This window comes from Crinia signifera, chromosome 3, assembly GCF_055691185.1.
Source record: "Crinia signifera chromosome 3, ASM5569118v1, whole genome shotgun sequence".
NCBI lineage: Eukaryota > Metazoa > Chordata > Amphibia > Anura > Myobatrachidae > Crinia > Crinia signifera.
In genome coordinates this window covers 186560401-186698932 of record NC_139219.1, presented here as the reverse complement: position 1 = coordinate 186698932, position 138532 = coordinate 186560401, and the positions used below count along the sequence as shown (strand labels likewise).

General features: G+C 44.0%; 3 protein-coding genes across 8 annotated transcripts; 1 reads left to right on the top strand and 2 right to left on the bottom strand.

Moving 5' to 3' along the window:
• Nucleotides 1-22322: 22322 nt before the first annotated feature.
• Nucleotides 22323-69352, bottom strand: LOC146064045 (uncharacterized). Of its 5 annotated transcripts, none has more exons than XR_014471735.1 (8): nucleotides 67934-69352; nucleotides 49863-50018; nucleotides 46315-46559; nucleotides 42934-43599; nucleotides 37034-37142; nucleotides 35309-35470; nucleotides 31355-31879; nucleotides 22323-23131 (listed from the first exon to the last, which is right to left on the bottom strand). XR_014471735.1 is itself a non-coding variant. In XM_083177096.1 (7 exons), exons 2-7 carry the CDS (start codon nucleotides 49914-49916, stop codon nucleotides 31406-31408), a joined length of 1710 nt encoding a protein of 569 aa, XP_083033222.1. In that variant the 5' UTR covers nucleotides 49917-50018; nucleotides 54524-56134; the 3' UTR covers nucleotides 24172-31405. The 5 variants fall into 5 exon arrangements, 1 of the variants encoding a protein (XP_083033222.1); XR_014471734.1 differs by lacking the exon at nucleotides 67934-69352 and adding an exon at nucleotides 54524-56134; XR_014471736.1 differs by lacking the exon at nucleotides 67934-69352 and adding an exon at nucleotides 54524-56132 and having other exon boundaries at nucleotides 35351-35470.
• Nucleotides 69353-69491: 139 nt separating this feature from the next.
• Nucleotides 69492-85058, bottom strand: SMIM8 (small integral membrane protein 8). Its single transcript, XM_083177097.1, has 3 exons — nucleotides 84936-85058; nucleotides 71372-71555; nucleotides 69492-69804 (listed from the first exon to the last, which is right to left on the bottom strand). The coding sequence occupies exons 2-3, from the start codon at nucleotides 71507-71509 to the stop codon at nucleotides 69646-69648; spliced, it is 297 nt and encodes a 98-aa protein (XP_083033223.1). The 5' UTR covers nucleotides 71510-71555; nucleotides 84936-85058; the 3' UTR covers nucleotides 69492-69645.
• A 30908-nt stretch (nucleotides 85059-115966) lies between these two features.
• On the top strand, nucleotides 115967-133191 carry GJB7 (gap junction protein beta 7). 2 transcript variants are annotated; one of them, XM_083177095.1, is made up of 2 exons: nucleotides 115967-116099; nucleotides 129551-133191. In XM_083177095.1, exon 2 carries the CDS (start codon nucleotides 129571-129573, stop codon nucleotides 130318-130320), a length of 750 nt encoding a protein of 249 aa, XP_083033221.1. In that variant the 5' UTR covers nucleotides 115967-116099; nucleotides 129551-129570; the 3' UTR covers nucleotides 130321-133191. The 2 variants fall into 2 exon arrangements, with proteins under 2 accessions (XP_083033221.1, XP_083033220.1); XM_083177094.1 differs by lacking the exon at nucleotides 115967-116099 and adding an exon at nucleotides 117322-117477.
• The last annotated feature ends 5341 nt before the right edge of the window (nucleotides 133192-138532 follow it).

Below are 138532 nucleotides of genomic sequence, written 5' to 3'. Positions count from 1 at the left end.
ACCTCACCCTCCACCAGTTCCTCCGCACTGCCCTTATTATGCGGCTGTGACACCTCACCCTCCAGCAAATCCTCGCCATATCCCTGAGTGTACAGCTGGTGCACCTCACCCTCCACCAGTTCCTCCGCACTGCCCTGAGTATGCGGCTGTGACACCTCACCCTCCAGCAAATCCTCGCCATATCCCTGAGCGTACAGCTGGTGCACCTCACCCTCCACCAGTTCCTCCGCACTGCCCTGAGTATGCGGCTGTGACACCTCACCCTCCAGCAAATCCTCGCCATATCCCTGAGCGTACAGCTGGTGCACCTCACCCTCCACAAGTTCCTCTGCACTGCCCTGAGTATGCGGCTGTGACACCTCACCCTCCAGCAAATCCTCGCCATATCCCTGAGCGTACAGCTGGTGCACCTCACCCTCCACAAGTTCCTCCGCACTGCCCTGAGTATGCGGCTGTGACACCTCACCCTCCAGCACATCCTCGCCTTATCCCTGAGTGTACAGCTGGTGCACCTCACCCTCCACAAGTTCCTCTGCACTGCCCTGAGTATGCGGCTGTGACACCTCACCCTCCAGCAAATCCTCGCCATATCCCTGAGCGTACAGCTGGTGCACCTCACCCTCCACAAGTTCCTCCGCACTGCCCTGAGTATGCGGCTGTGACACCTCACCCTCCAGCAAATCCTCGCCATATCCCTGAGCGTACAGCTGGGGCACCTCACCCTCCACAAGTTCCTCCGCACTGCCCTGAGTATGCGGCTGTGACACCTCACCCTCCAGCACATCCTCGCCATATCCCTGAGTGTACAGCTGGTGCACCTCACCCTCCACCAGTTCCTCCGCACTGCCCTGAGTATGCGGCTGTGACACCTCACCCTCCAGCACATCCTCGCCATATCCCTGAGCGTACAGCTGGTGCACAACACCCTCCACCAGTTCCTCTGCACTGCCCTGAGTATGCGGCTGTGACACCTCACCCTCCAGCAAATCCTCGCCATATCCCTGAGCGTACAGCTGGTGCACCTCACCCTCCACAAGTTCCTCCGCACTGCCCTGAGTATGCGGCTGTGACACCTCACCCTCCAGCAAATCCTCGCCATATCCCTGAGCGTACAGCTGGTGCACCTCACCCTCCACAAGTTCCTCCGCACTGCCCTGAGTATGCGGCTGTGACACCTCACCCTCCAGCACATCCTCGCCTTATCCCTGAGTGTACAGCTGGTGCACCTCACCCTCCACAAGTTCCTCTGCACTGCCCTGAGTATGCGGCTGTGACACCTCACCCTCCAGCAAATCCTCGCCATATCCCTGAGCGTACAGCTGGTGCACCTCACCCTTCACAAGTTCCTCCGCACTGCCCTGAGTATGCGGCTGTGACACCTCACCCTCCAGCAAATCCTCGCCATATCCCTGAGCGTACAGCTGGTGCACCTCACCCTCCACAAGTTCCTCCGCACTGCCCTGAGTATGCGGCTGTGACACCTCACCCTCCAGCACATCCTCGCCATATCCCTGAGTGTACAGCTGGTGCACCTCACCCTCCACCAGTTCCTCCGCACTGCCCTGAGTATGCGGCTGTGACACCTCACCCTCCAGCACATCCTCGCCATATCCCTGAGCGTACAGCTGGTGCACAACACCCTCCACCAGTTCCTCTGCACTGCCCTGAGTATGCGGCTGTGACACCTCACCCTCCAGCAAATCCTCGCCATATCCCTGAGCGTACAGCTGGTGCACCTCACCCTCCACAAGTTCCTCCGCACTGCCCTGAGTATGCGGCTGTGACACCTCACCCTCCAGCAAATCCTCGCCATATCCCTGAGCGTACAGCTGGTGCACCTCACCCTCCACAAGTTCCTCCGCACTGCCCTGAGTATGCGGCTGTGACACCTCACCCTCCAGCACATCCTCGCCATATCCCTGAGTGTACAGCTGGTGCACCTCACCCTCCACCAGTTCCTCTGCACTGCCCTGAGTATGCGGCTGGTCCACATAGTCATGAGCAGAATCCAACTGCTCTAAGACAGGAGTAACCCCGCTACCAAGTGTTGTAGATCTGTTTACGGTGTTTTTGTTTACCTGTCTGTCCACCCGGCCTGTACAGAAGTTATGTTAGGCATTGGGTGTTGTCATTATAGTGCTAATACATTTTTATATTGTAATTTTTTATACACTTCCTATATCTATATGTTAACACACTACAGTTGGTTTTTGAAAGAAAAACACTATTGTACGTATGAATAAATATGTACAAACAAACTGAAATGTCTCGGTAGTTTATTGTCATTAATAACTTTTGTGATCTAATGGGTTAATGCAAATAAGTGTGTGGTTATGGTGGTGCGAATGTCTTCTGCACTGGTGTTCGTCCCCTCATACATCTCAGAATCTGCAGAGTGGTCTGATACCTCAGGCTCCAGTACGGTCCATTCTGGTAGAAACTGTTCTTTGTTTAACTCACAAATGTTGTGCAACACACAGCAGGAAGCTACTACATGAGGCATGAAGCTGGTATCAATGTCATTTCGCTTCATTAAACAACGCCAACGGCCTTTCAGACGGCCAAAGGCATTTTCTACCACCATCCGTGCAGAACTGAGGGTGTGGGTGAAGTGAATTTGTTCTGGGGTAAGTTGATGGCGCTGAGTTAACCCCTTCATTAACCATCGCCATAATGGGTATGCTGCATCCCCGATAATATGTACTGGGATCTCCACCCTATCGATGATCTTGGATTTCTGTAAAGTAAGACCAGAGTTACAATATGTAATTATGGGAGTACAAGTATACTCATCTGGTTGTGCTTCACATAGTAAACTGCCACTTTTCTTACCCTACAGGTGTAATGAGAGACATTTTAAATACAACAATACATGTGGTATGTTGGTTATGGGATGCAGTTAAGATCCCGGCGGTCGGGATCCCGGCGTTCAGAATCCCGACGCCGGAATCCCGACCGCCGAAATGCCGACCGCCGAAATGCCGACACTTTCTCCCTCCTGGGGTGTCCACGACACCCCTGGAGGGAGAATAAATTAGTGTGCCGAGCGTAGCGAGGCACCGGGCCCGCTGCGTGGCGAGCGCAGCGAGCCCGCAAGGGGGGGGGCGATCCACGTCCCCCCCTTGTCGGCATTTCGGCTGTCGGGATTCCGGCGTCGGGATTCTGAACGCCGGGATCCCGACCGCCGGGATTCAATACTGAATCCGTTGGTTATACATACATAACCCTAAAAAATGCCAAACCCCCCCCCCCCCCAAAAAAAAAACCCCATATATCTTTACCTCTCTAGGGAACAACCAGGTATCCTGCTTCTCCTCAGCAATAAGGTATAGGTCCGAATTGGCTAGAACCCTTGCATCATGGGAATGACCTGGCCAGCCAATAAAGACATCAGTGAAACTGCAAATATAAAGTGTTTAGAATTGTTTTAGCAAAAAATTATTTATAGCACAGTCTAGTATTTAAAAAAAAAAAAGAAAATTACCAATAGTTGTGGTCCACTACAGCCTGTAGAATTATAGAGTGCCAGCCTTTGCGATTGAAGTAATCGGCATGGTTATCTGTGGGGGCAATAATAGGGATGTGTGTCCCGTCTATGGCTCCAGCACACTGTGGATATCCACGATGCAGGAAACCAGCGATGGTGTCGTCTAACCTTTGGCCTTGAGGTAAGGTGATGAAACGACGGTAAAGGCCTTCCAGCAAAGCCTGCGTTACCTCATGCACTAAAGTGCAAACCGTAGATCTCCCCACTCCAAACAAGCACGCGACTGTGCGGTATTCTCCAGGGGTAGCATACCACCACAACACTATCGCTAGTCTCTTTCTAGGTGAGATGGGTATTCTGCAGTTTGTGGTCTGCCTAGAAAGTGCAGGGGTGATAAGGTCCAGCACATACTGAAAGGTCCCACGTGACATGCGAAAATGTTCGATCCACTGGTCATCCTCATAAGCCTCCACTGTAGACCAAAAGACCTCGCCATGAGAGCAGTCTCTGGTCCACATTCGCCGGGTAGTGCCTGTGCTGAACCTCAATATGGAGGTAATGCTGGATACGATGAAAGCTCTTCTCCTGCGCACATAATGAAGGTGACCACTCTCTCTCTCAGCAAGAAATTGCGCTTTCCTCCTCTTCAAAGTACACTGTGCAAGGTAGCACAATGTTAGCAGCTGCAGCAAGCTCTCATTTGCTGCATGAAACAGCTAAATAGTGCAAAACATCAGGGACATCTCGTCAGCCATGATTCCAGCAATGCAATGTGCTTGGGAAAAAAGGCCTCTTTTAGGCCCTTATTCTGATCGGTGCGGATATTCACGCTTGCGTACGGCCCGCCGATGTTTATCGTCTGCGCATGTGCAGAGGTCACTCTGCGCATGTGCAGGCGATTTCGCCGCATGGATTTTTTATACGCCGCACAGGGGGCGTAGAGGGGCGTGAGGGGCTACTTATCCTCATTACCCTATGCATACGCCCCGCGTTTCATGGGCGTTCCCATGCAAACGCGGGGCGTATGCATGGTAATGAGGCCGTGACGCGTGGGTACGGGGCGGGCATCTGACATCGCCGGATGTCAGCTGCCCGCCCCCATACAAGATTTCACACGGACAAGTGTCCGTGTGGTCTTGTGTTGCGGGACCTGGTGGAGCGTGCGGCCCTGCATTCGATGTTCGGCGACCATCGAATGCAGGGGCTGCTCCCACCATGGAGGAGGCGTATCCCCGTCCACATTCATGCGGACCGCCACATATCCGCATACGGACGGAGGTGGCGATCCGTATGGAAGGCGGGGATTCGCCAAGACGGACATCACCGCATATTTCTGATCGGGCCGCACCGATCAGAATAAGGGCCTTAATGACATCATCTTCAGCCAGCCAATAAAAACTGCTTTCTAATACAGCCAATCACAGCTACTTTTTCAACAGCCAATCAAAGCTGCTATTATATTCACACACTTGTTGGCAGGGCAGACCAGGGGAAGCAGTGTGAACGGGTCAGACACAGGAATTTCCCGGGTCTAAGGTGCAGTGAGAACAGGGTCTAAAAGTTGCAATGCTCTGTGCCCCACCAAAAACCTGGCAATAAAAACCCGGGTTTTTGCAGGGGCGGCAATGAGAACATGGTATTAGCAGCACCCAATTAATTATACTACACCCCTGGAATTATATGGCACACATAGTGGTACCTCCTGGAATTCTAAAGCAGACATGGCAGCACCACTGGACTGATACGGCATCATGGGGTACCCCTGGAATTATACAGCACACATGGCAGCACCCCTTCTTACTTAATGCAGTGATAAGAGCAGAGGTGTAGCATGGAGCCTAGGCACCTGGAGCATGCTCATGTTCCAGAACCCCTAAACAGGGCCGGATTTGTGAGGCACGGGCCTAGGGGCGGCACCTATTATGGGCGGCAGTTGGCAATCCCCTACACCCTTAGATTTTTTTTCCTATTTTATATATATAATGCTTCAGGCAGTCCCGCACTCCCCTCTTCAGCACCACAGAGGTGGTCCTTCTCAGCATCCCATGCTCCATTCACTGGGGCTGGTGAGAAAAAGACCCTCACCAGACAGAGCCAGTATATTGAGTCCCATCCCCCCCCCCCCCTTCAGCACTGCCGCAGTCCCACGCTCACCCTGCTGCAGTGCAGTCCCAGTGTACTGTACTCCCACCTGCGGAACCTCTTCCAGCACCGCAGCTGAAGTCACTCTCCCACTGCCACCATTCCATGCTCCCCCTGCCGGCGCTGGTGAGAGGGAGATACCAGAGCCAGTGAGCTGCAGTCCTGTTGTACTCCAGCGGTGTCACTTCAGTCCCGCGCTCCTCCCTCCAGCACCACACACAGGGCCAGATTAACAATGGGCCTGATGGAGCTGTAGCTTCAGACCCCCTCTTCAAATAGGCCCATTTTGTAGCTGATTGCCAGGGCTTTCCAACGAGCCTAGCCTTACTTCACTAACACCCCGGGAACCGGAGATACCGCCAGGCAAACCTGGAACATTTTCACCATAGGATAATATAGGACCCGCTAATTCTGACTACCACCTGGTTCCAACGGCTGCCAGTTCCCCCTCCGGCATCACAGAAGCCTGAGGTTGAGCTCACTCGAACCCAAATTGCTGGGCCTTCAATCTGATACCAGGCTGGTTCATATGGGTTAATTGGCTCCAGAGATATTGCAGGTAAACCGAAATGTAATTTCATATCTGTTCATGTTGTTTGAGGGGAGATTTCTCTGAAACTAAACAATCCAGTTCTTCAATATGATACTAGTCTCATGTAAATGGGTCAGTTGGTTCTGAAGATATAGTCAGTTGGTTAAAGGGGGGGAGGGGGTTGTTTTCTCTCCCCCTTACACCAGAAAAATGCAGGGACTAGGTTTGTGTAAAAGGGGCATGATCCTAAGACCATATAGACCATATTCCCAGGCAAATACCTGCATTTTCTGGTGTGAAAGGGGTATTATTTCAAATAGCCGGGACCTGCAGTGCCCCCTGCTCTCTGCTGGCTGTCAATAGCTGTCAATTCTGCCCAGCGGCAGCTGTCCCCCAGTTACCGTGAGCATGTATTCCCCCATGGCAATGAGCATGTAATCCCACACGGCAAAGAGCATGGAACACCTGGCAAAGAGCATGTAGGTAAGCAGCACTTATGTAGCATAATTCTTAATAGGCATTATGGAGTTTGGCATAATATGTAATGGACATTATGGTGTGTGGCTTAACATGTAATGGGCATTATGATGTAGATTTCAGCGCGCAATGCCCCTGTTTATGTAGCATGTTTGCTCAATCCATTTGGTATAGTTTGTATTTTGGCTCAATCCGTGTGGCATAATGTGTAAGAGGCAAGAACAGTATAAGGGGGTTACTATTGTGTTGCATGATTTGTGTAAGGGGTATAAGGTGTGGTAAACTTTGGTGACCACAGAAAAGGTGCTGAAATGTTCTCTACCAAGTTTTGGCTTTCAGTATTTCAGTGCCGCCTCACCCCGCAAGTATCTTAGGACATCGGCGTCCTGCGGGTGCACCTTTGGAGGGCACAGTCTGTCAGTCTCTGCACTGCAGAATGCAGACTATAACGGGCACCGGGCGGGCTTGAGATTGGCCTCCGCCGCGTGATGACGTCATGCGCTGTGGCGTCATGATGACGCATATAGGGAATACTAAAGACGGGCGGGCTGCGCAGTAAGGTGGCCGGGCTGCCTCCTTGAATATACAAAGAGGGAGGGGTATGAACAGAGCGTCCGCCGCGTCGGCGTCATGACATCAGTATGCAAATGACGTGATGGCCACTATGATGGACTGGGAGAGCAGCAGCGGAGCAGATACAAGTTAGAGGATGATTGCTGCAGCACAATAACGGGCCAATGGTCCATCGGCCCTTCTGGCATGTGCCAGAAGTGCCAGATGGCCAGTCGGCCCTGGCTGTTGGGTAGCTGCACTTATATAGAACCTTGCTGTTAATAAAGGAACAGAGAATAGAAATATATATACGTAGAACAAGTTCTACAATGGTCTGCAGGTAACAGACATTGGATAGAATGCAGCCAGCCAATTGTGATGCTTGCTGCTAGTCTCCGCATGCAATAGAGGAGTTTAGTAACATACAGTAGTATGCATGTAGAATTTGGCAAAGGATGTCTCTTGCGGTAAGAGCCGTCCTTTGCTATGATAGGACTTCCGGGTTTTGGACCTGGAGTCCTAACTCCGCATGTGTCCAGTGATGCATACGCACCACCAGGGATGTTGGGAGGTATCCAGTTGTTGATTCTGAGCACTAGAACGTTCAGACTCCCCTGCACATGCACAGATTGCTGGAAAAATGTCCGCTGCCAGATTATTCTACATCACTCCTGCTGCACTGCTGGACTCCGGTGGGTAAGTATTAGCAGTGTGCGCGATGTGGGCCCCCCTGGGACTCAGGGACCCCTGTGTCCCGCTCACACTGCACCCATTATAGATATGCCACTGACACACAGGTGCAGATGTCCCAGAGACAATGGAGAAGACTGCCTTTGGGATGGGTGTGGTATAGCACACCGACTGACGGGATTCCGACAGTCAGAATCACGACTGCCCGGACTCAGACAGCGGAGGAGCCTTGTGGGCTCTCTATGCTCGCCACGCTGCGGGCACAATGGCTTGCTACGTTTGCCACATATTCTATTATCGTGGACCCCCATAGAGAGAATATAGAATAGGCGGCGAGCGTAGCAAGTGTCGGGTTTTAACAGTCAGGATTCCGACGTCGGTGTAATGACTGTCGGAATCCCGACTGTCTTTCAGTCATCCGGCACCCCTTTGGGACATCCTTGCTCATGACAGGGCAGCATAGGAAAAGCAGAGCTGACTCCAAATCGTAAATGTCGGCTGTGAGAAGATACTCCCCTTTTTGGCGTCTTTCACTGTAACTTGGCTTCTGTGTTGATCGACAATGTCCCAGAAGCCATACTGATACCTGCAATAGGCTACAGGAAAGCTTCTGCCTGGTTCCACTGTGCCTGCACTGGAGCAAGCAACAATTCAACTGCCACTACTGGTCTGGAAGCCGGTACCTGATCCCCAATCCCCAGGGAGCAGGAATACTGAGAGCTCAGCCTAAGATGGCTTTGCAAACCGTGATGTACCTGCATCTGCTTCTGCAGATTTGGCTTACACATATCGGATTTAGGGCCAGATTTATCAAGATAAAAAAAAAAAAAACCAATCAGCTCCTACCTGTTATTTTTCAAACCCAGCCTGTAACATGAGAGGTAGTAGCTGATTGGCTGGTTGTTTATCACTCTCCATTTTATCACTTTGTGAACTTGATGCATCTGGCCCAAAATCCCATATCTCTCCAATTTCACTTGAAATCCAGAACACCCCTGATTGTGGCCACACAGAAGGATTGAATAAACGATCAGAGGGTTTACTCAATTGTTCTGTGCGGCCATCATTAAGAGTGTTCAGGTCTGCCGCTCTCTCCGCCCCGCCACACCTCTGCCTATTATAAGGGCACTTCAACTTGTTATACAATGGAAGTTGGGCATGAGGAGAGAGTGGGAAACAGTCCCGTGCAGGGAGCAGTGGACTGTAGTGGATGTGACACATGAAGTAGGAGACTGTAAGGGGGTGACACACAGGGTGAAGCATACCATTCTACTTTTTATAACTCCTCTCTGGGAGAAGCACAGAGAGGAGTGAAATGGGGTCGGGACGAGGCTATGTTTCGGGGTCAGGGCAAAGCTGATGTCACCAAGCCCCGCCCCATGACAGCCAGCCCTATTAATTTGCTGGTCCATGGAATGAAGAAGGGGCTAAAAGGATGCAACATTTTAGCCTCACCCCCTCCCCGCGGACCCGCAAAATTCAGGATTTTTATACCATGGGGAAGAGGGGAGCGGGGGCTTTGGTGGTGATGTGGGAGACTTGCCCACCTTCCTGGGGAGCCAGGAAGGGGACACGGTTTGCGGGACGTAGACAAGTATGTGGTGCAGCAGACTATAGGGGTTGACTATAGGGAGTGAAACACAGGGGACCTTACAGGGATGACACACAGGGTATAGTGAGTCGTGACTGAAGGGGGGTGACATGCAGAGTGCAGGGGACTGTATATGTGGTGACACGCATGGTCTGTGGGGGGTGTGACACACAGGGTGCAGGGGACTGTGGTGGATGTGACACACAGGGTGCAGGGGACTGTATAGGTGGTGACACGCAGGGTCTGCGAGGTGTGTGACGTGCAGGGGACTGTAGAGGTGTGACACACAGGGTGCAGTGGACTGAATAGGTGGGGACACGCAGGGTCTGTGTGGGGGGTGGTGGTTACAAACAGTGTGCAGGGCACTGTATAGGTGGTGACACACAGGGTGCAGGGGACTGTAGGGGGTGACACACATGGTGCAGGGGACTGAATAGATGGTGACACACAAGGTGCAGGGGACTGTAGGGGGTGACACTCATGGTGCAGGGGACTGTATAGGTGGTGACACGCAGGGGCTGTGGGGGGGGTGACAAACAGTGTGCATGGCACTGTATAGGTGGTGACACACAGGGGACTGAATAGGTGGAGACACACAGGGTACAGGGGACTGTAGGAATGTGATACACAGGGTGCAAGGGACTGCATAGGTGGTGACATGCAGGGTCTGTGGGGGTGGTGACACACAGTGTGCAGGGCACTGTATAGGTGGTGACACACAGGGTGCAGGGGACTGTATAGGTGGTGACATGCAGGGTCTGTGGGGGGTGGTGACACATTGTGCAGGGCACTGTATAGGTAGTGACACACAGGGTGCAGGGGACTGTAAAGGGGTGACACACAGGGTTCAGGGGACTGAATAGGTGGTGACACACAGGGTGCAGGAGACTGTTAATGGTGGCACATAGGGTGCTTGGGACTGTAAGGGGGTGACACACAGGGTGCAGGGGGCTGTAGGCAGGTGACACACAGGGAGCAGGGGTCTGTATATGTGGTGACACGAAGGGTGCAGGGGACTATATAGGTGGTGACACACAGGGTGCAGTGGACTGTATAGGTGGTGACACGCAGGGTCTGTGGGGGGGTGACACATGGTGCAGTGGACTGTATAGGTGGTGACACACCAGGTGCAGTGGACTGTAGGGGGGTGACACACAGGGTGAAGGGGACTGAATAGGTGGTGACACACAAGGTGCATGGGACTGTATATGGGGTGACACACAGTGTGCAGGGGACTGTATAGGTGGTGACACAGGGTTCAGGGAACTGTATAGGTGGTGACAAACAGGGTGGCAGGGGACTGTAGGAGGTGACACACAGGGTGCAGGGGACTGAATAGTTGGTGACACACAGGGTTCAGGGGACTGTATAGGATGGTGACACACAGGGTGATGGGGACAGTAAGGGGTGAACACACAGGGTGCAGGGGACTGTATACCGACAGCTCGGGCCTCGTAGCAGCTACACCCCCTGCACCCATGGTAGTTACGCCACTGCCTGTCAGTGCTGCCTACTCTTTCCCCTATCCACACATTTCTGTTCCCCAATCCACACTGCTCTGTCTCCTTACTCAACCAACACCACTCTTACCTCATCGGAGCAGCTGTGAATTAGCAGCTCCACCATTGTGTGACTGACAGCAATCTCACTCTGTGAGAGTGCTAAATCTGCACTTACCCACAGGCTGTGATGGCGTACCATATCTGTATTGTATTAAGGTGCCAGCCTTAATGATCCAAATTTAATTGCTTTTTGGAGTTTTAGCGGAAGAGTTACAACAGGTTTCTGAAATGTCAGATCATGTGTAAGAAGCCTTAATGGGACATGTGAACTGTAAGGTTTTTTTGTCTATGGAATATTCATTTGAATAGGGTGGTCGCTGATTGGCTGAGAAAGCTCTCTCAGCCATTCAATTAATTGAATTCTAACCATACGCTTTGCAAGTAAAAACACACAAATAGATTAGAATAATAGAAAAAAATATGCAGACAGATATGATATGATATTTAACCCTTTTTTTTGCTGTGAGCCAGTGGCGGAACTGCAGGAGACAATGGAGTCAACTGCCGCCGGGTTTTTGGTCTTCAGGGGACGCTTCTCCATTGTCTCCTGCTACCCGCCGATTCCTCGGCACGGAAGCTGCCTTCTCTTCTTACACAAAGACTGAGCTGGCAGCCGACTGACACTAGGGGGAGCAGCTGCGCCCAGTACAGTACGTAGATGGCTGAAGCACTCTCCTGCACTGAGTGTGGGGAATATAGCCACACACATGTAGGCACTGACAGCCCCTGCTTCATGTTGCAGTGTGTGTGTGTGTGTTTGTGTGTGTGTGTGGGGGTAAGAAGGGACGGCCGGCGGACAATGATTTGATATGTTTGTAGATTTTTAAGTGAGGTGTGTGTTTGTTTTCCTAGGGAAAGTTGTGTTTATTTGAAATAGGAGTGTGTGTGTGTGTGTGTGTGTTTTTGTAAAACAGTGTGTGCATCTCAGTGAGAGGTGTGTGTGTGTCTGAGTGAAAGAGGTGTGTGTGAGTGAGAGGTGTGTGGGTGTGTCTGCGTGAGAAGTCTGTGTGTGTGTCTGAGCTAAAGAGGTGTGTGTGTCTGAGTGAAAGGAGTGTGTGCATCCGAGTGAGAGGCGTGTGTGTGTGTCTGAGTGAAAGGCGTGTGTGTGTGTCTGCGTGAGAGGTCTGTGTGTGTCTGCGTCAGAGGTCTGTGTGTGTGTCTGAGTGAAAGAGGTGTGTGTAAGTGAGAGGTGTGTGTGTCTGCGTGAGAGGTCTGTGTGTGTGTCTGCGTGAGAGGTCTGTGTGTGTGTCTGAGCTAAAGAGGTGTGTGTGTCTGAGTGAAAGGAGTGTGTGCTTCCGAGTGAGAGGCGTGTGTGTGTCTGAGTTAAAGGCATGTGTGTGTGTCTGAGTTAAAGGCATGTGTGTGTGTCTGCATGAGAGGTCTGTGTGTGTCTGAGTGAGAGGTCTGTGTGTGTGTCTGAGTGAGAGGCGTGTGTGTGTCTGCGTGAGAGGTCTGTGTGTGTGTCTGAGTGAGAGGCGTGTGTGTGTCTGAGTGAAAGGAGTGTGTGCGTCCGAGTGAGAGGTGTGTGTGTGTGTCTGTGTGTATATGAGTAAAAGGAGTGAGAGATTGATATATAAAATGTGTGTGTGTGGGGGGGCATCAACATTATCATGCCTCCGGGCGAGATTGGCCTCCGCCGCGTGATGACGTCATGCGCTGTGGCGTCATGATGACGCATATAGGGAATACTAAAGACGGGCGGGCTGCACAGTAAGGTGGCCGGGCTGCCTCCTTGAATATACAAAGAGGGAGGGGTATGAACAGAGCGTCCGCCGCGTCGGCGTCATGACATCAGTATGCAAATGACGTGGTGGCCACTATGATGGACTGGGAGAGCAGCAGCGGAGCAGATACAAGTTAGAGGATGATTGCATACCCTCCAACAGTACCGAATTTGCCGGTACAGTACCGTTTTTTAACAGTCTGTACCGGCAAATTGCAAGTGTACCGAATGTACCGCATTTTCAGCGGCGCCGGTCAGACTCACATTAGTGTAAACATTTCCTTTCCCCTGCTCCATGTCCTGCCTGGACTGGAGTCCTGGACCGACGGACTGCGCCGGCTGAGCTCTCCCCTTTCCTCCCCCTGCTCACACGTTCCTTCCCAATAGTGCAATGCGCGGTGCCGCGCGTCATGACGTCGCGCGCCGGCACCGCGCACCCTGGGAAAGGCCGGCGCGAATCAACTGCTGCTGAGTGAGGGGTGCGGTGGCCAGCCCCGGCGCTCAACGGAATGGATACACTGTGGGCGATCCATCTTGCACGGCCGCCGGCGATGCCATCGGAGGTCGGAGCCTGCTGCCACTCAGCTGCCAACACACACTGTAAGTTAAAGTGCAGCAAGTGTGGCTCTGGCTGTAACTTGTACTAACTGTCCACAGTGGTGTGATGCCTGACCTCATGTTACACGGTGGGCTGCTGGCCTATTAAATAAGTATATTAAATATACTTATTTATTAAACGTATATTAAATATACTTATTTAATATGCCACCAAGCCACCATGTGAAATGAGCTCAGCTGCATCAGGCGCTGTGCCGTGGGGCAGGGTGCTCAGCCAGGCTGCACGAACTTTACAGTTACATGTATATGAAAGGAGGCTTTACCACGCCCCCTTTCCCAATGGCCACGCCCCCTTTCCTATTGTGTACCGAATTCTTCCCCTCAGATGTTGGAGGGTATGTGATTGCTGCAGCACAATAACGGGCCAATGGTCCATCGGCCCTTCTGGCATGTGCCAGAAGTGCCAGATGGCCAGTCGGCCCTGGCTGTTGGGTAGCTGCACTTATATAGAACCTTGCTGTTAATAAAGGAACAGAGAATAGAAATATATATACGTAGAACAAGTTCTACAATGGTCTGCAGGTAACAGACATTGGATAGAATGCAGCCAGCCAATTGTGATGCTTGCTGCTAGTCTCCGCATGCAATAGAGGAGTTTAGTAACATACAGTAGTATGCATGTAGAATTTGGCAAAGGATGTCCTTTGCTATGATAGGACTTCCGGGTTTTGGACCTGGAGTCCTATCTCCGCATGTGTCCAGTGATGCATACGCACCACCAGGGATGTTGGGAGGTATCCAGTTGTTGATTCTGAGCACTAGAACGTTCAGACTCCCCTGCACATGCACAGATTGCTGGAAAAATGTCCGCTGCCAGATTATTCTACATCACTCCTGCTGCACTGCTGGACTCCGGTGGGTAAGTATTAGCAGTGTGCGCGATGTGGGCCCCCCTGGGACTCAGGGACCCCTGTGTCCCGCTCACACTGCACCCATTATAGATATGCCACTGACACACAGGTGCAGATGTCCCAGAGACAATGGAGAAGACTGCCTTTGGGATGGGTGTGGTATAGCACACCGACTGACGGGATTCCGACAGTCAGAATCACGACTGCCCGGACTCAGACAGCGGAGGAGCCTTGTGGGCTCTCTATGCTCGCCACGCTGCGGGCACAATGGCTTGCTACGTTTGCCACATATTCTATTATCGTGGACCCCCATAGAGAGAATATAGAATAGGCGGCGAGCGTAGCAAGTGTCGGGGTTTTAACAGTCAGGATTCCGACGTCGGTGTAATGACTGTCGGAATCCCGACTGTCTTTCAGTCATCCGGCACCCCTTTGGGACATCCTTGCTCATGACAGGGCAGCATAGGAAAAGCAGAGCTGACTCCAAATCGTAAATGTCGGCTGTGAGAAGATACTCCCCTTTTTGGCGTCTTTCACTGTAACTTGGCTTCTGTGTTGATCGACAATGTCCCAGAAGCCATACTGATACCTGCAATAGGCTACAGGAAAGCTTCTGCCTGGTTCCACTGTGCCTGCACTGGAGCAAGCAACAGTTCAACTGCCACTACTGGTCTGGAAGCCGGTACCTGATCCCCAATCCCCAGGGAGCAGGAATACTGAGAGCTCAGCCTAAGATGGCTTTGCAAACCGTGATGTACCTGCATCTGCTTCTGCAGATTTGGCTTACACATATCGGATTTAGGGCCAGATTTATCAAGATAAAAAAAAAAACAGCCAATCAGCTCCTACCTGTTATTTTTCAAACCCAGCCTGTAACATGAGAGGTTGTAGCTGATTGGCTGGTTGTTTATCACTCTCCATTTTATCACTTTGTGAACTTGATGCATCTGGCCCAAAATACCATATCTCTCCAATTTCACTTGAAATCCAGAACACCCCTGATTGTGGCCACACTGAAGGATTGAATAAACGATCAGAGGGTTTACTCAATTGTTCTGTGCGGCCATCATTAAGAGTGTTCAGGTCTGCCGCTCTCTCCGCCCCGCCACACCTCTGCCTATTATAAGGGCACTTCAACTTGTTATACAATGGAAGTTGGGCATGAGGAGAGAGTGGGAAACAGTCCCGTGCAGGGAGCAGTGGACTGTAGTGGATGTGACACATGAAGTAGGAGACTGTAAGGGGGTGACACACAGGGTGAAGCATACCATCCTACTTTTTATAACTCCTCTCTGGGAGAAGCACAGCACACTGTATAGGTGGTGACACACAGGGGACTGAATAGGTGGAGACACACAGGGTACAGGGGACTGTAGGAATGTGATACACAGGGTGCAAGGGACTGCATAGGTGGTGACATGCAGGGTCTGTGGGGGTGGTGACACACAGTGTGCAGGGCACTGTATAGGTGGTGACACACAGGGTGCAGGGGACTGTATAGGTGGTGACATGCAGGGTCTGTGGGGGGTGGTGACACATTGTGCAGGGCACTGTATAGGTAGTGACACACAGGGTGCAGGGGACAGTAAAGGGGTGACACACAGGGTTCAGGGGACTGAATAGGTGGTGACACACAGGGTGCAGGAGACTGTTAATGGTGGCACATAGGGTGCTTGGGACTGTAAGGGGGTGACACACAGGGTGCAGGGGGCTGTAGGCAGGTGACACACAGGGAGCAGGGGTCTGTATATGTGGTGACACGAAGGGTGCAGGGGACTATATAGGTGGTGACACACAGGGTGCAGTGGACTGTATAGGTGGTGACACGCAGGGTCTGTGGGGGGGTGACACATGGTGCAGTGGACTGTATAGGTGGTGACACACCAGGTGCAGTGGACTGTAGGGGGGTGACACACAGGGTGAAGGGGACTGAATAGGTGGTGACACACAAGGTGCATGGGACTGTATATGGGGTGACACAGTGTGCAGGGGACTGTATAGGTGGTGACACAGGGTTCAGGGAACTGTATAGGTGGTGACAAACAGGGTGGCAGGGGACTGTAGGAGGTGACACACAGGGTGCAGGGGACTGAATAGTTGGTGACACACAGGGTTCAGGGGACTGTATAGGATGGTGACACACAGGGTGATGGGGACAGTAAGGGGTGAACACACAGGGTGCAGGGGACTGTATACCGACAGCTCGGGCCTCGTAGCAGCTACACCCCCTGCACCCATGGTAGTTACGCCACTGCCTGTCAGTGCTGCCTACTCTTTCCCCTATCCACACATTTCTGTTCCCCAATCCACACTGCTCTGTCTCCTTACTCAACCAACACCACTCTTACCTCATCGGAGCAGCTGTGAATTAGCAGCTCCACCATTGTGTGACTGACAGCAATCTCACTCTGTGAGAGTGCTAAATCTGCACTTACCCACAGGCTGTGATGGCGTACCATATCTGTATTGTATTAAGGTGCCAGCCTTAATGATCCAAATTTAATTGCTTTTTGGAGTTTTAGCGGAAGAGTTACAACAGGTTTCTGAAATGTCAGATCATGTGTAAGAAGCCTTAATGGGACATGTGAACTGTAAGGTTTTTTTGTCTATGGAATATTCATTTGAATAGGGTGGTCGCTGATTGGCTGAGAAAGCTCTCTCAGCCATTCAATTAATTGAATTCTAACCATACGCTTTGCAAGTAAAAACACACAAATAGATTAGAATAATAGAAAAAAATATGCAGACAGATATGATATGATATTTAACCCTTTTTTTTGCTGTGAGCCAGTGGCGGAACTGCAGGAGACAATGGAGTCAACTGCCGCCGGGTTTTTGGTCTTCAGGGGACGCTTCTCCATTGTCTCCTGCTACCCGCCGATTCCTCGGCACGGAAGCTGCCTTCTCTTCTTACACAAAGACTGAGCTGGCAGCCGACTGACACTAGGGGGAGCAGCTGCGCCCAGTACAGTACGTAGATGGCTGAAGCACTCTCCTGCACTGAGTGTGGGGAATATAGCCACACACATGTAGGCACTGACAGCCCCTGCTTCATGTTGCAGTGTGTGTGTGTGTGTTTGTGTGTGTGTGTGGGGTAAGAAGGGACGGCCGGCGGACAATGATTTGATATGTTTGTAGATTTTTAAGTGAGGTATGTGTTTGTTTTCCTAGGGAAAGTTGTGTTTATTTGAAATAGGAGTGTGTGTGTGTGTGTGTTTTTTTGTAAAACAGTGTGTGCATCTCAGTGAGAGGTGTGTGTGTGTCTGAGTGAAAGAGGTGTGTGTGAGTGAGAGGTGTGTGGGTGTGTCTGCGTGAGAAGTCTGTGTGTGTGTCTGAGCTAAAGAGGTGTGTGTGTCTGAGTGAAAGGAGTGTGTGCATCCGAGTGAGAGGCGTGTGTGTGTGTCTGAGTGAAAGGCGTGTGTGTGTGTCTGCGTGAGAGGTCTGTGTGTGTCTGCGTCAGAGGTCTGTGTGTGTGTCTGAGTGAAAGAGGTGTGTGTAAGTGAGAGGTGTGTGTGTGTGTCTGCGTGAGAGGTCTGTGTGTGTGTCTGCGTGAGAGGTCTGTGTGTGTGTCTGAGCTAAAGAGGTGTGTGTGTCTGAGTGAAAGGAGTGTGTGCTTCCGAGTGAGAGGCGTGTGTGTGTCTGAGTTAAAGGCATGTGTGTGTGTCTGAGTTAAAGGCATGTGTGTGTGTCTGCATGAGAGGTCTGTGTGTGTCTGAGTGAGAGGTCTGTGTGTGTGTCTGAGTGAGAGGCGTGTGTGTGTCTGCGTGAGAGGTCTGTGTGTGTGTCTGAGTGAGAGGCGTGTGTGTGTCTGAGTGAAAGGAGTGTGTGCGTCTGAGTGAGAGGTGTGTGTGTGTGTCTGTGTGTATATGAGTAAAAGGAGTGAGAGATTGATATATAAAATGTGTGTGTGTGGGGGGGCATCAACATTATCATGCCTCCGGGCGACTGGGGCAAACTTACGCCACTGCTGTGAGCAATCCACAAAATATCCACTAAAAATGCCAGCACCACTCACATTGACTGTTCTTTTTAATATAAATAAATACAAATACAGCCAAGTCAATTGGCTGTATTTGTATTTATTCTGCACACCAAAAAAAGAACAGCCAGTGTGAGCGGCGCAGGCATATTTAAAGGATATTGTGAGGATCTCTCAAAGCAACGTTGGCACTCAAAGGGTTAAGTTACAAATGTCTCTGTATTATTCTAATCATTTTTACACTCAAAACTCTGGAGTATGACAGGTGTGACTCCGCCTCCTCTGACTGCAGGTTATTGCTCCCAATGTATGGGCATAGGTAGGGGTGGATGGGGTGGTAGGTATTACTCAAAGCCTCGCTGCACCCGTATTCCAATTCCTCACATGGGCAGAGATGTGTAATAGGGAGGCTTTTTCTTTTTATATATCCACCAATTTAGCAGTGTAGTTTATTATGCTAGACTACCACAGATGTACAGCGAAATATAATAAACATGTGCTTGTGTGCATGGAGAGTGCCAGTGTCAGAACTGCTTAGTGGTTGGCCCAGGTGCAAAAATACAATTTGGGACCCACTCCAATCCAAGTTCACAATCAGGGTCGGACTGGAAAATGCCAGCGGGGCCGATGGCCAGGTGGACCAATTTGTCCATCCAGGTTGGAAGCACTGCCTGGCGATCAGCGCACATAGAGAGCCCCTGGACTCCCGGCAGGGCCGGCGGCTCTCTCTGTGCCCTCACTTCTGCATGCCACAATCAGCAGCGCACACATGCCCGGCAGGTACACGCGCGCAACTAAATGTCTGCTAGTTATAACCTAAGCGGGGATGAATTGGATAATTCAGTACTCGAAAAGGATCTAGGAGTCCAAATAGACAACAAACTAGGGTGTAGTGCTCAATGTAATTTAGCAACAAAAAAGGCCAACAAAATTCTCGCATGTATTAAAAGGGGCATGGAAACTAGGGACTCAAAAGTAATTATGCCTCTGTACAAATCATTGGTTAGACCACACCTCGAATACGGAGTACAATTCTGGGCCCCACACTATAAAAAGGACATCATAGACTTAGAAAAAAATCCAAAGAAAAGCAACAAAGCTTATTAGGGGAATGGAGAATTTAAGCTGTGAGAAAGATTAAACAATTTGGGACTAAAGACGTTTAAGGGGGGATATGCTCAACATGCATAAATATATTAGGGGCCAATAAAGGGAACTGTCAAACACCCTTTTTTCTACTAGAAAGGAATCTAGGATGCGAGGGCACGAGTTTAGATTAGAAGAAAAAATATTTTGTTCATCTAGAAGAAAAAATGTCTGTACAGTCAGAGCAGTCAAACTTTGGAACTCTCTTCCTGGAGAGGTGGTGTCGGCAGACACTATAAATAAGTTTAAAATAAGATTGGATAAACATTTATTGGTTAAAAACATCCATGGGTACGAATAAGAAACAAAATCTGTCTTTAAAATACCAGAACATACTACAAAACAAGGCATAAACTATTATAAACACAGGTTGAAATAGATGGACACAAGTCTTTATTCAGCCTCACCTACTATGTAAATGCTAGGGCCGATTCGGAGGCCCAGTCTGTCCCTGTTCACAATATACCACACAGCAAAGTGTGGAATCAGTGGGCCCCTTAGTCCTGGTGCAATACACCTGCGGCACCAATGGCAGTTCCGCCTCTGGAACGTGCGCTGTATGGGTGCGTAGAATTATTAGCAGATGAAAGAACAAATACATCCCATTGTTGAGAACTTATAGATGCTGCATGTGACAGTGCTTGTGGTGACGGTGAGGAAAGTGCTTGTGACACCCATGCTGCACTACAACAAAGCCACCGCCTGCTGACCTGTTCACAAAGATCAAAAGCAGCAATGTACAGCAGGGAACAGGCACTCTCTTCCAGCCAATCAGTGTCTGAGGCCAAGTGCCTTACATGCCTCACTTCTGCCAGGACATGCCCATCCCTCCGCTCTCCTAGCCTGAAAGCAGACATGTAGTCAGAACAGAATATCAGGTGCATCTTCTGCTTGTCACTCACGGCAGCAGTGGCTGTCTCTCACTCACTGATAGCACCACCCATTGCCCAGTGTGTGAAATCTTTGCCAAGGTATAGATAAGACCCTGGTTTGCATATGTGGTAAATCTGAAATACTGAAGACAAGAATCTCAGGGGCAAACGCAGGATTTTCAGAAGGGGGTTTCCAGAGGGGCGGAGCAAAGTACGGAGATGGACACTTAGGCGACCCTGTATATTTTTGATGTCCCGCGGGTGGTAGGGGGTATTATATCAATCGCTCAGCATGTAGGGCCTGGATCAGTAATTTCCACTAATTACCCCTTTACTGCACAGATGGTGGGAGATGAGGTGGGAGAAGGGAGCATTGGGCTGAATGAAGGGGCCCTGATACATAACTTCCAGGGTGGTAGAGGATGTTTAATATGCAGAGGAGGGGTGTATAGTGGAGTGGGCATATTATTCATAATTTTCTGGTGGGAGGACAACTTGCTTGACTGCAGATATCTCCAGTTCCTGGAAATAGATTTCTTAGATTTTAATGGAATTAAAAACTAGAGACTCCCACCTACCAAATGGTACTGGGGGCGAGGGGATCAGAGTTCAGGAGGCAGAGCAATCTGCCAAGGAGTATATAAAACTACATACTTGGTGTGTGGAGCTGGAGCAGTAACCAGCTGCTTGAAGGCTGATATCTCTGGTTCTGGGAAAAGTAGAGACAAGCCTCTAGTGTCCTTCAAAGGGGGAGAGTCACAGATTTTGGAATATATCCTCAGCAAAACTCTACGTCAGACAGAACCTGAAATATCTGACTGGGAACAGCAATTAACAGGCTTGGATGGGGACCACTGCTTTGAAGTCAGATATCTCCGGTTCCCATGGTCCGATTTTAAAAATTCTTGTACTCTTGGAAAGAGGGGACCCTCAGCTTTCAGACAATGGCCCTAAGACTCCTGGGGGGTTTCTGGGTACTCGGAAACCCCCCCTGCGTGCGCTACTGAATCTCCTCCTAGTGTAATATATTGGTGAAACTTTCAATGTGATATAGGGATGCCAACAATGGGGCAGATGTATTAAGCCTTAACAAGAGATAAATGCAAGGGTGATAAGGAGAGATAAACGTCCAGCCAATCAGCTCCTTACTGACTTTTTTCAAACACAGCCTGTAACATGGCAGTTAGCAGGTGATTGGCTGGACGTTTATCTCTCCTTATCACCCTTGGATTTATCTCTTGTTAAAGCTTAATACATCTACCCCATAATTTGGAGTACAAATTTTAAAAGAAAATTTATTACACACACACATACAAAAATGTGGGTAGATTTATTAAGCTCGGTGCAGTGATAAAGGATCTGGTTTTTATCACCGAACAATCAGCTCCTACCTGTCATTTTTCAAACCAAGCCTGTAACTTCACAGTTAGGAGCTGATTGGTCGGTGATAAAAACCAGACACTTTATCACTTCACCGAGCTTAATAAATCTGCCCCTATATGTCTAGATCAGGGTAGTAGAGCTAATTTTTTTTGCCCTATAGCTGTTCATTTGTAACCCAACAAACACCAAGCCCCTCTCTAACAAGATTATAATAGAAAGCTGTTTATTCTCTTCAGCCTTTAGACTCTATGGTGGGGAAAGGGGGTGTCAGTGTTCCCTTTAACCCAAACTAAAATGCCTAGTTATGCATCTGACATTTTGGATATAGCGGAACTGAATTTCTGGAACATGAATGTAGTTCTGAAAAATCTGTACTAGTGTTTAACGCTAAAAAGTCCATATGGAACAGAATCTCCCAGGAATGTTTTTTTTCATTGGTATCCGGTCCCTGGGTCGACAATGACTAGGTTGACAGTCAATGGGACGACCATTAATGGTCAACAGTGACTAGTTTGACACCCAAAAAGGGTTTAGACCGACTTGGTTCTTGCTTTACTATCCAAATGGGCATAGATGGCGAGATGTACTATGCCTTAAAAAGTGATAAAATGTAAAGTGATAAACAACTAACCAATCAGCTCCTACCTGTCATTTTTCAAACACAGCCTGTAGCATGACAGGTAGGAGATGATTGGCTGGATGTTTATCACCCTCCATTTCATCACTTTTCAAGCTTAGTACATCTGGCCCAGAGTTAGAATATAATAGTATGCCAAACGCAGCGAGGCACCGTGCCCGAGGGATGCCGTACACTTATATTGTCCATGTTGACATATGTAAAAAAAAGACCAAAAAATGTATGTCAACCCTTTGAGTGTAGACCATGTCCATGTCGACCTCAACCTTCTGTCAATGTGGACCTTTTTAGGTGTCAACCTAGTCACGGTTGACCATTAGTGGTTGACCTAGTGACTGTTGACCTAGACATTGTGAACCCCGTTACCATAACCTTTTCAGCACCATGTTGAACCCCTGCCACAAAGACCTCAGAGTGTTGTGGGGTAAAGGAGGAGGAGGTCCTGCCCAATGCTAGCTGCCACTAGTTTGTATATCAAGTCAGAGTGCACATCCATTGTTTTAGGATTGTGCCAATTGAAGGCTATTACTTCTTGGGTTGCCCTTTCATCTTGGAGGGAATTTGGTAGACCATAACAACAAAAGACAGGTACGACAGATATGCCACTGCAGAAATAAAATGCTTTTTGTTGTAATGCTACTATTGTCAGTGTATTATACCACTACACACCTTCCATGTAGACATCGCAGCCTCACTGGTCGCAGCACTTATTGTCATTGGTCCCCAATGTTATGCAAAGTGTATGTGTTGCTAAACATTTTGCACTATATTCATCACTGCCATCATCACTTGTCTAATTTCTATTTATTTCTATAGTTTATTAGGACCCGTCCAGCTTCTTGAACAATATAATTGTTCTGAGCTGGGAAATATTGTGTATGGTTAATTGGTATGATAGAGACCCCCCTGGGGTCTGCATATTCATATGGGTAATAGATAAGAATTATTATAAAGCACATAACAGCTAATAAATTTCACAATAAGTTAAACAATGTGATTTGTAAGCTGATATTTGGCTTTTGCAGCGTTTGCTGAAACATTAGAAGTTACACCCAGGTTTGAGGAAGTACTGTATGTATAGACAGTGGTCAAACTGTCTGTGGGTGACCACAGAGTCAGCTAGAACCAGATTTCTGCCTATGTAAGGCATTAGGTGTTTTCCAGACAAACAGCATTAGGGGGCAGGAATATGGGAGGTCTAGGGTAATCCAGTTTACTGGAAGACCACTCCTTTGTTACAAAATGGAAGTGCACGTCTGCTACGCAAATCATGTTCGAACCAATATTCTGGTTGAAGCCCAACCCTATTGAGGAGGGTCATAATGAATATGTATGAATTTCCTGTAAGACCTACCCCTGAAGGGAGGTCCATGCTTTTGGTTACTGTGTACAAATATGTGTCCGTGCAAATAAACGATAGAATACTTGCAATGATGAACCTGTGTTGTTTATTATTCTTGTATTCTCCTGATCAGATCAGTAAAGGTAAGGTAAACCAGAGGTGACTGAATATATCGAAGGTAATTATTTCAAGCTATTATATGGGGGCTGCAAAGTCCGGGATGGCAAGCAAAGGGGAGGCATCTAATGGTCTCAGTTCTATGCTGGATAACGCAGGGAGACTCTGACAACCCCGGGTAAGCAAACAGAAGATTGGTTGCTTTACGATCACTGTTGCTTAGTCAGACCCTCTCTGTGCATCAGTCTAGCCACGTTTATATAGAACAAATTATACATTTATGTCACCCTTTTTACGCCATTTTTTAACCCGAAATATTCAGATCACACATTTTTAACAATGCATTGTATTTTGAAATAGTTTTTGTGACAGTAGAAATGTTTCTTATACTGTTCTGTCTAAAGTAAATGTTGAATGAACTATGGTTACCTTCACGGAACCAGCATGAAAGATTACACCCTGTGGTATCACTTCGGTAAAGGAAATCTGTAAACATGTTTTGTGTTGTCTGACTGTCTGGTAAATATTAAGGTGAATAAGGTTCAGTGTCATCTAAAATGTCATGCTAAATTGTGCTGTGTGTACACAGTGTTATATTGAACCAATTAGGACACAGCCCTTATGGAATAGTAGTCTCTATGACCTATGTCACTATGTGGAACTTGTGTAAAGTGTAAAAATAGTATAGTCCTATGTTATAAGATAAAAGATTATTATAGAGAATCACAATTGCGGTAGCAAGACCAACAGATTTTAAAACTACAGTTAATGTACAAAATGATGTGATCAGACAAACTTTCCTAGTATTGGGTTGTCATATTTGAAACAGAGGTTTTTGAAATGAATATAATGAGGTTTTTTAATAGAGAATAAAGAAAGGAGACTTGCAAATTCACATTGTCACATTGTTCCATGTCACACCTTGTTCAGATTGTAAATGTAGTACAGGTCGAGTATCCCGTATCCGAATATCCGTTATCGGAATTATTCCGAAATACGGACATTCCAGAAAGTGAGAAAAAATTTTTTTTTTTGCTAGAAACTCACTGGGGACATTTGTAACAGCACTACTGGTGACATGATATGTAACTGGCACTATATATGTGCAAGACAATGATTGCTTGGCATTCAAATTCAGTGCTGAGATAGTACACACATTTTGTTTCACGTTTTGAAACCTTGTTTTTTGAACAATTAAAATATATTTGTGTGTATTTTATGTGGTAATAAAATATATTTGTGTGTATATTATGTGTTTATACATACATACATACATACATACATACATACATACATACACATACATGCAAGATACTTCAAAATACATCATTGAAATATTAAAATATTCCGAAATACGGAATAATCCGTTATCCAAAATTCTCCTGGTCCCAAACATTTTGGATACGGGATACTCAACCTGTATTGTATTTTGGTTTAATAATTTTAGTGGGCATTATTTTAAGACAAAAATAACGGCTGACATCAAAGAACCAGTATAAATTCAGTCAACTGTTCAGGTCACTGATGAACACAAAGTAGTAGATTTTGTTATTATTGTTGGTTGCCATTTAGAGACAGAATTTGTGAAAAAGGTTGTAGGTCGCGTTTATTCTTGGGGTTTAAATGCATTCAAAATAGCAGCACTCTCACAGGTACTATTGGTCAATGTCTCATTCATAGAGATAGATTGAGATGGTGGAAGGGGTTTGTTGATTTTCATACAGCAGCCTTAGACAGATCCATAACAAATCCGAAGCCAGTAATACATAGTTATACTTCCTTGCACAACATCACATCCTGCCTCGCCGCAAGTGGATAAGGCCACACTCATTGGATTTGATCGATCCATTGGAGAGGGAGCAGGACTTGAATGGAGCGTTCCGATTGTCAGGTTGTTGCAGATAAAGAAAGGAAGGGGAGCCAGGTTATACACAGTTATTGGTTACAGGATTATTTGGGTATTTGAGACTTACAGTATCACAACAAGTAAATAAGTACTTACAGTATTGTGATAAATGAACCCACCAGAGCACAATATTACTCAGTGTAGCGCAATCAGAACTCATACCACATACAAAAGACAGAGATGTATTTCACAGTCCAGATGCTTCCTGTGACACAAAATAAAAAAGGGGAACTAATTCCAAGACCTGAATGAAATGCTTAATATTGTTAAGTCCTCTAGAATTTAGTTATAATAAGCTATTGTTATGTGTATGTATATATATGTGTATGTGTAGATTTTTGTTGAATAGATTTAGAGCAAATTGTCAGAAGCAGACCATTTAAAATGGTACAGTAGAACACTATAATGACAAATGCTGCTAACTATAGATTGTTAGCATAAAAATGTTTTCAAGGCACCCCTAGGCCAAATGTTTCTTATTCAGAAAATATATAAAATTATGTACATTGTGTTTATGTGTCACAGTTATCTGGTGAGGGACAGGATTTGCTCCTGTTTGTCTACATATATTATAATTAGCAGCCACCAGCACTGTTTTGCCTGTTACATTGCACATAACGAATATGAATTGATCCTGGTCCACCAACCCAAGGCACCCCTGCAAGTGTCCTGAGGCACCCCAGGGTGCCTAGGCACACAGTTTGGGAACCACGGCTTTATGCCCTGAATTAAATTTGTTCATATGTATTATTAAGTGTAATTACAGATTTTTAAAGATTTAGAGGAAGTTGGAAAAAAATATAGAAAAGAGGAAATATGTATATGTATTAGAACAAAGCGCCCGTATAAAATGTTGTTCAACTTTAGGGACAGACCTTATAGTTGATCATCAAATAAACCCAAAAGGTAATGTTTTAGCACAGATAGATATTCAAGGAAAAAGAACATCTTGACTAACCTCGTGGGAAGGTAGGAAGACGCAGTACTCCATGTTGATCTTCACACAGGGCAGAAACTACAGTCTCTTAGTAATACAATTATGTGTAATGTCTGTGTGTGAAATAGAAATATCAAATGAACTAAATGAGGAAGTACATTAAAAGGTACTTGGGTGGGCGGACAGACACTCCTACTCCAGAAGAGTAAGCCAACCCCTTTACCTATCAATGATAAATGAACGCCCATACTAAGTATAATTCCTCACATCACTAACATGTTGTGTTAACCTATTAGGAGCTGATATTCTGCAATTTATGAACTCATCAAGGACAGGCATGAAATAAAAGAAATAGAAGTTGCTGTATTCTGTGCTCTTTTAGTTTTTTTTTCCTGCAGACTTTGCTGATACCATGCTGCCCGATTTGGAAGGAAAGAAAAAAAAAGAATGAATATTGGATGTCAGCATGCAACTGCAATGTCCACTCACCACAGAACAAACAGCAGCCAGCAGCCATCAGCAAAAAAGTCCAAGCCTTCCTGTGGTCTGGTGTCCTTGTGCAGTGCAGATCTCCACAGCAATACACCTGTTCTGTCCAGAAATATGATGTCACCGGTTCTGGTGAAGTTCAATACAGACTGGTACAAGAGAAGTCATTGAAAGACTGCTAATAAACTGTCCCATTGTGCCTAAAATCGACACACCTTGCTGGATCAGATCCCACCATCAGGGGCCTGGTTTACGGTGAATGATTGGCCAATGCACTCTGCTCTATGCTTATCATCAAAGACTCACAATAACTGTTAGCAAACAATACTGTTGTACATGATTAACTGCATGTCACTGGTTCTCCAGGCTTGGAGACCCCTCTACACAGAAGACACCCAGCTTGTGATGATGACCTCCTGTTAACCACAACAACTAAAGCCAAAATGCCATAAGGAAACAGTGTCCCTACTCAAGTTACTGGAAGAGCAAGACTGCAGGGCATCGAAAGACAAAATTACAGCTCTGCAAACACAAAGTCATATTCTTGGGCCACTGCATTTCCCAAGGCATCAGATACCTGACAGAAGAGAGGTATAAGCTCATACTGCAAGCCAAGGTACCAAAGACTGTTAAACAAATAAGGTCATTCCTAGGCCTGCAGGGACTGGATCCCTCTTGCATCCGTTTATATGCAAACCTTGTACGATGCTACAAAGAAGTCCATGCCCATCAGATGAAGAAATGTCTCAAGCAATTCAGCAACTAAAGGCAGCCATAGCTTCTTCACTGGCTCTAGGCTTTACAGACTATTCAAAATCCTTTTTCCTCTACTGTCATAAGGAAAAGGAACACGCACTGGGAGTCCTTACGCAGCTACATGGGACAAGACCTCTTGCTCACTACTCCAGCAAGCCTGAAAATATTATCCAAAAAGCACCTGCGGCTGTATTAAAAGACATTGTTCTCAATCATGAACTGACTATACAAGTACCACATGTGGTAACTGAAATTCTGCAATAAGCCAGAACTAAGCACCTATCAGCAGCCAGACTCACCAAGTATGAAGTTACATATTGAGTGCAACCAATGCGACAATAAAGAGATGCATCTTAACCCGCCAACAATTCTCGTGTGAACATCAAATGTTCAAAATGAGGGAGAATATTGGAACAAGCACCTTCTACAAGCACACCTTTATCTACAGCAGCCCAGAGAATGGAAGTAGATTCGGAAGAAGGTGGAGGTGAGAAGCGAATATTCATGTCATAAATTTTTCCCATGATTGACTTGCTTTGATGAAACAAGAGACTCAGACATTCCCATACGTCCATGACACCCCCATACCCAATGCTCATTATGAACTGTATATTGATGGGTCCAGATATTATGAAGATGGCACACCCTACACTGACTATGATGTCACCACAGAGATTGAGGTGGTGATTTCTAGAGCCTGACCAGTACAGCTGTCAGCATAAGCAGCAGAACTTGTGGCCCTCACTAAAGCATTGAAACATGCGAAGAACACAACAGCAAACCTTTATACAGATTCCAGATACAGCACGCTGACCTCATAAAAAAAACTTTTCCAAGCATTGATGAAGTCATACAAAGTAACTATCATAAAGATACAAGCACACACAGGGAACCAGACCAAAGAAAGCAATCTAGCAGATGCTGAAGCAAAGCAAGCTGCAATGACAAGTCCACAGAAAGAAAGAAGCAGTTACAGTACCAAAGAGCACAGAACTGCAGTATATGCCTGAACTACAAGTCCAAACTGACTACTCCAACATCTGCAAAGCTCAAAAGCTGAAAGATTAAGTTCAACGATGCAGTTTGCTAAAATGTTATTAAGGCCCAAACCTGATAAGGGTCTGAGGCTGTATTTTGTGCCTAGCAGCTACGATAAGTGATAGTAATATGGTTTATGGTAGTGATAATGAAGATACCTGATTACGTTTCTGATAAAGCAGAGAAGCCTCAGACATGGGCTGACTCAAATAGTACAGGCCCATTACCAAGTAGCAAGAATTAAAATTAAGAGATTGCTGGGTCTGTTCACTTTCCCCTTTTAATCCAAGATCCATGCATTACCACAGAAAAGGACCTTGGTATGTTTCTGAGTGCTGAAACTCTAAATCAAATGGTCTTTCAGGTCCAAACAGTCCTCCCACATGGGGTACCAAAAAAGAAAAACAAATTATACCCAACAATAGTGATATACTGTTTAAACGATAATTATTATCAATTAAAAGGAATATTGTCAGAAAATAGCGCATAGGGAGGGACAGTGAAGTCACCATAGGCACTCCGGATCCTCAGTATGAGGTCCAAATTCACTGTCCAAATGTATTATTATTATTATGCATAAGAAAAGACAAATAGGATGGTCTACAAAGAATTGCAGACAAAAATAGCATGGGTGGTTAAACAAAACAGGCCCTGATAAGTTCTCCTTCCCTTTGGATGGAATCCACTGCGCTGGTCCCCTTCTGGCCAACCGGTTTCGATAGACTAGCTATCTTTTTCAAGGCATGGGATCCAAGCGTTGGTTAGAAGTCCCATTGACCACTATAGAGTTGATAAATATTAGCATCACTGGGTATTTTTGTAACTCCTCACTAGCTAATAGACTAGGTAGACATTCTGATAAGCAGAATGACCAAAAAGGATTATTTTTATGTTAATGCCACAGATCAAAATTATTTGTAAATATTCAGATGGTACCGTGCAGCTAAAAAACAGATATGTGTTTGGCTGTACCAAGAGCATGTTATAATTACCAGTCTGATGTAAATTGAAGATACTATAGAGCAGCGGTTCTAAAAAAAGTGGGTCCTGACTTTCTCAGCATGGGGTCATAACTCCCTATTGCTGCCCATCAGGCTGATTATTTTTCTAAACTCAGTCAGTGATTCAGGGAGTCTGGAACATCTGTTGAATTGTCTGTTATTCTAGACTCCTCCAATCACTCTGTGCCTCCACAAATGCTGCCATGCATGTGCTGTCTGCTGACTACACATGTGATGTTATGACCTTCTGCAGTAACTTGATGGGGTCCAGTCATTATTTTTATTTCCTGATGGGATCCCAGAGAAAGATAGTTTGAGGAGCCCTGTTATAGAGGAACACAGCTATAGTCAAGGATTTGAAGAAGCAGATTATTAAAGGGAATTCAGGATGGTTAATTTAGCTTAATCCAGCAACATGAATTACAGGAATTATGGGACATATAGTAGGTATAGCGATGTTTGCTTTAAATATTATAGAAATATTGTTACTTGCTTACAGTATGTCACTTTCAATATACTCATGTGTATGTTCTCTGTTTGCCAGAAGAAATGCAAATCAGCAATGACCAGATCGGTTTGGGAAACTCAGGAATGGTGGAGCACAGAAAGCAGAGAATCAGTCTGGCCTGATGGATGTGAGAGAATGGTCATCAGCCCTCTGAGACACAAGCAACAAGTGCAACATGTTTCAGAGAAATATCCACTATCACTATTAAGTTAGACTGTTTCTTCTGCAGTTAGGAAGATTTTTACTGTATGATGTTCTTACCTATTCTGAGTATTCCTGGTCTAGGTAGTCCAGCTAAAACCATGTATGCAATATGTAGTTTGCGAATGAACATGACATCATGTTTAATTATTGTACAAAATGAGGGAATGATAGAGACCCCCCTGGGGTCTGCATATTCATATGGGTAATAGATAAGAATTATTATAAAGCACATAACAGCTAATAAATTTCACAATAAGTTAAACAATGTGATTTGTAAGCTGATATTTGGCTTTTGCAGCGTTTGCTGAAACATTAGAAGTTACACCCAGGTTTGAGGAAGTACTGTATGTATAGACAGTGGTCAAACTGTCTGTGGGTGACCACAGAGTCAGCTAGAACCAGATTTCTGCCTATGTAAGGCATTAGGTGTTTTCCAGACAAACAGCATTAGGGGGCAGGAATATGGGAGGTCTAGGGTAATCCAGTTTACTGGAAGACCACTCCTTTGTTACAAAATGGAGGTGCACGTCTGCTACGCAAATCATGTTCGAACCAATATTCTGGTTGAAGCCCAACCCTATTGAGGAGGGTCATAATGAATATGTATGAATTTCCTGTAAGACCTACCCCTGAAGGGAGGTCCATGCTTTTGGTTACTGTGTACAAATATGTGTCCGTGCAAATAAACGATAGAATACTTGCAATGATGAACCTGTGTTGTTTATTATTCTTGTATTCTCCTGATCAGATCAGTAAAGGTAAGGTAAACCAGAGGTGACTGAATATATCGAAGGTAATTATTTCAAGCTATTAGGTAATTCTCAGCTTCCTCTGTATGTGTAGTTTTTGTGGCTTCCCACCTTGCCTATTTGGAATGCCAACACTGGTGATCTGCAAGCAACTTTATATTTTCTTTCACCACATCCTGGCAATAGTTTTTAATCTTAGCCATGTCCATCTTCTTTCTTAAAAGTTTCCGCTTTTGTGCCTCCTCTTTGGCTAAGCTTTTCTCCAAGTTGTCAACATGGATTCTTTCACTTTCTAGTAAAATCAAAAACATAAGTTTCGCCTTGCATTGGGTAAAGAGAGACTCCTGTTCTTCGGTGGCTGCAGTGTGCATCAGCTCTCGGAACTCCTTAATTTTCTTATTTTCTTCAAAAATACACTCTTCAATTGCATAAATTTCTTCTAATTGTCTAAATACATTAATTGAGAACATCTGTTTTCTCATTTGCAAATTTGTAATATTTTTTCTAAAATGATCTGATGCCGGTGAATCCAAGTTCTTATATCCCTCTTCTTCTCTAATATCATTATTCTTGTATTTTCCAGATGTGTCCTATACAAGATAAAACAAGACAAATAAATAGATGTGTAAAAGCTCCTGTATATAGGAATCTTAATATAAGCAGGAGTGCAATCATTTCTAATTGCGTAAATGACCAGAGTTTTTCAACATGGATTATGTGTAAGGGCCACCTCACATAGATTGAAGGGGTGCTTTCCCATGGTTGAGTATCCCTTATTGAAATGTTAGGGATCAGTAGCACTTTGTACAACAGATTACTCCGTATTTCGAAATATATTTATATTTCACTGAGGTAACTTGAGGATGGGACCCATTTGTGAACACAAAATGCATTGTTGTATAAAAACATAAAACACATAAAATACACACAAATATATTTTATTTGTGCATGAAAAAAAGGTTTCAAAACATGAAACAAAGTTTGTGTACTATCTTGCACATAATTAATGCCAGTTACATATCCGGTCCCCAGAAGTTACAGATGTCCCAGAAGTGTCAGTTACATATCCTGTCCCCAGTAGTGCCAGTTACATATCATGTCCCCAGTAGTGCCAGTTAAATATCATGTCGACAGTAGTGCCAGTTAGATATCATGTCCCCGGTAATGCCAGTTGCAGTTGCAAAAAAAGTAGTGCTTTTAACACACACACAGAAAAAGTACATTCAGGAAACTATGTTTTTCAGAATAATTTGGATACCAGGGGTGAGATTTAATGGGATGAGAGATTCAGAAAATTAATGATTTGGAAAGAAATCTCCAGCGGCAATCATTTACACTTCAAAATCAAACTGGTTTTGCAGTGTAAATGATTGCCACTTTAAAAAACTGGAGATTTCTTACCAAATCTCTTACTTTCTGAATCTCTCATCCCATTAAATCTCACCCCAGATATCTGGATGAGGGATAATCAACCTATACTGGTAAAAAAAATAAGGGTCCCATTTATCAATGATCCATTACCCATTTAACACCGTTAAAATTGTTATGTCATCCTTTTAAGGAGGACTATTTGCATTGGATGCAATTTCTATAATATTAAGATGTGGAACTTCATAAATATGACCGTCAGAACCCACCACTAGTGGAGAAACTTTTTTTTGATGCGCAGAACATCTACACTGCAGTTATAGGAAGTTGATGAGCGGTGGAACGCATTTCCGCCACCGGAACTGGAAGTAGATGGACGGTGGAACGCAAAATGGCACTTCTGGGACCGGAAGTAGACGCGGCGGGACTCACGATTTTTGCGCCAGAACTGTATATGGCAGCAGGATTCATGTAAAACATGGACTGACTACATAAACAGTTATCTATGTGTTCTACTGTATGTAGGGATTTTAGCTGTAGTTTATCCATGTCTGGATTAGGTCTTCTGTTATTATGTTTCGGGGAGGTATAAAGACAGCCCATTGGCTCCTCCTCAGGAACAAGCCTTGAGAAAGATAGTCTATCTATCGAAACCAGTCGACTGCTGTGGATATCTAATCAGGAGAAGAACTCTACCTGGAGTGATCTAAAGCACATACGGGGACACCTGTGGTTTTAGACATCTTATGCCTTTATTGTCTACTTTCTTGGTGGACTACCCTGTTTGGTGAGAGTCTTGTTTGCATTTAGACTCCAGTGTTTTTATTATGTGTTTGTTTTCATTAAATACGGTGCTACACTATTTTATGATTCATTCTATTACATATTTCCATCACCATTGGAAACGTGTGAGCTGTATGCCCATGGTGATGTCAGTGTCTCTCCTTATGCTACAGTTCTCTTCTTTTCAGTAGACCATCTCAAATGGTACGGTTATAAATATCCTGTGACATACTTCATTAGAAGTGTTACATTTATCTAAACCAGTGTTTTTCAACCACTGTGCCGTGGCACACTAGTGTGCCTTGAGCTGTTCTCAGGTGTGCCCCCAGATCTAGAGATGCCCAAACCAGTTTACAGCCACCACCAGTTCAATTGTTATTTACTGGTCTCTTCTTTTCATGTAAAAGGCCAATGTATTTTATTTGTGTGTACCTGTGGGGACCAGTGTGATTGTTTGTTGTATGGGAACCAATAGGTTTGTTTTTTTTCCTGTGGGGGCCAACGTGTTTTGCCCTGTGGGGATCTCATGGTATGCCTTGGCAATTTTTAAATCTTATTTAGTGTGCCGCAAGGTAAAAAGGTTGAAAATCACTGATCTAAACAATACTTTACTATCTTGTTGTATTTTCTGTTTCTTTTTTCAGGCCTAATCAACCTGGAAAATGGTGGATTTCTTAGAATACCCGGCACACACTAAGCTTTTTTAGTGGTATTGTATGGAGGAATGTGAGGTGTTCCATTCATCTTAGAAATGTCTCAGAGCTGCTAAGCGCTTAAAATATTTTGTTGTTCTTTTAGTATTCAATTTACTGCTGTTTGCCCTTGTACCGCTTTTGCCAGCTACAGATGGAAAGAGAGGTACGGTCGCCATTGCCAGCAATGGGAATCCAGCATTTCCTCTCTGGCCTCAGCAAAGACTTCCAGACATTGCAGAGTTTCCGTCTGGTGAAGCTGTCATACAAATGCACAGAGTGGACGTTGCGCATGAGTATTACATATAGGACTTTAAAAATATGGGTAAGTATATTTTTTGACTTTACAGACAACTTTATGTTGCTGATCTCATTTACTGAACTATTTGTGAAGATGTGGTAATAAAAAAAGAATTTCTGTTGCCATTTAGTCCAGCAATAGAAGATCAATTATTGCTCTGATTGAGTAAAAAAAAAAATAGCTGTCAGCAGTAAGGCAAGCTTGATGTTTTGCTGGGTAGTTTGAATATGTGCATGTATGGACTTGACTGGAAGTTTCAATTTTGTATATTTCTATAAAAAAAGAACAACTGAATTGAAAGTGCTTACCTTTTGGTGAATAGACCCCTTTGGAAATGGCAAGATGCCTTTTAGGCGTATGGCAGCAGTATTCAACATACGGATAGATACAGCCATCCAGTTGTTGTGGAACTACACATCCAACAATGCCCTGACAGTTTTAGCATACCCAAGTATCAAAACTGTGACCGGGCATGCTGGGATATGTAGTTCAACAGCAGCAAAACTGTATCAGGACATGCTAGAATGTACAGTTTCACAGCAACTGGAAGGCAGCTTGTTGAATACATCTGGTGTATGGTAACGGAGAACCATACTTTTCGCTATATAGCAAATGGAATTACAGCAGTACAGATAAAATTGAGAATGCTACAGATAATGATTGCAACTTGAATTTTATATTTATAGAAGCCCTTTATGAATGCCCCACAGACGTACTGAGCTGAGTGTGTATAAGTATAACTTAATAAGGAGTAGATCTGTTATCTGTAGCATGGTAAGGTTACAGTAGTAATGCAGCATGATTAGATGTATGGCAGCACAGGCTCTAGTTCCCATTTAAATACTACGAAGTCTGTAGAATAAAACCAAGCTTACATTTATATAGAAAAATGTGTCTGTATAAAATAGAACATTTACAACCAGCCTGATAGGAGAATATTCTTGTCCCATAGTCTCATTGTGGCCATCAGGCGGCTCCTGCACATCCTGCAGCAAGTTCCCAAAGGCCTGCTCTTCTCTTAGGGCATTTTCCTCCTCCTTTATAACAAAAGAGCATTTTAATTATATTTCTAATTCTAAGACAAATCAGAGTGCATCACTGCAGTGCTAATTACACAAGAAGAAAAAGCAGGCAGAGGTAAAGCATTTGCAGTACAAGTACTCTGTATTGTTTTTTTTAAACAAACTAATGGTGTGTACACACGGGGGCGATATGGCTTCCGATGTTCCCAATATAGTGAACATCGGAAGCCATATCTTATATTAATTGTCGGCTTTTTTGGGCTAACGAGCCCGATGCGCAAATCGGCAGCGATATAGTGAGGGCAGGCAAGACTATATGGTGCAGATCTGCACTATATAGTCTAAATTGTCCCTCTGCAGCATGTCGTGCTATGCGAGTCCCGATGTGATCTGATTGCATCGGGACTCGCATAGCACGGCATATCTGCTGTGTTTACACACCATAAGATTTATTTATTTCACACAAAACATGAAGAATACACACAATCATTTGCATTTATATAATGGTGACAATGTGTACCCATTATAGAAATACAATGGGACCAGAGAGGCCCACACTGCACCTATGTTTTATAACTTACCTTATCAGAGACCTGCATCGGAGCTGCAGCCAGAGCTAAAAAAAATAATAATTGGCAAAATTGCCGCTGTGCATGCGCGGTAGGGATTTTGTCTGGAATACGGTGGGTGCCATGTTTCCGGAGACTTGCCCATGCACAGTAGGCTCTATCATGATGCGAGAGTCTACTGCACAGTGAACAGAAGGGGGCCCACCTGGTGTCAGCAGATAGGTCCCCCTCCTCTGTTAAAACACCCCTGCACACAATTGACCAAAGACCCGAAACATATGCATATCAGCGGTTAACACAGACAATGGTGCACAACAGAATCTAATGCACTGGACCTCAAATATACAGCAGCATAATCAAGTGTACCTATGAATTAAAGCAATCTGTTATAGTGCAGACTGCATAGACATTGCTGATGAATAGTATAGCAGTACAAATTGCAGATGCCTGTGGGCTAATAATTATTATTTTTCATACACGGGATATGTCTGCTGTATTTGAGTGTTTTTTTATTTTATTCATTTTAAACCTAAAGCCCTATACACACAGGGCATTTTTGCCTAGCCTACATGCTGAGCGATGTAGGCTAGGGAAATTGCCCTTGAGCTTACCCGGTGATGTGCGTATTGACGATCTGTGCAAACTAACTTTCCTGATGCACATGTAGGCGATCTAACTAGATCTTACCTACATGTGGGCAAGATCTGAGGGAAAATGGCGATGCACGGGCCCACACATCGCCATGACTCGGGGGCATACACACCGAGCGATCCATGCTTAATTTCGAAGCGATCTGGGCAGATCGCTCGAAAAAAAGCTAAAATCGCCTCGCCCCCTTATACTAAATATCTATTTTGCTATCAATACAAGTTTAAAAAACTGGGCTGCCTATGAAAAACTGCATTGGCTGTATTCCTCCAATGACATGTTTGTAAATTACCAGTAGTGAGCACAAAGAATTGTGTGGAATAATTTAACAAACAGACAGCAGGGTATGAAGACGCCAAACCTCAAGCAAGGCTTCTGTTCTTAACAGCTGATCTTCAATAGTGCAGAGTATTTCTTGTTCATCCACGTCCCAGTCAGTCAGTTCCACCACGTCCCAGTCAGTCTTCCTACTGCAATATAAGTAAAAGTTTAGTAAACAGTTCTGTGCTTTAAAAATTCTCTTACATTCAAAAAATATTAGAAGACATTAATGAGTGACAAATTGTCTAATGTCAGCATTAAAGTTTTTTCTGATAGTGTTTTTGAGCAGTGTTATTTGTATAATGTCAAATAATTTAGACACCTCTCCTTCCCAGACAACTTATATTTATCCTACATACAATTATGAAAATAAACGTGGTTGATTGCAATGGCAGATTTGATATGCACATTGCGTAGTCTGACATCCCCCCTCCCCCCTTTTGGTCTTCACCAGAAACTGCCGTAAGGTGGTAGAGGCTGAGCTTGAAGGTTGCACTGTCTTTTAAGAGTTCTTAGGAAGGCATCAAATAAGCAAGCAAAATAATGGTTGAACATAGTCAAGGTGGTGGTTATTAGCACAGGGACAGAGAAGGAGGAGAATGGGTAATTTTACATGAGGTGAGTAACACAAAGGCAAATTGCAAAAGAGATTATGCCTAAAAGCTTTATGGTCCAAATACTCATAGAATTAGTTTAAATAGTATACTAGATTCAAATCTTGTGCCACAGTGACTTCGGCAATAACAGATACTCCTTTTAGACATACTACCTGGGAATTACATGGGATTTTAACTGCTGGGTAATTTTTCTGGGTGCAGCCTGGACCCTTTCACACTTACAGCAGCAAATTACCGGGTGAAGCAGTTCTACCTGGTAATTTGCTGAAAAACCTGGATTCTTATGTCTGAAAGGGTCAACCCGGGTTGTAAATCCCGGGTCCTCAACCCAGGTAAAAAGAAGGGTCAGAGACCTGGGTTTTAACACCCAGGTTGACTGTTTCAGACATACCGAAATCCCGGGTTGATGTGCGTTCATGTGCAAAAACCACGATTTTGGAGTATGTCTAAAAGGGGTATGACAAGAGCAGGAACCAGTTTTCTTTTTTTTTTTTTTATTGAGTATTTTTTATTGGTTTTCCAAAATAAACAAAACTTACTAGCATGAAAGACCGGCAGAGGCAAAATAGGCACATATCAAATGAGCACGTACATTGATTTGCGCATATACAGAACGATAGGGTTACATCGCAGTACTGAATGAAAAGGTCATGGTTCCCCACACCCACATAAGTATAACATAGTTGCCTGAAGGCGCCATCCAGACAACCGTTAAAACAGGATATACAAAAGCGCGTTTGTGTAATGATTAGTACTGAGATGTAGTATTATGTCATGCTCAAAATGAGCTAGCAAGGAGAGTACTTCCTGCCGGAACCTCCACACCAGTTCTGATATAAACCTAACTAGATCTAACAAATTAGTCCTAAGAACCCCAAAACAACCCTTCCCACAACCCCCCCAAAGGACCCAAAATAAACCTCCCCAAAACCCCCCCCACCCTGTATGACCTACCCCCAACCTAGGTATACCTGGATCCCATAAGTAACCTGCCCTCACAGCTAACTACAACTAACTCTAAAAAGGGGTAAAGTAGTGGCCTGTAGCTTTTAATAGCTACCTAGCCTTAAGTCCTAATTTCCCCCTCACTCCCATCCGCCCTCCCCACACAGACCTATCTAACCCCCCCCCCCCTTCCCCCCACTCCATGTAGCGGATAACAAAACGAATGACTAGTAGGGGCAATATAAGCAGAGTCAAATCATTGTGAGACCTAAGAACAACTCCTCTGAGCACTTCGGATAGGACAAAAGATAAAAAAAAAATATAAAATAAAGTAAGACTATGCAGTAAGCAAAGCACAAAATATAGAAATATTGGGCAGACAAAATTTAGACATTGTTTCAGATTTGGCAGACATACACCCCAATGTCATTTAGTCCGGCCAGGTGTCAACTTGTTTCATACATCTAGGTACTGCGAATCCGGGAATCCAAATATCCCCACAGTAAGACTGTAGCTGCCAGGGCAAAAAGACTGAGGCTATTCGATCGAGTCCTGGAAACACATATGAGCAGGATAGAGAGCCAGGTGCATATATCTGGAAGTACACCATCTCTGCTGCTGCTGGATGAACATCACCTTCATCAATCGAGTCGGGAGTAATAAAGGAGTGCTCTTTTTGATTTGATAGTTCCCTAGGCTGCTGAGGCGTGGAAATAGTGCAGATCAAGGTTGCAGGATATACAGAAGGGTTCTCCATCGGATCAAGTGCATGCAGAAGTCGTTGGGTAGAGGCATTAATGGCCTCGAGTATGTGCTGCAAAGATATTGACATTGTGTATTGTAGGTTGCACCCACACCAAGTATAGTGGTGAGACGGTGGTGGCTAGCACACCACCAGGTAGATAGGATAGTGCCTCTGGTGTAGTCGAAAGGAAAGTGTCCAGTGCTACAGGTGGTATACAGTGAGATCCAATGGACTTGTTAGAGCACCACAAAACAATATATAGGATGTATAGTGAAGAGCACTGGCAGCAGGCTCTATCTGTAGCCTAAATTAAAAAAAAAAAAACTGTTTCCAGGAGGCCCGACTCAGAGCAACTAAGTGTAACACAGTACCTGTCCAAAGGTGTATTAGCAGAAGCACCAGTATGCAAGGCACCGCAAATGGTCTGCAGCAGGAGGAAATATGCACGGATATCAAAGTCCAGGATATGTATCAAGAGCTGGGACAATGGACACAGCTGGGCAGGATGTCAGTAGAGGGTGGCAGCAGGAGTAAGTTTTCAGCCGGGTTCAACCTCCGTCTCCCCGCCTAGAAGCCGTGCGGCAGGCCAGAGACCGCAGCTCCCCATCTCAGAGGGCCAAGATGGTGGCAGGCAGCGATCCCTCCACACACCCCAGCAACAGGCTAGAGTCTCAGCGGTGCCGCGTCCCCGCAGCTCACCGCTGGCATCACCAGACGGGCAGGAGGATCCCAGCAACAGCGTGCCCGGCTCCCGGACCACCACCTCACCCGGCAGAGAAGACTGCAGGAGGACCCGCCGAGGTCCGTGATTGAAGGCTCCAAGATGGCGCCCGCAGCGCGAGACGCCACAGGCCCAAACAGCCACCTCTCCCCGTACACAGCAAACAGCAGTGCCGCAGTTGTCCCAGGAGGATCAGGGAGGCTTACGGAGGGTGAGTGGTCAGGGGCAGGGTGTTTGTGGCTTCCGGGACAGGAGATTTAGCAGGATAGTTACGGAGCCCGGAGCGCACACGTCCGCACAGTTAGTAGGTCAAGCCACGCCCCCAGGAACCAGTTTTCAGTAGGAAAAGCATCGGATGGTCTTACAAAAATGGAAAGATGGCCGAGACAGAACAGAGCTCCGATTTGTAGAAAATGTAATTCTGATATGTGTGTGTTCCTTTCAGTCAATGTGGATGTGAGCATAAATGATACGGTTACTGGTCTTGCAGGATTACTTATATCTTAGCCTGTTGACTAGGGCATGGCAGATTTGGGGAAAGCAGCTTTAACAGGTGGCACAGCTACACATGTTCCCTACCATTAATGTGAAAGTGCAGGGAGGCATAGTTGTGATCTTATGACATCCTATGACGTCTTCCTAGGAATGGTCCCATGAGAAATAATATGATGGTTGCACTGCATGTTCAATTAGAATTGGACATTATTGGTAAATTAAATATTAAATACCTGTATAATTATTCTGCAGTTAATGCTGGTAATAGTAGGGGCACTGTGGAGATTGGAGGTCAGAATAAGAGAATAAAGTGTCTATTTACTAACCCATTGGAGAAAGAAAAATAAAAAGGATGTACCAACCAATCAGCTCCTAACTTCCATGTTACAGGCTATATTTAAAAAAATGACAGAAGCTGGTTGGTTGGTGTTACAGTATATCTCCATTTACTTTATCTCTCACCAATGCTAGTAAATACAGATAAAGATAGAGAAGTGAAGGTAGGTGAGGTGTATAACACTTTTCAACTGCCTATCAGTCACTGAGGGGTAGAAATATGAAGCAGTGATAAGGGAGGAGAAGTAATAAAGTGCCTGGTCAATCAGCTCCTGACTGGTAAGTTACAGGCCGGGTTTAAAAAGGGACAGTTAGGAGCTGATTTGCTGGTAATAAAGTACCAGGCACTTTATCACGTTTCCTTCCTTATCACTGCTTCATACATCTACCCATAAATCACACAGAGTTCTGTATTTCTTACTCATTTCATATTTAGAGTAGCAGAATTTTCCTATGGCCTTTTCAGGTTTGGAAACCAGAGAAAAAGATGATTATCTTGTGAGGAAGACTTTCTCATGCATGATGTGGTAAATGGGACCTTCTTAGAATCAGATTAAGAAGTTTGATCTCCTCCAACCAGTCAGATGGAACAATTTTAGGAACAGATGAGGAAAAGATCCCCTTAGGATCAGAAAAAGAAGATGGCGTGGACTCAGTTGGTGGAGTCAAGATACTTTCCATTCTGATCATAGGAGCTTTTTTCATTATAAGTGGTGCACATTACATTCACCATATTGCTCATAATTTTTTGCAAACACATAACTGTGTGTGTGATACAAATATTGTGGGATGCTCGAGCACCCACAGCACCCCCAAAGCTGCTCCTATGATTTTGAGAAGCATAATTTGGGCATAGTTGTGGCAACAATTGTCAATGTGTGAGTACAGAGGAGGTGAAGCAGGATGGAGGGGGAGACGGGGAGTGCCAGAGTGCGGATGAGCGCCATGTGTCCCCGTGCAGGATGTGGCAACCTTTGGCCAGAGACAAGCAGTGCCAGAGCCATGACCCAGGATGACTCCTAGACGTGGCGACACCATCAGCCTGAGGATCCCCTGGTGTAATCCACCGGGTACTTCCTGACCAGCCAGACAGAGGCTGTGATTAGCAGTGTGGGAGCAGTGGACCTCAGCCCAACTCTGGCCCCAGGCCTCAATGACTCTCCCACCACCACACACGCAGGCTCTCCCTCCGTGGCTCCAGCCAGGGCCCCTGACAAGCTGGGCCCCCCTAGCCTTAGGATCCATCCACGCTGGCTGACTCCTGTCGTGTGCTGAAGGGGAAATGACCTGTTGAGCCCTTCCACTGCTGCCCTGTGTGTAGCAATGATCAAGATGGCGCCGCTGATGGCTGGTTAAATGAACAGCTCTCCTTTGCCATCTTTCGGTAATATGTTTATTATATTAACATTTATTATGTTACTGTACTGTTGATATATATTGTTGTTGTATAATGTATTTTTCTTGGTATTTCTTTTTTTTTTTTTGTGTTTTGGTATTTTTTTTGTGTACACGGTTACCATGGTGATGGTCCAGTCACAGTTGCTGATGGTCTCTCTAGACGGTAGGGCGGGCACGCAATCCCGACCAGTCCATGCTGTTCCATAGGTGATATATGTCTATATTAAGGTTGGTGTTGTTACATTCATTATCCAGATGACAAATTAATAAAATTTGAAACGTTGATGTAAATACCGGGTCCCGGAAAGTTTCATATATGATTGAAGGTTATGAGTGCCGCACCTTTGGGTCCTATTTTGATTTGCTGCTGTGAAGGCACCAACCGAAATTAAACCAGAGATTGGGAGTGCCAGACCCCATATATATATCTGTAGCTGTACTGTCACTGTTTACTTCTGCACTGTCACTGTTACTTGTTCCCACCCAGGCTGTTGCAAAGCAATCCAAATCTAATTCCTAGTATACGCAAGTATACCTACTGATTCTGATTTATTCACACAAAATACTTTTTTACTGTATATTAACCAAAGCTATACCATACATTTTCCGAAGTTAAATTTTGTATAATGAAATCAATTTTTAAAATTTTAATTGAAATGTTCTGACTTTTAAGAATTACTCACCTGTTATAATTCATTAGACTTCTGAAGAGCTCAGTGTTACCACTTTCCAAAGTAGTACTCATGTTGGGGTTCCTCTCGTGTACCGTGGAACAAGTGACATCTCTTTCTAAATTATATGTTCTCTTTGATTGGAATATGTTGAATAACCCGTGGGCAGTATGAACGCCACATGTACAATGGCTTCCTATAGCCGTACCACCTGGGAACTTGTCACATTTGGATCTAGTATTGAGCTCTACATTAGCCTGTAAATATGTTGGCGCTAGTTTATGACCATGTTGCCATTGATGTCCAATAGAAACTTTAGTCAGTGGCAAGCTCAACCATGGATTTATAGATTCATATACAGAATGACTAATGCTATCACTGCTGACACACTCAGCAGTGCCAGGTAACAGCTCCTCTAGCTGGTGATTTGCATTTCGCTCTTGTTCCAGTTCACATACAGCTTTGGTCAAGAAGTGGTCTGCATTCACATCTAAAGATGCCTCTATGGCTGATTTATCTGGTGGTCCTGGGAAAGAGTTCTCTAATTCAGTGGATAACTTTAACCCAGGTAATGGAGAAGCAGAAGTAATATTTTGTTTCCAAGCCATAAGTTGCTGTAAGTCACTTTGCTGAACTTGTCCACCATAACTTGTCAGAATCTTCCACAGCAGAAGACATCTGTAAAGAGTGAATAGGGCATTTATTGCAATAAAAACATGAACATCAGAACCATTATAACACAAGTAAAGAACACTGTACATGGACAGGAAACAAACAAAATCAGTTTTGTCAGAGGATACAAACGCCTCAGTACTCAAACACGGTTCTGGGTAATGGGTCGACAATGTCTAGTTCAACCACTATTGGTCCACAGTGACTAGTTTGACACCTAAGAATGGTCAACATACTCTAGGTGGACATGTACATGGTTGACACTCAAAAGGTTGATAATGGTTTTTCAATTTTTTGGGGTGTCCTTGTTGACATATGTCTACATGGACACTGTGTAAGAGTATGCTGCACTCGGCATACTAATATATTCTTCTTCTATGTCCACTTGAATAGTAAAATATGAATCAAGTTGGTCGGAACAAAAAAAAAACATGAAAAACTTCAGTCAACCTTTCGAGTGTCAACCCTGTATATGCCAACCTTAAGCTTGTGTCGACCTTCTGTCATTGTCGGCATAGGGTATGTTGACCATTCTTAGGCGTTGACCTAGTCACTTTCGCCCAATAGTGGTCGACCTAGTGACTCTGTTTCAGACTTGCTGGATATGGAGAGAGGGAGGCTGTGAATACAGAGTTTGGAGCTAGGAGCAGATCGGGACTGAGCCGCCATTTAAACTTGTAAGGTTTATCATTCTTCACATAAAAAGCTGAAGAAAAAAATATGATACAAGCATTAACAATGTGGTGCAATATATATTGTAAATATAGTGTTGTGTTGTTGTTGTAGTCTAATAACTTTTCCCACATACTGTACTAAACACCACATTACAATATTTTAAATAAACTCAGGGGCGAATTGCGAAAACCAGATCGAGACATATCTTGAAGCAGCCCTATTGGGGGGCAGGGACTGTTGAGAAACTGGGATCTGTGAAGGGGGACTGAATACACCATCTTCAACATTAAAAAAAACCCTCTCTCCACCCTCTCTCTCTCTATATATATATATATATATAATATATGTTACCTATGCAGGGTGCATAAGTGGAGCAAACTACAAAATAAACTCTTCTTGTAGCTACAGATAAATTTGCCTTCATCTCACCTGTGCATGGGTCATACAGGCCCATAAAAATTAATATTACCTAGATGTAGACATCTGAGAAAATCATTTATTTGTCTATTCCCTGGCCATACAGGTAAGGAGCAGCTGCTAGTAATGTATCATATACATTTACAAACAAAAGGGTGGTTCATGGATGTTCCCTGGTGGCCTGGATGGACGGACAATCATTAAACACAAAGCATCTCACCCACCCACCTTGTGGTCTACTTATCCATTCAGAAATGGTCCGGTGACCACATTAACCTGCACAGGTTAGGTGTTCTGCTCTCTATATCCACATGCTACTCGTCCCCCCCCCCCCCCCCCCCCCCCCCCCCCCACTACAAAAGGAATTTACATAAATGCAGTACAAGTACAGGCAATGCACAATACAGTTTCACACCATGGCAATAAACATCACATTACCTAGCTTGGGGCATTCTTTATTAATAAGGCCTACACAATAGACAAGCCAAAAACATAGCTGTGTAGGGCTTAGTGCCCTGAGTGACTTGCGGTTCCTCTGATCTTGGCCACTAACAATAAGAATGCCAGCTCTGTTGCTAAGGTTGCCTAACGCTCACAATGGATGCATACCTAGTGCCTGTCAATGAAAATAACATGAACATATACAAATAAATACAAATCCTGGTTGGTTTGCAAAAACAAATTCATTCTTTAATGGACAATACCATGTGCACATTTGGGTGGGGTGTGTTCAACTGAAATCTAAATTGCAGTGTAAGAATAAAGCAGTCAGTATTTACAGTGTAACTCTCTCTGCACATGTTACATCTGCATCTGTCTCTATGCGGCGGGTGGCAGTGGCACTGCCACACTGGGAAGAGAGAGGGTTTATGGAGGGTTGGACTGTAGGCTTTTTCAGACACCCGAATTCTGGGAGAGTCTCGGAATCCGGGAAACTGAAAAGGCCTCCTTGAGGGTTGCCACCAAAAACGGGAGAATCCAGGAAATCCGGGAAAGGTGGCAACCCTACCTGCAGTGCACATGGTTTTGTCCAGTAAAGAAGGAATTTGCTTTTGTAAACCAACCAGAATAACCCCCAAAGTCCCAAATGGGATTTTAGTTACCTGGTACGTTTCCTGTCAGTTCCTGTTTCAGCCACAACCACAACAGGTTGTGAATTATATATTAAACTGAAGTGGGAAATTAATCAACACTTTAGGGCTTTCTTAAATCTTCACAAGAGGTGCAGTCTTCACCAATTAAGCAACAAAACTTTATTAATATAGCAGACGTGATTACTGTGTCTAGTCCTTACTCCACCTGTTTCTTTTCTGGTGGAGCAATCTCCTGATGGAGTTTGGTTGGCATCAGGAGCCAGGCGGCAAATTGTGTGGCACTTAAAGACTCCTTACTATACTATTCAACTTTCCTGGCAGACCCAAACTTAGGGGGTTTGAATCAGATCATCCTAGCCAACTGCATTAGGGTAAAAATGGAAAGAAATTATGTCACCAGTCAGCAAGTATGTCTCTAACACCTCCAGAAAACTATGCTGAAATATGGAGCCAGCCCAGAAATCACAGCAGCAGTTTTTTTGCGAATAAAATAAAGTATAATTTGTGAAAAGTTAACAAATTACCATAAACATACCTAGTTGATAACTGAACACCTTTTTTCTTTATATTTTCTGTAAAAAGGCTGGAGAGTTGAGAAAGCTCCATCCACTCTTCGGGGTTCTGTGGTGGCATCTGTGACAACAGAACACAACATTGTCTTCTCCATATATGGCTAATGTACACCATACTGCTTGTGTCATTCTCTCTCATAGGCAGTTGATCCCACGCTGCATCTTCAAATGAAAGACGATCCAGAACCTCGTGATACCAATGAGAAGCCTGGAATGGTATATAACTAGAATTATATCATAACATGATTTATTTTACCTAAACATTTAAGCACCCAATAAACTCATAATGTGGAAACATGCTACTTTTCTTTTTTTTTTACAAAATGAGCTTATTATGGTATAGCTGAGCCTATTGCACAGTACATACTTGAGTCAGTATGGTAAAATGGCACCAACTGCAAGGCAAGCAAAGGCAAACTTCACACAGTTAGGTCATTTATGGGAATCAAGTGCAGTGAGACAGTAATGCTAACCACTACATCATCCATGCTGAACAGATAAACTAATTGACTGCAAGAAAGCCAAATTAAGTAGATAGTTCCTTTTAAGTGTGTATCCACAGAACTTCAAACAAAACAAGGCAATCAGACAAGTATGGCATTGGTGTCATAAAGGAGTATTTTATATGGGAAGGCAAAAATATACAGTACAGTATGTGCAAATAAACGAAGTACCTCCAATCAAAATCAGTGAAATAAAACGGTAAAAAAAGGTAATATTTCAGCTTGGATATAACATTTAATCTGTATACATTTGTCAGTAAAGGCCTGGGGAGAATCCTTGAAAAAGGCCTTGGAGGAGGCTGAAAACCGTTGAAGGGAGCCAGGTGGAATTGGAAATATGGACGGTCAATATTAAAAATCTTCAAATCGGATGAAAGGAATCCCAGGACTTGAGCTATTTCATTACTTATGTGCATTTGAGAACTTTTTTTCGGTTCTCCAACGGAGCTATTATGGAAAATTACTGAATCGCGTGAGGTGGATCTTACTTAAAATGGAGGAAAGTTCCTGATCAAGGATTGTTTCATTGAAGCTACTGTATCTTAAGGAGAAGAGGAGATTTATTTATATATACAGAGGAATGTATATATATATATATATATATATGAAAGGGAGCACCAGTGGAGGGATCACCCTATTTGAATGTTATACGAACTTCTTTGCTATTATTGTTTCTGGTGTGGGGTCACCAGGGGGAGTGAATGTCTATAGGCAGCTACATCAGTTGCGCAGTGGATAACTGTCTCATTTATTTCTTTGTTGACATCATATCTGATCCGATGAGTTGTCTCGTGTGCATCAGATCGGAGTCGGACCTGCCTGCACATCTGACCTCCGACTCGGACCCCTCCCGGCGGCGGGAAATGGGGTTGAATGTGATTTTGCAAAGGGTGGTTACGCTTTCTGTATAGGCAACGACTTACTCCATGCAGTCCAGTGCGAAGTCTCACATTTGTGATCACCTCTAAATCAGGACCAATGACAGGTGCCTTTTTTCCTTTTCTATTCACTTTTCATTTAGAATTATGTGTAGTTTATTATTTATTAATCTGCTTTATTCCTTTTTCTATGTTATAGTATTAGGTGTTTTAGTACAATCTCTTGTATTAACGGGCTGCTTTCATTGTCTTTGGCATTGCATTCCACACATTAACTACAGCCAAAACTACCATAATCCCATCACAAAGCGACACTTAAGAACAGATAGCAATATTGAGTGACCATCAAAGTATAGAAACATACTAAGCGGCAAACCTGCTTACAACGTTTCAAATAAATGACTGGCTACTTATAGGGGAAATGCCATTGGGGCAGCACGGATGGAGTAGTGGTTAGCATTACTTCCTCACAGCGCTGAGGTCATGGGTTCGGTCCCAACCATGGCCCAACTGTGCGGAGTTTGTATATTTGTTAATTAAGGTTAATTGGCTTCCAACAAAAAAATGAACCCTAGAATATCTGTGTGTGCGTATACATATGGTAGGGAATATAGATTGTAAGCTCCACTGGGGCAGGGACTGATGTGAATGTTCAAATATTCTCTGTAAAGCGCTGCGGAATATGTATGCGCTATATAAGAAACTGTTAATAAATAAATAATAAATTCACACATTTAATTGGTCAAGGCTTAATCATGATGTCTACAAAAAGGTAACAATACTGCGGCTGTACGCAATATGGGCCTTATTGTGGTCTGTGCGGCCGGAGCCAAATATGCGGCCAGGACCATGCGTCCTAAACCCCGCCTTCCGTACGGATCGCTGACTCCGTCCGAATGCGGTAAGCCGCTGACCGCACGGAGCACGAGTGGATTTCTCATGTATACACCTCCTCCATCTCTGGGAACCTCCCCCATCATTCGATGGTCGCATACCATCGAATGCAGGACCGAGCGGTCAGGCAGCTCCCGCAAGCTCAGACCACTCGGGTATTTCTCCGTGCAAAAGCAGGGATCTGGGCGATGTCATATGTCCGCCCCCTACACGTGCGTCACGGACACATTACCATACGTACGCCCAGCGTTTTCATGGGAACGCCCATGAAACGCGGTGCGTATGCATATGTTAATGAGGCCAAACAGCCCTTCACGTCCCTCTCCTCCCCCTGTTTGTAGTGTAAACAATTCATGCGGAATTTGGACGTATGTCCCTTTCGCACATGCGCAGATATGCCTCTGCACATGCGCAGACACAAAACATCGGCGGAACGAACGCACGCGGACATATCCGCACCAACCAGAATAAGGGCCATGGTTATTGCAGGAATCTTTATGCTCAGTACTCACGTCAGTTCAGCACCTGGCTAGAAGGAAGCACAACATGAAGAGCACTGGCAGCTGGTTGCGGTACACAGCAGACATTTTCCAAGAGATTTGTGCATACACCATAGAGAAGTCTCCGGTAACCAAGGTACGGATGTCATGTTTCCAGAGACCCGCATATGCACAGTATAATCTGCCAGTGTCTACTGTATCAGGGTGCCCTCAGCTCTAAAGCCCCGTACACACTGGGAGATGTAATGTGCGATATCACTCATTATATCGCCCAGTGTCTACGCACCCACCAACGGATTATGTGCATTCCTTCGGGTCGTTAATGACCTGCTTCTTCATTTGTGCATGTACAGATGAGTGAGTGGATTAATAACGAGGGCCATGCTGCAGAATGCAGTATCCCCCACTTTGTCATTTGTTGCCTGCATTGAAAAGTGCATATGACCTCTCTCTGCATACAGTATGTTACATTTACCCCACATGCAGTGCACACGGTTTTGTACATCTGCAAAAATTACAGCCTTGCTAAAAGATCTGAATCAGGACCTGTAAGGTCTTCATCCTTTTGTCGAAAGTGGTGGGCATCAGTCACCCGACATTCTCCATTTGTAATCATTTACATACTTACAGTCAGACCTGCTGATTGAGAAAGGATTCAAAACAGACAGGACGAACACAGCATATATGTCACATTTATCACATGTAACACTATGGTACACGTGACAAACAAGCTTACCTTATTCAATAGGTAATAAAAGTCACAAACTGATTGGATATGTTGAAATGCCATGGTTGTTGTTTATCTGTAGAGAAGAGTCGTTCATGGATATGGATTTCATGTTGTGTGGTTTTTCAGTAATGCAGGACAAGTATAAAGACTTTTCTAGTCTTCCTGGAAGATACAAATGATATACGTGTATGCATAATAAAGTCATAGTGGTGTACATAGGCACACAGTAACCACACATCTGGGAGAATGCAGCACCATACGCATCCAGAATTGGATCTAAATGGGCTGTAACTAAGGGTGACATTTAATAGGATGAGATTTTATCGCACTTTCCAAATCGCCCATTATCGCACTTTTTTAATATCGCATTTTTGCCGCGAATTTGCATATTTAATGAGGTGCGTATCCTGGAAAGAAAAGTGCGATTACGTGCGATAATGTGCGAATTTTAGGCATGAAAATGAGCGAATTTTAGGCATGAAAATGTGTGAATTTGAGTAAATGTGCGATTTTGTGTTCATAAAAAAAAAATGGCGCGGGGACCCCCCTCCTGAGCATAACCAGCCCCAGGCTCATTGAGCCGGACCTGGTTCCAAATATACGGGCGGGGGACAAAAAGCATAGGGGTCCCCCGTATTTCTGATACCAGCCCTGGACTTATGGACCGGTCCTGTTTCCAAAAATACGGGGGACAAAAAAATCAGGGGGTCCCCCGTATTTTGAAACCAGCACCGGGCTCCAACAGCCCACGGTGTCATGCCACAGCCGGGGGACACTTTTAATATAAGGTCCCCCGGCTGAAACATGAGCACCGTGGCTGGTCAGCCTTGGATGGGGCCCCCCCCAATAAAGGGGTCCCCCCCCAGGCTTCACCCATCCAGGGCTGAAGCCCGGGGGTTGTCACCGGCGTCCGTGGCCAGTGGACGCCGGCCTGATAGGGTTAAATCTGACATACCTAACATTGCTTTATACAGGAGAACTAGAAGTGCCAGCAGACCTCCCCCGCAGGCTGGGGCTTGGAGAACCACAAGTCCCAGCATGCAGGGCATTAATGGGCCCGCTGGGACTTGTAGTCCACCTGTAAAAAGAATGTTTAAAGAAAACACACACACATAGAAGTATAACTTTATTACATACACACACCTCACTTTTACACCAACATACTCACCAATCCAGGATCCAGCGCTGTCCACCCTCCTGCATAGCCGGTTCAGCCCGCACTGACTGCGGGGTGACCCAGTTTTCTCCGCCGCAGCTACAGAGGCTGAAAGCGTATTGGGAGTTATGCGTCTCCATGGAGACACCTACTGTAGCTCAGTCAATCAGGGCTGAGCTATGCGTCTCCATGGAGACACATCGGCCATTCACGCTCTCAGTCTCTGTAGCGCAGGGACAGCGCGACAGAGGCTGTTACCTGCGGCCGAGAAATCCGGGTTTACTACAAGATGCATACAACTCTGCTACCTGGGTGAATATACACATCTGTATCTGTGCAAGGCAAGAACTACAAAATTTACCACAACTTAATGCCATCAATCTTAGCACTGGGCCCATTTTAACCTAAAACAAGTTGTTTTCCCCTCTTTTTTATTGTGCTTGCCTCATCGTATAACTCCAGTGTACAGTACAGCTGAAATGCATGCCACTGACATTGCCTGCCTAAGCACTGCTACACAAATACGACCCGATGGTGCTGGACGTCAGGAACCACCAATAATCTCTACTGTAAATAGCTCTTTGACCACGTTTTATGTCAGTCAGTTCAGTGCCACAATTTACTTAATGAGAAAGACAATGGTTAAGACAAAAATAATAATACAATATATGTGGTGGGGTGGGTGGCGATTATTTGCATTATTGGGTTATGTCCTAGGATAGCGTCTTTTTGGAAGCTAGTATGGGATGACATTATGTTAACGGAACCGTCACTACCAGAGATCTCCCCTACACTATGCATGTTCGCATAGGACTTGGAGGAAACGCACTCAATGGGCGGTATTCAATGTGAATACCGGCGACGTGCAGCGAATCCTGTTTAGGATTCGCTGCACATTCGCCATGGGTCGCCGCGTTCCGGAGCCTCGCCGGCTCCGGTATTCAACAAGTCAGGGGCTCGCTGCCCCTGACCGGCGAATATGAGCTCCTGCGGCGAACGCCGCAGGGAGCCTGAGGACGGTGGCAGGCAGGGAGATGGAAGTCTCCCTGCCTGCCCCACAACGTTTGTGGGGGGGAGGTGGGCTCCCCGGGTGCCAGGCAGCACAGGCTGGCCCCCGGGGGTGCCAGCAGGGGACCGGGCATATTCACTACACCCAATCATGAATATGTAATGATCGGGTGAAGTGAATATATGAATATCTAATGAGCGGCTCGGCTCCGGCGCCCCCTGCTGGCTGGTCAGTGTAAAAAAAAAAAAAAAAAAATTTTTTTTTTAAATTAAATATATATTTCATGTGCATACAGCACATGAATAAAAATAGCATGCCCCTCCTCAGAATAAAATTCCTGATTTTTTGACACCAAATGTAAAAAACAAAACACTTTATTTTAAAAGTTCACATTCCACTTCACCATAAAAAGATAGCGATTGCTACTCGGTGAATCATGGCGAAAAAAACCTTCAAATGTATTCGCCATCTGGTCATTGAAAAGGGTGATTCACCGTTTTAGTCAAAAGTTCGCCAAAACCACAAATTCGCCATAAAAACATGGCGAATCAGGCTCATTGAATACTGCCCAATGACTATAGATATGTACTCTGCCTTACAACCTTGGCTAAGGTACTTATAGCTAGGAAGTGGTTTGACTCTGACTCCGCTAATATATCTCACTGGCGAGCTTTGGTGAATGAGATCTCTGGTCATAAAAGACAGACCTTTGCATCTAGAGGGTTGCTCTCTAAATACTATGGGAGGTGAGACAGATGGAAAACGTCGCCTTTGGGGGACGGATCTTCCTATTAGAGAGGACTTACTCTTGTTCATGTATGTCTACTTGTGAAGGTTTAAGACTCATCTATTTTCTGTGTTACGTTTTCTTACACACAACCTCTTGGTGGGAGACTGAAGGCCTAGATGGGTTTTTTTCCCAAATATATTTTTATTGAAAATTTTAAATTGTACAAAGAATAATTCAAACAAAGGATGTGAAAAGGAAACGTTGTCTGAGTCATGTATTGTATCCCTGGAGATGAATGAGTAATAACAAAGCATTGGATGTCTGTCTTCAACACAAAGGAAGGCAGAAGTTTACAACATGGTAGCAAAATAATCGGGTAAGTCCATTGTCCAATCATTGAGGGAATGTACAAGAAATATAACAGGGCTTAATTTGATGTAATAGTAAAACGATCTCTGTCAAGACCACTGGAGATTCAGGTATAAACAGTTTATTTCATAATCCGCAAAATTAATCAGTGACATTCATCAATTTAGTTGGACTTAAGAGATATAAACATTTGAATATTTTCTTATCTAAAAATGCAAATGGAGAAGAGGGATGGAAAAAAGGGGGGAGGGGAGACATAGACGCAAGACATATGGCAACCTATATAAGCCAAAATCAACATCGGTAACAGTCGTGTGTACATCACTAGCCCTCAGTCCTTGGAGCCGAAGGTTCTCATACCATGGTGAGGATGTCAAAGGCCTAAAAGCTTTCTACGCTGTGGACTTTGTCGTTTATTTCTTTATTATGCTAAATACATTTTGTTTTATATTGTATTATGTTATGTTATGCAGACTGTATATCATGTTATGTTTGAAAACCAATAAAAATTCTTAATTAAAAAAAGAATAATAATGATAAAAAGGAAGTGATGTGAATATAAATATTCTGGTATTGAGTGAGGAGTGATTTCATCAAATATATTTGGGGAGTAGTGACATCACATGTGTAAAATATAGCCATATATAGTGTGCAGTTATGTACGTAATACACATGCATAAGTGGCTTGATTCAGATGCGGTTACAATGTCAAGGTAAAGCACATGCATTGCCTGCAGGGAACTGCAAGGCAACGCATGTTTAGCAGCCACCCACAAGTGAACAGTCACTCACTAAAGCCATTCTGCAACATTCTCATCAACTGCAATGCAAATGCAAGGAACATTGACTGCCTGAGTGATGTGCAGGCATGTTTAATGCATCTGAGATTGCAGTCGCATCGCTAGACACACCCCAAAAACTATCACATCATGCCTGTATTTATGCAGATTATAACAACAAACATTCTCCTCTTGTCCAACTGTCTCTTTTTGTACTCACTTAAGAGTGGCACTGCGGCCACATTGCTAATGTAGTCTATTGATACTCGCTAAACTGCAACACTACGCATGTTACAAATGCACCTGGATATGGTCCAATAGGAGCACCTCATACAAGTCACCTTGGAGCACTGTGCACAGTATAAAAGCAGTAGACTTGCAATCTCATGTTCTTGAATGGTAGCGTACAGCCTTGGTGTAATATCCTTATATTTTTCAGTATGAAAAACCTCACGAGCTCTTCTCTGTCTTTCATTTAGTGGTTTTGTAAACCTTATTGAATGAAGCTATTGTACCCCTAATGCAACATTGTGTTATTATATCATTATGTGCCTATACAGTACTTCAGTATTGTGTCACTGCTAGATGTCGTAGAATACACATAATACCACAGATTTGCCTTACCATTATCTTCTTTCAGGTTTTTGTTCTGTTAGTAATGTTAAAGTGTCTTTCCCATTGTTGTTCGTCTCACTGCCTTTACTCCTACATACGATATAGACCAGAAGAATCCAAGAAGAGATCCACAGAAAAATACAAAATAACCTTGTCTTTCCATCTTTATTTGGCCATGCTTGATGTCCCTAGTACACCTCTTATGAACCATAATCTCTCAATAACAAAGTACTTATCCGCAGACAACCTCGTTTCCACAGTAACGCTGTTTGCTTGGTTACAGCCATTACATCAATAGGGGAAAAGCATATTAACAGGGAAATGAGAAACAGGATTGTTCTGGAAGAAGAGTTTTCATACTTTATACATTGCATCTGAGAATCAGCATAGAGCTCCAGGAACAGAAAAGAACATGACATTAATGAGCACTGCTTAATATAGATCTGCTTTAATGAACAGTGTATTCTAAGTGCTTTAATAAAACAAACTAAATAAAGAAGTACCATCTATCTATAGCAGCTCTTTATTATCTAGCAATTATATATACTTACTGAGCAATAATGGTATATATCGCAAGGGTTAGGCTGCAGGAGCGATGGGTTCGAATTGGGATTAGGGCTAAAATACTAAACAGGAACCATTGTGATTTTGGATGTCAGAATGTCACTGTCAGCATCCTGACTGTCAGGAATTCACATGGTGGGATATCATACTCAATCCATCCCTAGAATATTTCCTCAATTGTTAATTAGAAAACAACAATGAGCCTTGATTGGTTACAGCACTCCAAGGTGATTTCTAATGTTATTCTTAGTTAAAACAGGCAAGTATCAGTGTGATAGTGATGACCTCAGTACTCACCAAATATAAAGGTAATTATATTATAGAACATCATAACAGTATTTGCAACATATTTGCAGTATTATTTTTCAGTAACAAATCCCAATGGCAGGAGGCTACACAAGTGACTGTGATCAGAGTTTAATACACATGAAAGCCAGAGAGTTTGGTACACTAGGGAGCCAGAGAGTTATTGGTTAGGGTTCAGTATGATTTCCTGACAGTGGGGATGCCAGTTGTCAGGGGATCCCGGCCGCCAAAATGCTGGCAATGGTGAAGCGCAATGAGGCCACATGGGGGCTCTCTGCGCTTGCCACCTCTATTGGGTTCGTGGACCCCAGGAGGGAGAATAGACTTGTTGCGCTGGGATTCCGGATTGCAGTAACATCTGCAGTCGAGATCTCAGCATCAGTATCCTGACTATCAGCCACTGAGCATACAGGCGGAGAAGCGTGTTAGCTCGGTATCTTTTAAACAAGCAGCAATAGCTACCTATTCATTTACCCGATTAGAATGGACTCTTGATAAGGCAGAGTCCTAACCACACGGGGGACATTCCTTTGTGGATTGTCTGGAGTTGGATGCTTATACAGGCTTACTGAAATACCTGCAGTAAATACTTCAACCCTGTACAGTGGTAATTATCAATAATCCTTCTAACAACTTGGATGTGGTAAATGTTTGAGGAGTATCTAACATTCTTCTGCTGTGCACATGGTGAAAGGTTTTAATCTCGAAATCACATGAAAACTGACTTTTATTTATCAAGTGAGTTGTAAAACGAATAGAACATATAGTCAAGACATTGGCAAGGTTATAAATAATGATTTTTATTTTAAATAATAATGTTGTCCTTCAAACTTTGCTTTTGTCAAAGTATGCTCCTTTTGCAGCAATTACAGCATTGCAGACCTTTGGCATTCTAGCTGTTCATTTGTAGAGGTAATCTAAAGAAAATTTCAACCACGCTTCCTGAAGCACCTCCCACAAGTTGGATTGGCTTCATGGGCACTTCTTGCGTACCGCATGGTCAAGCTGCTCCCACAACAGCTCAATGGGGTTGAGATCTGGTGAATGTGCTGGCCACGCTATTACAGACAAAATACTAGCTGCCTGCTTCTTCCCTAAATAGTTCTTGCATAGTTTGGAGGTGTACTTTAGATCAATGTCCTATTGGAGGAGGAAATTGGCTCCAATCAAGCGCTGTCCACAGGGTATATCCTAGTGTTGCAAAATGGAGTGATGGCCTTCCTTATTCAAAATACCTGTTATCTTTTACAAATCTCCCACTACCAGCACCACATTTTATTCCTCTGTCCATAACACTTTTTTCCAATCTTCCTCTGTCCAATGTCTGTGTTCTTTTGCCCATATTAATATTTTCCTTTTATTGGCCAGTCTCAGATATGGCTTTTTCTCTGCCACTCTGCCTAGAAGGCCAGCATCTCAGAATCGCCTCTTACTTGGAACAAGGCTGAATAACCTATGAGCTCTGCCCACGTTGCCCCCCTGTGGATGGTGATGGAACACCACCCTGACAGCATAAAATATCGTTTACTAACTGCCTCACCTAGGCTGACACTGAGAGACTGCACTGCTGCAGCGAGTAAGACACTCTTGAGAAACCTGGTGGGACGCTAACACTGCGTCATTTTAATACCGTGATCCAACACAGACCAACCAAGTTCATAGGTCGCTGCTGACTGCTCAGTTCAACGATGGATAAATATGTAGGAAAACCGCCATGGGGAGGACGGAGCGGAACTGCTGCTAAAAACAGGGATACAAAAACCTCATCCACACTTTTAGCCAGCCCCTCAGCATCACCAGCTGACAAACGAACATCTCACGTGATGAGTCCCTCAGCCGAAGACTCCTCCTCTGCAGCACGAGCCAAAGAAATAGCTGCTGTGCTTTCGCCCTTGCTTGATGAAAAACTATCTGGAATAAAAGAGGCCATAGAGTCTGTGGTCTCACAATTGGGCGAATACGGCTCACGGTTTGAAGAAGCAGAGCAACGTATATCCAATGCAGATGACCTCATCGCTGCCAAAAACACAATAGCAACACAAGAAGCCACCATTCTAGCCATCCATGACAAATTAGAAGACATGGAAAACAGGAATCGTAGGAATAATCTACGACTCATTGGCCTGCCGGAATCGGTAAAACATCGGGAGCGGATGCAGCTGGTCTCTAAATGGCTACCGGAGGAACTCAAGTGTTTACCACCTACTGGCATAATGCAAATCGAAAGGGCACACCGAATAGGCCCAGATAACCAAGACAAGCGGCGTCGGCCAAGGCCGGTCATCTTAAAATTTCTTAACTATCTGGATAAAACTGCAGTGCTGGAGGCTTATCGCAAAATGGGAGATCTACAGTATCAAGGTGAACGTTTGTTGCTGTTTCAAGACTTTTCATACCAGGTAGCGATGAAGAGAAGAGAATTTGCCCCCATCTGCAAGTCATTATTTGAGGCAGGAATCCGGTTCGCTCTACTTTATCCTGCAAAATTGCGCATCCAACGGGATGGAAGACAACACTTGTTTGACACGGTCAATTCAGCGCAGAACTTTCTGGACTCTGTTGCGAATGATCCTCCACCCTTGTCAGACGCTGACTGACTGCTCCTACCAGAAATTTGCAAGTATTTAACCATAATAGTGATGTTATAATGTTGATATGGTCGGCTTATTGGCCCTTATTCTGGTTGGTGCGGTCAGAGCCGCACACGGGGCTCCGACCGCACAAACCAAGGGCCGCCCACCAGACGGATCGCCACGGCCGTCCGTACACGGACGGCTGGCGAACCGCATAAAAATGGTGGAGGCTACGCCTCCACCATGGTGGGAGCTGCCCCCTGCATTCGATGGTCGTCGACCATCGAAGGCAGGTCCGCACGCCGCGGCAGCTCCCGCAAGCTGAGACCACACGGACAATCGTCCGTGTGGTAGCTTGTATGGGGGCTGAAAGCTGACATCCGGCGACGTCAGCTTTCCGCCCCCATGAGTTGCGTCATGGCCTCATTACCATGCGTACGCCCCGCGTTTGCATGGGAACGCCCATGAAACGCGGGGCGTACACATAGGGAAATGAGGGCATGATGCCTCTCACGCCCCTATACGCCCCCTTTGCGGCGGACGAAATCCGTCTGCGGCGAAGGGGGCTGCACATGCGCAGATTCACCTCTGCGCATGTGCAGAGTAAAAACATCGGCGGTACGGCCGCACGCGGGCCGTACCGATCCGATCAGAATAAGGGCCATTGTTTGATTCAATACACTCTGTTTGTTAATGCTGCCCTCCTGAGGGGCGTTGTCCAGTTGGTGCCAAAAAGGCACAAAGTTTCCCCCCCCCCCTAAACTTTTCTCTAGCCACTTATTATATTACTAGTTACAACAGGCCCAGTTGGCCTGTCAATTGGGTTCCAAAACATACAAAAAATGATAGAACTGTTAAGATCTTTATGAAGGTATTTAGTGGGTCACGTGAAGGAATTAGATACACCACACATAACGTGGTTAGGCCCCAGCTTGCTAGGACTGGGGTCCCCACAAATCAGTTGCTTGCTTCTATTCGAAGTGTTTCCTCAAGCTGGTATAGGTTGAAATGAGCACGAGAGCCACTGATGCACTTATTACACGCACACATATAAGATTTCTGTCGTGGAATATTGAGGGTCTGAATACTCCACTCAAAAGGAGGAAGGTCTTGCAACACCTGAAACGGTTAAAACCGGATGTAGCTGTGTTGCAGGAAACACATTGGAGAGAGAGTGACCCTAATACTTTAAGAGATACTTGGTTCACTGAATTTTATGCAGCCTCCTACACAAACAAACAACGGGGAGTCCTTATCATTATTAATAAATCCTTACGATATGAAGTGATAGACACCTTAAAGGATCCTGAGGGCCGTTACCTATTTTTGAAACTTAAACTGGAGGGTGAACTATTTACACTCGCAACACTGTATGCACCCAATGGCCCTAATGCTAAGTTCTTTACAGATCTGTTTGTACAGCTACAAAGCTGGGCGGAAGGTCACATAGTCTTAGGGGGAGATTTTAATGCTACCCAAAAACAATCTTTGGATAGAAGTAATAAAGCACATAGAGACACGCCACCCCCTCGCCCTGGACTTGCTGATGCGCTCTCTAGGCCTCTCAGACCCATGGCGTTTCTTACGCCCGGTTGAGAGAGACTACACCTTTTATTCGCACCCCCACCATACCTCTTCGAGGATAGATTTTTGGCTACTTCCCACGCCACTACTCAATAGGGTCAAAAGATCAAAAATTTAATCCATACTGGTTTCGGATCATGCTCCTACATGGTTCGAGTCAGCATTGCCCACTCCCCTACAACATTTATACAACTGGAGGTTTCCATCTTACCTAGCAGACTCCCCAGACTTTCAGTCACTACTAAATAGGGTCAAAAGATCAAAAATTTTATCCATACTGGTTTCGGATCATGCTCCTACATGGTTCGAGTTAGCATTGCCCACTCCCCTACAACATTCATACAACTGGAGGTTTCCATCTTACCTAGCAGACTCCCCAGACTTTCAGCTAGAGCTAAAACAGCACTTTTTGAATTATGTAGATGACAACTTTCAACATATAGATAATATTAACCTGTTCTGGGCCGCATCCAAACCCGTGGTGCGTGGACACGTCATAGCATATACTGCGACCAAAAAGAAAAAATTGAACTCTCGGCTCTTAAAATTAAGTGCGACTGTCTCAGACTCCTATGCAGCCATGCTGAGAAATGATACCCCAGCTAATAGGGAAAGTTACGTAGACGCTAAAGCACTGTATGACACCTTATGCACGGAAAAAGCGCAGTGTTCTATAGACTTTAAAAAACAATGTTATTTCAGGTGGGGAAATAAATCAGGCAAATTACTGGCTTCCATAGCTCGAGGACAACGCCCACAACCACATGTAAATAAGATTATTGTAAACCAGGGACAACACACCACCACGGCAGATATTGCTGATTCCTTTCTAAGCTATTACACAGATCTTTATTCCTCCCCTGCTGATCATCCAGCATTAGGGATGGAGTTTCTGAGGCGAGCAGTACTCCCAACTTTGACCCAATTAGAAAGAGAAGCTTTAACAACACCCATAACGGAGCTAGAACTAGAACTGGCCATAAAAGGCCTCCCAAAAGGGAAATCACCGGGACCAGATGGACTAGGGGCAGATTATTACAAAATTGTATTACCACACCTTAAATCACATTTATTGTCCCTATATAACTCTATATTAGCCGGTAATGCTTCACCTCCTGATTTTAATCAGGCTAGGATCATAATATTGCCAAAGCCAGGCAAGGACCCAAATCTAGTTAGCTCCTACCGTCCAATCTCTTTGTTGAACCAGGACTTAAAGATACTAACCACCATAATAGCCCATAGGTTACAGGTGGTACTGCCAAAGCTGCTTCATCCATCCCAGACTGGTTTTGTGAAAGGTAGGTCCTCAGTGCACAATATTAGACAAGTGGTAGCAGCCATAACTAAATCCCAGACAATGAAACATAGAAGTTCATTGTTAGTGAGTTGTGACGCCGTTAAGGCTTTTGATAGGGTATCCTGGTCTCATCTCCTATGGGTGTTACACACTCAACAATTTGGGGTAGGCTTTATTTCTTTTTTTCGCAGACTTTATGATAGCCCTAAAGCAGTCCTTACTATAAATGGCCTAAACACCGCCAGCTTCACACTAGCTCGTGGCACCAGACAGGGGTGCCCACTTTCCCCGTTGCTATTTGATCTCGCCATTGATCCACTAATTAGATTGTTTCATCTGCAGAGAGACTGACATGGAATACAGCATGGGGGGACGAAGCTGAAGGTCACGGCATATGCAGATGACCAGTTACTCTATTTCACCAACCCACAGGAAGCGTTTCCTGGTTTCTTAAAAATGTTAAAAGAATTTGAGGACATCTCTGGTTTTTTGATAAATAAATCAAAAACTAAGGCTTTGGCACTACACAGGGTATGACTGGCTGGCATGATGGGTTCCCATTCCTATGGGCTGATGGCTCTTTAACATATTTAGGTCTAGCGATACCGGTGGACCCGACTCAATTGTATGCAGTGAATTACCCACCACTAATAGCAAAATTGCTGGCAGATCTTTGATCTTGGCGGTCCTTACCTTTGTCCTATTTGGGAAGATGCCACATGATTAAAATGATTTCCTTCCCACGGTTATTATATGCCATTCAGATGCTCCCTCTTTTAATATCTGAACCTGATCTACGTATTATAAATGCAGCACTTAGCAAATTTATTTGGGATGGGAAAAAACCCAGGATTTCCATGTTTAAATTGTCACAACATAGGACATTGGGAGGTATTAATCTACAATGCGTTAAGAGCTATATGTTAGTCCAAAATAATCCAAAATAACAGATTGATCGGGCACTGTGAGGCAGGGGGTCTTAGATTGATGTACCATTTTATGGGTGATGGGGACGATCCAATCTTGTCCTACCAACAAATCAGTGATAAATACCCAGGTGTGACCATATCCATATACGTGTACTTTCAACTGAAAAGCTATGTATCCAGCCAAGCCAAACAGATCCCGATAGCTGACAAGTATGCAGGCATGGATATTATGATCAAACATGCTCAGAACAGACCGTGTACTACCTCCCTATTGTACTTACACATAAAGAGGCGTATTGATATAGACACTTTGGACTCTGGAATGGCGAAGTGGGCTGTAGACCTGCCCAATGTATCAGTCTTCTCTTTTATCTGCATTTGTAAGACTTAACAAAACAATGGTATCTGCCTCGTATATGGAAATGCAGTACAAACTGCTACATAGAGCATACTATACTCTGAAACGAATGTTACTAATGGGTACTGCGGACAATTCATGTTGTTTTAAATGTAAAGCACCTAATGCAGATATACTGCACTGTATGTGGAGTTGTCCGGAAGTGAAGACCTTTTGCGATACAGTGTGTAATCATGTTAATTCACAATATAACATCACATTCACTGCCACTCCTGAGTGGGCACTGTGGGATATATATCCAATGCCTAACACGATTCGCCAATCAGCAGGGCAGAGAATATTTTTATCAAAAATAGCTGCTGCAACACGAAAAACCATTTTATCTCAATGGAAAAACTCCAACACATTATCTATATCCTTACTGGTACCCCGGGTTTCACATCTATTCCAGATGGACTGGCTCGAGATGTCACTCAATAAAGATGCTAAGGCTAAAAGGTTTTTTGCAATTTGGCTACCACATGTGAAATCCCTGCCAGAATCCACAAAAGCTAATCTTATGCAGCCCACACACGCACCGATTCCAGCGTGCATTGTGGGCTTAACTAGCACACACAGCATCGCATCGTATGCCTTGTGCATACGATGTGCATGCGATGCGATGCTGTGCTAGAAAAAGCTAGTACAAAAAGTATGTGCTGCACATACTTTTTGTACTGTACGATGAGGTGCCGCGGGAGCGCGCACCCCATCGTACAGCATCGCACCGCCGGCATCAGCGCGTGTGTGGGCTGCATTAGAAAGGCTGTCCAATTAACGTCCTGGTATAATCTAATGCTATTGCAGTATAATACACCTCCCTTTTAACAGAACCCTCAACTGCCTGCCGGGATGTATCCTGGTGTGCCTATGACCGTATCTTGCTAAGAGCCCGTGTGAAATGACCCACTATAACAGGAACTGTCTGTATTGTAATATGAACCAATTGACAAGTTATCGTTTTATTGAATTTCCATTTATTCATTGATCTTATATCTCGTGTATAATGATTGTAATGATGTTTTCTGCACAAATCTATATTACAGACATGCAATGATTTTGTACTGTACATTTCTTCAATAAAAAAATTATAAAAAAAAAAAAAAGAAACAAAAAGTGCCAATCATCAAAACGGAGGATCTGTGTGTTATTACAGATCTAAAGTGCAAATGTGCCAAACTGTAAACATGAGCTGTTCAACTAGTGCATAGATAAAATGTTATACTTATAAAAACAAGTATCTCGTTGACATGCGAGATACCATGTTAAAAAATCTTGGTACTTGTTTCCTAGCACGGCCACAATCGCGGGCATCGCGGGTAATTTTTAATGGTCTACGATGCGACCGACGCGATGCCCACGATTTCCCATTGAAAAAGTCAAAATCACGTCGGTCGCATCGTATGCGGCCAAAAAAAACATAAGATGGTACCGACGCGATGCCCGCGATTTCCCATAGGGAGCAATGTAAAATGCCTCAATTTAACCAAATCAACATAGGGAACAATGTTAAATGGGCCAGAGAACCCCAAAACCCCCCCTGACCAGTGAAATGGGCCCCCAAAAATAGTTAACGCCACCCCACGATCAACGTCAACCCGAAACGTGGCGAGCGCAGCGAGCCCGCGAGGGGCGGCGGTACGCGTCCTCCGACCTTTTCATACCCCCACTATCCACGTCGGTGTGGAGTTGAGAATAAATAGTGTGGCGAGCGCAGCGAGCCACCGAGCCCGAAGCGTGGCGAGCGCAGCGAGCCCCACAAGGGGACGCGGATACCTGTGAAGCCCGCGAAGGGACGCGTTTACCGGTGAAGGTATCCGCGTGCGCTCACCACACTTCGGGCTTGGTGGCTTGCTGCGCTCGCCACACTATCTATTTTCAACTCCACGCCAACGTGGATAGTGGGGGTATGAAAAGGTCGGAGGACGCGTACCGCCGCCCCTCGCGGGCTCGCCACGCTTCGGGTTCACGTTGATCGTGGGGTGGCGTTAACTATTTTTGGGGGGCCATTTCACTGGTCAGGGGTTTTTTTTGGGGTCTCTGGCCCATTTAACATTGTTCTCTATGTTGATTTGGTTAAATTGAGGCATTTTACATTGTTCCCTATGGGAAATCGCGGGCATCGCGTCGGTCGCATCGCATGCGATTTTTTAGCCCGCATGCGATGTGACTGACGCGATTTTTTTACCTGTGATGCCCCAGATCAAGATCGTTGTGGTCGTGCTAGGAAACAAGTACCAAAATCTTAATAGGTAATGTATCAACATCATGATGGGCACCATGCTTCAATAAATTTCTATATAATGAAATCACTGTGTGTGACTGTACTGACATGTATAAGCTATATGCGGCTAATCATAAAAAGTGGATGAGCCCCAGTGACTCATTCAGCCCTTTGGGGCGCAGGGTGTCAAGGCGGAATATCCACCTGGACTCCAGTTGGAGCAATTTCCTCGACCTGTCACCCCCCCCGTATGGAGGGGGGAACATGGTCTATGATTTTATGCTTGAGGGTGGCCATACCATGCCTGGCTTCGGCAAAGTGCCTGGCCACTGGTTGGTCCCCTGTGCCATTTTGTATGGCCGTTCTTATGGCAAGGCGATGTTGTGCCATACGTATCTTAAAGGGGCACTCCGTTTTCCCCACATAATACATGCTGCAAGGGCAAAGGATCACATAGACCACGAATTTCGTGCTACATGTGAGAGCCCAGTTGATGGGGAGTTTCTTTCCGGAATGTGGATGAGTGATATGGTCTCCTACGGCCATGTAATTGCACGTAGTGCATCCTATGCATTTAAAGCAGCCTTTCTTGCGTGTTAAAAAGAACCTGACTACTGGCTTGGGCGTTTTGATGTTGGTTTTGACCAGGTAGTCACGAATGCTCTTCCCTCGTGTGTAACTGGGTAGCAATCGTGTGTCCTTTAAGGCTGGAAGCTCTGGGTCAGTGGCAATTAGTGGCCACCATTGTTTTGCCTTTTTGGACGTGTAGCTGCTGTTGGGGCTGTGGGCATTGACCCAAGGAAACACTGCACCTTTTTTCTTTTCAGTTACCGAAGGGCTGAGGAGTGTTTCTCGGGGAATTATTAATGCTCTCTGTTGGGCCTGTAGTAAGATGTTCTCTGGGTACCCTCTATCTCTGAATTTAGATGTCATTTTTTTGAGTTGTAGGTCCCTTTCTTGAATCTCACTGTTGGCCTTGCACACCCTAAGATACCGAGAGTAAGGTAACCCTCTTGTGGTGGCTATGGGGTGAAAACTATTATACCTCAGAATAGTGTTTCTATCTGTAGGTTTAGACTATAAACACGTTGTGAGCTTTCCTCCTACTAGGCTGATTTTTAAGTCTAGGAAGCAGATGTCAGTTTGATAACTTGATGGGGTGCTCTGAAGCATTTTGTTCTTCCACTATGGCTTCTAGGGAGGTGGTGGATTTGGTCCAGATAAGGAACAGATCGTCTATGTAACGAAAATATATTACAATTCCTTCTGCTACCTCAGGCCTGTGAAAGAAAATATCCCTTTCCACCTGCCACATATAGGCGTTGGCCAGTGACGGTGCTACGGGGGACCCCATAGCACACCCGTTAAGTTGTTTGAAAAATACCCCATTGAACAAGAAATAATTGTGTTTAAGGGTAAACTCCAATAAACATAAAAAGAAGGAGATGTCTGGGCCTGTGTAAGCTGGGCATGCGGCATGTATTATGTGGGGAAACCAGAGTGCCCCTTTAAGATCCGTATGGCACAACATCGCCTTGCCATAAGAACGGCCATACAAAATGGCACAGGGGACCAACCAATGGCCAGGCACTTTGCCGAAGCCAGGCATGGTATGGCCACCCTCAAGCATAAAATCATAGACCATGTTCCCCCCTCCATACGGTAGGGTATGGTATCTCGCATGTCAACGAGATGCTTGTTTTTATAACATTTTATCTATGCACTAGTTGAACAGCTCATGTTTACAGTTTGGCACATTTGCACTTTAGATCTGTAATAACACACAGATCCTCCATTTTGATGATTGGCACTTTTTGTTTCTTGATCACGCTGTTTAATGTTGTTGTCATTTTTTTGTATACAGTTACAACGGCAGCGCCGCCGGGCGTGCTGACGTCAGCCCACACCGGAAGCAGGCGGCGGGGGACTGACGCGGCGACGCTGCGGGCGGTGATGCCGTGGAGAGAAGGATGTTCCCTTGTGTGGGTAAGACCCTATTTAAGCACTTTATGTCTATTGCACTGTATCCTGATGACGGGGAGGCTATCCCCGAAACGTAGATCTGTCATGTGTTGAATACACTTTATGAGATTTTTGTCACCAGACGCTGAGTGCCGCATCTTTGTTGCGGGTTATGTACTGGGAGTCCGGCTCCTTCAGGAAAGCACCAGTGCGATTTATTCCCCAAGGGGGACCCAGCAGTGCCGGAGCCAAGATTGGAGTTTATTTATATATATTTATATATATATTTTATGTGTTTTTTTCTTTATATTAATGTTAAAACTGGCCAGATATTATTAGGTATATTATACCATTTTATTGAACGTGACTTTCATTCCAGCAGTTTGTTTTATTGTTATTTGGATCTCTCTTTTTATGTGAGTGTTGACACTGCAAAGCTGACTGCTGCTTGAACAGGAAGAATCAAGGTTATTGCTCATACTATACTGTCTAATAGGTCTTTGTTTATAGCGCACCACCACACTTTTTTCAGCATGTTTACTACATCCCATTGGCAAGTGTCTTCAAAGATAATACCATAAGTTTTGGGACACTTATGATCAGTCCTGAGTTGTGGCGGCTCCAGAGATGGGGCTGCAGCACAGTCAGAAAAACCGGGATCCAGTTTTGAAGACGCACTCAGAAAGTCCCACAAAAAATTACTAACTTTTATGGGTATTGGTTTTAACCTTTATGTTGATGAAAATTCTGAAAGTATAGGTTAAAACCAATCGATAGCGAAATATTTAAAAACATAAATGCAAATATATAAAGACACAGAAGAAAATTACATTATCAAATCACATAAAATGACATATATTGACATAATTCATATTAATAGTAACTTATATTCTATCGTATCTGATAATTAGTTGCAATCTCTTAATATAGCACACTTATGTCCCACAAATGATAAGGTGGAAGGGAGAATAGAATTAATACAAACTGTGTATAATTTCACTTATACCCCTTTCAGACCGCAAATGCAGGGTCGCACCGGGACTTTGAAACGGTTCAGTCTCAGTGCGACCCTGCATGTGCGGTCTGTTCAGATCAAATCAGCGACCTGGCAATATTGCCGGTTTCGCTGATGTCATGTGGGGGCGCAGCGGGGCATCATCAGGGGGAGGGGAGGAGGTAGCGCTTAGAGCTGACGCTGCTCCAAGCGCGGCCTTCTCCATAGTGTGAATGGGAAATGTGTCGCTCAACTCGATTAACCCGTTCACACTGCACAGTTGCTACCGGTTAGCTGTAACCAGTAACCCCTTTCACATCGCACCAATTACCGGGTCAAACCAGGTAATTAGATACGATGTGAAACGGGTATTATATATTCACATTTTCGAAAGTACAAACTGGCGGCATATTTGTTATTATAACAGGGATACTAAACTAAATATAATGCCAAAGTCAACCAAGACATCACAGAAAAGCAAAATATTCATTTAACTATTGCAATAATCATGAAAGTGCTAAGAGCTATATATCTATACATGAAAACACCACAAGGGGGTGCAAAGAGCATAAGAGCTTTAGCTTACATTACAGTAATAGACCCAGACTATAGACCTGTGCACAGAACTGGTTTCGGAAGTCATCCGTCTGCATAGTCAGTGGTTAAGGATGAGGAAACAGCCTGTCTGTTGAGGAATTAAAACAAACAATAAAGTGATGCTTTTAGCCCAACCTTATACAGATTCATAACACTGCAACTAGGGCAGAAGTCAATGCCGCTAAACCACCCCATATTTTTCAATCTCTCCTACACTGCACTCCTACCTGAATATCAGGGTGTGTCCCATATCTAAAAACAAACATCAGCTTAATTATTATTTTCTATCTAGATTCATAATTGACATAAATATAGATGAAGTACTTATTACTAAAATCTATTATTTAACTTTACAACCACACATAAAATATATTCACAAAGTGTTAAATTGGAGAGTGATAAACAACCAGCCAATCAGCTCCTAACTAATTTTCAAAAGCAGGCTGAAACATAGCAGTTAGGAGCGGATTGGCCGGTTGCTCATCACTCTATACTTTATCACTTTTTGAACCTGGGTGCATCTGGCCCATATTGTGATATGGTGGCACAACATTGCTACCCTAACAGTACATCACTAGATTTAGTTGAATCCTCCAGTGTCTGAATTTCCATATGTGGGCTTCCTCCAGTTTCCTCTCATGGTCTAAGTTGGAGAACACAACATCACGCAGCACAGCACAACGGGGGAGGAGCAAAGTCTGAACATCGGAGCCCAAATGGATGCTCACCATGCTTCAGGAATGGTAGCTCGCTCCACTTTGTTCGTTACCTTGATACTAAAGGCAACAGATGGTGGCAGGGATAGTTACAAAGTGAGGCCACCGGCCTTGCTCTGCCCAATGGACGTGAAAGGTCTCTTCTACAGCTTAGATTTAGCACCAACCTTCCTCTTTCACCACAAACAAAAAGAGAGTTGGTTTAATGGGCTTTATGGACTGAAAGAATAATTAACTTTCTGTGATTGCATAATCCTTTTTAAAATGTAAGCGCTCATGAGAAGCCCAGGACCAGGTAATTATCTGCATCCCAACTTCCCCTTGGCTGCCCTGGAGATAAATGTGGTTGCATTCCTTCTCCAGAGCAATTTATAATTGTACACCGACATCTGAATCCCGACTGTTAAATGCCCGACAGTTGGGATCCCAGGGCTAATCACCCTTGTTGGGGCCCATGACGCCCATAGAGGGAGAATAGAACCTGCGGTGAGTGCAGTGAGCCACCAAGCCCAGAAGAGGCTTCTTTGCTCTCGCCCCAATCGGAGTACCGGCAGTCAGAATTCCGATGTTGGTATACTGGCCGCCAGAATCCTGACTTTTGGGCGGCTATGCCACACCCCATTACAGAAACTCCTTCCTAGCTGCTGTAAATCTGTAGATACCTTTTTAGACTTTGGGCTAATAGACTATAAAACACATCCTGCTTTATTTGCCCAAAATATAGCAAAGGTTTTCTACAAAGCACGGCCTAATATAATTAATCCCTCATTGTTAATAGTTCCCTGCTCTGATATGACGTGATGACATCAGAACACACTGCTGAGGCAAATATTATTTACAGGAGGTAATACATTTATTAGAATCATGCATGTATTACAACACGGTCTTGTTTATATTGCGCATTAATCTTCAGTTACTTCTTATGTTTTTCCGACAATCCCTTGCACACGAGTAACTCAATAGTCAGAGGCGTAATCTTTACAACTCAATCCCATTTAGAGGTTTTTCTTCTTGTGTATCTGTTTCCTTCACTGTCAATTGCTTCATATAAGTCTTTTTTATTTTCCTCGGTTGCGTGTAAATAAGCAATATAGGCAACACAGATGGTAATTGACAAAAGACCAAATGCCATGACTGGCTTGTTCTGTAAAACAAGACAAAATAAAAAATATGTAAATAACCCTGGGTGTTTCATCTAAGGGGCTATTCAGTGTTGGCCACTATTTCTGACAGGGGAAATAATGACCGCTGCCTATTTAATGCTGCCATTTCCGACACCACTGAAGGCGGATTTCAACAAAATAAATCCGATTTAAAAAAAAGTGGGATCTGTTTTGTCGGAAACGGATGTGGATTGTCAAATTCATGGCCATTTCTCGACAATCCACAGCTGTTATCACTGACACTCCCACTTTTCTCCACTGGACAGGCGGAACATTGAATTCCGTCTGTTGAGTTGGGAAGTTCCGACAGTTGAAATCCTACATTAAATACCCTAAATGTTACATGAAGCAAAAGGGAATCTGAAAGTGAGAGTTCTGGAGACAATATAGGGTACTTGTTTCCTAGAACGGCACCCACTAAGCAATTTGCTTAGTGGGCTATTCTGCGTAGGGAAATCGCATCGCATCGCATGGGCCATTTGATGCGATTTTCCTATCTAATTTGTTCACTGCTTTCTCAGACCCGGGCTGCAAAATTGCATGCGATCGCATGCGTTTTTATAGGGTGTGCGATGCCATGACATTAAGTATACAATAATATGATTGTATGTCCCAAAAATAGGTTTAACGCCCCCCCCCCCCCCCCCCACACACTATCCACGCCACCCCAAAGCGTGGCGAGTGCAGCGATTCCCTCAAGGGGAGGCAGAACGAGTCCTCCGACTTTTTCATTACCCCACTATCCACGGCGGCGTGGAGTTGATTTTATATAGTGTGGCGAGCGCAGCGAGCCACCATCACCGAAGCGGGCGAGCCCCGCGGAATACATGCTTCGGGCTCGGTGGCTCGCCACACTATATAAAGTCAACTCCACGCCGACGTGGATAGTGGGGTAATGAAAAAGTCGGAGGACGCATTCCGCTGCGTTCGCCACGCTTCGGGGTGGCGTGGATAGTGTGTGTGTGTGTGGGGGGGGTGGGGGGGGGGGGGGGGGGGGGTGCGTTAAATCTATTTTTGAGACATACAATCATATTATTGTATACCTAATGTCATGGCATTGCACACCCTATAAAATCGCATGCGATTTTGCGGGACATGCGATGCAACGTGATGCAATATTACTCCCTCAAAGCAGGGATACTGTGAAGTCCAACAAAGTAACCCCAAAATAATAAAAGAAAATAAACTGAAGACAAACTCTCTGGAGCTCCAGCAGTGTGCATCCTCTCCTGAGGGCACATTTTTCTAAACTGGTTCCTGGGTGGGGAATCAGAGGGGAGGAGCCAGTACACCCAGCTTCAAAGTTATAGATGTGCCTGTCTCCTGCGGATACCCTCTAATACCCTAATGTCTTAAGACCATTCCGAGTATCCCATAGGACGTTAGTGAAATAGTGGGGTACAATGAGGGAAAAAATTACATGAAAAAATAGCATCGCATGCCACTATGACGGCCCATGCGATGGGCGCCGTTCTAGGAAACAAGTACCCACTATAGTTTGTATCAAGTCTAGAACAGATAACTGAAGGTTATACAATAATTCCTTACAGGTTTGATAAAGAGCTCAGGATTGACGGCTCGGAACAGACTGGTTGTCTTCACCCCTCTGAATCCAGGTGTCCGGTAATCCTTCTCTTTCGGTGCATCGCTCTTGTTACCGGAAGGCTCAGAGGATGACGACGACATCGTTAGAGACAGAAATAAAGACTGTTGATTTCTTCAATGATATGATCTAATAATGTAAATAAAAGTAAAAATTAACCATAAAGATGAATTATTGAAAAATTAAGAAGTTTTAAATTCATCTAAAGAACTGCTATTTAGGTGGGAAGAAAATATTAAATGAATAAATTAGAAAATTATCACCGCTCAGTGACACAAAAATCAGTCACACTCACACCCCGCGGCACCCCACCTCAGTATGCATCACACACCCTGGGCCTGTCCTGTCACTCAGTGTGCAGGGCGCACAGGAGACACGCAGCGCGGCCAGTCGTGCGCCGCATACGTCACGTGAAGTCTCTGCACGTGACGACTACCGGGAGCAGAGGCAGGCACAGCGGCAGGACAGTGGCCGGCGGGGCCCGGGAACCAGCCACCAGGGAGCCAGGTACAGTAGGTTGCCCAGGATGCAAAGGAGGAGTTGCGCCCTTGGAAGGACTGGGCTGCCGGCAGCAGCTAGGAATGGGAAGTGGTGGTTGGCAGACACTGGGGGACTTTGAGTTGCACATTATTGCAGACTAATCAGTCTGACTCTGCAGTAGCAAAAGCAAAGGATGTGTAGGTATGTTTCCATGTCACCTGCTGTACGGGCAGCGTCGCATGTAAAGGCCACTCTCCCTTCTCATAGGCTACGCCCCCAATTTTTCATGGCGCGCACAAGCCTCCCGTCTCCAGCTTACAGAAAAATGGGGGGGGGGGGGGGGTTACACCATGAGTTACTACACCGGGTGACACCAACCCTAGTGACGCCACTGCCTGTGACCAGTTGCTCAATAGGAAGCCCCCCATCCATTACTGCGACTTCTCAGACAGGAGAAGTTGCAGCCGATCCCCCTTAAAATATGGCATGCCATCCCCAACAGAAAAAAAAAAATATTCTGAAAAAACGTGTTTTTTTTAAATATTTCCGTTTTTGAATATACGGTTAAGTATATATGTAGTTAGTTAAAAATCATACAATCACACATAGAAAGAGAAGAGAACAAAAACAGACAAGGGTGAAAAAAATCTGGGAAAGACACAAGATCAAGGGTAGGGCGGGCATGTTCGTCAGGTCTTAGTCTAAATGGTGAGGACAATGGTGAAACAATAGGCGCTAATGCTACATGAGTTGGCTTGGATCTACAGGTGGTAGAACATGTACAGAGAGTAGGATCAGGTGGTGGGAAGAGTCTATAGTGAAGAATAGGAATTTAACAAAGAACATAACCAAACTGAAGGTTAGAGAAGACTTTGGTGTGGCAGGACTTCCATAACTAAGGAGCAGCAATGGATAAACCTGGGTGTGAAGTGGTTACCAAGGAAGAAGCGGAGAGGCACAGTTCGGAGTATGATTGCAGTATCTAATAGAAACACGTAGCAAATCGTTAGAGATTTATTTTGGAAAGGAGCTGGGGAGGATGCCCAAGGATTTGCAGAGTGTGCGGGAGCTGTGGGAGAGGAAGATCAGTCGCACTGCATCCACAGCAAGATCACCAAAACTGCTCTTAACCATGGGCAGTATCAGAGCCTACCAAAAGGACCTTTGATGGACAGGTTCCAAGCCCTGAACTGAAGTAGGACATTTCCGCAGTTCTCATGTGTTTTTGCAATCTAATTTTTAGGCTGTGAAAAGTATTGTAAACTGTGTTCAGTATTTACAATAGCAACCAAATTCACAGACATGAATGAGTCAATTACCCAATCCTATTGCTACCTATAGACCACAAGTAAGGCAGCAGCAAAAAGGCAACTGTTCTGGAGCATTCAACTGATTGAGCCCTACAAATATATAATACCATCTTAATTGTGCAACTGCTACAATATATCAGGAGCCCTGTAGAGATCTCTACAGCCCCATCCATTGTTTACATATAAGAAGTGTAAGCAGCTGACTATACACACCGGGCATTTTTGCCCAGCCGTTTGGAAAGAGATGATAGGGAAAATTGCTGGGATGAAAAAAGTTTTCCCGATTTTCCCTGGGGTGCATAGCTTTCCATAGCATGAGCGATGATGCATGATTGATCATCGCTGGCCCGTACACAATGGGTGTCTTGAAAGCAGCTCAGGGGAGTAAACTTAGCTGCTGTAAGCTTTCAGCTCAAAGTCAACCCAGTGTGTATGGGCTTTAAAACCTTTTTTAGCACAATTTTAACCTATTATCTCTGAATTTCATTAACCAAATCAGTCAGAAAATCACATAAATATAGAATGTGGCCCTAGGGGCGAATTTAGGTATCAGTCAGCCCCTAGACACAACTTTATTGGTGCCTCCTCACACCCCACCCCGTTAAATCACTGCCCTCTTTATGTCGGGCTGGCCTATACCTCCAGACTGCCAAAGCAGCCCCGACCTTACCCCTCACCACCTCCTACACCACAATTTACTCCCTATTGCCATCCCTCCACCAGTTGCAAAATAGAAACAAATGCCATAAAGAAAAAACAGTCTAGCCTGATGTAGAGGAGTCTGCTGTGTCGCCCCAGCAAAGTGGCATCCCAAACCATTTGCCTAATGGGAAATCCAAAACGGTGTGGCCCTATATGGCCCAGATCATTTGTGGCAATGTTGGGCCTGTTGGTGTGGTTGGAAGATGTCCATATGCCAGTGGTTGGCAAATTCAGTCTTCAGGGTGCCTTAACAGTCCAGAATTTAAAGATATTTACAGCTGTACACAGATGGTTTTATAGAATTTGCAGAGAAATTCAGTGAAGATATCATCTAATAGTGTTCATTCTAGCACCCGCCATATTTGAAAACCCTTGCAGTTCCTCTTCCCTGCCTGGGGTGTTGCTGTCTGCTGTGGTGTTTCTAGGACAGTGTGGTCTGTATATCAGCACTGATATGCAAACCAGACCTGTGCTAGAAACACCACAGCAGACAGCGATGCCCCAGGCAGGGAAGAGGAACTGCATGGGTTTTCAAATATGGCGAGTGCGAGAATGAACACTAATCTAAGATTGAGCAGTATTTAGGACCAAGCAAAAGACACGACAGAGTGCTCATGGGAGTACACAATAGTGCGTACACACTGGACTTTATGGATAATTTATCCTTAGGATTTGCTGCTGAACGATATATCATCTAGTATGTATCCAGCTTAAGTAACCTGTGCTCAAGCATGGTCATCCATAAAGCCTGGACTGTATTAGACTAGACTGCCATAGGCAAAGGCCAAAAGTGGTTACTGGGCCCGATTCAGACCTGATCACTATTGTGGAAAGTTGCAGATGACTATAGTAGATAGCCATTGCGCAGACAGAAAGAAACCCCGCCCTGTAAAAATCTGCAAAACTATCGCAGATCGCTATCTTGCATATTCATAAGCAATTAACGAACTATTGAATGATTTTTCCAGTCTGTGCAAATGTGAGTAAGTCTGACCCTACTGGTCATCTGCGACAGAGACAGGTTGAACAAGGCCACCCCTGCCGTCACAGCCCCTCCCTTAAAACTCCTGGGCATGCCTGCAATTTTTCAGACAATCCTTTAACACTGGCTTCCTGTTAACCTATGGCCAAATTTATTTTTCAATCCATATGCAATTTTTGACGCATGTGTACTATAATCATTATGCATTCACAGTCATTCGATAATCTGTGAATTTGCTGATCAACACTATATTAGGCATTTTCAGGTCAATAGATACCAAATAAATAATAAAGATAAACTAACAGATGTCGACACGCTCATCATTGCAGCACCACAGCTGCTCGTTCCTCTTTGGTGTGCCAATGTCACACCCACGGTGTGGAATCAGTATGGCGCACCATCATCGCTCAGTGAGTTTCCATGAGCCGCAAGAGCATGTAAGATGCATGCATGTGGTGACATGATCGCACCAATCGCCACAATGTTGCACATGGCAATTTGTGTGTCAACGGTGAGTGTGGCTACATTTGTACATCTCATGGGATACGGTCACTAGGTCTACAGCAGGGGTGGCCAACCGGTCAGAGGTAAAGAGCCGAAAAATATCGTCGGTCAAGGCAAAGAGCCAACATCATGCGCGCGCGCCAAAAAGGGGCGTGATCGGGGGAGTGATCGGGGGAGTGGTCAGGGGCATGGTCATATGACACAAGGGGAGTGGCCACATGACAAAACTTTATGCCCCCAGTTCCAGATATGCCCCCCACAGTGCCAATCATATGCCCCCCCCACAGTGCCAAACATCATATGCCCCCACAGTGCCAAACATCATATGCCCCCCCCACAGTGCCAAATATCATATGCCCCCCACAGTGCCAAACATCATATGCCCCCCCACAGTGCCAAACATCATATGCCCCCCAGTGCCAAACATCATATGCCCCCCACAGTGCCAAACATCATATGCCCCCCACAGTGCCAAACATCATATGCCCCCCACAGTGCCAAACATCATATGCCCCCCACAGTGCCAAACATCATATGCCCCCCACAGTGCCAAACATCATATGCCCCCCACAGTGCCAAACATCATATGCCCCCACAGTTAGGAAGCTGGGCCCTCCAGCACAGGTGTTGCCCACAGTGCAACACCTATGATGGAGGGCCCAGCTTCCTAACTAAAGGGCTCACCTAGAGGGCCAGGAGGGCCCAACAAACAAATGAGCCACGGGCCAAGAGGGCCCGACTAATGCGCCCACAGGCCGGAAGGGCCTGAATGTGCCCACGAGCCTAGTGCCCGACACCCGGTGGTCTAGGGTGGATGGGGGGTAGGAGGCCAAAGGCCCCTACCTGGTGTTGGGAGAGGCCGCTGGGGGGAGCTTCGTCAGCTCTTTTGCTTCCCACCCCCGCTGGCCTCTCCGGGAGCCATCTTCTTTCTTCTTGCAGAAGGCGCCGGAGATCTTCTGTCTTGATCCCGGCGTCTTCTGGCCTCTTCAGCAGCGCCGGAAATCTTCTCTCCACGGCCGTCTTTCTTGCTGAATTCCTTGCAAGGAGCATCCCTCCAGCAATTGGTGAGGGAGCCCACTCGTAAGGACGCAATATTAGACTTAATACTTACAAATGGTGACAGAATATCTGACATAAATGTGGGTGAAAATCTGGGATCCAGTGACCATCAAGCAGTATGGTTCAAAATAAAGACAGAGACTGACTCATCGCACACAAAAACAAAGGTGTTAGATTTTAGGAAGGCTGATTTTGTAGAGATGGGAAACTCTGTAAGGGATTCTTTGGCAGAGTGGAAGAACTTGGAAGGAGTGCAGGATAAGTGGGAAAAATTAAAAAGTGCAATTCTAAAAGCAACAGAACTTTGTGTCAAAAGAGTTAGGAAAAACACAAGAAAAAGAAAGCCATTGTGGTTTGCAAAAGAAGTAGCAAGTTTTGTGAAAGCAAAAAAGTTGGCCTTTAAGAAATTTAAGCAGACGCAGAAGAATGAGGACAAAGAGGTGTATCTTGTTAGACAGAAGGAGGCTAAGAAGGTAATCAGATGTGCAAAAGCACAGGCTGAAGAGAAAATGGCCCAGTCAGTGGGTAAAGGGGGGAAAACTTTTGGTACTTGTTTCCTATCTGGGCGCCCACGATTTTAATCGCGGGCATCGGGGGTAAAATCGGGGCCATCGCGGCCGATAAAAAATCGGGTGCGATGTGCCAGACGCGATGCCCGCGATTTTCCCATAGAGAACAATGTTAAATGCCTCAATTTACCCGCGATGACCACGATTTACCATAGGAAACAATGTTAAATGGATCAATTTACCCAAATCAGCATAGGAACAATAGTAAATGGGCCAAAAACACCCCTGAACACTGAAATGTCCCCCCAAAAGTAGTTGACGCCACCCCGCCATCAACGTGAACCCGAAGCGTGGCGAGCGCAGCGAGGCCGCGAGGCCGCGAGGGGCGGCGGTACGCGTCCTCCGACCTTTTCATGCCCTACTATCCACTAGGGCGTGGAGTGAGAATAGAATAGTGTGGCGAGCGTAGCGAGCCACCGAGCCCGAAGCGTGGCGAGCGTGGCGAGCGCAGCGAGCCCCGCGAGGGGACGCAAATACCTTCACAGGTAAACGCGTCCCTTCGCAGCCCGCGAGGGGACGCGTATAACTGTGAAGGTATCCGCGTCCGCTCGCCACGCTTTGGGCTCGGTGGCTCGCTGCGCTCGCCACACTATTCTATTCTCACTCCACGCCCTAGTGGATAGTAGGGCATGAAAAGGTCGGAGGACGCGTACCACCGCCCCTCGCGGGCTCGCTGCGCTCGCCACGCTTCGTGTTCACATTGATGGCGGGGTGGCGTCAACTACTTTTGGGGGGACATTTTTATGTTCAGGGGTGTTTTTGCCCCATTTCCCATTGTTCCCTATGATAATTTGGGGAAATTGATCCATTTAACATTGTTTTTATGGTAAATCGCGGTCATCGCGGGTCAATTGGGACATTTAACATTGGTCCCTATGTAAAATCGCGGTAATCGCGTCGGTCGCATCGCATGTCATTATAATGACATGCGATGTACCCGCGATGCCCGCGATGGGCGCCCAGATAGGAAACAAGTACCAAACTTTTTTTAGGTATATAAGTGAAAGGAGAAAAACAAAAAGTGGAATAATTACACTGAAGACAGAGAGTGGAAGTTTTCTTGAGGGGGACAATGTAATAGCACATAATATTAATAATTATTTTTGCTCAGTATTCACTGCTGAAAGAGAGGGGAAGGGGCCACAGTTAAGTTGCAAGTATAGTCAGAAAACTGAGGGAGAGACAAGTACATTTACAGAGGAGAAAGTCCTCACAGAACTCTCAAAACTGAAAGTGGATAAATCAATGGGGCCAGATGGGATACATCCAAGGATACTAAAAGAGCTTAAAGGGGAGCTGGTAAAACCAATAACAGAATTAATCAACCAGTCACTAGCTACTGGAGTAATCCCAGAGGACTGGAAAACAGCGAATGTAGTCCCACTGCACAAAAGTGGAAGCAAGGAAGAGGTAAGCAACTATCGACCAGTGAGCCTTACATCAGTAGTAGGGAAATTGATGGAAACACTCTTAAAACAAAGAGTTGTAGAATATCTCAAAACCAGCAATTTACAGGATCCAAAACAGCATGGGTTTACTGGGGGAAGATCATGTCAAACAAATCTTATTGACTTTTTTGACTGGGTGACTAAAGTAATAGATCAAGGTGGGGCTGTAGATGTAGCTTATCTAGACTTTAGTAAAGCTTTTGACACTGTCCCACATCGCAGACTGTTAAATAAACTTGAAAGCTTGGGATTGGATTCTAAGATAGTTGAATGGATAAGAGCGTGGTTGCAGGACAGAAAACAGAGAGTTGTAGTAAACGGAGTACAGTCAAAGGAGGGAAAGGTTACAAGTGGAGTACCCCAGGGATCTGTACTTGGACCGGTGCTTTTTAATATCTTTATTGGCGATATTGCAAATGGAATTGAGGGTAAAAATGTGCCTTTTTGCAGATGACACAAAGGTATGCAACAGGGTAGACACACCAGGAGGGGTAAAACAAATGATTGAGGATCTAGGCAGATTAGAGAAATGGTCAAGAGAATGGCAACTACAGTTTAATGCCAAAAAATGCAAAATCATGCACTTATGTCTCAGAAATCCAAAGACTCAATATAGTATAAATGGCACTATAATGGAAACTACTGAGGAAGAGAGGGATCTAGGTGTCACTATTTCAGGGGACTTAAAAGCAGGTAGGCAATGTAACAAAGCAATGAAGAAGGCAAGTCAGATGCTTGGTTGCATAGAGAGAGGTATCAGCAGTAGAAAGAAAGAAGTAATAATGCCACTGTATATGTCATTGGTACGACCTCACCTAGAGTATTGTGTTCAGTTCTGGAGGCCATATCTCCAGAAGGATATAAATACATTAGAGACTGTACAAAGAAGAGCAACTAAAATGGTGCATGGCCTACATCACAAAACGTACCAGGAAAGACTAAAAGATCTTAATATGTATACTTTAGAGCAGAGAAGGGAAAGGGGGGACATGATAGAAACTTTCAAATATATCAAGGGCTTTAACAAGGTACAGGTGGGAGACATTCTTCACAGGAAGAGGAGCAACAGAACACGAGGACATGCACTGAAACAAGAGGGAGGAAGACTCAGGGGAAATGCGAGGAAGAATTTTTTCACAGAAAGAGTAGTAGATAAGTGGAATAGCCTCCCAACAGAGGTGGTAGACGCAAATACAGTAGTACAATTTAAACATGCTTGGGATAAGCATATTGATATCCTTACAAAAAAATAAGGATCAAATATGGTTTGAGGTAACATGTTTAAAAAAAGGGGCAGACTAGATGGGCCAAGTGGTTCTTATCTGCCGTCAAATTCTATGTTTCTATGTCTTCTGCGCCGTCCTCCGGCGGCTTCTCGCGTCTTCAGGAGCGCTCCTGCGCTCCGCCGGCGTGGAGACGACTTTTCGACCTTCCGCTGGCGTCTGATGTCAGACGCCGGGGCGGAAACGACGCGGCGAGCGCTGATTGGCTCGCCGCGGCCGTTTCCTATTGGCCGCTGATGCGGCGTTTTGAATTGGCGGCAAATTCAAAACCCGCTTCGCTGATGGGACGGGAGCCGCACATTACAGTGTGGCGAGCCGCGGGTTGGCCACCACTGGTCTACAGCAACTAGGTCGACAAGCATTATGTCAACATGCATGAAGGTCGACAGGTCATTAGGTCAACATGGGGTTTTTCACTTTTTTTATCCTACCTTCCACTAGGGCGTAGTAGGAGAATAAACTAGTGTGCTGAGCATAGTGAGACACCGTGCCTGGAGCATGGTGAGTGCAGCAAGCCATGAGAGGCGACCCAGTGCTACGTTTCAGTGTCCACTGTGTCGAAATTTGAGACCAAAAAAAAATGAAAAACCCCATGTCGACCTTTTGACTGTCAACCTAATGCTTGTGTTGACCTAATGACCTGTCGACCTAGTTGGTGTCTATCCAATGATCCCATTCCATATCTCATATGCCAATTTGTCAATGCTTTTCTGCTTCTTTATAGTGTAACATTCCCAGCATGCGATGCGATTGACGCAATGGACGCGATTTTTACATTGGAATCAATGTAAAATGGTCCCTGAGACCCGATTTTACATTGGCCCCAATGTTAAATGCCCCTCCCCCATTGTTAACGCCACCCCACGATGAACGCCAACCCGAAGCGTGGCGAGCGCAGCGAGCCGGCGAGGGGCGGCGGTACGCGTCCTCCGACCTTTTCATACCCCACTATCCACGTCGGCGTGGAGTTGATTTTATATAGTGTGGCGAGCGCAGAGAGCCACCGAGGCCGAAGCGTGGGGAGCGCAGCGAGGGGACACACATTACTTCACAGATATTCCGCGTCCGCTTGCCTCGCTGCGCTCGCCACACTATATAAAATCAACTCCACGCCGACGTGGATAGTGGGGGTATGGAAAGGTCGGAGGACGCGTACCGCTGCGCTCGCCACGCTTCGGATTGGCGTTCATCGTGGGGTGGGGTTAACAATGGGGGGGCATTTATCATGTAAAATACCCATAAGGACACATCCGACACTAAGTGTAGACTCCACACACACACTGACAGCCCCAATAACAGAAGAAGAAGTTCTAGCCACCATTAAAGCCCTCAAGACAGGAAAATCCCCAGGCCCTGACGGACTAACCAATGAATACTACAAGCTTTTAGCCCCTAAACTAGTCAAGCCCCTATGCTCTCTTTATAATGCAATTCTACAGGGTACGCCCCCTCCGCTATACTTCAACTCAGCTATCATAAAAATCATACACAAACCAGGTCGAGACCCTCTCCTCCCGAGCTCCTATAGGCCCATTTCCCTTCTAAACACCGACTATAAAATTTTTACAAAGCTCTTAGCTGATAGACTCAAACTTAAACTACCTTTACTGGTCCACCCTGACCAAACAGGATTTGTGTGGGGACGCCATTCAGTGCTTAATGTACGGAAGGCCCTCACAGCAATGCAGTGGGTGGAGTCGGTCGGGACCACGAGTCCACACGCCCTGCTTTCTTTAGACGCGGAAAAGGCGTTTGACCTAGTTGATTGGGACCACCTGTTCCATACCATGAGACGATTTGGACTCCCGACCGACTTCATCCGTACAATCCAATTATTATATGATAACTCTACTTCCCAAATATTAACCAATAATTACTTATCAGCTTCCCTCTCAATATCAAGAGGGACAAGACAAGGGTGCCCCCTCTCGCCATTGCTTTTTGCTCTGGCAATAGAACCCCTGACAGTGGCCCTGAGGACATCCCAAGACTTCCGAGGTATAATGGTACATACATCGGAGGTCAAGATAAGCCTCTTCGCAGATGACATCTTATTGTTCATATCCGACCCCAACACTTCCATCCCTGCTATACAAGACATAATATCCCATTTCTCTCAGTTTTCAGGATTCAAAGTAAACTATGACAAATCTCGCTTACTACCCTTCCACTCCTCCCAAGATTTTTTCTCCTCCCCCTCATTCGCCTCACAATTTACGATATGTCACCCTACCCTAAAGTATTTAGGAGTCCTGATCCCTAACAAACTAGAAGACCTTTACACGGCTAACTTTCCCCACACATACTCTACAGTAGAAAAACAGCTGACGGGATGGATGACACTCCCTCTATCACTCGCGGGCAGGATAACAGTCATAAAGTCAGTTGCCTTCCCTAAACTCTCCTACCTGCTACAGATGCTGCCCCTCCAGCTGAAAAAAACAGATCTCCAAAAGTTCAAGTCACTATTTATTAAATTCACCTGGGCGGGCAAAAAGCCTCGCATCCCTTTTGACCGACTTCGCCTTACAAAGCAAGACGGCGGTCTTGCTATGCCAGACATACAGGCCTTCTCACTAGCATCACATTTCAGATACATAACAGATTGGTTCATGGGTAGGGCTGAATATACGATCCCCACTCTGGAAGAACAGTTATTTCAACCATACTCTCCGGCAGCACTTCTTCATGCTCCGGTTAGAATGATTCCCAGGCAGATCAGGGAGTCAGTATTGTTTGGGGACACGTACAGATCGTGGAAGAAAATAAATAAGATACTGCATAGAAACCCTACTTCCTCCTCCTTCACCTCACTATGGGGAAACCCATTGTTCGTCCCCGGCGTGGACAATATAGAGTTTAAGGGTTGGAGAGATAAAGGAATTACCAATATCCGTAAACTCTATGATCCAGGCGGCTCCCTAATGCCATTTGCAAAGCTATCAGAAAAATATGGCATCCAAAACAGGCAATTTTACATGTACCTGCAAACCAGACATTTTGTTCAAACTCAGGTATACCCCATGGACAAAAGAGAAATTGCTGACCCCATAGACGCACTACTTAGACCAGAATACGTGATGGGATATAAGATACGTTACCTTTATTCCTCATTGATCACAGCTGATGTGGAACGTCACCATAAACAATTGCATGAAAAATGGCTAATAGATATTCCTGATCTTGCGGCTCCTCCCAAGTTGTTCAACAAACTCTCATATACGATGAAACATCTACAATCCATTTCCTTACAGGAAACACATATCAAATTCATCAATAGAGCATATATTGCCCCAGTCCAAAGAGCCCATTTTGTCTCTGAAGACACGGGGGAATGCTATAAGTGTCAAAAAACAAAAGCCACGTACTATCATAACTTTTGGGAGTGCCGTAAGGTCAGAAATTTTTGGGATAAGCTAGTGGATTTTGTTAACCGTACATACACTCTGAAACTACAGAAAAACCCACTGGCTTGTCTGTTCTTGCAATTCCACACATGGGATTTAGGCCCTAAAAAACCACAGATAATACCAATTCTTACGATTATATTAACGCTAGCAAAAAAATTAATACTACTACATTGGATTCATAGAAGAGCCCCCTCTATATTAGAATTAAAAAAAGCTATCCTCAATATATTGTTTTATGAAAGACAGAGCACATTATCAGACTTAGAAAAGGGTGCCCCTAGGTTTTATAAGAAATGGGAGCTATATATCAGGAGTCTAGATCAGACTATGCAGGAACGCATACAGAAACTCTTTGAATCTACCTCCTGGTATCTCCTACGGCGAATAGCCGGAGAATAGAGAATAATGGTAATCTCAGAAAAAAAAAAAAAAAAAAGGGAAAGTGATAAATTGTAAGACACTGAAGTACGAAACCTGAAAATTGATTTTGAAAGGATCCCCCCCCCCCTAACTCTCCCCACCCCCCCTTTTTACCCCTTGTTGTTTATATAGATGAGTATATATATATAAAAATAAGAGTTAAACTTTGATTGATGTTAAAGGTAGATATACAGCCATTTGACATCCGCCATTATAATAATTAAGTGTAAGAATATATTTTTCCTGCTGCAGCTCGTTGGCCTAGACTTAATAACATGGGCCCAGCGAGATATAGTGAAAGAGACGACGTAAAATAGACTTTCAGACATGCACCATGTAATAGGATTAATAGCAGGCTCTTTATCCTTTAAGTTTATTTTAGCCTAGAATAAGCCTACATGCAATTAATAAGATATGATCAGACAGAAGAAAATCACACAAAAACATCAGAGGCATGTGAAAGAATGAATACGAGTAAAATAGTCACACGGAGCTGTATAGAGACATATTTAAAGTTTTTTTCTATTTATTTTTTTTTTTTTTTGAAAATGTATGATGTTCATAGTATACTCATCAATATTGTACAGTGTTTATTCTGTTTATTTTGTATTTTCAAATAAAAAATTGTTTACCAAAAAAAAAAAATACCCATAAGGGTGGGTATACAATAAAAAATCTGGTCCATTGGACCATTTAACATTGATCCCTATGTCAAATCGCATCGCATGCCTTAACTTAAGGCATGCGATGGATGCGATTTTTTAATGGTCGGGGAAAAGGCTAAAAATAGCCCTAAAATCGCGTCGGTCGCATCCATTGCATACCATAACCATAAGTTAAGGTATGCGATCACCTACGACGGGCGCCGTGCTAGGAAACAAGTACCCATTCCCCTCTGTCTTTACTGTATTTATGTAAACTTTGCATAAGACACAGCAGCCTGTGGTGCTATACACTGATATGCAGAAACCAATGCGACTGAAGTTAGCTTCCTGTTCATACTCCAGCTTCTTATTCAGAATATGGAGAAAAACAGGTCAATGAAAAATTGTGATGCAGAGTTTATTTTTTTGTGTTAGTGCTCTGCATCTGTATGCCACCCGCAAGCCATCAATGTCCCTGGCAACAGCAGAAACAACACTAACATCTCCTGGTACACATGGCCCGACACTAAACATTGTCATGTCGGCTATAGATATCTATATTCATCACCTATATAGTGTTTCAGCAGAGTACGATCTCAGATTTAAGTAATGTACTGTAATAAGTTTACTGTATGCAGATGACACTCGTGCCTGTCATACACTAAACACATGTTTACATGATACAGTGAGGCACATACACGCAGCAGACAGTCAGACTCCCCGAGATCATGTTCTCCGGCTCCGACTTCTTCTGATACAGGAAGAAGGGCTGCTTGGAAGCCAATCGAAACACGGAACTTTACAGTGACCTTTCTCTGCCGGCTCCTTAGTTTTGCAGCGACATCTGGTGCTCGGAGTGTGAACTGCCTTGAGTGCCTTCCAAGTAGGTTGTCATTAAAGCTGCACATACTGTACTGTACCTATAACCTGATACACGTCTCCTGTAATTACAATGCTGCAAATTTGAATGGAATTATTACATTTTTGTCGTAGTTGTGTAGTTCTATACACCCGACCTTTCCAAACACCTAGTAATTAATATAATATTGAATATATGGCACTATTGGTGGGATGTTCAATACTTGTCTACCCTCCTGATATGGCCAGGTCGCTCCCGAAAATCAGAGGATACTCCTAGCAAATTGGCAGCCCTGCGTATTATTGATAAACCCACATGCACATGGTACGCTATGCGCACGTGTGAGGTCCCCCTGGCTAGCCATTGCTGGCTGTTCACAAGATGATTGACAGCCGGACAGCGTTTGAAGGCGGCACCCTGGCGTTTCCTGGAAGTTTTGCCATAAAAGTCAGATGGGCCTGGCCATTGGGAGGGAGGCTGACATCATCAGCCATAGCAGCACTGAGTAAGGCTGGTTTCACACACTCCGGCTCCTGCCAGACGGTGAAATCCCGCACGGCCAGGGAGCCGTGCCGCACACACTAGTTTATCATGAAGGGGATGGCCACAGCCCGGCATCCGTCCCTTCCAGTGGCGGGATCCGGCTGCAACCATGCGGCCGGGTCGTGGCCTTCCCGTGTGAATGGACACAATAGTGTCCATTCACAACTAATGTGTGCGGCACGGCTCCCTGGCCGTGCGGGATTTCACCGTCCGGCAGGAGCCGGAGTGTGTGAAACCGGCCTAAGTCCATGCTTATGCGGCCGCTGCACACAGGGAGGTGGGAGGGATCCATCCAACAGGGAGTGTTTCCGAATCGATTTCCCACTCCCGAATCGATGCTAGATCGCTCAGAATGTTCATCAAGATTGCTCAGCACACAGTGATGTGTCAGTGCTGTGTGCTGAGCAATCTGTCAGGGCTAGTGTTCTCCGGTGAGAACACTGGCCCTGGCCGGGCAATAGCGATTCGTGGGACTGCACATCGCTATTGATATGGAACCCACACATGGGGGGCATTTAATCCACATGAAAAGCTGCAAAATTCGCAGCCTTGATCTAGTGAGATCACTTAGAAAATGCCCTAAAATCGCCCCGTGTGTGGGCGCCATTAGTAAATGTGTGGCTTAGCACTAGAAGGCCAACATTGATTAAGATTGGTTTGAATTGATCTGAAATTGATTATTATCGACCTTTTGTAAATTTTCCCTGACCTTGTTGCTTCATTTACAGCTCCAGTTGTAAGTTGGGGAAAGCACATGATTTTTATTCATCCCCCATTTTCTATCTATGGTATGGTAAGGCCACATATAACATTGGCGATATGGCTTTTTACCGTGAAATCCATTCTAGTTCTCTTAAACAGTAAATTAAATTTTTTTTTAGCCCCTCTATTAAAAAGCTTTTCAAAGAGAAGAAAATAGAGCATTGATATTTCTAGATCCATTTTTACATCTCATATATTACAGGTATATTATTCTTCTCAGCAATACAAATCCTTTGATGAATACTTAATTATATAGTGGTTTTACTTGCTTTAACACTTACATAGACTGGATGTTAATAAAGAGAAATTTACAAAATGTACTGCTTTATAGCTGAATGTAAAGAGGCTGGTAATTTACTAAAGCTTCTAATAAAAAAAAAAAAAAAAAAGGTGATGTCGCCCATAGCAACCAATCAGCTTATGTCTATCATTTTCTAGGATGCAATAAAGAAATGATAGACAGAATCTATTTGGTTGCTATAGGCAACATCATCTCTTTTCATTTTTAGAAGCTTGAGTAAATTAACCCCCAGTCTGTGTTTGGACAAATATGTCTGTACATTAGCATCTGAATGTCTGTCAAGTAACTTGCATGTAACTTTAGATAGAGTATGGCAAGCAAACATGTGGCATCAACTGAAAAATCTATGTTGGTTTGAAATTGTGTAACTAACACATTTTAAGATCCTGGTAACTCAAGGGTCGAGATGTACTAAGGTGCAATTTTTGCACATGTGCGATTTTTAGGTGAAAAACAGGGTGAAATCGCATGATTATCGGGGACTCCGCTCAGCTCTGATTGGCGCTAAGAATTTCCATGTTTAGGTCACTGGGATGGAATATCAGTGACATAAGTGCATCGGGAGAGCAGCTGTCCCGTCGGAGGATCGTGGGCAGGGTGAGTATGTGTTTAAGTGTTATGTGTGTGTGCATATTAAACTTTTACTTCTCTATGTGTGTGTGTGTCTTTTTTGTTACATAGTTTTCACAGATGAACTACAAGAACCAGCAGACCCATTAATGCCCCTCATGCAGGGACTTGTGGTTCACCAAGTCCCAGCATGCGGGGGTGGCCTCCTGGGAATTGTAGTTCTACTGTCAAAACCAATGTAATTGCAAAAAAAGGTACTCTTTACTTAGAAGGGCGCCCACGATTTTGATCGTGGGCATCGTTAGTAAAAAATCTCGGGCATCTCGGGGATTGAATGCACTAAAAAATCGGGTGTGATCAACCGACGAGATGCCCGAGATTTCCCATAGGGAACAATGTTAAATGTCTCAATTGACCCAATTTTCCTGTTCAATGCCTCAATTGACCAGATTTTTCCATAGGAAACAATGTTAAATGGGCCACAGAGGCCAAATAGGCACCCTGAAGTGTATAATGGCCACCCGAATTGTTAACGCCACCCCACGATCAACGTCAACCCGATGCGTGGCGAGCGCAGCGAGCCCGCGAGGGGCGGCGGTACGCGTCCTACGACCTTTTCATACCCCCACTATCCACGTCGGCGTGGAGTTGAGAATAGAAAGTGTGGCGAGCGCAGCGAGCCACCGAGCCCGAAGCGTGGCGAGCGCAGCGAGCCCCGCGAGGGTACGCGGACAGCTGTGAAGCCCGCGAGGGGACGCGGATACCTTTTTCGAATCAGGGTGCCCTGATTCGAAAAAGACTGGGAACCCCTGCTATAGACCATTTGTACTGTTAAATATTAATACTGTATTCCATACAGTATCCAGTGTATAAAAAGTCCAATATCAGGGTTGTTACACTCCCCCAGACTCCCGTACTTACTTCCATGCACTGCAGAGTGGGAGATATTGGATTACATTAGAAAACCCCCCCTCTGAAAAACCTGTGTTTGTCACTGTTTCCGTCACTACAAAATCACTAGAAATCGCAAGCGAATTCTAGCTTTGTCTACAAAGTGACACACTGGGTGACATTTAATAGGATGCGATTTTTTGGGGGGGATGATTTTATCAAGAAAAAACGTCAGAATTTGCACTTTTTTTCTAAATCGCCAACTTAATGAGATGCGAATTGTGGCAAAAATCTATTTGCCGGGAATTTGCATCTAATTAAATATGCGAATCTGCGACAAATAATGCAATTTAAAAAAAGTGCGATATGGTGCGGTTTCGGAAAGTGCAATTTTTTCGCATCCCACTAAATCTCGCCCACTATTACATTTGCAAATTTTGGATGAAAATCGTGAATGTGACATGTGCAATATGGAGTGATTTTTTTAAACACCTAAAAAATCGCACCCTATTACATTTAGCCCAAGATTTGAAGGTGGTGTGCTTATCTTATGTAGGAAAGCCCTTATTTTACTGGTCTGCTTATGCAATTGAACCACCTTTCCAAGAGGCTTCAAGATATACACATACTCAAAGGCCCTTATTCTGGTTCACTCACAAAGGCAAATTCCTTCTCAAATGGACATAACCATGTGCACTGGAGGTGGGGCAGATGTAACATGTGCAGAGAGAATTAGATTTGGTTGGGGTTTTACATTAAAGTGAGATCTATATTGCAGTGTAAAAATAAAGCAGTCAGTATTTTCCCTGCACTGAAACAAAATAACTCACCCAAATCTAAATTTCTCTGCATATGTTACATCTGCCCCACTTGCAGTGCACATGGTTTTGTCTATTTGAGAAGGAATTTGTCTTTGCGAGTGAACCAGAATAACCACCAAAGTGACAATTTTGCACCGAGGCGAATCCAAATGAGGTCCATAGTCCATGCAAAACTCACATATAACTAGAGAGATGGGATGATTGATAGATAGAGAGATAGATAGATGGGCAGATAGATATATTGTTATTAACATTATTATTATAATATAGTAGAGTACAAACAGAAGAAGGTAGTACAATAAAATCTGGATTATCTTTATAAAGACAATTGTGTACCAATGCACTCTGTGCAAATCCAAATGATGTCCATAGTCTATGCAAAACTCACATATAGGAGCCTATTCTAGTTTACACACTCCCTTGCGTGTACTTGCAGTGGAGCGATTTTTTGCGACTGCGCATAATTTATGCACACATGCAGCTGCTGTGTGAGAGCGGCCATAGCGAATAGATTATTCGCCAGGGTGCTCACACACAACAGTGTGGGAGGCATGGGGCGGCGGGCTGGCAGATTCACCCATGTAGACTCGCAAGGCTACTAATTCGCACTACTGAGGTACCTACAGCTTCACTGCTCATCTCAAGTATACCATCTGCATTACCAGCCACTATAGGAGACTCTCTATCGATTGCAGCCCCCATCGATGACCTCCATTGATACCTGCCATCATCAGTGATCTCCAGCAATTGCATGAGTGAGTTAGTGTTATAATCTCCAGTGCTCGGTCAGCATTCCAGCAGTGTTCAGATCCTCATAATCCGCTACCGTAAAACAATCGATAGTAAGCATTGGCCATATCTTTGAACTCATCTCCTTCGGTTCCACTTCCAATCAATCTATCTATTCAATTCAATTCCAGCATCTCTTTTGTTTCCAGAGGATTCCAATATTTCCTTCGGTTACAGCCAGTGGTGGAACCTCCTCCACCCCAACACAATAACTCATTGCTGGTTTGGGCAGCAGTGGGCTCCTTAGTCATCAGGGGCCCCAATGCAATGCACCTGCTGCACCAATGGTAGTTATGCCTCTGGTTCCAGACAATTCCAGTAATTCATTCAGTATTCCTTCAGTTCCAGCTGAATCCAGTATTTTCTTTGGTTCCAGCTGACTCCTGTCAGTTCTTTGGTTCCAAATGATTCATAGACTCAGCCCCAGTCCCTTTGGATCATTGGACAATAGCTGCTCTGACCCTCTGCTATCAGACCATGCCTTCGGTATAGACCACATCCAGCCTCCACGCTTCTGTTACTCTCCAATCACAGAGCAAGTCACCTGAGTGTGTCAGACAAATCCCTCAGGCGTAACAGGTAAAGAAGGCCCTACTTCCAAGCTTACAATCTATAGTGAAATAGCCAGCGATACAAAAGCATAGGTTGTATATACATATATATATATATACATACAAGGTTGCAAAGGTTCATGGTGGGCTGTATGATATAGTCACGGAATGAAAGATAGGTAATTGTACAACCTTGAGTTTAACCTTCTTCCCTGTTCTAATGATGTGCAGTTTATTGCATATAATCATACCTCCCAACTTCTGCATATTGGAAATAGGAACACTCGCATGAAAAAGGGGCGTTTTACCCCCTCTGCGATGCTGAATAGACGCTATGCGCATAGCATCTATTCATTTCAGGCTGGGGGGACTCCCAACGCCCCCGCCCCCCCCAAAATGGGACGGTCCCGCAAAAAAACGGGCAGTTGGGAGGTATGCAATAATTTTTCACTATAATATGCAGAATTTGAGCTACAGTGTTTTAGTAGCTTACTTTAATAAGTTGGGATAAAGAATAATAGCTAACTAAAGCAGTCAGCCCTCAGCAGTGAGACTCTATGCTTCACCTTCTTATGCATTACTAACTTGTTGGAACATAAAATGATGTTTGTTTACATTTTCTTGCATCTTGTTATTAGTAAATATGTACAGTGTGGGAAGTGTACATTATCCTTGTTCTGCTTCACTTGTTTATGGATAAACATAATTTATAAGTGAGCTAAAGCACTCAAGGGCATAATGCCCTAAGTAGCACTCTTTTAGAGGATTGGATACCATAGGAGTATAAATATTAAATGTGAGCATACCTTATGCTACCCTATGAATGCCGGTTCTGCTGAAAAAAAAATGTATCTATGTTTACATATTCCTAAGTATAATTGTTCACACATTCCTTTTTATGCAACTGCTGAGGTGCTTAAAGACTCTGTAGCAATCCATCAGGACGTCACATAAATATGCTAATGAATAAATGAGTGTACTGACCAGGCATCCCAGAAACAGTAGATGTTTTCTTTGTCAAATCAATGCAAAGTTCAATTACCAGTATCACCAAAGTGAAAACAAGTACCCACTCCAATGGAATCTGCAGCTAATTGTTACAGAGACAAAGCTGCAGCCACAGGAAGCCACCAACCAGAGGGTATGCAGTCATTAGGGGATTGGTACGAAATCCCGGCGGTCGGAATCCCAGCGGTCAAAATCTGCTGGAATCCCGACTGCCGAAATCCCGACAAGGGGGGGGGGCGTGGATCACCCCTCCTTGTGGGCTCAATGCGCTCACCACGCAGCGGGCCCGGTGCCTCGTTACGCTCAGTGCATTCATTTATTCTCCCTCTATGGGTATCGGGAGGGACAAAGTGCCGGGATTCCGACCCCCGGGATTTCAACTGCATCCCGTCATTAGATCTACAGTAAACTAAAGATTTAAAATGTAGGGAATTTCTCGGGCGCTCCTAAAGAGGCTGCTTGTGGGTGGGTCTATAGTGTCTAACCTTTAAGACTCAATAGAAAAGTATAGAGGAAAGAGAGAAGGTACACCTGACTTAGCGCCCCCTTGTGTGGACACCCAGTGAATTAAGGAATTAATAAAATAATAGAAAAGGAATGAAAGCAGCGCTAAAAATTTCTTACAAGTGAATCAAATTCTAAAAAAGGCAGTTTAATGACACAATAAAAAAATATATATAATAACAGTTGATCCGGATATATTAAAAGTTGGTACAATGATAGCTGATATAGTATTTGACTTATCAATGATATTACCTGCACTGGGCCGGGCGTATGTCCCTTGTGGAAAGTCCTTGGGGGAACCACTTGGTTGGAAAGCCGCTGGAGGTACGTAGATCCTAAAGAATTAGGGCAAAGGTTACCCAACGCTTGGAATGATGTCCTCAACAATGTATGCGGTTTAGGTCCAAAGATGTCGAAAGTTCTCCCAGGGATTGGGGCTCAGGTCCAGAAGTTTAGCAGGTAAGTCCAAAATGATGTAGCAAGGGGGTAATCCACATGTAGCACCTACGCGTTTCGCTGACCCCTGTCAGATTTATCAAGGACTACTACATCTGCCTACTCCCCCTATAGCAGCTGCTTATATTTTATTGAATAAACAGCCCAGGACAAGCGCTCCTAATCAACCCAGGTTGATTTTGTGGTACTTATGTATTATCTGGGCTCCCATGTTAAATGCACCCCATTTTTTCATACCCCTACTATCCCACTACGCATGGAGTTGATTTTATATAGTGTGGCGAGCGCAGCGAGCCACCGTGCCCGAAGCGTGGCGAGCGCAGCGAGCCCCGCGAGGGGATGCGGTCTCATAAGAAAAACGGGAGCCCAGATACTACATAAGTACCGATTTTGTTTTTTCTCTTATGAATGAAATAATACTTTCTTTTGAGAGTATCTGGAGTTGTGGTTCTTCTAGTTCTCTCTAACGGATCCTCGAGATCTCAATTCACAGAATATGTGGATAAAACAAAAGGCGAACAGACAACAATGTGTATATCTGCCAATTATCTTCTCATATAGGCAAGGTTCATGCTTTTGAGGAGCGTACCTCACTTACACAGTATAAGGCAGTGGTTCCCAAACTGTGTGCCGTGGCTCCCTGGGGTGCCTCGGGACACTTGCTGGGGTGCCCCAGGTTGGTGGTCCAGGACCAACTCAATTTTTTTATGGTTAATTATTTATGGGCAAAACCAGTGCTGGTGGCTGCCAATCATAAAATGTGTACAAACAGAAACAAATCCTGCCCTTTAGCACATAACTGACAGAATCGCATATAAAGCCAATCTAATTAATTGTTTTTGGGCCTAGGGGTGCCGCGAAAAAAATTCCGATACACTAGGGTGCCGTGATTCAAAAAAGTTTGGGAACCCCTGGTATAAGGTAAGATCAAACGTTTAATGGTATCTTTTGAAGACAAGGTGTGGGTGACATGCCCGTACTGACGGTGTGATGTAGTGCTCCAATCGCATAAAGGTATCTTTCTGGTTTGCTTGTATAAAAAGAAGTTTGCAGGAACACAGGTAACAATAAAAATAGGGTGTAGGAACAACAAGCAGGGTCCTGTGGTGGCTGAAAAGACCTGTAGTCGGACTTGTCTTCAAAAATGTTATGCAGTTTTGAGCTTTCACCATTTTTTTTTTTGCCTATATAACTGGCTGCATATTTGTGGAAATATTCATCATTTATCACTGACATTTTCCCATTATTTTGGAGGTTACTTTATATTTTATATGATTTTCATTATTTAAAACTCCTCTATTAGAATGTTCATTTTATTTCAAGTTGATGGTTTACTTGCAACAGTGGAAGCCCGGAGAGGAGTGGATGGGGGGCGGGATGATGTGAAGTTTCCGGGGCGGGGCTGACATCACCAAGCCCTGCCCCCACGATAAGCAGCTGCATGAATTAGCATGTCTGAGAATAGGGGGAGGGGCTAAATGATGCAAAATGGTGCTATTTGTGTCATTTTAGCCCTGCCCCCTCCTGCGGACCAGCGAAAATCGGCATTTTATACTGCGGAGAAGGGGGGAGCAGGGGCTGTGGTAAAAATGCGGGAGACTAACCCACCTTCCTGGGGTGCCGGGAGGGGGACCCAATTTGCGGGACCCTCCCGGCTATTCCGGGAGGGTAGGCAATTATGCCCTGCACCCGGAAGAGGATGTATAGTGCAGGGATGAGGTCACACAGGTGAGGGGTGCGTGGTGGATCGGTGGGGATCAATGCGGGGGTCCATGCGGGGCGGTGCTGGATCACGTTAAGAAGCCCATTAGGGTGGAGTGAAAAAATTGAAATTGAGAAATTCTATAGAAAGTCATCAACCCTGGGGAAATTGCTAAAATGGGCCAAACACGCTCAATGTGTAAGCACTGAGCATTTTTCAGCCCAGTGATTTTCCCCATCATCATCGGTGAGCATACACGCCGGGCAAAATCGCCCAATGTGTATGGACTGTAAATATTGATTTAGGAGAAAGGCTGGTGTAAAGAATGGGTTCTATGTGTATAGCCTCAAAAATTCTGGAATAGATATACATTAGGGCGAAGTGAAAAAAATTTAATTGAGAAATTCAAAATCGGCTAGTGTGGAAAAGTTGTGACTTGACCTGAATAAGAAACATCTTCTGTTCTGGCAAGAGGCCTAAAGTTTATTTTTTTATGTGAAAATAACAAAACATATGAAGATGCTCCGATCTAGTTAAAATATCAGTGTCAGGATGTCTTAGAGTGGTTCATTAATATACTTTAGCATAGTAAAAAACAGTATGAGCTTGACCTAGTGCAAAGTGACTGACTTTGGCGGGAGAAAAAAATCCCTGATAATTGACCCATTTTCATGGTCACAATTGTGAATTGTGAATTGTTTTCTCCTGAACGTGTTTATAAAAGAAGAAGCACAAATACTCTAAATAGAATTTCAGTGACACTGTGGGAAATATAACACTTCATAATGGCCCTTAATCAGACCTGATCGCAGTACAAATTTGTTCTCAAAATGGGCAAAAAAAATGCTGCACTGCAGGTGGGGCAGATGTAACGTGCTGAGAGAGTTAAATTTGGGTGGGATGTGTTGAAACTGAAATCTAAATTGCAGTGTAAAAATAATGCAGCCAGTATTTACCCTGCACAGAAACAAGATAACTCACACAAATCTAAAGGTGGCCATACATCTACAGATCAATTGTCAGATTGGGCTGGTTGGAACAAACACCTGGTAATATCTGAATGACAGTTTTTGGCAGTTTTCCACCTTTCAAAGCAAATGGTCAACTGTCATTTGTTCTCATCCATTACCAGGATTTTGTTCCAACCGGCCCAATCTGACAATAGAGCTGTAGATGTATGGCCACCTTAACTCTCTCTGCACATGTTCCATCTGCCCCACCTGCAGTACAGCATTTTTTTGCCCATTTTAAGAACAAATTTGTACTGCGATCAGGTCTGATTAAGGTCCATTATGCAGTATTATATTTCACACAGTGTCACTGAAATACATGAAATTGGATTTATGCTGCTCTCTCTGCAGTCATATACAAAGATAGACAATCCTGTGTACATAAATAAGAAATAACTGTTGCAGTCTGTTATTGAAAAACAGTAACTGTTACAATACGTATTACAAGTAACAGTGTAAACCAGGGGTTCACAATCTTCTTCTAATCACGGCACTCTAGAGTATCAGAATTTTTCCACGGCACCCCTAGGCCCTAAAAACTATATATCAAATTAAGTAGAATGTGTTTATATGTGCTTCGTAGGTTCAGTTATGAGGTAAAGGGCAGGATTTGCTTCTGATTGTACACATTTTATGATTGGCAGCCACCAGCACTGGTTTTGTCCAGAAATAATTGATCATAAATAATTTGAATTGGTCCTGGACGACCAACCCGAGGCACCCCTGCAAGTGTCCCGGGGCACCCCAGGGAGCCTAGGCGCACAGTTTGGGAGCCACTGGTGTAAACTGTCTAATGTATCATTTTACATATCACTTCTGTTTATTGACAGAAAAACAGTTTTGCATCCCCTATGCTGGGAACATGATTGGGCTGCATTACAGCATATAATTATGCCAAAGATAAGGAAACATATTAACAGTTAAATACATTGAAGTGTATTATGATGTAATAAACAAATACATCTAATGTTTAGAAAAATAAAATCAATTGATTCAATAGTAACAGGTTTCAAAAGGGATGCAGCTACAATCCTGGTGGTCGGAATCCCGGCGTTCAAAATCCCGACGCCGGAATCCCGACCGCCAAAATCCCGACACTTTCTCCCTCTGTGGGCGTCCACAACACCCATAGAGGGAGAATAAGTAAGTGTGCCGAGCATAGCGAAGCACGGGGCCCTCTGCGTGGCAAGCGCAGCTAGCCCGCAAGGGGGATCGATCCACATCCCCCCTTGTCGGGATTCCGGCGTCGGGATTCCGACTTCCGGGATTTAGAACCAATCCCTTTCAAAGATGTTGCACATACAGTATTGTCTTCTTATTTTTTATGTTCTGTTTTGAGTTGGTTTATACCAGGCATGTCCAAACTATGGTCCTCCAGCTGTTGTGAAACTACAAGTCCCATCATGCCTTTCCACAGTTTTGCTAGTAGGGAATGCTTAAAACTATGGCAAGGCATGCTGGGATGTGTAGTTTCACAACAGCTGGAGGGCCAAAGTTTGGACATGCCTGGTTTATACAAGCCAATTGTGATTGATGTCTGCTATTATTAGACTGTTAAATTGGGTCAATAAGCACATAAAAAGGAAATAAAGTATTGCTGATCGATCCTGCCTAGTAATTAACACAGTGATTGGCATTTATGTACTGCTGGACACTACTCATAGAATAATTAACCTGTTATTTTTGAATCAATGTTCTTGATTTTATTTTTCTAAACATCAGATGTATTTGTTTATTACATCATAATACACTTCAATGTATTTAACTGTTAATATATTGGCTTATCTTTGTCATAATTATATGCTGTAATGCAGCCCAATCATGTTCCCTGCATAGGGGATGCAAAACTGTTTTTTAGACCAATTCATGTTTAAAATAAACTGCCAAGTAATGACAATAAACAGAAGTGTTTTAAATACTGCACCTAAAGAACAGAGTGTAATGCATTGTTTACTGAACTTACTGTAGCAATCAGTAAAGAGTTTGTTGGACATTAGAAGACACAGGTGTGCATTATTCTATTAAGGGCAAACAAAAAAGGTATTTACCCTGATTTTTTCTTGGTCACTTCAATTACAGAGCATCCTCTCCAAAAAAAAAAAAAACGTTCAGGAGAAAACACAATATTCACTATTGTGACCATTAAAATGGGTCAATTATCAGGGAATTTTTTCCCGCCAAAGTCAGTCACTTTGCACTAGGACAAGCTTGTACTGATTTTTTACTATGCTAAAGTAGATTAATGAACCACTCTAAGACATCCTGACATCATTTTAACTAGATCAGAGCTTCTTCTTAGGTTTCATTATTTTCACCTAAAAAGTGAAACTTTAGGCCTCTTGTCAGAACAGAAGATGTTTCAGAATTTTTGAGGCTATACACATAGCACCCATTCTTTACACCAGCCTTTCTCCTAAATCAATACTTACAGTCCATACACATTGGGCGATTTTGCCCGGCGTGTATGCTCACCGATGATGATGGGGAAAATCACTGGGCTGAAAAATGCTCAGTGCTTACACATTGAGCGTGTTTGGCCCATTTTAGCAATTTCCCCAGGGTGGATGACTTTCTATAGCAGGACTCTATGGAAAGCTGTCCACTCCCACACTCAACTGCTGGTAATACCAGCAGATGAGCGTCCGGGTCAGCGATGAAGTAGGAGCGTGCATCAGTGCTCTGTACACAATGGGTGGCTTTCGAGCTGGAAGCAGCTCAAACGAGTAAACTGTGCTGCTTTCAGCTTAAAGTCACCCAATGTGTACGGGCCTTTATACAGTGGCATCATCTGATTTATGGTGAATCATATAATGTGAAAATCTATACAGTAGAAAAGAAACATCAAGATGCTTAGAGAATCTGAGTACCTAATTAATTATTTCCCCCTGTAGAAAACTAACTAGGGCAGATCCACCCTAATCTGGGTACATAATTCATGAAAATTGTCCAGTCCATTCTGGAAGAGAAGGCAAGTATGGTGTGTGTGTATACATCTGCACATTGCGGCTTAGTTACATTAATCACGTAACAACGTCAGGAAATGATATATCGATACATTGGGGGTTATTTTGGTTCACTCTTTCTGACAAATTCCTTCTTAGATGGACAAAACCATGTGCACTGCAGGTGGGGCAGATGTAACTTGTGCAGAGAATTAGATTTGGTGGGGTTTTACTTCAAAGTGAGATCTAAATTGCAGTAAAAAAATAAAGCAGTCAATATTTTCTCTGCATAGAAACAAAATAACTCCCCCAAATCTAATTCTCTGCACATTTTGCATCTGCCCCTCCCCCCTGCAGTTCACTTGGTTTTGTCCATCTAAGAAGGATTTTGTCAGAAAGAGTGAACCAAAATAACCTCCATTGTATCAGTCTGCCTCTGCATTGGTGGATCATTGCAGTGTGTACCTAGCATTGGTCTTTCACCCTGACTGCAGGAATGTATATTGGACTAAAGTTTTAAATCTTCCTGAAGTAAAGTCTATGCCAGGTGGGGACCTCAAGTGAGGACCTAGGTGGCCATTAGACTCTGTGGGGTAAATCTACTAAGATGGGAGTTCTATTGAAGATAGGATATTGCCTATAGTAGCAACCAATCAGATTCTATTTCTTATTTATTGTTCTAAAAGATAATAGATAGCAACTGATTGATTGGTTGCTATAGGCAACATCCCATCTTCAATAGAACTCCCATCAGTAAATTTACACCTGTGCCTCCATACGAGCTTACTTATGGTATAGCAAATACTACAAGCACAGAGGGGAAATTAACTATGATGGGAGTTCCATTTCTGATGGGATGTTCTTATGAGCAACCAATTAGATTATATTATCTTCTAGAAGGTACTAAATAAATAAGAAGTAGATTCAGATTGGTTGCCCATAGCAACATCCCATGTGAAATACATCTCCTATATTAGTAAAATTTACCCCAGAGACTCCACTCTCTTGTTCATGGAAAGCAGATAGATTGATATACATCTCGGTGTAGTTCAAAGTTGAAGTATATTTAAATATGATTTGCCTTGATGCATTGCTCGGAAAAGTTGGAAATCTCTAGTGCTGGCCGTGTTACATAGATGTGTTTGCTTCAGCTTTTTACATTTTGCATATGTAAGATGGTTCAGTTGCCATGCTGACATTGTACACACCTGCTGGTGCCTTTGAATATTATGGGTGTTTATTCAGCTTTCCTATAGATGCAATTATCCTTTTAAAGAGCATGTGATCAAGCACAAAGGCATCTTTTCAAATTGTGCTTCTTGTCTGACAACAACATCAATTTAAATAAACAAATGTGTTTTAGCATGGAAAATATACAGCGTTAAGCTGGGTATATACCGCGTTAAGCTTAGGGAAAGTGGAAATTGCCCTTGTCCTGCAATAACATAAATACCTGCTTGCCGTTTTGTCAAATTTGCCCCCTATGTAATAATATTCATAATACCTCACTTTGTAAATAATTGCCCTCGTGTATTTTATTTATTAAAATAGACCATGTATTGATGATTTAATGTTGGCCTCCTGATTTTTTAATATAGTAGTATCATTAACTACTTACCTGCACTCTTCTTCTTTCCTTGATCCGGTATAATCCATTGGTTACAAAAAAAAAGAAAAAAGCAATGAAACAGACTGGACTGCCCAGAGCTCTCTGTTGTGAAATGAGTACATATCCAGGTGCCTGCCTACTTAATAGATGGCTATGCAATCAGGGAAAATCTATGTATTGCACATTTGCTGAGGGAAGGTACAGTGAGTATACAGCAAGCAGTACAATAAAATGATATACACAGTTTGTACAGGTAGAGCATCCCTTATCTAAAAATGCTTGTGACCAGAAGAATTTTGGATAACGTATTATTTGGTATTTCAGAATATTTTTATATTTCAATGATGTATCTTGAGGTATCTTGTATTTATGTTGTACAAACACATTCAACACATGATATACACAGAAATATAATTTATTTGTGTCTAAAACAAAGTTTCAAAACATGAAAGTTTGTGTACTATCTCAGACACTGAATTAGAATTCTAAGCAATCATTTTCTTGTACATATTTAGTGCCAGTCACATATCATGTCCTCAGTAGTGCCAGTTACAGATGTCCCCAGTAGTGCCAGTTACATATCATGTCCTCAGTGGTGCCAGTTACAGATGTCCCCAGTAGTGCCAGTTACATATCATGTCCCCAGTAGTGCCAGTTACATATAATGTCCCCAGTAGTGCTAGTTACATATCATGTCCTCAGTAGTGCCAGTTACAGATATCCCCAGTAGTGCCAGTTACATATCATGTCCCCAGTAGTGCTAGTTACATATCATGTCCTCAGTAGTGCCAGTTACAGATGTCCCCAGTAGTGCCAGTTACATATCATGTCCCCAGTAGTGCCAGTTACATATCATGTCCCCAGTAGTGCCAATTACAGATGTCCCCAGTAGTGCTAGTTACATATCATGTCCTCAGTAGTGCCAGTTACAGATGTCCCAAGTAGTGCCAGTTACATATCATGTCCCCAGTAGTGCTAGTTACATATCATGTCCTCAGTAGTGCCAGTTACAGATGTCCCCAGTGGTGCTTTTAGCAAGACATTTGTTTTCTACTATCTGTAATGTTTGGTTCTCAGAATAATTTGGATAACGGATATTTGGATAAGGGATACTCCACCTGTATTAACAAACCTGTATATACTGTAACAAACGTGCATATACTGTTACTGTACAAGCTTTATAAACTGTAAATAACAGTATATATAGTCATTGTAATTGTCTGTATGTCTATCTATCTAGCTAACTACACCTACTTATATATTTAGCTATATCTCTTTCTAAATTTATACAAACACTTCTAGCAAAGACCATTTGCTTTCAGTAATTGTCATGTATTCCATGATATTGTTATTTAGCATATTACAATATTATGTTGCTTGCTTATTACAGTACTACTACTACTGTGGAGTAACATACCTGTTTATTAATTAATGAGACTATATCAGGGTTGCCGACCCTCCCGGAATTACCGGGAGGATCCCGAAAATCGGGTCCTCCTCCCGGCCCCCCGGAAAGGTGGGCAACCCTCCCGGATTCCGGGGGACCCCACGCCACCCCCCGATTGCAGCGTCTTCCCCATACCTTTTGGATTGAAATCGTCAATCCGCGGGTCTCAGAGGAGGGGGCGGAGCTAAAATCGCGCCATTTTAGCCACGACCCCTCCACGGAGATCCGTGAATTGGGGATTTTACCATCCTGGGGGCGGGGCTAAATGATGTAAAGCTCAAGCCCCGCCCCCCGAACTGCAGCTGGAAGTCTCCTCTCCGGGCTTCTCCCGGAGACAGAAAAAGTCGGCAACCCTGGACTATATACTGTAGCATCAAACATAACACAGTAAATTGCACTATTTAATATTTCATAGACAATAAAATGTTCCATAGCCTGAGGGACTATGTTGTATAATAGGCAGCTGAGGACAGTCTCATCGCCAGTCTTGGCAAAGAAGCCTCTATGGGGCATTGAATAGAACACCCACACAGTAGTGTGATTGTGGAATGTGTATGTACAGAAAAGTCACCTTTGTATTATTGCAGAAGGAAGTGGTTAAGCATCTTTATCAGATGCCTGTCTGGCCAGTAAACAAAAAGCCCATTAAACGTCACAACACAGCTTCCAAAACACACATTAACACACTGCCAATGTAAATCCAAAAATATATTACAAATAAAACTGTTTCAAACTGTAATAATTCATTTACATTTATATAAAAAAATGAATAGAACACGCCTGTTATGTTTAATTCTTTAAATCTGTTGGTCTGGCTGCACTTTATGCAAAATAAACACATTTGATCTTGAAAAACATGAAAGGTTTCTCAGTTTACTTTGAAGTGTACTAGATTTACACAGTTTATTGAGTAGGAGTTTCTTTGTACTATTATGTTATGTACATGTTATGCTTAGACCAGGGTATTAAATAGGTTACTTTCATAAACACTAATTATAAATAGGGCATTATAAATAAAAAAAATAATCTTGTAATTGAGAAGACTAAGGGGGGTATTCAATGTGGGGGTCACGGCAGTCAAGCTTGCTCGACCACCATGTCCCAGTCCCTTTCTCAGTCAGCTTGACCGAGAACATGCAGGCAGGATTCAATGTCCTGCCTGCAGCAGGACGAGGAGGGGGCGTGGCTGTGAGTTGCGGCCGGGAAGAGGCAAGCTGCAGCCGGCAGTTCATCACTTTCCGGCCGTTCTCGGCAGAACGAGCCCGACAGCTTGTGATGTCGGGCTTGTTCTGCCGAGATACCCTGCTCAATGCTGTCGGGGAAGACAGCATTGAATAGGGCCCGACGGGAGATGCTTGCCGGTGATTGAATATCCCCTAAGGATTTAATTCCAGTAGGTTAGAATCTGACTATATGATATGTTATGTACAAATATGTAAATAATAAAATAAACTTTAGTGCTGCCTTTCTTTTTCAGGTGAAACATCACTGACCAATTTCTCCTCTTACTGTAGTACCAAGGTCAGCTCTATGCATCCATTTTTCCTTGGGCTCCATCCGTCACAGTTGAGAAGCAGGGAGGGCAGGGCCAGATCAACAATGGGGCAGATGGAGTTGTAGCTCCAGGCCTTCACATACAAATAGGCCTATCACCATGACAGAATGATGATCACCAGACAGACACCAGCTGGGCACATGGTTGGCCATAAATTATAAGTATTAAAATTGCATTACACTTTCAGGTAATGTGTAGTACAGGTAAGCAGTCTCTGGTGTTGTTATGTCAATTGAATCCCATTTAATTAATGTCCTTTATGTGTTTGAATGCAATATACATTTATATTTATTTATTACTGTGAAAAAGCGGAATAGAAATCTTAAGTTTTGCACACTAGGGCAGCCTGTAGAAAGTACACAAAAAAAGTGATGAAACCCCACCACATACAACAAAGCCAACAATGCCTACATTGAAGTATATAGAATACACAAGGCGTGTTCCCTCCACCAACACTCATAGGGCAGTATTCAATGAGAAAAGTTCTCCGTGTTTTGTGGAGAATTTGTGCTTTGTTCGCCTTGGACGGAGCATTTTGCTCTCCAAAAGCGAGCAACCCTATTCAATGTGAAATTCTCTCCGTCTTTCTAAGTGATTTTCTCCGTCTCTCTCTGTGTAGCAATTCTCCATCTTTTGATGGGGAGCTGGAATGTGAACTTTTAAACTAAAAGTTTTTTTTTTTTAATTTTGGTGTAAAAAAATCAGTGTTTTTTTTCTGTGAAGGGGCATGTTATTTTTATTCATGTGCTTATAGCACATGAATATATATTTAACCCCTTCACGACATTTGACGTATATATACGTCATGGCCGGGAAGTACTTCCCGACCGTTGACGTATATATACGTCATGGCTTAAAACTGTCACTGCGTCTAGAGACGCAGTGACAGAGGGACGATGTCTGCTGTCCCTGACAGCAGACATGTCCGTGCATGCCCAGGGGGGGCGGCGATGCCGCCCCCCCGTCGGCGATCGCTGTGATTGGCTGTTCATTGTGAACAGCCATTCACAGCGTTTTCTGTGTCACCGGCGAATAACGTTCGCCGGTGACACGGGATCGGAGGTGATTGGTGCTGTAAAGTACAGCACCAATCACCGCGGGGTGTAAGGGTGACACTGGTGTCACCCCACCTCACCCCTCCCGCCCCCAAAGGCCGTGATTGGTTCGTCGGACCGACGGACCAATCACAGCCATGGAGGGGGGTTTAAACTAACGGTGACTGCACTGCAGACGCCATTCCGGTCTGGAATAGCGTGCAGTGCGGTCACCGTGCCCAGCTGCCGCCTATACTGACCAGAACCCATCCAAAATACTTACCTGATCATTGAGATTGCTTATGCTTGTGACATCTTGTGACATCCTGTGACATCTTGTGCTGCTGCGAGTTATTAGATAGAGAGAGAGTTAGAGAGAGAGAGATAGAGAGAGATAGAGAGAGATAGAGAGGCCTAGTGCTATATTTTGTGCTGCTGCAGTGTGATAGAGCTATAGATAGAGAGATAGAGAGAGATAGAGAGAGATAGAGAGAGAGATAGTGACAGATTGTGCTATATATTTTTTATATAACTGAAAGAGATAGAGAGAGATAGAGAGAGATAGAGAGGCCTAGTGCTATATTTTGTGCTGCTGCAGTGTGATAGAGCTATAGATAGATAGAGAGAGATAGAGAGAGATAGAGAGAGAGAGATAGAGAGATAGTGACAGATTGTGCTATATATTTTTTTTATAACTGACTGCTGCCCCCCCTTTTGTGCTGATCAGTATAAATTAACTGATCAGCAACTTTTTGGGGGCGCAGGTTTTTTTTTATATATAGATATACCTGTCAGTGCTGCTGCTGCAGTGTCATAGAGTGATAGATAGTGAGAGATAGAGAGATAGAGAGAGATAGTGACAGAGAGTGATAGAGAGTGCTAAATTTTGTGTCTGCTGCCCCCGCCTTTTGTGCTGATCACTATATCTGAGGTGATCAGCAACTTTTTAGGGGTGCAGAGGTTTTTTTTTTATATATACCTGTCAGTACCACCAAAGGTTGTGCACCTGCTGCCCCTCACTGGTAATCAGTGTCGCATCACTGATCACCTTTTTTTATTTTTTGTGAGTGCTGTGGGGTCTTTTTTACATTTTTTTTTTTACACACACTGTGATTTTGTGTGTGTCCTGTGGCCACTGTGCGCTGATCAGTGACGTACATCACTGATCAGCTTTTTCGGCACAGGGTTGATCTATTTTATTTATTTTTTTAATCAAATTCCTGTTGCCTTTGAGCGCTGTTCAGTGACGGACGTTACTGACCAACATCTGTGCTCAATTTTTGGCGCAGGACCTTTTTTTTTTTTAACCCCTTCCATTTTTTTTTTAACCCCTTCCATTTTTTTTTTAACCCCTTCCATTTTTTTTTTAACCCCTTCCATTTTTTTTTTTTTTAACCCTTCAATTTTTTTATTTTTGTATTTTTTTTTTTTGCACTACATACATACACACTACATACCCCCCGGGTTGAAATAAAGTTTGTACCCCCCCTACACTATACACGTGTTGAAACATTTCACTACCAGTAACACAAAAATATAAATGGCATCCCAAATGTCATCCCAAATGTCGTCCCAGTCATCCAGGAGAATGTATTCGGTGGAGGAGGCATATGCCATGCTTGCCTCTGACTCTGACACAGCCAGTGAGGCAAGCGGGGAATTTGAAGGATTTGTCTTAAGCTCCTCTTCCTCCTCTGATGATGAGGGACCCCCTCAAAGACGCCCCCGTAGAGCAGCTGAGACCCCCCCCCCAATAATTGATCTCGTATGGACCCCACCACCAGACAATTTTGAGCCCCAGGTTCCTGAGTTTTTGGCCATCCCAGGAATCCAATTTGATTCAACAGGTCTCAGAGAAATTGACATTTTTAAATTATTTTTCTCTGATGATTTTATAAATTTAATGGTGGACCAAACTAATTTATATGCCCAGCAGTTTATTGCTCAAAACCCCACGTCATCATTTGCTAGGTGGACCCCTGTAGATGCAGTAGAGATGATGACGTTTTGGGGTCTGGTGTTACATATGGGCATAGTAAAAAAGCCACAAATTAGGCAATATTGGAGTACAGATGTTCTGTACAGCACCCCATTTCACCGTATGGCCATGCCCCGGGCTCGTTTTGAGGCAATCCATAAATTTATACATTACACCGATAATGCACAGTGCCCACCCAGAGATGATCCCACCTTTGACAGGCTATTCAAAGTCAGGCCAGTCATTGATCATTTCAGTGCCAAATTTGCAGAGCTATACATCCCTGATAAATGTATTAGTATCGACGAGTCCCTTATACATTTTAAAGGAAGGGTTAAATTCCGCCAGTACCTTCCCAGTAAGAGGGCAAGGTATGGGATAAAAATGTATAAGCTGTGTGAAAGCACCACAGGGTACACCCACAAGTTTAGGGTATATGAAGGGAAGGATTCAAGAATTGAACCACCAGAATGCCCCCCCTCCCTCGTAGGTGTTAGTGGAAAAATTGTCTGGGATTTAATGCACCCCTTCCTGGATAAGGGTTATCACCTCTATGTGGATAACTTTTACACCAGCATCCCCCTGTTTAAGGCCCTTGGTTCAAGAGGTACAGCAGCTTGCGGTACTGTGCGCAAGAACCAAAGAGGCCTCCCCAAAACGCACATTGCCCAAGTAATGAGAAGGGGTGAAAGCAGGGGAATATGCACCGAAAATATGTTGTTGGTCAAATATAAGGACAAGAGGGATGTCCTTATACTGACAACAATTCATGGAGACAGTACCACCTCCATCCCTGTACGAGGTACCAGTACCCACACCTCAAAACCAAATTGTATCCTAGATTACAATAAGTACATGGGTGGAGTGGATCTTTCAGATCAGGTACTGAAGCCGTACAGTGCCCTGCGGAAAACAAATATCTGGTACAAGAAGCTGGCCGTGTATATCATCCAGATGGCACTGTATAACGCTTACGTGCTATTCCGTTCTACCGGCCAGAGGGGGACATTTATGCACTTTCAAGAGGAAGTCATAAAGAGCCTAACATTTGGGAATCAGCAGGCAGAGGGCCCCAGTACTTCTAGTACTGGCCCCCGTATTGTACCAGGGCAGCATTTTCCCAACGAAATCCCCTCCACTGCAAGAAAGGGCAGGACACAAAAAAGGTGCAAAGTTTGCTATAAAAAGGGAATAAGAAAGGAAACTATTTTCCACTGTGAAACTTGCCCCGACAAACCCGGCCTATGTATAAAGGAGTGTTTCAAAATATACCACACATCTATGGATTATTAGGTTCATCATTTCACCGTGCTTCGGGGGTCTTGCTAATGCCACATAGCACCCACCATTCATTCCACCAGAATCTGAGCTGCAAAAACCAAAAATCACTCCTTCCCTTCTGAGTCCTGCCATGCACCCAACTGGTATTTTTTGGTCACATGTGAGGCATTGCCGTACTCTGGAGAAATGGGGGCACAGATTTTGGGGTGCTTTGTCTCCTTCATTCCTTGTGAAAATGAAAAATTTTGAGCCAGAAGTACATTTTTGTGTAAAAAAATGTATTTTTTTCATTTTCACTGCCCAGTTGTACCAAAATTGATGAAACCCCTGGGGGTTTGAAATGTACACTATACCCCTAGATGAATTCCCTGAGGGGTGTAGTTTGCAAAATGGCGTCACTTGTGGGGGGGGTTCCACTGTATTGGTAATGCAACATAGCACCCACCATTCATTCCACCAAAATCTGTGCTGCAAAATCCAAAAATCACTCCTTCCCTTCTGAGTCCTGCCATGCACCCAACTGGTATTTTTTGGTCACATGTGAGGCATTGCCGTACTCTGGAGAAATGGGGGCACAGATTTTGGGGTGCTTTGTCTCCTTCATTCCTTGTGAAAATGAAAAATTTTGAGCCAGAAGTACATTTTTGTGTAAAAAAATGTATTTTTTTCATTTTCACTGCCCAGTTGTACCAAAATTGATGAAACCCCTGGGGGTTTGAAATGTACACTATACCCCTAGATGAATTCCCTGAGGGGTGTAGTTTGCAAAATGGGGTCACTTGTGGGGGGGTTCCACTGTATTGGTAATGCAACATAGCACCCACCATTCATTCCACCAAAATCTGTGCTGCAAAATCCAAAAATCACTCCTTCCCTTCTGAGTCCTGCCATGCACCCAACTGGTATTTTTTGGTCACATGTGAGGCATTGCCGTACTCTGGAGAAATGGGGGCACAGATTTTGGGGTGCTTTGTCTCCTTCATTCCTTGTGAAAATGAAAAATTTTGAGCCAGAACTGCATGTTTGTGTAAAAAAATGTAATTTTCCATTTTCACATCCCAGTTGTACCAAAATTGGTGAAACCCCTGGGGGTTTGAAATGTACACTATACCCCTAGATGAATTCCCTGAGGGGTGTACTTTGCAAAATGGGGTGACTTGTGGGGGGGTTCCACTGTATTGGTGCTGTGGGAGTCTTGCTAATGCAACATAGCACCCACCATTCATTCCACCAAAATCTTTGCTGCAAAATCCAAAAATCACTCCTTCCCTTCTAAGTCCTGCCATGCACCCAACTGGTATTTTTTGGTCACATGTGAGGCATTGCCGTACTCGGGAGAAATTGGGGCACAGATTTTGGGGTGCTTTGTCTCCTTCATTCCTTGTGAAAATGAAAAATTTTGAGCCAGAACTGCATGTTTGTGTAAAAAAATGTAATTTTCCATTTTCACATCCCAGTTGTACCAAAATTGGTGAAACCCCTGGGGGTTTGAAATGTACACTATACCCCTAGATGAATTCCCTGAGGGGTGTACTTTGCAAAATGGGGTGACTTGTGGGGGGGTTCCACTGTATTGGTGCTTTGGGAGTCTTGCTAATGCAACATAGCACCCACCATTCATTCCACCAAAATCTTTGCTGCAAAATCCAAAAATCACTCCTTCCCTTCTAAGTCCTGCCATGCACCCAACTGGTATTTTTTGGTCACATGTGAGGCATTGCCGTACTCGGGAGAAATTGGGGCACAGATTTTGGGGTGCTTTGTCTCCTTCATTCCTTGTGAAAATGAAAAATTTTGAGCCAGAACTGCATGTTTGTGTAAAAAAATGTAATTTTCCATTTTCACATCCCAGTTGTACCAAAATTGGTGAAACCCCTGGGGGTTTGAAATGTACACTATACCCCTAGATGAATTCCCTGAGGGGTGTACTTTGCAAAATGGGGTGACTTGTGGGGGGGTTCCACTGTATTGGTGCTTTGGGAGTCTTGCTAATACAACATAGCACCCACCATTCATTCCACCAAAATCTTTGCTGCAAAATCCAAAAATCACTCCTTCCCTTCTAAGTCCTGCCATGCACCCAACTGGTATTTTTTGGTCACATGTGAGGCATTGCCGTACTCGGGAGAAATTGGGGCACAGATTTTGGGGTGCTTTGTCTCCTTCATTCCTTGTGAAAATGAAAAATTTTGAGCCAGAACTGCATGTTTGTGTAACAAAAATGTAATTTTCCATTTTCACATCCCAGTTGTACCAAAATTGGTGAAACCCCTGGGGGTTTGAAATGTACACTATACCCCTAGATGAATTCCCTGAGGGGTGTACTTTGCAAAATGGGGTGACTTGTGGGGGGGTTCCACTGTATTGGTGCTTTGGGAGTCTTGCTAATGCAACATAGCACCCACCATTCATTCCACCAAAATCTTTGCTGCAAAATCCAAAAATCACTCCTTCCCTTCTAAGTCCTGCCATGCACCCAACTGGTATTTTTTGGTCACATGTGAGGCATTGCCGTACTCGGGAGAAATTGGGGCACAGATTTTGGGGTGCTTTGTCTCCTTCATTCCTTGTGAAAATGAAAAATTTTGAGCCAGAACTGCATGTTTGTGTAAAAAAATGTAATTTTCCATTTTCACATCCCAGTTGTACCAAAATTGGTGAAACCCCTGGGGGTTTGAAATGTACACTATACCCCTAGATGAATTCCCTGAGGGGTGTAGATTGCAAAATGGGGTGACTTGTGGGGGAGGTTCCTAACTTTTAGCACTTATGGTGCCTAGAAACCTACATGGTGCCTAAAAAAAAATCTCATAAAAAGGAGGCTCCAAAATCAAGTAGGTGCTCCTTCTATTATGAAGCCTGTGGTTTGGTCAACGTGCACACTAGGGCCACATATAGGATATTTTTGAAAACAAAAGAATTGGGGGAATCAATTTTTAGTCACATTTCTCTAGTAAAATCTACTGTATTCGTTAGAAAAATGTATTAAAATTGAAACTCTGCAAAAAAAAAGAAATTTTGAAATTTCACCTACACTTTGTTTTAATTCCTGTGAAACACCTAAAGGGTTAACAAACTTTCAAAATGCTGTTTTGAATACTGTGAGGGGTGCAGTTTTTGAAATGGCATCATTTATGGGGGTGTCTCACATACAAGTCCCTCAAAGTCACATCAGAACTGAACTGGTCCCTAAAAAAATCAGTGTTTGAAATTTTCATGAAAATTTGAGAATTTGCTATTCATATTGTAAGCCTCCTAGTGTCCAAAAAAATTAAAAGGAAGTTGAAATAATGATGTCAACATAAAGTAGACATATGGTCTATGTTAGTTATTCACTATTTTGAGTGGTAAGATTATTTGTCTCACAAGCAGAAAATTTAACATTTTGCAAATCGCTAAATTTTCCATTTTTTCACGATATTTTGGTATTTTTCACAAAAAAACACAGACTGTATCGACCCAAATTTACCACTAATTTGAAGTACAATGTGTCACGAAAAAACAATCTCAAAATCACTGGGATAAGTAAAAGCAAAAAAAAGTTATCCCCACTTAAGTGAGACATGTCAGATTTGAAAAAAGGGCTCTGTCATGAAGGCACAAACTGGCTCTGTCATGAAGGGGTTAATTTAAAAAAAAAATATTTTTTTTAATTTTTTTTTTTTTACACAGTGCAGCCAGCAGGGGGCCGGAGCGCTCGAGCCGCTCATTACATATTCATATATTCACTGCACCCGATCGTTAATATGCACGATCGGGTGCAGTGAATACTGGGTCCCCCGCTGGCTATAGGGGGGGGGGGGGGCAGCCTGTGCTGCCTGGGTCTCGGAGAGCCCCCCTCATCTCCACATTCCTCTGGAGCAGCCAGGGAGACTATAATCTCTCTGGCTGCTTCCGTCCCCCGGCTCCCTGCCGCTCGTCTGCTGCAGGGGTTAAGACTCGCCGCGAGTGGCGGCGAGTCTTAACCACATTGAATAGAGGGAGCAGGAGTGGCAGAGAGCCCTCCGGAACACGGAGAGTGCATGGAGAGCGAAATAAAACGCTCTCCATGCACGGAGAACTTTGTCATTGAATACTGCCCATAGAGGAGTAATACCATACATCCCTGGCAGGAGATGGGCATCTCCTCATCTCCACCCTTTTGATAAATGAGGATAGGATATGATCACTGTATCATATGGCAATATGTCAGCTTATGTTCGTAGTATCCACATGGAATGAAGATAAACGAATATAGTGTAATACAATTTAATGCAACAAATATTAAAAGAACAAAGGCGATAAAATACACAGTATCCAAAATAGGGATCAATTACCGGAAATGGTGGAGAAATGGATGGGAAGCTGGTCTCAAAAGCATGTGTTAAAGAATGAGCCCTGGTAACAATCACTCTAACAGTCTCTAGTCCAGCAGTTGTCCCCCTTCTGGATTCATTGGTAGTGTGCAGGCTCATCGTCATTGGAATAAGGGGTAAGTCTTGACACATTTGCATACTGAAATTGTCAATTGTCCCCGAAGAATTGCAAGCTCAGAATAAAGTGATAGGAAAAGAAATGTGAATGGGGAGTAGAACCTCTCATGGGATGTTTGATGCATACAACAGTTTTTTTGGGGGGTACCTGATAATATTATGGATCCCTTGGATTTACCATCATCCATATCTGTCATGGCCCCAGGGCCGGCACTACCATTAGGCAGCTTTAGGCAGCTGTCTAGAGCGCCGGCAGCTGGAGGGCACACCTCCTGCCTGACATAGCACAGAGCGGGCATAAGGGGTGGAGCTGTGGGCCTGCTACACCTACTAATTGCGCAGAACACCCATCTGGCGCGGCGCACAGGGGACACCGCATGTGCTCCGGATCCCCCACAGGTTACCGCAGTTATGCTCTGCTGCTGTGGCCTGGGCCCTCCTAAAGGACGCTGGAACTGGAAGGAAGAAGCAGAGTGAGGCTCTGCCGCCGTGACCAGGCCTCCCACAGGATGCTGATAGCTCCTCTTCTTGTTCTCCTAGTGAGTGCTGAAACATTGGCTTAATGCCGCATTTTAAAGGGTATTTTATTAGCCCAGAGTGCCATCAATTGTGTGTGTGTGTGTGTGTCGGGGGGGGGGGGGGGGGGTGTCAGGGGATGGAAAAGAAGCAGCAGTTTTGCCTAGGGTGTAAAAAAATCTAGCACCGGCCCTGCATGGCCCATCTATCTTTAGCTTTTGCTCTTTTACCAATACCCTTTAAAGGTTAAATTTATTAAACCATGGAAAGAGATAACATATTAAGCAACCAACCAACCAGCTTCTGGTATTTTTCAAACACATCGCTGGGCCTTCAATCTGATACCAGGCTGGATCCATACGGGCTAATTGGTTCCAGGGATTTTGAGGTTAAACCGTTTTTTTAATTTCTTAAATGTAATTTCATGACTGTTTATGTTCTTTGAGGGCAGATTTCTCTGGAACCAAACAGCCCAGTTTCATAGGACCAAAATCATTCGAAGCCAACTCAAAAGTTCTTCAATATGATACTGGTCTCATGTAAATGGGTCAGTTGGTTCTGAAGATATAGCTGGTTGGTTAAAGGGGGGTAGGGAGAGGGGAGTGGTTGTCTCTCCCGCTCACACCAAAAAATGCAGGGACTAGGCTGGTGTATAAGGGGTCAGCCTGGGAATGTCCCTGCATGATCCTGGGACCATATTCCCGGGTAAATCCCTGCATTTTCTGTTGTGAAAGGGGTATTATTTCAAACAGCCGTGACCTGCAGTGCTCTGAATACAGCCGGGCAGCCCCCTGCTCTCTGCCCAGCTGTCAATGACTGTCACCCCTGCAGCTTCCACTCCAATTCTTCTCCCCGCTTTCACCTCAGCCCACCCCCTTTAATCATGTGGTGCCGGCGCCCGGCGTGCTCCCCCGACGTCACGCACAACAACAGCACGCACAATATTTCAAATGTTTACTCGGCTAGAGGGGACACCAGGAGGGGAGTGGTAGCGTGCTCTGCGCTGCGCTCTGCTCCTCTCCCCATAGAAGCAGCTGCACCGCTCTCCATCTCTCCCTGCAGCAGCAGCAAAGGCTCATATAAAAATTTAAAGTAAGTGGCACTTTTGGGGGCATTGCTTAAGGGATGCTACAAGTGGCGGTATGTGGGGGCATTACGCATAATGTGTTGTGGCTTAATGTGTAAGGGGCATTACGGTGTGCAGCATCATGTGTAAGGGGCATTATGTGTGCAGCATCATGTGTAAGGGACATTATGTGTGCAGCATCATGTGTAATGGGTACTATGGTGCGCGGCATCATGTGTAATGGGTACTATGGTTTGCGGCATCATGTGTAATGGGTACTATGGTGTACGGCATCATGTGTAATGGGTACTATGGTGTGCGGCATCATGTGTAATGGGTACTATGGTGCCATCAAGCGAGAACCCCCTAGCAATGAGCACGTAGGTAAGCAGCACTTATGTGGCAAATATGAAATGGGCATTATGGTTTGTTATATAGTATGTAATATAGTATATTTATATAATAAATATAGTATATAGTATATTTGTATTGTGTTCAAGAAAATACCAGCACCTGTTAACAGATGATATAAAGTGCTTGACCAGTATTTGGAAATTGTTCCCTTGGTAAAAACAACTTTAGGCTGTAGCAAATTCCCGTACATATTTCATTCGTTCACAAGCTTCAGAAAATGCCCCATGGGTTTAGAGAATGTTTCCTATTTCTAGAAAATAGAATTTACTCTGTTTTAAATAAAAGTGAAACAATAATGTGGAAGGAACAAACTCTGATGCCATTAAGCGTAACGTACTCAGCTCAGCATGTGTTCTGGGATCCATTTCCCTTCATGTATGCCTTGGTGGCAACATTTTAGTTGACTTGCTGTTATTTCTTTATCTAAGTAAAGTTTTTATTTTTTAAAGATGTGTTTTTTAGTATTGGTTAATTGCAGCAGAGGAATAATTTTGTTCCACCAGCAAAATTGTGTTTTGGGAGTTCAGAGATGTAGGCACCTTCTCTGCTCATCTGGGCATGAGGGAGACTGGCATATGGTTGTGGCTAGAACCACTTCTGTCTTGACTTTTCACATCAGCCACTGGGTCCATGTATACCTGGAGGGGGAATCTAAATGGTTGGCGAGCAAAGCGTGTTGAGCGGAGCAAGCCAGCGAGGGTACAATCCAGCTGCTATAAAAAATAATCCCTACACCTACATAAATTACAGTTAAAACGCTGTGAGGGCGCCTTACAACTTTTGTCCTGACCTAACATCACATCCTTGTCACAGAACATAAGAGGATCTAGACAGCCACTGGCATATGCTCAGGGAAGCACAACCAATAATACAATTCATGACTGATGTATTGTAACAGTGGGGAAAAGTGGAAATAAAGCACCATATAATCTGTTTATTTGCTTGTGGATTCAAAAAAAAAAGCTTTAAGCAGTGAAACTATTACACCACTCCCAAACGCAAGCTACTTAACATGCTTTGAGTCTTATGGTGTGTACACACGGTGAGATTCCTTTGCTATTTGACTAAAAGATTCGATTGCTATGCAATTTTTGTGAACTTGACATTCAATTCATACTATCTGCATTCAATTTGCACTATATAGTCATTGCTGCCCTGTTTATATGGCTGTTCGATTCCAGCTGAATGGAGTGCGCATCAGCATCGAAAACTTAAAATCATGTTTGATCTCCATTCCATGTCTATGCGATAACAATTCCATTTTGACTATATAGTCAAAATGTAATGGTTAATCTTACCATGTGTACACACCATAGACACAATGGGGGAAATTTACTAAAGGAAATTTGTAAAAAAAATAGTTTTGTATTGTAAAAAAACTTATTTTTGACATTTACTATCCCGAAAATACGGCAATTCGTAGTTGTATTGATGTGCTATCAATACCAATACGAATTGCCGTATGTTCGGGATAGTAAATGTCAAAATTAAGTGTATTTCTGGATACAAATACACCTATTTTTTACAAATTTCCTTTAGTAAATTTCCCCCAATAGGCCAGGGCATGACGTGGGTTTGTAGTTCTCTCTGAATACTGTAATATTGCAGCTTGAGTTGGAAGCAAAAAAGCAAGTGACTGAGTGTTACACTCACCAGGGAACGCCTGGAGTGTGTAGGAACGGATGAAAGGGAAGGACCACTAAGGATTCTGGACAGCAGTTCTTCAGCCGAGGGGCCTCTGAACATCTTCTGGGTAGCCACTCAGGCCTAAGTAAACAGAGCACACAAGCGAGCCTTCTTGCCAATAACAGCCCCTTTCCCATAAGACTGTATACATCTACCGGTACTCATATGCTGCCTGGTCTTACATCGGCAAGTGGCAGTGTAGACTTAACCCCAAGGGCCCCGGGCAGCTACCAGTAGGGAGCAGCAAGCTTTGAACTACACTGCCTACAGAAAACTAACGTAAAACTAAACAGGACTGAGAGACAAGAAGGGGTACAAGAAGCAAAGACTGAGATACATAAACTCTGACAAAGAAGGTGCAATGACTAATAACAAGGATGAATACAAATACAGAGTACCAAGACATGGACAAACAGTGATAACTAAAGTATATACATACACTGAATGGTCACGACCTAAGCACAGGCCCAAACTGGGAAGCTGACCTCACACAGCTAATAAGGAATGTCTGCTAATCTCCCTTCCAATATAGAGTATAACAAAAAGCTAGATGGTACTTGCTTTGCAGGGGAAAGGGAATGAGCAGCCTGGAGGTAGCCAGAGATAACTTCCCAGGATTCAGGTAACAGGAGATAACCAGCAGGATCAGATTCAGGAAGAAAGAGATAAGCCAGCAAAGTGAGAGCAGTCTCCAAGCACTTCTATAACTGGCGTTGGAGAAGCCCAAATTAATCCCTTATAAAGGCTGCTTCCTGTGTGTCCACCCCTGACTAGTAACAGAGAGCAGCTGCATGCTGCCACAGGTGTACTGGCTAATTACCTGCTGCTACCTGACTTCCCCGTCACCTAGGCAACCGCTGGGGAAGAGGTGCTGCTGGCAGGGAGAGACACGCTGAGCATCTAGCAACTGTTGCCAGGACCAGCACTGCAGGACCGGACTACGCCAGGCAAGCGCCGCAAATGCGGCCTCTAACACTGAGTTGGGAGCATGCACTAAAGCCAGTAACTGCACTTGGCAAAACCATGTTGCATTGCTGGTGGGATATTTACCAATTAGGTGTGAAATTACCAAGGATCTCTTTGGCATTCAATTAGGTGACAGATTTTTGGGGGGGTTTCTCAGTTTGGTTGTGTTTTTGAAAACCAAAATGTTTTTGTTTATTTTTATGAAAAATTGTTGCTTCTGATTCCCGAAGACCCTCCATGACTAATTTAGCAATTGGTAGTTTCCAAATAGCCCATAATTACTTGTCTTCTGTCCATCTCCTTTGCTGAGATGCTGGTCTTCTTCTGCAATAAAGGTTGATTCAGATTGATTTTTATTGATTTTAAAATTGTTGAAAATTGATATAAATCAATAGGTTTTACGCACATTTACGAATAGATTTTTTATATGCATTTTTAAATGATTTTTTTGTGTGCGTGTTTTAACCCTGGTATCACTACATTAATTTAGATCGAATTTCATTGATTGTAAATCGCAAAAAATAATTTTGACTAAACAATTGTAGAGGCTGGGGAAGCGCTGAACCCCCCATATCACCTCCACACTTAAAGCTCACTAAATGTATGCATGTGTTTAAGTTGTTGGGAGACAGATTACTATAATCCCAAAAATATTTACTCTTCAAATTTTGCATAGGATGGCTCTAGCTCATTAAAATCAATCATTATTTGAATTATTCCTACTATTCTATAATATACTGTATGAATAAAGTATTAAAATAACTACTTCTGTAACAACCACAAGATTAATTATATGCAAATGTCAAATTGGAACTTTCCACATTCAGCAGGTTGTCTTTTTTTCTTGTAATTGTGACGATATTAAAAGGAGCTTGTCATCCAAATATATTTAAGTATCTCCAAATATGAAATGTATAATAGAATATATAAAATAAATATATCTGCGGTTTCACTGTTTAATAACAAATGTAATTTTTTTTTCAATATTTTTTAATTTGAAAATTTGCTTAAATGTGTTACCGCATATTGTGAAAAATAAATGGTCATAAATATAATGCAGAGAGTCATTTTTACAAAATATACTTCATATACAGTATCTGCCACTCATTTAATTTTCACCTGTTAGTGGCAAAATAGAAAACAAAACAGAACAGAACTAACACGAAAGAGAACAGAAGCAAAAACACTATCTCCCTCTTTGCGCTCTCTAAAAAACCTGTTATGTAGCCCAAGCAGATTTTATTGTCAGTAAAGGTTTATTTGTACAGTAAATACGTGACAATACGTTACGATGGAGACACTGCCTCTTCAGTTTTGTTTATGCTCTGTCGTAACAGTAGAGGTGTTCTCATCTGACTAATACACAAAACAAATGATCAGGTTACACTCGTTTAACTTCCCTTGGTGACAGCAGTCTTGCTTTGTAATACGCAGAGGAAATGGAATTGCTATGAATTTTTTATGTATTTAGGATGCTGTTAGTGCTTGATGTCCTTTCGTAATACAGGTAGGTTATGGTTTATTTTCTTACATTTGATATCGGTCTCTATACACTTATGTATATGTGATAACTCAATTAGGAATTTAGAAGGGCAAACATCGACATGGAGACGTGACATTGTTTTGTGTGTGTTATATTTTCTTATATTTATACTTCATCATGTTAAGTCATTAGATTTCAGATCCATTTATTGTGTTGGTGCGGTTTTAATTGCATGGATAAACCAGTATGCCTTTATGCTATGGTTTTGCAGTTTATGCTGTTTGTTGTAAGTCATCAAAAAGGTGAATCTGTTTGCATATAACAGGAATGGTAAAGAGAGGTTGCAAAGGCAGAATCATCATTTGTGTTTTATGTTATAATTAGTCATTGCTGTCTATAGTCTTTGCAGAATCATCATTTATATTTTGTTACAATTAGTCATTGCTGCCTATAGGGATTACAGAGAAGACATAATTAATTGCATCTTTATGTTTAGAAACATTGCAAATGGATCTTTATTTATTTTCTTTCCTATACTGTTCTCTACTTATAATTGTAGAGGGACCTATTTTTATTGTTATAGTTTATTTATGTTTATAGCACTTTATATCATGACTTTATAAATCAGGAATAGTTATTGAAGGACTTTAGTTGTACTTGGTATTCCTTTCTCACCTGTCTTTCGTTTGTTGCACTAAAAGTAGGAAAGAACATGTTTATGTCCAAGATTTGTACTGTAAAATGTGAAAAAAGAATGTAGCTTATTGTATAAACATCTCTGAATATATCACGTAGCTCAAGTCATTACATTGTAACTATGTCAATTTAGGAATTCAATGGCTGGTGCCAATACAGAGGCAGAGTTAAAATACTGCTTGTCAACAGAGCTATAAGAAGACTTCTTAGTGCTCGGGTAGGCAGAAACTCTAAGTATCGGTTTGGGGCATGAAGGGCCCACGGGTGAAGACAATGGTAAGGGTCCACACTTAAGGGGTGTGGCCAGCCACCATAGAGGCTTGACTAAACCTTATAGAGGACTTTAGACAGCATGGATACCACATTGTATGACCTTTTCATTCATGTTCCTGCTCTACAATATTACATGTTGCATATAGACAGGTTTGGATTGGCAATAGGTGGTTTTGAGAAGATTCCCGGTGGGCTGGCGCACCCTTGGGGTCACCTGTGGTCAGTAGAGAGTAGAGGTTGAAAGACTGGTGGTGTAGTTATGTTAGTGGGTAGAGGGTGCCATGCTGGTGTGGGTACGTTAGGGGGAATAAAATGGCAGGCCGGTCATGTGGGTGTGTAAGGGGGTTACAGTTTGGAAATTTTTTCATGGCAACTTTAAATTTCCCAATCCACAAATAGCACCAGGGAAGGGCATTGTAGAAAAATTAGCACAAAGTCAAAGACACAACTGTAGGTACAGACACAAGGACAGTTGCAACTGTGCCCAACTCAGAATCAGGCCCTATGAGGGATCCCCTTATCGACAGACCCCACCACCTCAGACTCTGCCTCCATGAGGGCTTTTTCCAGAAATTTCCTGGGCTGGTTTTTCATCCCAATCCGCCTCTGCATATAGGAGCCTGTAATGTAAGTGTCCCCTCCCTCATAAACATAGGGTAAAGTATGGTAAACTGGTGAGTATCTGGTGTGGATGAAATCTTAATACAACCTCACTGTAAAGGTGCCCATACACGGTACAATTATTGTATACAATATCGCATCTCATCGGTTTTGCAATGCAGTGAGATGAAATCTAGTACAAAAAGTATGTGCAGCACATACTTGTTGTGCTGTGCAATGAGATGTGTGACGGGAGCGTGCATCTCATCGTATCCAGCAATTGTACAGTGTATGGGCACCTCAACACAACTCGCCCTCCATATGGTTCCATAATGTAAAACATACTGTTCACTGAATGTGATAGGCAGAGAGTTGTAAACTCACCATAAGCTCACCAGAATAACTCAAACAGACTGTCCTCAGGCCAGTTAAATTGAGGAGATCTGGCATTTAAGTCCTATAAGCTCTCATAAGTGGCCTATTAGAACACATTTAAACGCAATCAAAGGCTAAAGAAACCAGCCCACAAGCCATTATGCTAAAAGACGTTTGTTATGTTTTAATGTAAATTTATTTGAAATACATTTTCAAATAATGTTGTACAAACATTTTGCATGAAAAAGCGCTGTCCTTTATCATTATTAAAATTGTCCTGTGAAAAATTACAGAAATAAAGATGTTTGATGGGTTAAATTATTAAGCTGCGTACCCACTGTAAGATATAGTGCACAATCTAGCACACTATCTAGCCAGTTTCGAATAGCATGCTAGATAGTGCACTATATCTTACCGTGTGTATGCACTATGCGACGTACGATGCGCGCTCCCGCAGGTCGTATGGGAGGGAGCTGATCGGGTGAACATGCAACCCAATTCTGTCTAGAAAGCATAAGATAGTATAGTGTAGTATAGCTGTGACGTCAGATCGTTTGCTATATCTTATGCACATCGTACCTTATTTTAAGCACAAATCTTATGCGTTTTAACCACCAGGACTTTTCTGGGGAATTGTATATGATATCTTACGGAACATAAATCGTACCGTGGGTACGCACCTTTAGTCATTTGGAAGATGTAGTATAAGGCATCTTATATAGCTGTAACATTTTTAAGTCGTGCTAATTTTTTATGTCATTTTTTTAAGTTATTTTATTTATTTTTATAGAAAAATAAAGAAAAAAAAATTGAGCATATATGTAAAGCCCATACACAGGCTCCCATCTTGTGGGTAAATTAGGGGGGAATAATATGGCAGGCGGGTCATGTGGGTGTGTAAGTATAGTGTGCAATGTTTCCCCCTCCCATCCTGATCAGTATAGTGTGCAATGTGGCCCCACATCAGTGGTGTGCCATGTAACGCACCACTTACCTCAACAGCAATATAGTTTGAAATGTTCCTCGATGATGGTGAGGAGCATGAACACTGGCAAGTGAGCCTTTTCTAAAGGATCAGGTGAAATCAAGGAATGATGGATGGTTGGTTGCAGAGCACTCACTTGGAGCTTTCGCATTCTAGGCAACTGCCTTGGTTATACTGCCCTAATGATGGTCCTGATTGTCGGAATAAGTGTAAGCATGCTGGTCTGCATAGTAGCGTCAATATTCTGACACGCATCTCCCGCTTGTCATCATTCTAAATACCAATTAAGCACAGCCATTTCACATGACGGAACTGGGATCTGGACACGCATTGAAAAGTCTAGAGATAATGTTACCCATTGACCATTATATTACAAAGGTTCTTGCATTTGCATCAGGCCTAGTATAGCAACAAATGTTATGGGAAGGGGCTTCAGAAGGAAGATTCCAAATGGGAACACTATCCACTGCAAATTAAGCAGTAAACGTGATTCTAAGAAAGCCCTCTCTTAGAAATGCCTGAGTTAGAGGTCTTTGCATTACAAAGTCGCCTCTGCCTAATTTCAGCATGATTTAAATGACAAGCCACCATCTGGGACTCCATGGTAGAGTCACCCAAACAAAGCAGCAATATCCTACAATGTAGACAAACGAGTTTTAGAATCACCCACCTGCTCATTAGCTTTTTGCATATTATGGAAGATCATTGTATAAAAGTAATTTTCTTCAGAAGCGGTAATGACTTGCTGTGTTTGTTGCAAAGTAATCTTTGACTCTGCAGGTGAATCAGAAATTGTAGAAAGTGAAGTAGATGGATAAGAGATAGTAGGCTTAGAATTGCCTGAGGCTCCCATTACCAACCCAGAAATCTGCACCAGTCACACTGTGGCAATAATCTGGGTGTTACACTCACCAGGGAGCGTTGATGAACCCTAGCAGGGTTTTCCTGGGGAACACCTGGGAGTGTGTAGGAACAGGTGAAAGGGAAGGACCACTATAGATTCCGGAGAGCAGGTCGTCAGCCGAAGGGTCTCTGATCGTCTTCTGAGTAGCCACCCAGGCCCAAGTCCACAGAGCACACAAGCAAGCCTTTTTGCCAATAGCAGCCCTTTTCCCATAAGACTGTAAATGTCTACCGGTACTTGTATGCCGCCTGGTCTTAAATCTGCAAGTGGCAGTGTAGACTTAACCCCAAGGGCCCCGGGCAGCTACTGATAGGGAGCAGCAAGCTTGGAACTACACTACCTACAGAAAACTAACCTAAAACTAAACAACAGGACTGAGAGACAAGAAGGGGTACAAGGAGCAAGGACTGAGATACATAAACTCTGACAAGGAAGGTGCAATGAGTAATAACAAGGATGAATACAAATACAGAGTATCAAGACATGGACAAACAGTGATGGAGTGGCCTAATGCCACGGCCTAAGCACAGGCCCTAACTGGGAAGCTGACCTCACACAGCTAATAAGGAATGTCTGCTAATCTCCCTGCCAATATAGAATATAACAAAAAGCTAGATGGTACTTGCTTTGCAGGAGAAAGGGAATGAGCAGCCTGGAGGTAGCCAGAGGTAACTTCCCAGGATTCAGGTAACCGGAGATAACCAGCAGGATCAGATTCAGGAATCAATAGATAAGCCATCAAAGTGAGAGCAGTCTCCAAGCACTTCTATAACCGGCGTTGGAGCAGCCCAAATGAATCCCTTATAAAGGCTGCTTCATATGTGTCCACCCCTGATTAGTAACAGTGAGCAGCTGCATGCTGCCACAGGTGTACAGGCCAATTATCTCCCTGCTGCTGCCTGGCTTTCCCGCCGCCTAGGCAACCGCTGGGGAAGAGGTGCTGCTGGCAGGGAGCATCGCGCTGAACATCTAGCAACTGTTGCCGTGATGACGTCCTGGATAGGAAGTTCGGAACCTGCAGTGATGCGTCGTCCTGGCTGCTTAGCAACGGCCGGGACCAGCGCTGCATAACCTGGCTACGCCGGACCGGTGCCGCTGCCTCGAACACTGGGAAAGCTTGCCTTTAATGGAATACCAGGAAAGGGCATATCAGGAATATTGCAGGATTAGTAATCAGACCCACGAGTGCAGTTCTTCTTGGCAGCGCAGGATACAGGAGAAACGCAGAGGAACGCCTCTTTCATGTCACTATGTTGCAGCGTGGAGATGTATGCCAGTGAGGGAATCCCAGAATAATCCTAACTCAGGCATTCAGATGTAAAAGGCACAGGGAAAGAAAGAGAAGGTTTATAATTGCTGGTAGCTGTGGGAGAGATGCACCAAGCTGTATGGGGAGATGTGGAGGAAATTGTTCAAGTTCTACATGATTAAGAAACAATGGCCCAAAAATAAAAATACCAATCCCAGATTACTCACATCATGAAGTGGTAGGATCTGGTATCAGGTCAGCAAGGCACAATAGGTGAGAAAATGAACATCTGCAGAATCTTGTTATGTGAGGGATGTGATAGAAGTCAGGTGCGAAACTGAAGGCACCAGACAACCCTAGATCATGGGATAATCAGCAAGGACGTCTATCAGAAGCTCATTTATATCCAAGATGTAGTGGATGCAGCAAATGGAGTGGGCAGAAAGTTCCATAGCAGTTACCTGCTGGAAATATGGCCACAGGAAATGGTGGATGGTAAATATTTGAATCTAGGGAAGTAAATAACCAGCACATATAAAATGTACACATCAAGTGTTTGTGACGATTATCATCACTTATCGATATCCCAATATGGAAGAAAGGAAAATGAACACTCTTAAGCAAGGGAAAGCTTGAGCCCTAGATAGGATTAAGATTTAATGTGTCGGCATGTATTCCATAGACTATGTAAAAAAAGTGTACCTTCTTAGGAATGGGGGGGAATATCTCATGTGGAGGTGCACCACTGAGAGCTTTGCATAATTACAAGGTAGAAAACTATAGCAAAAACCTGCCCTTGGGTGTTTTAATTAGTATGGGTCTTGCATTGGATATCTACATATTAGAATGAGCACTATGATAGGTAAGAACAGGATAAATGTCCGTATTAGGGACCCCCCTGATGAGGTTTGCATGCTGTGGGAGGTAGGCCCACATTTTTTGGCCAAAATTGTGTTAAGAATCTCAGTTCTACTTCATATTAAATTGTAGAGTTTAGTAGAATTGATTTTGCTTACCAGTGCCTAGAGTGTACACATTTTCCTTCTTTGTTGTGTGGCACTACAAGCGAGATAGCACCTTATGCTCAAAATTAGTGGATGCAGTCCAGCCCCTTTCCCAATACAGGGCAGAGGACCAGCAGTGTAAATAGAGCAAGAGTATCAGATGGCGTATCCAGATGATACCATCTTGATACATGGCCAACACTTTCTGGGAACAAAAGAACATGTTCAGGTATTTATTAGACCATAGCAAATAACAGAAAATTAGCATATGTGAGGTTATGAGAGGTCAATTTTTTGTATGTGCTCATGGTGAGGTTATAAAAGGCAACAAAGTTACTGTTGGCGCCAAATTAAGCAGATAGAGGAATTTCCTTAGAATGCAATAACAATGCTGATTGCTGCTCTTGTGCAAGAACAGTGTGCACTACTCTTAAGGTGCCCACACACTAGAAAGATCTGCGATCATAAGATGTGCGCATAAATTAGCCTTCAAATCTTTTGTCCGATCTGGACAAAAGATTTCAGGCAAGTGCACGTCTTTACCAAAGATTTTTCTTAAGATCCCGTGTGCGTTCCTATGGATCTTTTGTTAAATCTTCTGATCTTTTGTGCAGCACGTAAGATCAAAAGATTTAGCAAAAGATCCACGGGAGCGCGCATCGGCCGATTTTCGACCGATTATCTGTAAATATCGGCCGATATATCGAAAATCGGCCCAAAAATCGTTCTAGTGTGTGGGCACCTTTAGTGGTGCCAAAGGATAAATAAAATGATAATCAGCATTTTTGTGTACATATAGTTGTAAGTGCTAAAGCGATAACACATAGAAGCCTGGGGTGACATTTAATGAGATGCGATAATGTGATTTTGATTGACTTTTTCCCCGAATTTGCATATTTAATAAAAAGCGAGGTACTTGTTTCCTAGCACGGCCACAATCTTATGGATCGTGTACCTTTAAGTTAAGGTACACGATCCACACGATGGACCCGATTTCCTTTGAAATCAGGTCCATTTTGCCGGCTAAGGCACAATATCGGGGGCATCGCGTCGGTCGTGACCATTAACATTGGTCCCGACGCGACCGACGCGATGCCCCCGATTTCCCCATAGGCTTCAATGTTAAAATATTTTTTAACATTGAAATCGTGAGGATCGCGTCGGTCTTGTGCCATTATAATGGCACAAGATGAGATGGACTTGATTAAGTCCATCTCACCTTTAAAAAAATGTGAAAAATGTGAAATGGGCCAATATGACCCATTTCACATTATAGATGTCCCCGTCGTCACCCCACGATAGACGCCAACCCGAAGCGTGGCAAGCGCAGCGAGCCCGCGAGGGCCGGCGGTGCGCGTCCTCCGACCTTTTCATTCCCCTACTATCCACTAGGGCGTGGAGTGAGAATAGAATAGTGTGGCGAGCGCAGCGAGCCACCGAGCCCGAAGCGTGGCGAGCGCAGCGAGCCCCGCGAGGGGACGCGGATACCTTCACAGGTAAACGCGTCCCTTCGCGGGCTTCACAGGTATCCGCGTGCGCTCGCCACGCTTCGGGCTCGGTGGCTCGCCACACTATTCTATTCTCACTCCACGCCCTAGTGGATAGTAGGGGAATGAAAAGGTCGGAGGACGCGCACCGCCGCCCTCGCCACGCTTCGGGTTGGCGTCTATCGTGGGGTGGGGTTTACGTCGTTAAATTTGGGGGTCTAGGGAATATTTTACATTGAATCCAATGTAAAATCGGGTCCCAGGGACCCGATTTACATTACATTCAATCAAAAAATCGGGTCGAAAATCGGGTCGGTCGCGTCGATCGCATCGCATGCGACCAAATCGCATGCGATGCGATCGACCCGATTTTTCCGACACGACCACCCCGATGTAAATCGGTGTGGCCGTGCTAGGAAACAAGTACCGCCAGCGAATAACGGCAAAAAATGTGTTTTTTGCTGCAAAATCGCACATTCCGAAAAGTGCAATTTTTAGTCACGTCTGAACTCGCATCCAGATGTTTTCCCATTGAAAAGTATACAATTTGCATATTTAATGAAATGCGAATTCGGGAAAATGTGTCTAAAAATCGCCACAGATGCAGACCAGGTTCTGACAGGCGAATTGGCCAGAACCCTGCACAGATCCTTGAGATCTGTGCATGATCCGGTCTTAAAAAATGTGTAAAAGATAAAAAAAAATAGAAATAATAAAAAAAAAATGGCGGAGTCCCCCTCCTGAGCATAACCAGCCCGGGCACATTGAGCTGGACCTGGTTACAAAAATACGGGGGATACTTTTTACATAAGGTCCCCTGGCAGAAACATGAGCACCATGGCTTGTCAGCCTTGGACGGGGTACCTGGAGGAGTGGGGACTCCCCTCCCCCCCCCCAAAAAAAGGGGTACCCTCCCTTCAGGCTTCACCCATCCAGGGCTGAAGCCCGGGGCTGTCACCTGCATCGGTGGGCTGTGGACCTGATAGGGTAAAACCAGTCATTCCTAACATTGCTTTATGCAGATGAACTACAAGTGCCAGCAGACCTCCCCTGCATGCTGGGACTTTAAGAACCACAAGTCCCAGCATGTGGGGCATTAATGGGCTTGTAGTCCACCTGTAAAAAGAATAATAAAAAGACACACAGAAAAGTATTAAACTTTATTACAAACACAAAAACACACACCTCACTTTTACACCAACATACTTACCACATCAGGGTCCAGCGCTGTCCACCCTTCTGCAGAGCCAGCTCACCCCGCACTGACAGTGGGGTTAACCGGATTTCTCCGGTGCAGATAACATCTTCTTTAGCGCTGTCCCAGTGCTGTGGTTGGCCCTGATTGGCTGAGCTATGCGTCTGCAAGGAGACGCATAAGCCAAAGAGGTACTTATGTATTATCTGGGCTCCCATGTTAAATGCACCCCATTTTTTCATACCCCTACTATCAAACTATGCATGGAGTTGATTTTATATAGTGTGGCGAGCACAGCGAGCCACCGTGCCCGAAGCGTGGCGAGCCCCGCAAGGGGATGCGGCCTCATAAGAAAAACGGGAGCCCAGATATTACATAAGTACCGCTAAAGATGCTAGCAGCCTCTGTAGCGCTGGGACCCTGCTACAGCAGCTGTAATCTGCACCGGAGAAAGACGGCTCACCCCGCTATCATTGCGGGGTGAGCTGGCTCTGCAGGAGGGAGGACAGCGCTTGACCCTGATTTAAAAAGAGTAAATACAGTTGTTTGACAATAAATGGTTTCACCCAATCACTAACCATTAAGTGAAAGAAAAGTTTGTGAGTTACAGATGGGGCAGGTCCCATCTTGGCAGGGGATGGCGCTGGCGTCGCCAGCCGCCATCCCCCGCTAGCGCCATGGCGATGGTGAGAAGGGGGCGCGCGCGTCCCCTTCCAACAGTGCTTCCATCAGTTCCCCCGGGTCCCCGCCGCCTGCCCGCATCCCCCCCTAACCCCCCCTGTCCGTCTCCCTGAGGCGGAGACGGACAGGGTTTCCGTCGCGCTGGCGACGGAGACTGAGATGCGCACGCGCGTCTCAGTGTATTCGCTGGCGCGGCTGCTGGCGGTTCGCCAGCGCGGACGTTCTGGCGATCCGCCAGCCAGGATGGGACCTGCCCCATCTGTATCATTCATATTCTGACATATGACAAATGGCCAGAAAAATCACAAATTCTGCTAGGGTATGTAAACTTATGAGCACAATTGTAGATGTTACTTTGAAGTAAAACCTCACCCAAATCTAAGTCTGCACAAGTTACATCTGCCCCACCTGCAGAGCACATGGTTTTGTACATTTCAGAAGGAATTTGCCTTTGCAAGTGAACCAGAATAAGGGACAATATGTTGACACCATTAGTTAGACACTGACAAAAAGGTATACATGCCAATGAATTCCATATCCCATCAACTAACTTTTTTTATTTTTAAACCATCTCAGTGGGCATATAGAATAGTGTGCCGAGGAAGGGGTACATTTATACAGTATCCATGTACACATACTGATTTTCCAGGTTGACATATTACTTGTCGCTACTTTTGTCACTGTTTGACAAATGCATGTCTAACTTTTGTCAAGGTCTATCTATTGGTGTTGGCCTACTATATGCCTCAGAATATTATTTTCCATGAAATTTTCTACATTGCTCTGCCTTCAGGCTTGATTATTTAGAAGATCCAGGTAATACTTAATATCTAGACACCATTTGTTGTCCAATATCTAAAGGTCAAGCCATGATCTAGATTGAACATCAAGATTACGCACATGTTCAGCCTCAGAAAGAGATAGTGGGCAGAGGTAAAAAGTACCATCCAACCCAACCTATCATTATTCAAACCAAGCTGGTAACATGGCAGCTAGGAGCTGATTATTTCCTTCTGCACAGAACTTTTTATTACATAGACTCCCTTGTTACCTGTAGATGCCTATAGCATCTCTCATGAAGAGCGGCATACTTGTTTACTTTTTGGCTACCTATCTAGGATGGGTGAAGCCAATTTGGCAATGCAATTACATAACTATTTCACCACTAGACAATGTAATGAATATAGCCATTATGAAGTGCCTAGAGCAGGGGTGTCCAAACTATTTGCGACGAGGGCCAGATTTGGTGAGGTGTAAATGTGTGGGGGCCGACCATTCAGCCTGACATTCTTTGAATCATTAATCACATCAGAATGGTCCCCCACTCTATGTCCCCCAGCCTGTCCCTCCTTCACTGTATGTTGCCCACTCTGCACCCATTCACTCTGTTCCCCAGCCTGCCCTTCTTCTCTTAATGTTCATCAGTACCTCCATTCATTGTATGTCCCCAAGCCTGACCCTCCTTCACTGTATAACTCACATTCACTGTATGACCCCCATTCACTATGTACCCCACTCTGCCCTATTCACTGTATGCCCCCCAGCCTGCCCCTGCTCCCCCTCCTTCTCTGAATGGCCATCACTGCCTCCATTCACTGTATGTCCCCCAGCCTGACCCTCCTTCACTGTATGTCCCCCTTGTGTGAGCCAGAGGAAGGAGAGGCAAAGCAGGCACTGCAAGGACAGGATATGCATGGGCTCCCGCTGCTGCCCTTCTCCACTCTGCACGTTACGGGAGCAAGCTTCCTCCTAGCTGCCCCCTCCCCAAACATTGCTGTCACTATGATTGTGGAGTAGGGTGATATACGATTGCAGCAGCAGGGGTAGGACACCAAACACATCTGACTGTAGCGGCCGTCACCTCCTCACTGCAGCAGACAGCAAGGTAAAGGCACGTTCGCCGGGGCCCCACCTTTAGTGTCCTGTGCTTCCCACATCTTATGCTCTGCCCGCTATCCAGCTGGAGGCCGCTTGAAATTACAGCATGGGCCGCAATTGGCCCCCGAGCCTGACTTTGGACATGCCTGGCCTAGAGGAACCATTATAGTGCATTTTCATGTTAATTGCATCTTTGGCCATTTGTAGCACCCACTTTGGTCAGATAGCTTCAGGAGACTTTTCCACCTTTGCTAATGGCCCAGCTAACCACACAATTTTCCTGAGAATCATGGCTGGTTTAAGGGAGTCAGCAAGTATTTACAGAGGGATGCAGGGAGTGATCTGTCAGAATGGCAGTTTGCCCATTGACATTATATAAAAAATATACTAAGTAGTAACTGCATGAGAAATAAGCTAAAAATCTCATAACATGTATGTCCTATACTGCATATGCATTGACTAGAATCAGAACTCACTATGCATCACTTCTGAAATTATTAAGTGTGACTTTTCATTTACCCACTTCAGTTTGCCACTTAGTACACATTGTAGTAACCAGACTCCTGTTGGCCATGACAACAGGCAAAGCAGGAGGAGAATGGTCTCCCAGTAAGTAGAGACCTGGTACATGTACCCCCAAATCTATACAACATGGAGGATTGCCTCTGGCCACTGCTGTGAGCAGTTATCTATTCTTTAAATAGTTGGTTTCTGAAACCTAAAATTGGTAAATATTTATTTCTCACATTAGGTTTTCTTTATCTCCACAGAATAATATCCTTGCTGCAAGATGAGCTGGTCTTTTCTTCGAGACATTTTAAGTGGGGTTAATAAATATTCAACTAGTATCGGACGGATCTGGTTGTCAGTAGTCTTTATATTCCGGCTCCTTGTGTACGTTGTTGCAGCAGAAAATGTTTGGAAAGATGAACAGAAGGAGTTTGAGTGCAACATCCGACAACCAGGGTGTGAAAATGTCTGTTTTGACCACTTCTTCCCCATCTCTCAAGTAAGACTTTGGGCATTACAGCTAATAATGGTGTCTACACCCTCTCTTCTTGTGGTATTACATGTGGCATATCGAGAAAGCAGAGAGAAAAGGCACAACAAGAAGCTATATGATAACACAGGAAGCATGGATGGTGGATTGTGGTGTACATACGTGATCAGCCTCATCTTCAAAACAGCGTTTGAGTTTGGCTTTCTTCTGCTCTTTTACATCTTGTATGATGGTTTCAGTGTTCCACGGCTGGTGAAATGTGATATGGATCCTTGTCCAAATATTGTGGATTGCTATATATCCAAACCTACAGAAAAGAAGATATTCCTGTATTTTGTAGTTCTGACCTCACTACTCTGTATCTTACTCAATTTTTGTGAACTGTTCTATCTCCTATTCAAATATTTCACTAAACATTGTATAAAAAGTTATGGAGAAAAACAGACTACAGTGCAGTGTAACTGCAAGCACCAAGAAAACACAGACCAGGACAAAACATCACAGTTACAACTGACTGGTGGTGATTCAATAGATATTTAGTAAACCGATGAACACCAATATCAGCACTGATTACACAGTAACATTTTTTTAAAATGGTTTATAATATATATTTTTTTATAGGTTTAAGACCAGTGCCACAAACAACCTTTAAAATGAATGTCATGTTCAAATAGTTTTCTGGGTTTTTTTTGACCTAGCAACCAGAACCTTAAGAAATGATTAAGTCAGAGACCAATAATCTGGTGTTGCCATACACTGACAGATAATTGGTCCACTGTCTGATCCAAACACCAATTATTACAGGTCAGGCATGCTGAAATATCATGCCTTCGGGTAGCATGGATGGTGTAATGGTTAGCATTACTGCCTCACATTGCTGACCTCATGAGGTAGATTCCCACCATAGCCCTATCTGTGCATAGTTTGTATATTCTCCCTATGCTTGCGTGGGTCTCCTCCAGGTACTCTGGTTTCCTCCCATAATACTAAAATATACTGGTAGATTAATTGGCTCCCCAAAAAATAAACCCTAGAATGAATATGTGCATATATGTGATAGGGAATATAGATTGTAAGCTCCACTGGGACAGGGACTGATGTGAATGTTCAATTAGGCTCTGTAAAGTGCTGCGGAATATGTGTGCACTATTTAAATAACCAGAGGGATACGTAGTTGCAGCCATTCACTGCAATTCTTAAACAGATAATAGTTGCACAATGTATGGTTGCCTTTAGGAAGTGGGTCAGTAAACAGGCCACTCAATAGTTGCGGTCATTGTAACTTACAGGTATACTTTGAACAGTTTATTAACATATGTTTAGCTCTACATACAGATATATCATAGGACTTCGTTTCACTAGCAAATACATATGCTATATAGGATCTTATGACAGCAATATAGAATTGCCCTTTTTCAAGCACCCCAAGTTTTGGAAGACTACCGGGTATTTCTCTTGGTCAAAAAGAGCATATTTGCATGAATATAACTCGGAGTGACAAAATGACATTGCTAGTTTACACTGATCAATTTGATAAGTGACATGAACCTGCGTGTGCTATGTAGTCTGACATTGTACAAGAAAAGATTTGATGTGAACAGTCTTTCACTTTCCTTACACCAAGTTCTGTAATGCTTAATTTCCCAACTATTGTATACAGACTCTAGTGCACTTTGAGCAGATTATCTCCAATTCAGTACTGTGTGTATGAATTAAAATCTACAGAAAATTATATGCTAATCCTCTCAAAGCAACTATCATCTCCTATGGTGTATAGATAGCAAGGGTATAAGGCCAAATCTGTTACCTTACATTTAACCTTAAATTTTATTTATTTAATATTATTACATCTCACTTTCTGTTTGTATATGTATATAAATAATATGAAGTATTTTATCATCTGGCATAAAAATAGACAGCCTACTAGTCTTGCAGCAGCGCACTAAACTGCCAAAGTTAATAATGGTGAATTTTAGGATTTTTACCCAACTTTAAAAATATTAAATAAATCATAAAAATGTTTTGAGCATTTAACTTTCAAGGGTTTAATGGTTTCAGAAAGCAGTCGATTTATAAACATGCAACTAATGGCATATTGCCAAACATTTATAAAAAATCCAGGATTTTTGTAATAAATTTACAGTTCTAAGTAGTTGTGAAATTGGATTTTAAAAAAGTTAGATACCAAAATATGGGACATTCTGCTATAACATATACAAAACTCCTGCCAGAAGGAATTTGTGCTCCTTTGTCCTTTAAGTTTGATGCTGCAATGTGAGCACCGTGTATTCCATACTGTAGCCCTTATAGCAGAGCCCACAAAAAGGCTTAATGGATGGAACTGCATCCGTGTCTGCATCTCACAGGCTGTAAGACCCTATATAGCTACCCACCACCAATCCTCCCTCTCACTGCTTGGTGAAGTTCAAGGCTACTCCGGAGTGCTCGGGCGTCCGAACACACAAATACCCAAACATCCGAGCTCTCCTGAGCCACCCCCTAGTGGCCCTGAACTATCCTGAGCAGCCACACATAGCCAATGCCAGATGCAGCAGCCCCAGTGGAACAGGGGCTGCTCCAGAAGGAAGCATCTGCCCCTTCTGTGGTCAGTACCGTGTTTCCCCGATAATAAGCCCTACCCCGAAAATAAGCCCTACCCTGAGTTCTGGACATCTGTCCAAAATAAGCCCTACCCCGAAAATAAGCCCTATCGAAATACCCATTTTTACGGGTCCATGCACTAAAATATTGGTACAATGCCCCCCAGCTCGACCCCCGCTATCCCCCTCACCTACCCTGCATGATGGATGCTGCAGCGGTATGGTAGCACGGTACCGCTGAAGCCTCCCGGTCCCAGGGATGCATTGCGCATAGCACATGATGTCACCACGCCTTCCACGCTGTGCTATACAGACTGGCGGGAGCGGACTGTCAGGAGCGGAGTGCCAGCAGCAGCGGCGGAAAGCCTGACAAACAGGGAAAGGTGAGGGGCATGTACAGGTAAAGTCAGCAATGGTGGCATGATGGGGATAAAGGCAGCAATGGGGGCATGATGGGGATAAAAGCAGCAATGGGGACATGATGGGGATAAAAGCATCAATGGGAGCATGATGGGTACTGTATAAACTTAGCAATGGGGGCATGATGGGGACAAAAGCACCAATGGAGGCATGATGGGTTAATGCTATTAAAATAAGCCCTACCCCGAGAATAAGCCCTATAGTGTTTTTTGTAAAATAAAATAAAAAATAAGACCGTGTCTTATTATCGGGGAAACACGGTATATCTGGGGCAGGACAAACATGATCCTTCAAGGAGTTAAAGGTGAGTTTGAGGTGTAGATCTCCCGGAGTTGGGGAGCTTCAGATCTTATTGGAACATTTGAGTACTTTTTAGGACCAATGGTTTTAAAAAATGTAGCACTAACACCCCAATTATTACCGCTCACTTATGTAATGTTCGGTTCTCTTTACTTAGCACGGCACGGCGCCCATCGCGGGCATTGAATGCACTAAAAAATCGGTTGCGACGCGACCGACGCCTGCGATTTCCCATAGGGAACAATGTTAAATGTCTCAATTGACCCGATTTTTCCATAGGAAACAATGTTAAATGGGCCACAGAGGCCAAATAGGCACCCTGAAGTGTGAAATGGCCCCCACAATTGTTAAGGCCACCCCACGATCAATGTGAACCCGAAGCGTGGCGAGCCCGCGCGGGGCGGCGGTACGCGTCCTACGAACTTTTCATACCCCCACTATCCACGTCGGCGTGGAGATGAGAATAGAATAGTGTGGCGAGCGCACGCGGATACCTGTGAAGCCCGCGAAGGGACGCGTTTACCTGTGAAGGTATCCGCTTGCGCTCGCCACGCTTCGGGCTCGGTGCGCTCGCCACACTATTCTATTCTCAACTCCACGCCGACGTGGATAGTGGGGGTATGAAAAGGTTGTAGGACGCGTACCGCCGCCGCTCGCCACGCTTCGGGTTCACGTTGATCGTGGGGTTGCGTTAACAATTGTGGGGGCCATTTCACACTTCAGGGTGGCTATTTGGCCTCTGTGGGCCATTTAACATTGTTTCCTATGGAAAAATAGGGTCAATTGAGGCATTGAACAGAAAAATCGGGTCAATTGAGACATTTAACATTGTTCCCTATGGGAAATCGCGGGCATCGCGTCGCACCCGATTTTTAGTGCATTCAATGCCCGCGATTTTTTTTACCTGCGATGCCCATGATCAAAATCGTGGGCGCCGTGCTAGGTAAAGAGTACCTAATGTTCTTAACAAGATAGTTATCATACAGATGTGAGAATCCCATAAGAAGCGCATGAAACAGGGATCCTGACATCGCTCGCTATGCCAGTGCTGAAATGTTGACAGCTCAATTATAAGAATGCTGGAGAGGGTTAGGTTTAGGCACAAGAGGGTGACGTAGGTTATGGAGAGCAGTGATGGGGGGTTTAGGCACTAACTGGGTACATTTATGGTTAACTTATGGTGGGGGGGTGGTTAGGTATAGTGACTAAGGGGAAGGGTAAAACCCTTACACGTGTGTTTGTGTGTGCAGGTTGATAAATCACTAGGAGTAATGGTCGCTGGATTTTGACTTTTTAGTGCTGACTTGGTCAGTCAAAACTGAGAAGTCGCTGAAAAAAAAAGAAAAAACAAAACTGTGCACGTTGCTATATGGTCGTTGAACGATATATTGCTGAACATTAAGCCAAAATGGCTCAGTAACCATATTGCACTATGTGTACACACCGTTATCCACCCTGATGATTGCTTCAGTGTCCTGTCCTCTGATGCAACTATCCATATTTACCATGTACTTGTCCGAAATTGTCTTGTACTGTAATTCCTTATCAGTTTTTGCTCATTTGTGTATTGTTAGGTGCTGCAGAACCTTTGTGGTGCCATGTAAATAAAAAAATAATAGTAATTAGGCTGCAGGTAGTCAGGTTCAGAATATGTCAAAAGAATGGGATATCAAACCAGTGGCGCAATGAATAATACTTAAAGTTTATGTGTCCAGACTCTTCCCGGTGCGACAATGATGATGCTCCGGTAGGTCGGGTTTATCCAGGTGAAGGCGATGAACGTGGAAAAAATATAATAAACAAAAAATTAGAATACTGTGTATGTGTCTATTTATTATAAACGCTCAGTGGCGTAGTGTTAATTATATATATGGAGAGCGTTCAGATGCCCCTTAGGCGTACCAGAACTCACGTGGGTTCAAGATGGTACTCCTCTTATAAAGGTTTCTTTACTTGGTTAACCGAAGGGGGATGTGACTTCTCCAGATCAATATGTGCATAAACCGTGATGATTCCGTGGTAACTCGGAAAAATAGAAAAGTGTCTGAGATCTAGAGTCTCAAATATATATAGGTACAGTAGGTAATGTGAGAGCTGTGTACCTATATATATTTGAGACTCTAGATCTCAGACACTTTTCTATTTTTCTGAGTTACCACGGAATCATCACGGTTTATGCACATATTGATCTGGAGAAGTCACATCCCCCTTCGGTTAACCAAGTAAAGAAACCTTTATAAGAGTACCATCTTGAACCCACGTGAGTTCTGGTACGCCTAAGGGGCATCTGAACGCTCTCCATATATATAATTAACACTACGCCACTGAGCGTTTAGAATAAATAGACACATACACAGTATTCTAATTTTTTGTTTATTATATTTTTTCCACGTTCATCACCTTCACCTGGATAAACCCGACCTACCGGAGCATCATCATTGTCGCACCGGGAAGAGTCTGGACACATAAACTTTAAGTATTATTCATTGCGCCACTGGTTTGATTGCCCATTCTTTTGAAATTTCTGTACTTTGAAGTAAAGGTGTATCTTCAGGGATTGGCAACCTAAGGCAGCATTGCGCCACGTACCATGTGTCATTTCTTAGGTTCAGAATATGTACCTAAACGAGGTAAGGAGCCTGGTGGTCTTCAAACCATTGTCACTAACACATAGTTGCTACTTTTAATGGGTTGGGATCGTTTGGTCTACAACAACTAGGTCGACAAGCATTGGGTCGACACCACTAGGTTGACATGCAGCAAGGTCGACAGTCAAAAGGTCAACATAGTGTTTTTCACTGTTTTTTTAACACAGTTTGAAGTGCACCGCTGCGCTCTGGACACTATTTTATTTTCCCACCACGCTCTATTGGATGGGTAGGGCATGAAATACCGCCTGTCGGCACATTTCAGCTAAAAAAAACAGTGAAAAACCCCATGTCGACCTTGCTGCATGTCGACATAATGCCCGTATCCCCTTTTAACAGATGTAACACTAACTGCTATTTCCCACCAGTGTGATGCCTTGAGACGGTTGGGTTATGCTGGCCTGGGAGAGATCCTATTTGTGGTCTTAAACGTTAGACATTTTATACAGACAAAAGGTGAAATCATCCCAAGGCGCAAAGCCAGAATCCTGCAGCCGTACACTGGAAGAAGAGGTTCACCAGAAACCTCTTATCGTCGAAATTGCAGAGAGAGGGAACCAATGTATGATGGGCGCTGGTTTCTTGTTTGCTTTAATTGTAGCTCATAGAAAAATAGAGAAACATAAACATACATAAATTAGGGATCTGTGTGTAAAGGGTCTATATATAATATAGTAGCCCAGATGGCAAAGAATATCTCGAAGGGATATCGTACCCTCACTCACACAGGGTATACAAGCGCATCAGGGCATCTTTAGACTTCATAAAACACCTTTATATGTGACGGAATGAAAAAGTGAATGCGTACCGTACTCACACGTACGATCACTTTTATAATCGCATAAGGGTATCTTTTGGGATTCTACAGGTACTGCTAGGCGGTTATGACAAATATCCTCCAACCGTCCCCAAACATCCAAAAAGAGAAAGAAAACGTTCTCTCTTATTCAGGAGGTTTTATTTGGGATATAACATAAAAGATGTGTAGGGTGCAACCTGTACCCAAAGTTGTTATCAGAACAAAAGGGAATCGTACCTGAAATGGCAGAGTATGGCCATCCACTGCCAGTCAGGTGCTTCCAGGGTTACAGGTAGATTCACTGCACAGCTCCTCTCCACCAACGCGTTTCGACAGGTGAACTTACTTTCTCAAGGCTCAACGTTACACATATTAGGAGACCCACATAATAAGGTCACATGGTCCCGGTAAGTTAGTCTTATTTTGGTCACACAAATTATAATGGTTCTAATGAGAAATGTTTAGTATGTATAATGTACTTAGGTTACAATCTTCAAAACGCAGTACTACAACACATTCACACATTCAAAATGTAAACTTTTAACTCCGGTAAAATCCATTAAATGAAAAAATAAATCTAATATTCTGTAGAACAAATCTAAAACGGTAATTACCTATAGGTATTTGACTGAATATTCTCAAGAGACAAAACACATAACGATTAACAAATATAAAACCAAAAATATACATAGAAAAACAAAAAAGGTACTGGCTTCCTAGCACGGCGCCCACGATAAGCATCGCATTAATCGCAAGCATCGCATGCATCTTGTGTTTCTGCACCATAAGATGCATGCGATGCTTGCAACTACAGTGATTTTTTCATCGTATCCATTTTTATCACATTTTATCTGTCGTACTGTTTTAATGTCATAAGATGCATGCGATGCTTGCAATTGATGCGATGAAAGTATTTTTTTATCTTGGGCATTGTAAATCGCATGCATTGTATACTCTTAAACATACATACAATGTATGCGATGGACGCGATTTGGCGCTCACAGGCCCGTGCTTACAATGTAAAATGCACCCCCACGCCACCCCCCCACTATAAACGTGAACCCGAAGCGTGGCGAGGGGCGGCGGTACGCGTCCTACGACCTCTTCATACCCCCACTATCCACGTCGGCGTGGAGTTGAGAATAGAAAGTGTGGCGAGCGCAGCGAGCCCCGTGAGGGGACGCGGATACCTGTGAAGCCCGCGAGGGGAAGCAGATACCTGTGAAGGTATCCGCGTCCGCTCGCCACACTTTCTATTCTCAACTCCACGCCGACGTGGATAGTGGGGGTATGAAAAGGTCATAGGACGCGTACCGCCGCCGCTCGCCACGCTTCGGGTTCACGTTTATAGTGGGGGATTGGCGTGGGGCTGCAAGCACCCTTTAGGGTGATTATACAATTTTTAATCGTATAGGGGTCATACATACACCATAGTATATGCACTTTAGTATTTTGCATAGCACCCATCGCATTCATTGTACATATAAAACTACATACAATCCATACAATTGACTCGACATACAATCATCGCACACATCGCACATGAATAAAGTAAACTATGAGTGCGTTGCATGCGATTTAAACGCATACATCGCAGTTATCGCATCGTAGCTTACTATACTACGGTTTTTAAAAACCAAAATCGCACAGATTGTATGCCATATAAAGATGTACACGATTCATGCGATGGGCGCCGTGCTAGGAAAGCAGTACAAAACATAAATGTTGACCAGTTGTCAAGTAGCCCATATTCAGTATAGAATACTTGAGTTTCAAATATACCTCTCAGGGTCAAAGAAATAAAAAAAGATTTAAATTAACCTTTCTAAAATACAAAATTTACAATTGTATGATCATGTTCTTTTATGATAAAGTAAATGAAGATTTTGAAGGAGAAATAAAAAAAACAACAACATCACTTTCATTTTCAGTACTTTTTGTTGAAAGCTACACAAATATATTTAAAACACTAGCACTGTTAATAT

Excerpts from the sequence above, each read along its gene's own strand:
- SMIM8 (XM_083177097.1), bottom strand. The coding sequence starts at position 71,509 with ATGTCGTCGTCATCCTCTGAGCCTTCCGGTAACAAGAGCGATGCACCG. Across the intron at positions 69,805-71,371 it reads CTGAGCTCTTTATCAAACCT|AACAAGCCAGTCATGGCATT; the intron begins GTAAGGAATTAT and ends CTTGTTTTACAG.
- LOC146064045 (XM_083177096.1), bottom strand. The coding sequence starts at position 49,916 with ATGGCATTTCAACATATCCAATCAGTTTGTGACTTTTATTACCTATTG. Across the intron at positions 46,560-49,862 it reads TTTATTACCTATTGAATAAG|GCTTCTCATTGGTATCACGA; the intron begins GTAAGCTTGTTT and ends ATACCATTCCAG. Across the intron at positions 31,880-35,308 it reads ACACATTTTTCTATATAAAT|GACACATCTGGAAAATACAA; the intron begins GTAAGCTTGGTT and ends TATCTTGTATAG.
- GJB7 (XM_083177095.1), top strand. The coding sequence starts at position 129,571 with ATGAGCTGGTCTTTTCTTCGAGACATTTTAAGTGGGGTTAATAAATAT.